Source organism: Protopterus annectens, chromosome 2.part2 (genome assembly GCF_019279795.1).
Source record: "Protopterus annectens isolate FY-2018-M chromosome 2.part2, PAN1.0, whole genome shotgun sequence".
NCBI classification, from domain to species: Eukaryota; Metazoa; Chordata; order Ceratodontiformes; family Protopteridae; genus Protopterus; species Protopterus annectens.
Genome location: NC_056730.1, coordinates 1050410153 through 1050554331, shown reverse-complemented (window position 1 = coordinate 1050554331; position 144179 = coordinate 1050410153).

Genomic DNA, 144179 nt, shown 5'->3' with positions numbered 1-144179 from the left:
CATCAAGGATCAGCTCTGAGTCCTTTCTTATTTGCAATGGTGATGGACAGGTTGACAGACGAGATCAGACAGGAGTCCCCGTGCACTATGATGTTTGCAGATGACATTGTGATCTGTAGTGAGAGTAGGGAACAATTGGAGGAGGAGACCCTGGAGAGGTGGAGATATGCTCTAGAGAGAAAAGGAATGAAGGTCAGCAGGACTAAGACAGAATATATGTGTGTAATGAGAGGGAGGATAGAGGAATGGTGAAGATGTAGGGAGTAGAGGTAGTGGAGGTGATCAACAGTTCAGAGTAATGGTGAGTGTGGAAGAGAGGTGAAGAAGAGAGTACAGGCAGGATGGAGTGGGTGGAGAAGAGTGTCAGGAATGATTTGTGACAGACGAGTACCAGTAAGAGTGAAAGGGACGGTCTACAAGAGGGTAGTGAGACCAACTATGTTATATGTGTGGGAGACAGTGGCATTGACAAAAAGGCAATACTCAGAGCTGGACGTGGCAGAGTTAAAGATGTTAAGATTTGCACTGGGTGTGACGAGGGTGGACAAGATTAGGAATAAGTACATTATAGGGTTAGCCCAGGTTGGAAAGTTTGGAGACAAAGCCAGAGAGGTAAGATTACATTGGTTTGGACATGTGCTGAGGAGAGATGCAGAGCATATTGGGAAAAAGATGCTAAGGATGAAGCTGCCAGGTAACAGGAAAAGAGGAAGGCCTAAGATAAGGTTTATGGATGTGGTGAGGGAGGACATGCAGGTGGTTGGTGTGACAGAGCAAGATGCAGAGAACAGGAAGAAATAGAAACAGATGATCTGCTGTGGCAACCCCTAACAGGAGCATCCAAAAGAAGAAGAAGAAAAGGTGTCTATTAGAGGCAATGGTGCCAAATCAGGGATGAATTTCCAGTTTCCCATCCAATTTTCCAAGTTGCACTTGAATTGGGTTAGGGAGGAACTCTGATTCACATGAATGGGGAGCCTGTTCCATAGACAGGTAGTGTCTAGGATGCATACCTATCTCTCCAGCAGGTCCTATTTATATCACAAGCAAGGTTTAAGTCTTTAGAATGGGTAATTCTGGTGCTGTTTGTTTTATGGATATGCAGGAGGTCCATCAGAGTGGGGTCTGACAATGATAAGAACCACAAGCAAGCACCAAAATTCGATAAAAATATCAGGAAAAAATAACAGCCAGTATATCCAAAACAAATTTATTCTCAGTAGATTCTCTAGCGCCTCGGCTCCACAAAGCCTTCAAGGCTTCGAGGCGCTAGAGAATCTACTGAGAATAAATTTGTTTTGGATATACTGGCTGTTGTTTTTTCCTGGGGTCTGACAATGCCTTGTATGCTAGGCATACATCTCCCCTCAAAAGCCTTGGGGAGACAGAATACATCCCAGGATGCAAATAACTCCCTTACCAGCCTCATTAAGAAGCTGAGATCCCTCATAAAATCCTCCAAAGCTAGTTACGAAAATAAAATTGCCAAAGATTCCAAAGACAACCACAAGGCATTCTATAACTATGTCAAGAATCTAAATGGCAATGCTCAGATCTGCTCTGAGCTACAACAGAATGGCATTAAATATACTGATCCTAAGGATATTGCCAATATCCTGGCAGATCAATTTAATGCCAAAGTCAACCCCCTCTCACCCCCTAAATGGCCCATCTCAATACCGGAAGATTGCCAAATTCCGGTAATAACGGCCACACAGGTAAAAAACACACGCTCCAAAGCTAAGAATACAGCATCCATGGGACCAGATGACATCCCAGGCTGTGTTGGGTGTGTGATCATACATCAGTATCTGTCATGGCACAAACAGGAATAGCTGCCTATTTGTACTATCCTAGTTGTATCGACACTCTTATTATGTCTGCATAGTGTTGAATATGAGATGTGTAATCAATCAGTGAATACTGGTAGCCATCCATTATTGCTGTATCTTTACATACTGTACTCCCACTTATGTGATCCTGACATGTGTTCCCATTTTGTTGTCTTTCAAAACATATGTATCCCCGACACTGGGGCCCTTTTACAGATGCTGAAAATGACATCATCCTGGAGGCTTTGTGTCAACACCATCAACTCCTGCTATCCAGGGGGACACCAAGCAGGCAGCATTGTGGGCTGACCTGGTTCACGATGTGAATGCTATTGGTTAACAAAGTGGGACATATGAGCAAGTATGACACTGTACCACTGATATGATCAATGCTGCATGCAGAATAGCAGCAGATGTGGCCAGGAATGTCAGCCACTGAGGAATTCCTGGTGAACCTAGGAATACAGGACAGCTCCCAGGCATCCATCACACAGTATGTTGTGGATGTAGGTGCCACCTTTTCCACGCAAGAAGAGTGTCCAGGTATGCTTATTTGGATCAGCACTGGAACACTGTAGCATTCAGTGTGTCAGGGTGTACATAGCTTTATGTGGCTGTCAGGTATATTTTTTTGGGGGGGTTAATTGCAATTTGAATCGCACTCTCACATTGTGACCAACATACCAACTAACATAGTAGCTGCTGTAAATGTGAGATATTTGGAAATATAACCCTGTTATAGTACACCATGTGGTGCTATGTACATTACCTCTCCCTCAATTTTCACAGGACTGTCAGGAATCAGCCATGCCCATGCTCCTGCTCCTGGTAAGCACAACATTGTTTTGTTAGAGATGTACATTTACTGCAATATATTAGCTAAAGTGTCATCCCAGCCCTGCTGGCTGGATTGATGTACTGTCTGCAAGACTGCCAACTGTACAGATATTTTCCAATTGAACACAGTTTAGAGCCATACATATGCCTTTTAGGTGTGACCACCCTTATACATTTGACAGTATTTTCAGGACATTACAGATTTCCATATGTGTCAAATGTGCAGAGTTTTGCCAACTGTCAACAGTGTACATCACTGTTGCTCATGAGATTCTTGATTAAAGAGCTTTTTATTTACAAGTAACTACAGATAAGAAATACAAAGTGCTGCTACCGTCCAAAGGTGTACGTCCCAAAAGAGAGGAATGTTCAAAGAAGAAAAACTGGACACAGCCACCACGATGTATACAAAATCAAAATTATTTAATGATGAAAGGATAAAATATATAAAATGAGCGCTTTCACATGCTACATAAGCATGCTTCTTCAGATTTAACATACTCGATCTCAAGCCACAGTTAAATATCAGCAGCACAACTAGATAATTGAATAATTAATTAGGCGGAGCAAACATCCACCTGACAGTATTCTTAAAGCAAACCAAACCTAACTGAAAAAGTGATATAATGATCACACATATATATAAAAACAAATAAAACACACAAAATAGTATTCAACAACAAAACCATATATATGAAATACACATGAAGCATTACAACATAAAACTCCAAGAAAAGTATGTGCCCTACCATAGATGTTAAATTATCCATCATAACTTACTAAAACAAAACAAAATTTTTTTATTAAAATCTAAACATTCTATCCTGATATATCAAATACCTTAGAATACCTAAAAATGCTTTTATCAAATAGATATTCATGTATAGGGAACATATACTTGTCAAAAAACCAAAAAGTAATAAAAATAACAATAATAATGCATATAGTACAAAAGTGGTATAACACTAATGTCTAGCATTCATATACATAATGACTAAAAAGTCTAAAAAGTGTGACCTAAAGGTATATCTAACTACGTGCTTCAAGTATCGGCTTAATACTAATAAACTGATTGAGCCCTGGTTCTACGTGTGCTCTTAACCTAAATATCCATTCCAGCTCTATGGATTCTAGATGGTTTAGGTTACTACCCCCCATCTACTTTGGGTTACTACCTGTAGCACCCTAAACCTAAAAGTATGACCAACATATAAGCTAGCATGCTTAGCCAAAGCATTCTGAGGACTCCCTTTCCTTATATCATACACACGGTTATATATTCTATCCTTCAACCTTCTCGCTGTCATACCCACATAAAACCCTGCACATTCCGTGCATGTGGCTAAGTAGATTAAATTCTTGCTATCACAAGAAGCATAGAAATTAGGGTTAAATTCAAACTCAATAGTGGGATGAACAAAACGCTGTTCAGCCACTATATATCTGCACATCTTACATTACCTCTCCCTCAGATTTTCACAGGACTGTCAGGAATCAGCCATGGCCATGCTCCTGCTCCTGGTAAGCACAACACTGTTTTGTTAGAGATGTACATTTACTGCAATATATTAGCTAAAGTGTCATCCCAGCCCTGCTGCCTGGATTGATGTACTGTCTGCAAGACTGCCAGCTGTACAGATATTTTCCAACCGAACACAGTTTAGAGCCATACATATGCCTTTTAGGTGTGACCACCCTTATACATTTGACAGTATTTTCAGGACATTACAGATGTGCAGAGTTTTGCCAAATGTCAACAGTGTACATCACTGTTGCTCATGACATTCTTGATTAAAGAGCTTTTTATTTACAAGTAACTACAGATGTTTGTTAAAAAAAGTATATCCTCATGTCCTAGTATGTCAGGTTGGGGGTTAAACAAGTCTGTGATACTGACAGCATTATATACAGCTTAACATATATTGCAAGATAGGCATAGTAGTGCAGGTATTAATGTACTGCTTTTCCCTTTTTATCACAGGTGACCGGGGGGGGGGGTAATCTCTGCCCCCTTCACAACCTGATGTCAGTGTCTCTTTAGAATCTGATGATGATGGTGGCCAAAGTGAGGCACAGGTGGGGGTTGAAGGGGCTGAATCTGTCACATCCCTCTTCTGCCCTCATTATCACTGTAAACAGTCAGTATGCCTATGCATATCCAGTCCCCTGAGGCCACAGATATTGGACAGTCAGAGGGTGGAGACATTGAACAGGAAAGTGTGGCTACTATGGTTGCAGTGAGTGTCAATACCGGCCATAGCCAAAGAGATGGCGAGGTTCCACACAGGCGGATTGATAGGGGTGCTCGTAGGAGGCCTGCTGTCCTTCCACTAGCTGTTGCAGGTGTCTCGTCATGTGTCAGTCGGCATATGTATACGGCCATCATGGAGGCACAGGCATGTTCTGAAAGGAACTCCAGATGAATGCTCAGGGTTATGGATGCAGCACAATCTGACATCTGTGACTGCTTCCACTGTATTGATGATACCCTGGATCGGTTGACTGACACAGTGGAAAGACATTGGTCTGAGACAGATTGCAGAATATCAGTCTTGGAACGCACATTGTCTGTGATGGAATGTCTGGCTGGAGTTGAGTGTTGGCCTCATGGACATAGGTCAGCAACTACATTTGCTGAGAGTCCAAGTGGCCATGCACAATTACACTCCCATAGTGGCAGTACATCCAGTGCTCCAGAAGGGAGGGTGGAGTCCACACCAAGACATGACAGGCCATGGGCTCATGATCCTGGGTGTTCCTGTGGAGGACACAGTCCCAGCAGACAGCAGTCACTCTCAGGTAGTAGCCCCACTTCTGACCTTGGGCATGGAGGAGCCAGCATAAGTCCTAGAAGAGCCAGTTCCCGTGTTCAGAGGCAGAGACATTGAATTGTCAGCTCTACCATGCATGGCTCAAAGTTGTCCAACATACAGACATGTAAGGCTAGCACTTACCTTGACTGTGTTCACGCAGAGACTCACACACCATAGGTTTCATAGGTTCATAGGTTCATAGGTAGGTACTAGACTATCTGCCTGAAGGCATTTATAAGCCAGAATGTGTTGGCTTTCACCACCCCCTTAGATTAGTTCCCTGTGCCTCTGTCCAGCAGAGCCACTGAAGTGATCCCGAGGGTAAACTTTCTGTTTCCCATCCACTCATCAAGGTTAGCGAAGAGCTCTGCCTAATGTAGATTGGAATCTTGTTCCAAAGCATGGGAAGTCTCTGGGACAGGAATCTATCCATCCAGCATGTCCTATTTATTGTTATGGTGAGGTTTAGATCCCTAAAGCATGTGACTTGAGGGGATAAGATTTTCTTTAGGTGGAGCATGTCCATCAATTCTGGGTTGGACATGGCCTTGTATGTCAGGCAGAGATCTCCTCTGAGTAGGCAGTATGCAACCGAGTACAGCTGGAGTTTCTTCAGTTGAGCTGCATAGGGCATCTGTTTGAGGTCAGTGATCCTCTTGGTGAGGTACTTCTGTGGTCTTTCCAGCTGTTGCAGGTGTCTTGTAAGGTACATCCCAAATGGGGTGTTGTTCTCTATGATGGGTCTGATGAGTGATGAGTAGAGGGGCACAAACACCTCTTTTGATCTGGATGCGAACCCTTTTGTTATAAGGTGGCCATGTAGAAGGATTTTCTAACCACTTTGGCAATGTGATTATCAAAGGAGAGATTATTATCTACTTAGGTCCCCAGATCCCTTATCATGTCTTCCGTATTTAGGGGACTACCACCTATGTGGTAGTTTGTGGATGCTTTGTTTTTTCCAAAGGGGATGACTATGCACTTTTTGGCATTTAGCTTGAGGCCATGATTTTGACAGCAGGTATCCTTCTCAGTGAGACCCTTTTGGAGGATGTCTGTGTAAGCCGGAGAGTCAATTATAACCCCTAGTTTGCAGTCATCTGTGAACTTGGTCAGTCATAGTCCTCCTGTGCTTGTCTGTACCTCTGAGAAGTATATGCCAAACAGGAGGGGTCCTAGGACTGAGACCTGGGGAATGCCACTTGTAACTGGTTTAGAGTCAGACCTAGCTCCTGAAACTTTTACCATGTGGGTTCTGTCCATGAGTCAGTTGGCAACCCATCTTGTGATGTAGGGGTTTATATTCAGACTGGTGAGCTTGTCCATAATACCAGAATGGGGAATGGTGTTGAAGGCTTTTACGAAGTCCAGGTAGGCTGTGTGTACCACCTTTCCCTCATCTATAGCCTTGGTAATTGTCTCAAAGACATCCACCAGGTTTAGGAAGCATGATCTGCCCTTAACAAAGCCAAACTGGGTAGGGTACAGTGTTTGGAGGCTCCCAAAGTCTCTGTTAATGAGTTCCATGATGATGCATTCCATAGCCTTGCAGACCAACCTAGTCAGGCTTATAGGGCGATAGTTCCCAGGGTCTGTTGTGGCTCCACCTTTGTGCAGCAGAATAACAGTTGCTGTGTGCCACTGTATGGGTACATAACCTGTGGAGAGGCTGAGTTTGAACAGTGTATTTAGGTGAGGGGTTATTTCGTCTTTGAGCTTGTGTAGGATGTAGCCTGGGACACCGTCTGGTCCCATTGATGCTGTGTTTTTGGCTTTGGAGAGGGCTGTTTTAACCTGAGTGTCTATGATTTCAGGGGATCTACATTCTTCTGGTATGGTTATGGGACATTTTGGGGGTGAGAGGGGGGTGAAGTTTGCGCTGAACCTGTCTGCCAGGATATTGGCGATATCGGTCGGTTCAATGTATTTTGTACCATTCTGCACTAACTCCGAGCAGATCTGAGCATTGCCACTTAGATTTTTGACATAGCTAAAGAATGCCTTGTGGATATCTTTGGAGTCCTTGGCAATTTTTCTTTTGAAGCTCACCTTGGATGATTTTATGAAGGATCGTAGTTTCTTGCTGATACTGATCAGAGATGTCCTCCCTTCTTGGGATTTTACTCTTTTCTGTACTAGTTTCCTCCTTCTATTGTATAGTTTGTTTATGGGAGGAGTCCATCAGACTGGTTTCCTTTTCTTGGAGGAGTGAGCTTTGGTTTTGCTTGGGATAGCATGATTCATGCATTCTTGTAGGTGCCCGTAGAATACATTAGTAAAGGATTTTGCAGCTTGGACAGCATTATCCTTTAGCATGGTGGCTTTGAAACTTTCCACCTTGGTCTTAAGTAATGTGAAGTTTGCTTTTGAAAAGTTTTTCACAGTGGTTTCCTTGTCCGGGGGTGGGGTGGAATGTGGATATCCAAAGTGATTTGTTTATGATCAGATCTAACCAGTGAGGGGTTGACCTCTGGTGTGGAGCACCGGTCACCCATGTTGGTGATGACCAGGTCAAATATGTTGTCACGTCTGGTGGGAGTGTTGACCAGTTGATCCAGGGTGTTTGAGTTTATAAATTTTAGGAAATGTTGGGCAAGGGAGTTAGTACTTGAGTTGTTCTCTCAGCTAATGATGGGTAATTGAAATCACCCAATATTAGGGTGTTTGGTAGGACCTTTATATTTCCCAGTGTTTCCATAAATGCGGAATGGGGGTTTTGGGACATGATAGGTGATTTGAAGCAAGCTAAAATCTGAATTGCAGTTTTGCCCATTGTTAGTTGCACGGGGATGATCTCTGAAGCATCGTGCTGTGCCACTAACCTGGAGGTGTGGGTATCTTTGATGAATAAGGATACGTCCTGCCTTTTGTATTTCGGTCCGGGTTCTGTGGCCAAAATGTATGGTATGAGTTGTAGCCTGGTAGTGCTGGGGTGCTCTCTGGAGCCTTAAACCAGGTTTCTGTTACTGCACATATATCGATTTTCTCCATACTGAGGAGTGCCTCGAGTGCATGCATTTTGAGGTTTAGACTTCTGGCATAGAGTAGCATTCCCCTCAGTTTTTTGTTTCTTGTGCTATTTATGGTGGTGGGTTTGTCTTTTGAGCCTTGCCTAAAAAAGGCACTATGGGGGTGGCAAGAGCCTTGGCCAGTATTCGAAAGCCTAAAGGTGACAGGTGCAAGCCATCTCTAGCGAAGCAGCATGGCTTGTCGAGCATGTCATCTCAGGCAGACAGACACTGGATCCCCTATGAATGACACCAGAAACTTAGCCAATTGCTGAAATTGATAATTTTTTTCTTTATACCGTGGTATCACTCTTGGTGAGGGCAGGATGCTACTCAGGGTCAGGGTAATACCAGCCTGGGCTACATGATCAGAGAGCTCTTCCATGTCTCTTTTCATGTAGTCCAGGGAGGTACGGCTCAGGTCATTCACACCAACATGGACAATGACAGAGTCATATTTGTACTTGTTCTGGAGTGACCTGAGTGCTTGTGTTATGTGGCAGATCCTGGAACCTGACAGGCAGCTAACAGTAACCTTCTCCTTATTCAGCCTAGTGAGTGGGATGTCAGTGTGCCTGACTATAGAGTCACCTATTACTAGTATGTTGGGTATGTTATTTTTGCCTTAAAGGCTGTGATTGCATGGCACACTGGTTTTGTGAAGTATGTGTTTCATGATTTGTGTTGGGGGGTAGAGGTTGCTTGGATGTCTACTTTGGAGGTCTCTGTTGCTTTTGCAGATTTTTATTTAGAGTCTCCAAGTATGTTTTCATGTATTTATGTCTGTTTTTTTGCTGGTGCTGGTTTAATGAGTCTATGTGAGACTGGTGGTGTGATGCAAGTATTTCACTTCTCCTCTTGACTGTATGATCCAGCCTTGGGTTGAGAGAGCTTAGCTTCCAGTTTGGCTGTATAATTGCATCTCTCACATGTATTAGTGTTTGGTGGTAGGAGGAGAGGGTTGTCTGTGTACATGAGGTAGTTGTAACATTGCCACAAAATGCCCAGATTCACCATTTGGACTGGAGAGTACACCTGAAATTGCCCTTTGGACATGCCTGGAAAGGTACAGTGAACTGTTTTACTGAATGGCTGGTAAGGTCGAATAGAGAGCCTTGTCCTTCTGTATAGTATAGGAGGGTCTAGTGCTAGGGTTTATAAGTGCTTGCTATGAGTTTTGAGCAAGTGCCGGGCTGAGATATGAATGGCTTTAGTGCTTAAGTTGAAAGTTTGTCTAGTTCCAAGGGAAAAATTGAAGAGACTTTGTGAAGCTTAGAATAGTTATACCCTATCTAACCAGTGCTGCCCAGCACACAAAACCAGGCAAATGCGATATTTATAGCAGGGAAATGAAAGGAAAAGAAATTAGCCCAAAATGCCAATAAACTACTAATTTCTGGGCTGAAACCACTCATCCTGGGACAGATAGGCTGCTCAAAGCTCCCATCTCTCACAGGTGAACAGAGAAACTTCCTTCTATCCAAGTAAGGTATGGGCAAACACAGAGATTTGTAACACAGCCCTGAATTCAGCACTTAACCTGAAAAATGGACTATACTAGCTTAAAAGAAAATAAAGCAGATACAATAAAAAAAAACACCACTGTCACAATCAGGTCACCTACAGACACACATGACACCTTTTCATGGTCCATCTTGCCTACTTTCTTCCTGACTCACGCGCACACTTGTCAAGCTATTGGGTCATCCTTGGCCTCCTGCACCCCGCACAACACCCTGTGCAAGTAATGATACCTGTGCCACATCCCTGTAATCCTTGTCATTGATGCAGGGGGATGCAGCTATGTGCCTGATGCACAGGTGACTATCTAAATCGCTATGTATTTGTTTCATCCATTGTTGCCTTTAACATGCCACTTGTACTGGTCACTGACAGATATTGTATGCTGCCATTTGTAATAAGTAAACCACATTATTTTGTGTACGTTATGTTGGATGATGTTGTAATGGCTGTATACTTACACAATATAAGGTGTCTCATGGAACTGTATACGTTTCTGTTTCAGGGTTGTGCAGGACACACCTATGGGAACACAGCTACAATAAATCCTTAAACATCAGAGCACAGGATGTCAGCACAGAAGAAAAATGTCTTCAGAAAGCAAAAGCAGTATAGGTGCATGTCTCCATAAGTTCATATGTGTATAACAGACTAAGAAAAACAATGGCTTCTTTCAGCCTAGTCATACATCCTTAATCTCTGACAAGGTCTAGTACCCTTGATAAGTGTAAGTAGGCTTTTGGAAGCTGACACATCTACAAGCTGTGGCATACGAGATGAGCCATCTACAGTTTCCCTGTGCCCATCATAGACATTTGTCCTAAACCACTTATGATTGTCTTGTTCCACATCCCATTGTGTAACTTGCACATGATGTGTGTTACAGCAGAAGTGTGCCTCACATGGATGGAAAGCCTGTTACCTATAGTGTGTAGTATCTGGGTTACATACTTGTCTCTCCAGTATGTCCCATTTATACCACAGTCAAGGTGTAGCTGTGTAGAACAGGTAATTTTCATGCTAGTCCTTTCTTAGATATGCAGGAGGTACACAATGGGATCTGACACCTCCCTTTATGGCAGCCATACACCTCCCCTCCAAAGCATGTAGGTGACAGAATATACAGTTACGGCCTTGACACAGTCTGCGTAGGACATGTTATGTACACTGTGTATTGGTTTACTGTGGAACCTCTGTGGCTGTTACACTTGTCGGATATGCCTGTGTAGTTACATACCAAAGGTGGCATTGCACTTAATGATAGGTGTGATGAGCACCAAATACAGTGTAACAATGACATTCTGGGATTTACATGCCATACCTTTCTCTATAGGTTATGCAACATTAAATGAATCCCCACGTCTTACCGACCAGTGACAGTCAAAGGCTAGATCACTCTGTGTCCAATAGGCCCTGACTAATGGGTCAACTGTTGGAGATATGTGGACAATACGATATTTTCCATGGGTGGATGACTTCCAAAAGTATAGTATTGTGCATTCCTTGGCATTTATTATTTGTCAATGGGGATGACAATAACTGAATGTGTGTGTCAGCCCATCCTGGATAACTGTTGGTTGTGTGTGATATTCAGTGACAGCTCCTAATTTGCAATCATCTGCAAATGTACTTCTGAGGTCACTGACAGTGGTTGCAACTGCAGGGAAGGGAATGGCTGGAAGGAGTAGTCCTAGGAATGATTTGTGAGGGAAGTCCACTCACTGGTGACTAGCCTCATTGTAGCTGTGGACTACCCAATGCTATCTTTCTGGATAATGACTGTCAGACACTTGGCTATCCACCGGCTGACATACTAGTTTGTAAATAACCTATATAGTGTTTCAACCATGCCTGATGGCCTAGTCTTGTCAAATGCCTTCTCAAGCCATGGTAGGTAGAGTGAGTCATTTCCCCTCATCCATTGCATAGTTTAACACTAAATGAGGTCCACTAGTTAGTAGGCATGATCTGACCTTGAACAAAACAAATTGGGTTTGAGCCAATGTCTGCAGGCATACTACATCATTACTGATCATTTCCATGATAAGTCTTTTCATGGCTTTAAATATAAGACTACTGAGACATCTGGGGACAGTGCTTGTCACTGCATGCTAGTTGTCTTGTGTGCAACTAAGTATTGCAGTTAATTCCATCATGGTTTTCAAGAAGATAGTCATCCAATATGTCTGTATCTGTACAGAGCACAGGCAAACAATGGAGGGGAAAGTCATACATATACCCTGTGAAGGTAAGGAGGGAGTGTTTACACAGTTATTCTGCAGTTGGACACTACTCAAGCAGTGTCTACTGAAATGATACAATTACCTTGTGAGGAATGCTGACAAGAGGGGAGTCCCCTGAATTGCTGGTGTTTGGCTACTACTAATGCTGGTCTCACCACAACCACTCTCTCCTGGGATACCATGCTCCTATACTTTGTCTGTCACCAGAAGCAAAGCATTAGTACTAAGCTAAACATGAGGAGCAAGCCATAGCCTGTTTCTTCATCCACATAGATGTCCCATGTCATGCAAGGCTCTGTAGACTTGACATACCCTTTTCCAATTAGATGTCTTGATTAGAAACTACAGCAATCATTTGATTTTGGCATGTATTATGCTTTGTATTCCAGGGTTGTTAGGATTTCACTAGGGTACTGACCAGATAGTGACTTGGAGCAGAGCTGCAGTGTCACAATATAATGTTCAATTTCCGGTGACATAAATGTCCAAGGTTGCTCAAACAAGCACCGCAGTGGCCCTGTTAGATGGCAATTGCACAGCAGTTCCTGCACCCTGACCTTCAACAGCTTCATGGTGCACATCTGCATAACATGGATCTGAGGCCTACTGCAGAGGAGTGGCCACCTTTGGCTAAAGTGTGTGTACCTCACACATGTCCTAGCTATGTCATACTGTATATTTATGTAACTGGAACACATAGCTGGGTTCCACATCATGTCACACAACATCCAGTTTGCTGTCAGGTTGCTTGACAGACCGTGTAGACTAGCAAGGCCAAAATAATGACTGCAAAGTTGAACAAGTTCTCAGTGAGTGCACAGATATCCACATCTTCACTGCAAGGAGTGCCTACAGAAAGTGTTTTTGAGGTTGTCAACCACAAGGGTGTAGCAGCATGACCCTAACTTTGCTGGAGTTGTACATTGTCACATTTGTAGGTATGCTATTATGACCATGCCTAATAACAGGATTATGATAAATCCAGGGGCCACATGCCTGGCAAAGCATTGCACTCACTCCACCATTTTATGGTACACTGTCAGGTGCTGTGTTACCTTAGAGCTACATACAGGTGATAACATGTTACATTTCAGGTGCTGTCAGACCACTCCCTAATGATGGCCTGCTGTGACATACACACAAGCAAGACTTTATTGCAAATGGTATTATCAATGACCGCTGTCGAGATGTGGAAAGTGTCCCCACCCCTATACTCCTATGCCACACAAACACAATATGTGAGATGTTACAAACCTGGATTCTATGCTATCTCACATACTGGTCGGTACATATGACAATGAGCAGTTTGCCAGCATGCACACCTCATCACGCACTCCACCCACACCCAGATCACATACACCTGCATGTGTGGAACTCCTTATGAGACACATACACAAACAACAGACACCTCATAAACTCAATTGCAAGCTCACTACACATAATCATATGTAAAATCCAAAAGTTACGACCAGCAAGTAGAGCAGAACACCAGCGGGATAAACTGTAGAAAAATAGACAAAAAAGAGAGTACGCTGGTGTGTAATAGCCAAGTATCCAGTCATTCAAGTACACAAAATATTCACGTGAAATAACCACCACGCTAGATGAGCAATGTGGAGATGAATCTTTTAATGGTAGTGAGCGCTTTCGCCCGTAGGCTTCTTCAGACTTTTAAAACATTTAATTGCAGTTGCATTACAATTTAAATAGTGCTCTGTACAACTCTATTGGTCAGTCAATCAAGATTAAAAAACATCATTCAGCATCAGAAGATTTTAAAGTGCTATCTTGCTTCATTTAAAAATCGACATTTCATGACATTATGGAGAACATTATTTAAAGCAAAATTTAATAAATAACTATAAAAATATCTGTAAAATTAAATATAAGCGCACCAGTGTCGGTATATACACATGACATAAAACAAACAACTGCAGGTTCCATAGATGTTGTTTGTTTTATGTCATGTGTATATACCCACACTGGTGCACTTATATTTAATTTTACAGATATTTTTATAGTTATTTATTAAATTTTGCTTTAAATAATGTTCTCCATAATGTCATGAAATGTCGATTTTTAAATGAAGCAAGATAGCACTTTAAAATCTTCTGATGCTGAATGATGTTTTTTAATCTTGATTGACTGACCAATAGAGTTGTACAGAGCACTATTTAAATTGTAATGCAACTGCAATTAAATGTTTTAAAAGTCTGAAGAAGCCTACGGGCGAAAGCGCTCACTACCATTAAAAGATTCATCTCCACATTGCTCATCTAGCGTGGTGGTTATTTCACGTGAATATTTTGTGTACTTGAATGACTGGATACTTGGCTATTACACACCAGCGTACTCTCTTTTTTGTCTATTTTTCTACACATAATCATATGTCTGCAGAACACAGTACACATAATAGCACATGTGCCACTGTCTCAACAGTCAAGCACCTGAGGCAAAACACAAACCTCACACCTATTATTCATAAGTGATTACATCATGAGACAAATTGATGTCCCTGTCACCAGACTATGTATGGGAAAGGTCACAGTTAGCTGTCTGTGAGGTGTCAGGATATATCATATCACACATGCACACAGGTCTGTGACTATCAGGCAATGTTATGATGACTTAAAAGTTCCTGTTGGCATATACAACTTCACACATACCTCAAGGGAGATGCAGACACACACACACACACACACACACACACACACACACACACACACACACACACACACACACACAGTGGGCTGGAGTGAGATTAGAACCCCTACCTATCTAGTCTTATATACTACAGATCACAGTACTGATCACTCGCATCACAGCTGAAGTCTGACATTACAATAAGGTACATGACCTCAGCAGGCCTTGTGGAAGACAGGAGTTTGGAGGCAGACATCACCTGCAAGGGCCAAAAAGTGCAAACCCATTGCAGTTTAGTAGTTAATGTGGGATTCCCGTTTGTTTTGCAAGAGATGCACACACACAAACACACCAAGTGGACTGGAGGGAGATTAGAACCCCTACCTATCTAGTCTTACACAGTACAGATCACCATATTTATCAAACATGCCAAGGCTGCTGTCTGTTTTACACATGACTGCAGGTGGCTACTTGTGGAGTACATAAACTAGGCTTGTATTGAATAGCATGTGTGGACTACAGAGTGACATTGCTTCTTACTGTTCTCTGCATCTAGTAGCCTAGCAGTCAGATAACTGTTTTTTTTTATCCTAGCTATGTGCCTACAGTAGCGATTTTGGCCATATGTGGCTGTTTACATTTGGATGGGCAAGCCTGTGGGCAAAAACATTGCACCCTGTCAATGCATGTATACACAACATGATACATAACACCACTTGTTCACCTATTGGTGTATGTGTGGTGACATCCAGCAAGCACAGGGGGCTGTAAGTAAATGCATTATCTACTGTTAAGCCCTTACTTTTGGTCCTTAGAGCAACATTATATATGTGTAATAGTACATCTTTAATCACCATTATCAGGGTATGTAGGACAATACAGACATACATGCACTCATATGAATATATATATATATATATATAAATATATATATATATATATATATATATATATATATATATATTTATGTCTATGACAGGGGCATATATATAAATGGAGGCGCGTGTGTGTGTGTGTGTGTGTGTGTGTGTGTGTGTGTGTGTGTGTGTGTGTGTGTGTGTGTGTGTATGTGTTATGTAAATATATGGAAAGAGACAGGAAAGTATGCGTTTATATGTATATATATATATATATATATATATATATATATATATATATATATATATAGGTTCACTTCTAAATCCTGAAAGCCCAAAATCCTGAGACCAAAATCTTGAAAGTTCAAAATACTGAAAATTGAAAATAGTGAAAATCATAATACTGAAAACACACAGGATACCAACTGTTACTATATTCCAGCAGAAGTACACATAGAAACATATTACCCCTCAACTATAAGCAGGGGGGCAAGCCCTCCGGCACCCCCACACCCTTTGCTATTTAAATATATCAACTCCAAGATTGCACTTCACTACACTAAGTGAAATCTCAGAGTTGGTATATTTAAGTAGCAGGGGGTGGGGGGGGCTGCACCCCCTACATTCGGGGTGCAAGAGGGCTTGCCTTCCTGCTTATACTTGGAGAAAAGTAATATGGTTTGTCTTTTATTTGTTTCTGTATGTACTTGTGCTGGAATATAGTGTTGGTATCCTGTATGTTTTCAGTATTATGAGATTCGTATTTTGAGTTTTCAGTATTTTGAACTTTCAAGATTTTGGTCTCAGGATTTTGGGTTTCAGGATTTTAGGTGTGTGTGTGTGTGTGTGTGTATACACATATGGCGATAGATATATAACTATAGGGAGAGAGATATAGTGACAGCATCTCCAGCAAGAACTAGCCTCGCCATTCAGCACCCTATTCAACCATAGCCTAAGTACAGGCTTCATTCCAGCAGAGTGGAAAACTGCCATTGTCATCCCTTTGCACAAAGGTGGTGCCACTACTGACCCTGGAAACTATTGCCCCATTAGCTTGACAAGTCTGATCTATAAGGCCATGCACCTCATAAACAAGGACATAAGCAATCTCCAAGCAATTGACCCCATCCAGTTTGGATTTGTAAAGGCAGATCTTGTCTGTTGAACCTGGCTGACTTTTTTGAGACTGTCACCAAGGCACTGGATGAGGGAAAGTCAGTACATACAGCTTACCTTGACTTGGCCAAAGCCTTTGACACAATCCCCTACTCGGGGCATCATCGAAAAGCTAAAACAACTTGGTGTAAATCCCTATCTCATCAGTTGGGTGGCCAACTGGCTCACTGACAGGGCACACAAAGTCAAAATAGGAGCCACTACCTCCAACAGCAGACCTGTCACTAGTGGTGTTCCCCATGGATCTGTACTGAGACCCCTATTGCTTGGCATCTACTTCTCAGAGGTCCAGGCAAAGACAAAATTCCAGTGGCTGAGCAAGTTTGCGGATGACTGTAAGTTGGGTGCTGTCATTGAGTCCTCATATGATGTTAACATACTTCAAGAGGGTCTCACAGCAACAAATGACTGGTGCCAAAGTCATGGCCTTAAGTTAAATGCAAAAAAATGTATTATCATACCATTCAGCAAAAACACAGCCCCTACTGATTACCACATTAACAGCAACCCCCTAAGCACACAACTTATAGTGAGAGACATGGATACACAAGTTGACAACAATCTCACCTTTGACCATCATGTAGCGGCAGTGGGCAGAAAAGTCTTTTACTTGGTTCACCTCATAAGTAAAGAGATTACATCCAGAAAAAATGAGGTTATTACCTCTCTGTACTCCTCCCTCATTAGGCCAATAATTGAGTATAATGCCCCATTTGGTATGTACCTCTCCAGACACCTGCACTGGAACGGCCACAGAAATACCTCACAAAGAGAATCCATGGCCTCCAACACCTGTCCTATGTGGACAGGCTCAAATCACTATCACTCTACTCAGTATTGTACAGATTGCTCAGAGGTGATCTGTGTCTCAACTACAAGGCAATCTCAGACCCTTCTCTACTAGAGATGCTCCATATCCATAAGTCTAACTCCTCACATAGTACCCGATCAAAAGGCCTAAATCTAATATGTGACATTAACAAAACCTGCTGGAGAGACAGGTTTGTCTCCCAGAGGCTACCCCATCTCTGGAATAGACTCCCCATACACATCATACAAAGTACATTGCTGACCCTTTTCAAATGCAATGTTAATGAGTGGATGGGTAACCACAATTTTGTCCCAGGGGTTCCACCTGTGTCCCTCATTGACAGGGGTGACAGGTGTTGACTGGGGTTTCTTTTTAGGGAATAGACTCTTGGCTAGGCTTGTAAGAGCCCCAGAGCCATTAGCCTAGTAATCTTCTTTGATCTTATGATCCTATGATACATATATATGTATGTATCTGTAGACATATCTATATATAAAATGTCATTTTGAGTGGGGAGCAACAGAACTGGGCTCTACTTACTTAAGTGTATGAGCATGCCCAGTGTATTTTCACTAGTTATAAACTGACTCCAGCCCACACCTACCTGTACTCCAGTCCAGGATTTGTGTGTTACACAAAATTACATCTGTCCCTGTTTCTGCACTGCAGCATGTCTCTGACACTGGCTACAACTTTCTAAAGTTGTCCTATGTAATATGTGACAGAGGTTAATAATATTACACCACACACAGACTGACAGTCTCTAAAACAAAAAGTAATGATACCTCACATCCAAAATAAGTAGGTACTTTTAGATTAGAATCATGGACGCCATCATACAACCTAATTGCCCTAGTCCTTTGAGCTATACAACCTGCTTGACAGACAGGGATCATTCAGCACATAATCAACTGCATAAATATGTACATTGTTATCCCTGCGTTAAGTAAGATATACAATGTATGGTCAATTTCTATGTTACTGACCTGAGACTGCCTGGAATGCTGATATACCATTGATGAGTTTCTGTTACAGCAGTTACAAGGAAACACTGCTGTGTTGGGGGTGGTGGAACACCACCACATGTTCTGCTGGGATACACAATAGTCTATCACGTCACCCCACTAACATCTCCCTTGACAGATGTACCAGTAATCTGTTGCAGTAAGACTGCATGAATATTCCATGCATGAGGTCTAGTGAATAGTAATGGAAAAACAATACTGGAATGGGTATCTGTAGTCCCATGTGGATGTTATTTATGTCAAAGTAACCCACTATATTTAATTGCATAATGTAGCAGAGCCATACATACAATGCCATATCATAATAATCCTTATGATTACTGTGTAGGTTATGGACTTACCTTGCAAATGCAGCAGGTGACACAACTGTAGTTAAGGGCTGACTCTGTCAGATGTAAGCAGTACACAGCCAGTACATGGGTAGGTACAGAATGAGTGGGTTGCCTGCCATCATTTTTAATTTCTGTATGTGAGTAGAAGTAAGGTGTCAGTCCCTAGATCTCTAGGTTATCAGTGAATGTGAGAACATTGTCTCTTAGCCAAAGCCAGAGTGTACTGCATATGCCTAGGTCTGCCTACAGGAACATCAGCAGGGGTCCCACCTCCGAGTCCTCCTTTGACTGTGGCTTTGGTGACCTAGGCAGTGGGGGGGGCTGTGTATCCCTTCCTTTTGCTGATCCTGCTGCACCTGTTTCCACAGGATCAGATTGTGCAGCATAGTACATACTGTAAATATATGTGCACAAGCAGCTGGAGAATACTGCAGGGCTCCACCAGATATATTGAGGCACCAGAACCATGACTTCAAAAGCCCAAACACATGTTCTAAAATGTTCCTAGTTTGTGGATGTGCCTCATTATGGCATTCTTCTGTGTGTGTGTGTGTGTGTGTGCATTTCTGGTGGATGTCATCATCCGTGGTTCCGAGGCATAGCCAGCATCCCCCAGTAAATGGCCATGTGGGATGTCTCCCCTAGCAAACATCCAGTACTGTTGTGATGTGTGTCAGATATGGGAGTCATGATAATTGCCAGGGCTGCCAGCAAACACATTCAGAATAATCCCCTGGGCATTGCAAAGACTTGGCAGTTGATGGAGTGGTACCCCTTACGGTTAACATAGATTCTACCCTGCTCACCTGGTGGTGCCTTGATTTGTACATGAATACATTCTATGGCACCTAGTACTTCAGAGTAGTGTACTACAGGGTAGACATTTTACATATAGCTGGCCCTCACCTTAGAGGAGAGGGGAGAGGGGAAAGATATGTGTTCACTGGCATGTGATAGCATAACATCCAGGAACTGGTGGAGTATCCTGGATGCAGACGCCTGTGACACCCCCATCATGTCTCCAGTTAGTCTTTGAAAAGTACCTGTAGCTAGTATCCCAAGGGCTACACATACTTTTATTTCCACTGGGATGGGTTCCCCTCTGTTAGCACTGGCTCTGAGTTGAGGGTGGCAGAGTTCAATGGATTCTTATAATATGTCCCCGACCACCCTGTAGCCCGCTACAACCTCCAGCTCATGTAGCTCCTGGAAGATTACCCTGGGCCTGAACACTCTTCTCCTTCTCAGCCTAGGCCTGTTATCAGCAGTGCCAATAGCACTGACTTCAACATCTAGCACATACAGATTTAGCAGAACTGCAGCAGCCCTTAGCATTATCTCAGTTAAAATTCCCAAGTCTGTACTCCAATGGCCCAGAATACTGGGGAAAAATCAGACTGTAGGGTATATGTATACTTAATAGAGGTCTTCTGTATGTCCTGTATGCATGATTGGCTAATTATTATGCATTTTATCTGCCTAGAATGCAATTAACATCATTTAATGGCCCTACTTTAGTGTGCAATGCAGCGCTATGCACCACGTCGCACAGCATTGCTTATACAGAGTAATAAATATTCATTGGATATATCTGCTTTCCATTCATTGCTGCCTACGTCATCACTGTCATGTGGGTAGTGTGTCACATGAACTTGTTGAGCTATGTGGTGCACCACGCAGCATAGCTTAGACAAAAGTCAAAATCAATAATCAAATATATCTGGATTTAATTACTTGCTGCCTACATCTTCACTGTGACCTGGGTGGTCTTTCCATATGAACAAGCTCAGCTATGCGGTGCACAGCAGAAACAGATACAGCAGGAATTAAACAATCCTAAAAGTGCCTGGATACACCCTCCTGCTTGAATCTACATCCAGTAAAAATCTCAACATGGTATGGGAGCCTACAAAAAGTGTATATGCAGACACGCTTACTCCTTTTTGCTATTCAAGAATTCACCTCATTTGCATACATATCCATGCTGACAGCCTGGAAACTTCATGGTTCATAGCTGTATGAGCTGGGCAACAGCACCAATGCACCATTGTACTGACCCGATGCAAAGACCTAGAATACATTTCTGACATACATTATAAAATGCATTTTTTGCCTCTTTTTTTCTTCTATTAAGCATGTTTACACACTGTAGCCCCTAACGCAAATATGCCAAGATTATTAACGAAATTATTATTGATTTAACTTATTCCCTTCCTCTTTATGACATCCACAATATTGCACAATATTTATTTTGCACATATCTGTATGTGGTATAATATTTTCAGGGGAGGTATGTCCATATTTCTGGTGTTTTACATCCCCTTTTGTCTGTGTAGACTCCTGTATGTGGAATTTTTCCATGTACCCTACAAACGTTGACACAGTGTGTACATGGATGCCTTTCTACTTGTTGGATCACTCAACTTGCCTCATTTGCATAAGAATCCATTCCTCTGTAGTTTTCCCTGTTTGTTTGTGTATGCGCGCTGCTAAATGGCTCTTACTGAATCTAAAAATGTTTGTGCTTGTGTATGCATCATGCCACAATGTGTACACAAAAAAAATCATGTAGGCTTTACTGAATTCCCCCTATTGCTTTATTCTAACAACTTTCTAAGTCTGTAAGTGCAATATCTAAAACGTGTTCCCATATTGGGGTCTTTGACCCCTATTATTTTTTGCTTTGTCCTGAGTTTTTGTGTTGAGGTTGAGAAGTATGGTGTGTAGTCATAAAGTACGTCACTTTTATGGTCATAAAACAATGGTGTACAGCACACTAAAGCAGGTCAGTTTTTGAATAGTTCATGATATCATGTACTACCCCAGATAATCCAAAGTCACTTTAACATACATGTCAACTTCTTAGTGCAAGAAATCTGGACAAAGCCTAAATCAGTGGCGGGTAAAGGCCCAAAATTAGAGACAGATTTTAAATATTGTTCTTATGGATTTAGAAAGTTGCTAGAATAAAATGATTTATGTTAGCATGCATTTTCTAAAGGATATGCAGACTGGAACACAAACATATATAATTTTTATTGACTTCAACCATCAGTTCTTTGCCAGAAAAATACAGCTTTTATAAGAAACAGACCAAATATATGAGGCACAAATATGGACATACTGTGAAAATATGGGCAGTTGATAAGTACGTACTTTAGATGTCATTATCACAAAATTGTGAAATGCATTTGCAGCTCACTCTTTTTTTAGTATTGCAACTGAGCATTCTGTTCTAAAACAAACAAGTTAAAAAGCAAGTTATTCTACAGAGAGAAGTTACATAATGTACCAGAAGAGTTCATCACTCCTTGGTGAGCAATAAATAAAGCACAGAAGAAACAAAGAAATTGTCAAGAGCATAAATGATGCTGCCACATCAATCTGAATGTTTTTTAGCCTTGATCTTCATCTCACCATTCTCAGCCATGGTCCTTTCTGCCCTATTCCCTTTTTGTTAACTACAATTCTTCTTTACTTATCCCACACTAATTTGGTATTAAGTAGTCTTTGTTAGCTGTGTAAGACCCTTTGGACTGTAGTGACTATTTCACTGAGTGTACTAAAACTTTTAATCGAGTTAAGTGACTCACCCAGGTATGTAGTGTGCAAGTGAAGTACAGCAGAAAGCTAAACCTGCGTAGATGGTCTCATCAATCATAATACCGAAGATGGTCTCCCACTGCCTATGGTACAAGCCCAACCAAAGAAAAACATGCATGGATGTCACTGTTTAATACACATTGTACAACACAAGACATACACATTGGTCTTAGAGTGGACCAGCATTGTGTTTGCACTTAGCCAAAGAAGAGTAACATCCGCTATAACCTTCCCGAAGCACAGGGTTGTACATGAAAGTGTTACCCATCACATAAATGTCTGTCTGTCATTTTGTGGGAACCTTAAGTTTCATTCTCTAAAGCCCATTATGTGATTCCAAAAATCAGATTGACATAAAAGGGTAATAGCACTCCTAACATTGCATTCATGTACGGTCATCTGCATTAAGTATCTTAACTACGGAATAATCCCTTCCTCTAAAAGCCTTAAGCTCATTGTGCAATAGTAAGGTTTTGGAAACTTTATTAAATAACACCTACTAGCCCATTACTTCATTGGACAAAAGGCAGCATCACTGCTGAGCAATAAAAAGTGCAAAATGCTCTTACTGACATAGACTCATCTCATCTTGCATCTCACCATCAGGTTACTGAGGACTGACTATGGAAAGTACCAACTAGCATTCATGTGTATGTATTGTAACAAAATGATGCAGTCAGTACAGTTGATAATGTATACAAAATTATATTTCTTGTCTCATGAACTGAATAGGACAACATACATTAACTACTAAAGGTAGCAACAAGTGAAAATAAACAGCTTTGTCAGTTTCTTATAGGTCATTGTCCATGCAACCACAACAGTTCTCTTTCTGGTAAGCTACTATAGGACCACACAAACAGGTAATAGTTCTCGAATCTATCAGTGCAAATAGTAATGGCCATGGAAACCAGAAAACAGACCTCTTTATTACCTTTTGCACTGGAGAATGAATGCAACAAGTCAAAACAGATAACACTTACGTCTCTTTTTATCGAGTCTCCCATAGTGTGGAACAGCAACAGGTTTGCCTCTTTTTCTCGGTTCTTAACACTTTTTAGGAAGTGACTGTACCGCAGGTACCAATATAATTCTGCAATAGTCCATGTGGGTGTAAAATGATCTGAGGTGTACCTCACTGTACTACGTGAAAAGAGACATTATGAATTTTTCTGAATATGTGTCACAGACAGATACGTGATTTGCACTGAGCTGCAGTCTACCTTCACCAAGAATGATGCCACAGTATGAACTGAAAATTACTTGTGTCTTTTGGCTTTTCCCGGTTAGGGGTCGCCACAGCGGAACTCCGGTCCGCTAATGATTGGTAGTTGATTTTTACATGCCGGGTTACCAGCCCTGATGCACAACCTTCAACGAAGGTACGCCCATTGACGCATGTCTCCATGCAGAAGACGCTTTAGCTGAGAATCGAACCGGACAGGGTCTTACAGTGAGGCGACAATGCTACCGCAGCACCACCACTGCGGATTATGAACTGAAAATGACTGATTTTCATAATTGTCTTAGTCTCTGGTGTAACATCAGGGAAACCAGTATCTATCAGCATGACAGAACATGGGCAAAAGATCACTTTGTTCGGCCAAGGATGGTCTGCACCAGTCCCCCCCTGGGATTTGGTATACTGGCTAACATTTTATCGATCCCTTTAGAGGCTTTTTAGACAATGTCAAAATGATGCAACTACCAACATAGCAAAAAATACTCAAGGCAACCTTAAGGTGTTTTTGCTCAATCCTAGGAGCATAACAAAACACTCCACACCCTACAAGTTCTCCTCACTTTGGAGAATGTAGACACCTGGGCTGTTACTAAGACTTAAAACCACAGAAAGTACTCTGGCAGTAGAAGGCTACAATGCCTTCACACATTTAGACCAACAGAAGGTGCTAAAGGTAAAGGTAAAGGTAAAGGTAAAGGTGTCTCAAACTACTTAAATGGCAAAAAAACTCTAGATTGGTTAAACAGGATAATGCCTGGAGTATATCTGCATCCAAGTCTCAATATACAAGTTTCCCTACCATGTCCTGGCCACCTATAGGTCACCCTCTATAGCCCTTGAAGCTTGCAACTCTTATCTAAACCTATTAGAGGCACTCACCATCCAATCAAATACCCTATTTATTTACTCACATTTGATTACCGGGAAAGTCCGACTGTGTAGAAGGCTATTTTCAGTGGGGGCCTGGGGAGAGGGTCTGATACTAGAATTCAGTCTAATAGGGAATTTTATGTCTTGATATAATGTGAAGGGCTATTAATTGGTTATGTGAAACCATATAAGTTCATGCCAGATGTAAGGGAGTTAGGTTTATGTCCAAACAATTGACATTCACATCATCTAGTAATATTTTTCTTGTAGAAATATTACAGATATCCATTGTAGGATATTTTTCAGTATAGCTGAATTGTCACCAGAAGGGATGTAAAGGACAGAAATACATATTTGTTTATAATTGTATATTATAATCCTATTCATGGAAGATTTTAACAATCCCTCTGTACACTGGAAAGTATACACTGCCTCTAACACGCAAACATGTTTCCTGGACAGTATCAACACAAACACTGTAGACCAAATAGTGCACTCTCTAATGATATCAAACATATTGGGCCTAGTACTCACCAACATGGGAGAGTGATACACCTTACCCCCATGTCACATCCTCATTGATGAAGTTGGATTACTAAGCTGCTCCTTCAAACTAAAAATCAGCCCAGAACACCCAGCTAAACCTGTAATGGTTAGGAACTATTCTAAAGCAAACTACATCATATTAAGCAACAGTTTGTCAAGATTCACAGCTTTCCCAAACCCTAAAAACACAGCTACCTATGCAGAAATATTTGCAGAAATCCTGTACAAATGTAAATGGCTGTACTCAGGCTACCATACCTGCTAGAAGTAAGCTCAACTCTAACATCAAAAACAAACCACTCCGATGCAATCCTTACCTTAGCAGGCTGTATGACAAAAGAAAAAAAGTCATGTTCAAAATCAGAAAGCAACTCTCACAAACATAAGAGCTCTCTGATTCCACTAAACAAGAAACTAGGAGGTCTAATAAAGTCTAACAAGGCCAGTTACAAGGTCAGGGTAGCCTACTAGGCTAAGAACAATTGCAAGGCCTTCTTCAGTTATGTCAGGAACCTTAAAGGTAATATTCTGCAGTGTGCAGAACTAGTGCTAAATGGCACAGTTTTCACTGACCAGGGTGACATATCAAAACTAATGGCTGATTAATTTAGCTTTAACTTCACCCCCCACTCCCCTCCACTTGGCCTTATGATATCCCTTCTGGAATATCCCTCCAACTATCAACAGGGAGCAGATCCTGTAAGTGCTCGCTAAGGCCCAAAACACTGCTTCAGTGGGTCCTGGCAATATCCCTGTTTGCCTTCTAAATAGCCTAAATGTACCTAATAGGACCACTTGAGGCACTGTTCAACTATAACCTCAAAACAGGTTACATGCCATATTAATGGAGGTCCACAACGGTCATCCCTCTTCATAAGGGTGGGCCATCAACTGACCCCATGAACTACAGACCCATCAGTCTGACAAGTCTAATATGCAAAGCCATGAAACAAATTATCATGGAAATGATCAACAAGGGTGTTAGCAAACTACAGACACTATACACATCCCAGTTTGGCTTTGTTAAGGTCTTGCCTACTTCAAGACGGTCACAAATGGCTATGGATGAGGGGAAGATGGTGCATATCATACACCTTGATCTGGCCAAGATATCTGATACAATACCCCACTCAGGTATTGTTGACAAACTCTCAAAACTAGACATAATTCCCTACAAAATTCAGTGGATTGCCAACTGGCTCACAGGACCCAAGAAGTCAGGATTAGTGACATCACCTCCACAGAGAGACTGGTCAACAGTGGAGTACTCAAGTGCTCTGTGTTTGGCCCTCTCCTGTTTGACATCTACTTCTCAAAAGTCAAGGCTAATGTCAAAGGCCTCTGGCTAACCAAGTTTGAAGATGACTGCAAAATGGGAGCTATCATAGATTCCCCCCATGACACCAGCATCCTACAAGAGGGTATAACACAAACAAATGACTGGTGTGAAAGCCACTGATAAAAACTTAATGCAAAGAAATGCATTATAGTGCCCTTTGGGAAATCATCCACCCAAGCTAATTACTTCATCAATGATACACCCCTAAGAGTTGATCTGATAATTAGGGATCTAGGAACATATGTAGACAGTAATCTGGCATTCAACCAACAAGAAGACAAAATAGTAAGAAAGTTTTTCTGTGTTGCCCAACTCATTAGCAAAGGCATGGCATCTAGGTCCAAGGAAGTAATACTACCACTCTACTCATCCCTTATCAGACCCACTATTGAATATAATTCACCCTTTCGCATGTACCTAACCAAGCACTTGCAGCAGTTGGAAATCCATCAGAGATTCCTCATTAGAAGAATCCTGTCCTACACAGATCATCTTAAGGTCCTATCTCTGTATTCAGTCTCCTACCAATTGCTGAGAGGTGATCTATGCTTTGCATATAAACCATCCTCAGATCCAGCTCTGATGGATCTCTTGCACATCCACAAGAGAAACATCACCAGAAACTCTAGATTTAAAGACCTGTGCTTTATATGCAACATAAATAGAACCTGCTGGAGGGAAAGATATGTGTGTCAAAAGATCCCATACTTCAGAATATGCTCCCCATTTATGTGAAGCAGAATTCATCCTTCATCCCTTGACCCTATTCAAAAGAAACCTTGACCATTGGATGATAAGCTACAAATTCACCTGTGGTCTGGCCCCCATGTCTCTGATGGACAGAAGTCGACAGTATGTAATTTAATCCTCAACTTACATACCCTCCCAACACATACATAACCCTTAGCTACCTCTTTATTAACATACCCCACCATATAGGCATTCAAGGAACTCTGGGACAAAACTGGGTTAGCTTTCATGTCTAAGCTTGTAAAGACCCTGGTGGTTATTAGTGTAGTATAAAACTATGAACCTATGAGGAAATGCAACATAATAAAATATGTAATAGTCTTCTCTCTCTAACTTAGGTCTTGCTATAGCAAGTGGTTACAGTAATGCGAAATGATAGAAGTTCTTTGCCCTTTTCATTCAAGTCTTTCAATAGTGAGTGCTTGCATCAAAGTAAAAACAAATAATGTTTTGTTATTTTTCAGCATTTTTACACTGAAGTGTAGTTTTGTTTGTATCTTTCGGCTTTTCCCGGTTAGGGGTCGCCACAGTGGAACTCCGGTCCGCTAATGACTGGTAGTGGATTTTTACATACCGGGTTACCAGCCCTGACACACAACCTTCAACGAAGGCATGCCCCATTCACGTATGCCTCCACACAGAAGACGCTCTAGTTGAGAATCGAACAGGACAACGTCTTGCTATGAGGCAACAACGCTACCGCAGCACCACCACCGCAGTCATTTTACACTGAAGTGTAGTATGGGTTATAAAACATGCCAACAAGAAACTTAAAAAACAGTATTAGAAAATGTAAAGCAGAGTACAAACATGGGATTACTACAGATTCCAAAGGAAACTACAAATCTTTCTTCACTTATGTAAGAAAATTAAGAAATAACATCCAGCAATCGACTGAGCTCATCCATAACAATGCCACCCATTTTGACCTGAAGCATACAATTAATATATTAGCAGACAAATTTAGTGCATACATTCTACCTCCTATCTACATTGTTGCTACCACTATCCAAAGAGAATTTAGCTTCCCTTGAAATCACCTAGCAACAAGTCTTAGAATCCCCATCAAAGGTTAAAAATAATGCTTCCACTGGACAGGAAAGGACAACATGCCAGGATGCATCCTCATCAGTGCCAAGTATCCACTATCTGAACCTCTTCTGCATCTGTTCAACCTTAACCTATCAACAGTGTTTTTCCTGATGTCTGAGGAACAGCCACTGTAACTGCCCTACACAAGGGCCACCCCTCTACAGACCCAGAGAATTATAGACCTATCAGCTTCACCAGCTTTATATTAAAAGCCATGGAATATATCATAGTAGAATTTTGCAGACACAGGCAGCTTAACCAATCTAGATCCCAATCAGTTTGGTTTGGCAAAGGGCAGGTCCTGTCTCATGAACCTAATATGCTTCTTTGAAAAAGTTACAAGGGCAATGGACAGTGGTCATTCTGTACACAATACTTCTCTCAACCTGGCCAAGACTTTTGACATTATCTCACATGCTCATATTATGGTTGACAAATTGCTTAAGGTATATACCTTACAGACACAATGTACAGGGTTTGATTCTCACATGGGGAAATTAGCTAGGCTTAAAATGGCCCACAAGGGCAGTTAGCCTAGTACCAAACTATGAAACTATGAAAAATTAGATAAACTTAATATAAACCCATACATTGTCCACTGGATTGCACATTGGCAATTCAACTGATCCCAGATTCTAAGAGTAGCTGGTTCCCTCTTTGAATGTAAAATTGTAACTCATGGGGTAACAACATTAGTTCTGACCCCTCTCCTGTTTCATATTTATTTTGCAGATATACAACCCAATATCCCAGAATTATGGTTGAACAAATATGATGATTACTGCAAAATGGGTACTGTTATCCGATTATCCATTAATACAAAACAGCAGCCTCCAGCAAGACCTGGAATATGCACATACACGGTGTATCAAAAATGGTCTCAGACTAAATGAAAAAAGTACAGCATAGCAGCATTAAAAAAAAAAAGTTGTTCCCACCTCATAGGTTATAAATGACATTCCCCTTCATTACATGAGACCTAGGTAGTTATCTTGATAACTTTCCTTCATTCAATAATCATGTTTCCATCATAATCAGGAAATCCTTCTGTCTTGCCCAGATAATTTCCATGGAAATGTCATCAAGATCAACAGAAGTCATCTTATCCCTGTACTTGTCCCTTATCACACCCATCACTGAATACAATGTCCCCTTAATTATGTACAAATCTAAGCATATTGCTCTACTTGAAATGCCCCAGAGATTTCTAAAACGCCAGAGAGATTTCTAACCAAGAAAATTAAAGTTCTTAAATCCTCCAACTACCCCAATAACATTAGCATGACTCTTCTCATATATAATAATGTACAGATTGACAAGGGGTGACCCGTGCCTTCCTTTATGAGCCATGAAAGACCCAGTCCTATTTGGTCTCCTATTTCTACACAATACCAGTGGCTCTACAAACACTCACATGAAGGATCTACATTTACACCAACAAGTAAACAAGACTTGCTGGAGGGACAGGTTCCTAACTCAATGTATTCCTAACCTTACTGAATAATGGCACTACAGGTCAAACAAAGTATTGCTTTGTCTAATTGTAGGGCTAGTCATGATAACTGCATGCATAGACACAAATTTACAGTAGGGTTATAATATATGGCCTTGTTTGCTTCGGGTGGTGACTACTAATTAATGCTTGAAAAGGGTGGCAATAACTTTTTAAGTTTGTCTCCTTAAAGGTGTATATGGCTGGGCATTTTATGGTCCCCATGATTGTTTGCCTAGTAGTTCTGTTGTTCTTATGTTCTTCAGTGCATACAAATGAAATAAAGTCTTTTTCATTGAGTCTGCTGTAGGTATATGGGGTTGAAGTTATTCATGCAGGAGAGAAATACAACAAACAGTCTCTCACTGGACCTCTAGTATGCAAACAAATGAGGTTTAGTAACAAACCAGCTTGTCCAGGGACATCTTCAGAAGTGGATTAGATAGACATATTAGTGGGAGTTAAGAGGGTAAAGGGGAGTAAAGGGTTAAACTGGAAGGAGGGATGAGTGAGAGGAAATGAGGTAAGGGTAGGGAGGGGCTTAGGGGGTTTATGCAAGTGTAGCTGGGTAGGGAATCACATTTTGGCATGAACTTGCTATAGTGCAAGTTTACGTCCAAGATGACCTGTCAGGATCAGGTAGGCCTGGGATTAATAAGTATGTGCACAAAAGACATGGGTATCGTTTGTTGGCAAAGTTTTTTTTTTTTTTTTTTTTTTTTACATATCGATTAATTCTTGTTCTGCTACTTGCTTGCTGAGGATTAAAGTGTGTGTGGGGGAGTTGCACACTTCGGGTGGTGGAAGGAGTAATTTGGTAGTCATTCTGAGGGGATTTCTGTATTAAAAATACATAATATTAATAACGTATATACAGATTTGTAAATAAAAAGGGGGGGACAACAAAGGAAGTGATAAAGCATTATGGATTAGTGGGGTGGATAGGTAATAACTAACTTACTTGTTCTGAAGAGGTCGTCGGGTAGCTGAATGGTAGGGGCATAGCAGATCTTTATCCTTCTGGTATGCAGCCCAGTCCTTATTTTCTGTCCCTCTTTCTTGACAAAGTAATCATTAGTGGTGGTAGGATTCCACAACATTTTTGCGGGCCGAGAGTTCTTTGCGTAACAGGTGCACCCTGCGCATGCACGCTGTAGTGGGTAGCGTGCTTTTCAACATTTAAGGTTTTTACAGTAAAGGGTTGGTGAATGCTTTAGGAATTAATCTGTTGATGAATCATTCAGGGTGATTGCTGTGGATATAGATATGCGGTCTTTTCAGAGGTATCCCACATATCCGTGTGTAACTGCATAAAGTTATGGTTTTCTGGTGGAAGAGTGGCTGGTCTTGTGACTGCGGTATAAAAAAATGCATAATAATGTTAGATGTTCAAGTTTCAGACTGCAGATCCTTTATGGAATTCATGCTGATGGAAGGACAGTTATTCCAGCTGCTTGCTCATTTGTCTGAGCATTTTGTTAATTATTCCTGCATGGGGCACTGGTGGTCATGAGGTTCGGAGGGTGGTGGCATGCATTTTGTTTTCCTGTCGTTCTGGCCACCTTCCAGTTCGGGCACAATGAGTGGAATCTGTCCCTGTTGCTGGCCCTTTGTCTCCCTGGTTGTGCATGCATTGGAGTTTTCAGTCATCGGGTAATGGGTGGATGTATGTATCGGCTCAGATTCATTGGTGGCTTACTAAGTTATGGGAAACTTTAGTTGGGCCTTTTGTTCCCTGGGTCTGGTTTTTGGTCAGGTTTCTTGCACTGAAGGGTTGTGAGATGTGGTTAGTAGGTCATGGGGGTGGGAATCGGAATGTGGTGGGTCATGCCTCATCTCTCGGTTGTACAGATTTTCTCAGTATGTTCAGATTTCACCTATCGTGTTTGTGTGTGTGTGTGTGTGTGTGTGTGTGTGTGTGTGTGTGTGTGTGTGTGTGTGTGTGTGTGTGTGTGTGTGTGTGTGTTTGCGTGTGCATGTCTTTTTCATGGAGATATGGTTCTCTGACAGATTGGTGGCAAAATCATTGGGGACTGAAGTCGGAAATTGATGTTGGGTCGGTTCTTCATTTGGTTGGGGAAAGCTTGTTACAGTTTGGCAGAGGCAAGGTGGTTGTTTCTCTGTTGATCAATTGTTCAGATTTGCTCACATTTTTGTGTGTTTTTTGTCAGTGGGAGCATTGGAGAAGTGATGTCACTAAATTGCTTAAATATGAGTTATGTGAGAGGTTTGAGGTGGGTAAAGTGTCTGCTTTTCAGTTGATGTTTAGGGCTCACAAGTAATGGCCGCTCTCCAAGCATGAGTGGAGTGGCCTTAGCCAGTAAGGGTACTTGCTTTGATGGGCATTTCGGTTTCAGATTTCATACCTTCAGAAAATGCTTATTCCCTTGAAAGATGTCATTTTGGCACCTTTCTAAGTTTTATGAGCAATAATTGGTAGTTTACAGCTACCACTGGGTCTTTTTTGTGGGCTATGGAACGCCTGCACTCAGCGGGTCATGCGCATCCCTGTAAAGGTGTGGGGTTCATTCAAATTGGACTACTGGTACAGCAGCCGTATTATGGAATTAAAATAGTAATATTCATGGCACAGCAGGGTTGAGAAGTCTAGCCTGGTTCAGGTCAAATTGTGTTTGCTGAAAATTTTTGGCCAATCATTTTGAGGCTAGAAAGCGGAAAATGGCAGACATTCGAGTTTCAGACTTCATTCCCATGTAAATCTATGCTAATGCAAATGATCAGAGGTGCTGTGGGCTTGGTGTATGGGAGGCTCAAGGCTTTCTATACTCAGCTGGTGGTGGGTGTTGGGGGCCTCATCAGATATGATGCAAAATTTTAGAGAGGCAATAGTATAGCAAAAACATCACTAACACTTTCTGTGATGTGTATTAGCATATTGAATAGGGATTGTGAGATCTGACTTAAGGAGCAGGTTATCTGGGAGTGCATTTCATTGCTTAATTAGGTAGGAAATGTATTTGATTTAATAGCTTTCAATGTCTTATACAAAGAAGTGAAACAGGACACTGGGTCAGATTTCTCTTGCTACATTTCTGTGTAGCTTATTAGTCTGTAGTAGCATAGCAGTCTTTATCTTTCTAAAAGTGATTTGACAAAATAAGACTTTGACTGGTATTCATAGTCACTTGCAGAAGTGTGATAGGGGTATTCCTAATGCTTACTCATCAGCATAGCAAGGTGAGATGCATAGAGGCCAGTTACTCTAATGCAAAGGCCCAAAAAGTAATGAATGCAAATGGGAAATATGGTAAAGCATAGTTGCTTCCTGACACAAAATTATTTCCCCAGCAACCCCTTCAGCAACATATGAAACATTCACCCAAGCGAGCCTGTCAGTAACATGCCCAAGTATGCACAAGCACTAAACTGAAACATTCACACACTCATCCCCTTTATTAATATATCCAGGTATGCAGAAGCACTAAAATAAAACATTTCGCCAAGCAACCCATTCACAAATCTGAATCCCCAGACTATGAATACTGCTAAAAAAAAATTAATGGCATCACTGCTGACATTTGAACCTTATTTGTGTACATGTCATAGAAGGGCACAAATGTAGTCAATGCAATGAGGTGATTGCAGAGGAGAAATTTTGTCTTTTCCATCTCTGCAATGGTGTGGCTCCGCTAAAGATCTTCAGTAAGTTCCTGTCGGCAATACATTACAAACACTGCTAAGTTAAGTAGTAGCCAGTAGACTAGGTAGCAAACCTTCCATATGACTCTGGTCATGTTGTGTTGCAGGTATAATAAGAAATACCAGGGAGGTGAGTAAACTTCTTGTTTGTCCATTATGCTTTTTGCCAAGTAAGAGTTGCTGTTAACTACATCTCCTTGTGTTTTATCTTTCGTTAGATAAATTTCTCTATCTAACAAGTATGCAAAATGTTTCAACTTCTATTTTAATTTTATTTCAGGGCAGTACTTGCCAATTCTGAAGGAAATGACTCAAAAGGTGAAGATGCCTGTTGCAGTGGAGGTTCCAGTTGCTAGAGTGAGACGCAAAGAGGCCTGAGTGGGAGAGCACAAAGTGAGCAACTGTCATTCTCCTGAAGGAAGTGGATGCCAAAGGTAATTGATTCTGATGGGATGCATGTTTTGGTTGCTGGAGTTGTGCATAATGAGGTTGCAGGTAATCTTATTTTACTTGGTGGTCATTAAAGCACGTTGGACTTGGTGTGGTTTGGGATAGTGTGGGGGTAAGTGAGGAGAAAGTATGGGGCAGGGTAAAGAAGGGTTGGAGATTATGGAAAGTCTGGAACTTCCACAGGTGGGATGCCGTCACAACAATCATAGGACCATAGGGAGTTGCTAGGCTAATGGCTCTAGGGCCTTTACATGCTTAGCTGAGGCAACCTAGCCAAGTTCTAGCCTTATTTCCATGTGCAGCACCTGCTGCCTTTGTCAGAGAGGGACATAGGTGGAACCATTGGGGTGAATTTATGGCCACCATCCAGCTGATTGAATTGTATGGAAGACGGCTATTGAGGTTTTCTGTTGAAGTGGTTTGTTCTATAGGAATGGTACTTTATGGGGTACAAATCTGTTCCCTAAGCAGGTTCTCCTAATGTTGCAATCCAGTCTATGGGCTTTACAGTGAGCACCATGTGTGCCATTTGACTTGTACATGGGGATGATAGGAGGTGGTTCAGTAGAGGTACTGATGTTAAGAATGGGTAGGGCTAGATGGCACATTCTATGTCTGCGAGTGGTTTGGGGATATGTGAGAAGCTGTGTGCCTCATAGTCTACGCAGTAGTTAGAAGGCTTAAATAAGGCATTGTTTTGGGATTCCTTGCACGTGTAGGCCATGTTTTAATTCTTTACCACATGTAAAGGTAACACATGGGAAGTAAGCATTGGGGAAAAGGTAAGGACAAGCAGCGGGTTAATGTTCAGCTTCTTGGGCTACAGAAGTGGCATGTCAGACAGTTTATTCAGGTCATCTTGGGGAGGGTTAATAAGTTGGTGTACTGCTTTATCATTCTGGTGCCTTTTGGTGCATTTCAGAAGGATGGCCTTTTAATGAATGGTTAGGGTGTTTCATGGGGATCTGCATTTGCTTATAAATGGGACAGGGAGTATTAGGGTGAGGGCATATGGGGGGTTGTTTTGTGGTTTCCTGGGTAGGTAGGGTTGGGAGAAAGGCATTTCTAGAGTGGTTAAATTTGGGTTGTAGGACTTTGGGGCATCCTGTTATAAGGAAGGCATAGGGTTGGGATCACCATAGTGGTTAAACCTGTTGTGCACTTGTTTGTGAGAAGGAGTTTGGTGGTGAAGATTTATTGTCTATGGCTTTGGGAACATGGTAAGGCTATTCAGTTGGTCAAGGAGGAGTGACCTGTGAGTAGTATAGTTACATGAGTAATAAGGGTAGAGGAACTTAATCCTGATCGGTGGTTCATTGGTTGGAAGAATCAGGGTAGGTTTGAGAGTACAAAGATTGACAGACATCCATCACTATTGACTAGATAGTCTGTGTGGTGAGGGTTGGAATTGGTAATGGTGGTTTATTGGGCTACAGTTCATGTGTGTGCTTGTTTCTTTTTTTTTTTTTTACCCTCTTCTATGGATGTATTGAGCTTACTTGGGGGGTGGTTTGGTTTGTTGGTCAGCAAATGCTGTGATGTTGTTAAACGTTTTATTTATATCAGCTAGTTGGTGTTACGGGGATTGCTATGATACGTACACCGAATGATGTTTGGCTTTATACGTTTTAATGCACGGCTAGGTTGGTAGTGTGGTAAGAGGGAGGGGGAACAGCCTGGTCAGGCTGGTGGGTGGAGAAGAGGGACAGGCTTGCCCTCTTCTGGTCCCCTCTGGGGTTGGATGTTCATTTCAAAGAGCTGGGAAAGGAAAGTGAGGAGCTGGAGGCTGTTTGATAAATTAAGTGAGCGAAGGTAAGCATGCTGCTTTTTTGGTTAGATGTGTGATTCTGTAAATGGTAAATGAAGTGAGTGGTGGGACGCTGCTCCATAAGTAAGCGAGTGGAGGTATGGACTCTCCTTACTGGGTCAGGATGAGTGAGGTCACTTATGCTCAGGCTGTCCTGACTAACATTACATGAATGTTTATGCTGTGATTAAAATAAACTATCATTTGTTTTTATTTGTAATAAATAGTGGTTAACAAAGTTATGTTTATGAAAGTTTAATAAAGGTCATCAAACGTCATTCGGTGTGTTGTGTTTATTGAAGGGGACCGGGACAAATGAGGTTTGGTAACAAACTAATTTGTCCAGGGACATCTTCAGAAGGGGATTAGATAGATATATTAGTGGGAATTGGGGTAGGGGGGGAGGAAAGGGTTAAATGGGTAGAAGGGATGAGAGGAAATGAGGTAAGGCTAGGGAGGGGCTTAGAGGGTTTATGCAAGTGTTGCTGGGTAGGGAATCATATTTTGGTTTGAACTTCCTACCCACCCTACCTCCCTTTTTTGAGGTAATTACAAGGATTGTGGTTGTTTTATCAGGCTGGGTAGGGCAGAGAAGAGGGACAAGCTTGCCCTCTTCTGTTTCCCCTCTGGGGTTGGATGTTCATTTCAATGAGTTCCGAAGGAAAAGTGAGGAGCTGGAGACTGCTTGATAAATTAAGTGAGCAGAGGTAAGGATATTGCTTAGTTAGTTGGATGTGTAATTCTGTAAATGGTAAATGAAGTGAGTGGTGGGACGCTGCTTCATAAGTAAGCGAGTAGAGGTATGGACGCTGCTTACTGGGTCAGGATGAGTGAGGTCATGCTGTCCTGACTAACATTACATGAATGTTTATGCTGTGATTAAAATAAACTATAATTTGTTTTTATTTGTAATAAATATTGGTTAACAAAGTTAGGTTTATGAAAGTTTAATAAAGGTCGTCAAACGTCATTCGGTGTGTTGTGTTTACTGAAGGGGACCGGGACAAAATATGCTTTGTGCCTCATGTTTCAGCTGCAATTAGTCAGTAAACTATGGGACAATGGAAGTTGTAGTGGACTTAGAGGATGGGTCTTTTAGTGCAAAACATTAATAAATGAAGAAGTCTTTTGCTGTAGTTTGTGTAGAGCAGTTGATGTTTCTGGCAGCCCAGGACTAATGGCAAAGAACATACAAGTCTCTTACTACTGGTACTGGTACATAATAGTTTTTTTTTTTTCTAACAACCAAGGACTATTTCAGCAGAGACTTAAGTTAACAACATTTCTTAAATTATACCTCCTTTGAGGAAACAAATGCTCCTCTCTGGTTTACCACTTCAACAGGAAATGTGACATGCAAACTCTCTAAACACTCTAGATTCAGATTCCCTAGTGAATCGTATTCCTGTCTCTGCCTCTGTAGATCCTCCAGGGCCAACTTTAAGAGTCTATTTTTTTTATTCCAAGACTTCTCTCAGTTTTATCTGTGGCCTTACCTTCCTGTAAATGGGTGGCTGTCTCCAGCTGAATATAATAACATTTTCTTGACAAATAACTCCTTAAAGGGTCACTCACCCAGAATATTCCACTAAGCCCTAACAACCAGTAGTTTCCATGCCTAAATTCAGCAAACAGTTTATTGGGCCATGCATGCCTAGCTTATCTAACTGCACTCACCAGTAAGTGGTGCCATTATGCCATTTTATATAGATATAAATATACATATAGATGTAGATGTAGATATATATATATATATATATATATATATATATATATATATATATATATATATATATATATATAGATATAGATATACATATAAATATAGCTATAGATATAGCTGATGTGCTCAATGATAACTGCTTTTGGGAGGTGCCTGTGACACTGTCATGCATGCCCATTCTTCCAGCTAAGTGGCTCACCACAGCACAGTATGGCCATATTAGGCTTCTTGTAGCAGCTGTCATCAAAGCAGCAACCCAAGCTGCCATCCTTCATACAGGATGGGTGCACTAATGTCAACCAACGGTCATCCACACTCATTGTTCCCTGCTTGGTCCCTCCAGGTCCTATGCTATTATTTGAAAACTGGTCATCTGGGGTGCAATTAAGGCTTTCTCTCTCTTCATCTTGGAGTCAGGGTTTGTCTGGGTTATTAGCCTGAGGCTGAAGAAGTTGATACTGATTAGGAAGGGTCCTAGCACAGACCCCACTGGGATACCACACGTCACTGTTTTCCTTTCTGAGGAGAATGCAATACTGTAGCTATGAGTGTTCTTGCCTGACAGTCAGTTCATAACATAAAAGTTATGCTTATGTCTTTAAGTTTATTGACAAAACCAAGATGGTAGACCAAGTCAAATGCTTTAGACAGATTGAAGTATACTATGTGAGCTGCATGACTATCATTTACACCTTCCATGACCCTTTTGAAGAACTGAAACAGAGCACCTCTATGGCACTGTTCAAGAGGAACCTGGATGAGTGGATGGGGCACCATAAATTCTTACCAGGGACAGCGCCCACAACCCTTCAGAACATGGGCAGTATGTCTACAGTATTACATTGGGTTGAAATGGCTAGGCTTAAAATGACCTCCAGGTCAAAATCCTAGTAATCTCCTATGATCCTATGATTCTATAAGTTTACTAAGTGAAGTAGGCATGACCTATACTTGTCAAAGCCTAAATGATTCAAGTGCAGATAATGTTTCTAAGATCGTAACGTCTGATATGCATGACTTTTCAAAGAGTACTAGTTAAGCTAATGGGTCTGTAGTTACTAGGGTCTGTAGTAGAGCTGCCTTTGAAGTAGAGCATTACAATGGGCATTTTTGTTTACTTCAGGAAAATGCACAGTACATAGATTTTGGTTGAAAAGGTCCAGGGGAGTCTCTTAAAGAGTGTATTTGACATCAGTGATAAGGAATCCATGAATATTATCAGGGACCATGGATGAGGTATTTTTGGTTTTGAAGAGTGTGGTTGTGACTAGATCAATGGTAATCCCTAATTGGTCACAGGACACAGATTTCTGAAACTTCTATGACTGTAGCCGATGTAAAATTAACACTCCATTTATCTGCTAGTATGTTGTCTATGTCCTTTGGGTTGGAGCATGTGTTTTCATTGTAGTTAAACTGACAACATTGTTGATGTCGTTTCTTGGTTTCCTGATATAATTGAAGAATTGTACATAATTACTGTTAGTTTCTGCAGCTATTTTCAATTCATATTTGGGTATGAATTTCCTAATGGTGATTTTCAGACCTTTACTGGCTTTCTTTGATGAAGTTTTTTATGTAGGCTGACTGCCATTTGTTGTAGGCATTTACTAATTGTGTTTCTTTTATTTCAGAGTGTGTTTATATAGGTAGACTACCAAAGTAATCTATTTCACATTATATTTAGTACTATTAGGGACTGCTTGACCTATATATCTTAGTAAATGTGGCAGACAGACACTTAAATACATAGGCTTCACATTTCAGGTGTTTAATTGATTAGTTTCTTTCTTGGGTGACACTTAAATACACAGAGTGTATCTGTGGCTTTGTCTTCTCTGAAAAGACTCAAGGCCTACAAAACCTACAAGCACTGCTTAACTGCCTGCTGGTGATTTGAAACAAGGAGGCAAGGAAAGTAATCATATCTCTTTTTATGTCTGATGTGCAGTTGCTTAAACTGCTAGATCTGCTTTCTGTTTTACCTGCACAGTTTTGTTTTCTGTTTTGAGAAATCTGTTTGGCCTAGTGTTTTTTTTTTTTTGTTCTGTGAGGCAGACAGACAGGCATTTAAATACCCAGACTTCACATTTGCCATGTACTTTCATTAGTTAATTTGTTTCTTGAGTGATACTTAAATACATAGAGTATATCTGTGGCCTTGTCTTCTCTGGTCAAGGCTCAAGGCCTATAAAAACTACAAACACTCTTTAACTCCTTGCTGGTGATTTGAAACAAAGAGGAAAGGAAAGTAATCCTACATCTTTTGCACCTGATGGTTAATTTTGTTTTCTGTTTTTAGAAATCTGTTTGGCCTAATGTTTTTGTTTTGTGTGGCAGTCAGACAGAAAAACATAGACTTCACATTTCCCTTATTTTTTCATTAGATAGTTTGTTTCTTTTTTTTAAACAGCTTTATTGAAAACATTATTGTAATGAACAAATATTTTGAAAAAGATTGAACACATTTTTAGTACAATATTTAAAAATAGAAATCATTAATATAATAATTATAATAACATAGAACTATAAACAATGATGTTCACTATATATCAAATAAAATCAGTTATATTAATATTTTTGTAGAACAAATATAAGGGAAAAGATATAGAAGATAAAGAAAAAAGAAGAAGAAAGGAAAGATTACTGCATTAATCCTTAATCTGGTTCTTTAACTAATAGTTCATGTATGTCTTTCCATTGATAATATAAATTTGTAATCCTCGTAGATTTGGATTTAATAGTCAACATTTCTAACTTAGATATTTCCAAAAGAAGGCCTTTAAATTTTTTAACTGAAGGAATAGATGAAGACTTCCAGTTTTTTGTAATTATTTTCCTGGCAATGGACAATATAGACCAGAGCAAAAAATATTTGCTTTTCTTTATACTGTCTTGAACTGGTGTGTTGAATAATATAAGTGATTTGGCGAGTAAAAAAATTATCTGTAAACATTGCCTGTAAAAACATAATAACTTCTTCCCAAAATTTCTTTAATAATAGACCCCCATAGAATATATGATTCCAATCAGCATTTATTTCTGTGCTACATCTCCAGCAAACAATATCTTCTTTAGTTATCTTACTCATTTTTTGTGGAGTGAGAAAGGATTTATGTAAGAATCTCCATGTGAAGATTCTCCATTTAAGAGAAAATGTAGTTTTGGTGGCTGACTGAAGAAAATTTAGTTTGTCTTTCTCTGAAGGATTGAAATTATTGATTACAGAAAATGAATTCCAATAGCTATCTGACTATACATCTAGATCTTATTTAATTGCTCTATAAATATATGATGTATTATTTTAACTAAGAAATTATGTTGGGTAGATAAAATCAAATATTGAATAAGTTTGGGTATTGAATTCTTAGTACATGAGAGAATTAAATCTAGTTTATCTAGAATATATTTTCAAATTTCTTGCAATTATAACCAAAGTAGAGAATCAAAATTATATTCTTCTATAAGAGTATTAATATATTTTACCTCATTTTATTTATCATTTGATGCCAAAATATTAAATGCTTTTGCTTAAATAGTGACATTTTAGAATAATATGTAGATAATAATATCCCTTGTGTATAGGCAATAGGAAAGATGAGAACCAACCAATTCTCAGACATTCTAAACCTAAATATATAGTTCTTAAAGGCCTTTAGAATTAAAACTACATACAAAGATTTAAATGTCTGAGTGGAATAATTGGAAAAGTAGTCCTTTAAAGTCCATATAAATTAATTATTTACTAGTTTTGATAGATGAGTATTAACTTTATTTTCAGTATTCTGAGATAAATTAATTAGAATCTCTTTCCATTTTGCTAAGTATTCTCCATCTATAAGATAGACGATTGTCTTAATTACTGATGAGATTGAGTAAATATCTAAATTTTGTAAAGATATGCCTCCATTTTCCCAACTATACATATGATAAGATAATGCAATTCTAGGTTTTATTGGATGCCATCATTTTTTTTAATCAGTGTGTTAATTTTTTTTATTAAAGAGTTTGTAGGGGGAATAGATATAGATTGTATTATGTACAAAGTTTTAGGAAGTAATATCATCTTTATAATGGAAAGTTTCTCCTCCATTGTGAATAGAATTTTCATCCATTTCCTTATTAAACTCTCTATAGTTGATATACTTTTACTATAATTTATTTGTAAAATGTCTTTAATATTAGTGGTTATAGTTATACCTAAATATATTATGTGTTGGGATTGAGGTATATATTTTTTTATATTCATCTTGTACATTATAACTTTTTGAACCAATTAAAAGAATTTGGGTTTTACTGTTATTAAAAGTAAGACCAGAATTTGTTTTGAAATATATCCAAGTTTTTGAACAATTTTTGTAAAGTAGGATTAGTACCACCAAGAGTAATTAATACATCATCAGCAAGCATTTGAATTTTTGATGTTTCATTGGAGTTTAGTCAATAACCTTGCATACTGCTATTATCTCTTATTAAGTTTGCCCAAGGTTCCATAACTAATGTGAATAAAAGAAGAGATAAAGGGCAACCTTGCCTGGTTCCTTTTACAATAGGTATGTTCTGGGATACATTTGTACCAAATTTTATATAGACTTGACTTCCATTATATAATTGAGTGATAAGATTAATAAAACTATTAGAAAAATTCAACTCCTTCAATAAAATGAAAAGATAATCCCAATTAACTGAGTTAAAAGCAGATTTGATATCTAAACTGATTAGAGTTACATTATTTCTTAAGATTTTCACTGATTCAATTAAAGTTATTGTTCTTTTGATGTTATCATAGGAAGTTCTATTGATTATGATGCCTGTTTGGTCCATGTCTACCAGGGAAGGTAAAAAATGTTTAAGTCTGTCAGCATAAATAGACATAAACATTTTATAGTCTGTATTTAACAATGAAATGGGCCTATATGAAGAACATTTTGTAGGGTTTTTATCAGGCTTTATTATAGGAGAAATAAAGGTATATTTCCAAGAAGGGGGTATAATGTTTTTATTTTGGGCTATATTGAATACTGTGTGTAACACAGTTAAAACTTTGGTAGGTAAAATTTTGTAGATTTCAGAAATTATACCATCATTACCTGGAGCTTTATTTTTCTTAAGCTTAGTAATTTGATCATGTATATCTTTAAAATATATTTGTTTATATATTAGCTTTATTTGTGCACCTGATAATCTATTCTTTATGTTATTATTGATAAATTATTGAATATCTCTTCTATCATTAATTATAGTATTGGATTGATTTATTTTAAAACAATTCTCTAAACTCTTTTAATATATTAGATAAACCAGAAACCATTTTTCTTTTTGTTGGAGAATATATTTCATTAATTTGATTTTAACTTATTTAACCTTTTAGTTTTGTTAGCTAGAATATTCATAGATCTAGGATTTATAGAAACATTTATAAGTTTATATTTCTCCAAATTAATCATAGTTTTATGATTTAATATTTATAAATACTTACTGTTCAAAGTATATATTTCACTTATTTTAGCTTTCTTATCTAAATTTCTTGAAACATCAAGTCTTAAACTATCTAGCTTTGATTGTATATCTTGGAGTTCTTTATCCCATGATATTCTTTTCTTTTTATACCAATCAATAATTTTACCATATAGGTAAGCTTTTAGAGCATCCCAGATATATATTTCAGAAGTTCCCTGTGTGTTATTAAGTTCAATAAAATTTTGTACTTCTATAGAGATAAAATTAGTGAAGTCTTTTAGTTTAGTTATATATGTGGGTATTCTTTAATTTTAACATTAAATGTAGAATTTATTATAAAATCAAATGTTATGGAATTATGGTCTGAAAGAGGGCATGAAATCACCTTTGAGTTTAATAGGGAATCGGTTAGGTTATTAGAAATAAACACCCTATCTATTCTTGAATATTAATTATGTCTATGTGAATAGAATGTATAAAACACTGATTTAACATCTGCAAAATTGTTAATATCCTTCAGCATATATGAATCTGAAAATTAATTTAATATTTTGGCTATTGATGGAATTTTCCTTTTGCCATTAGTACTAGAATCTCTTATATCTGATATACAATTAAAATCTCCAGCAAGAATAATATTGCCCTTAGAAAACTGTACTATATGTTCTATATGTTGCTTTACTGTTAAGTCCAATGCCAGGAATCCAATATATATTTATTAAAGTCATTGGGTGGGAGAGTGGCGTAATGGTTAAGGTGCTTACCTTAGAAACACAAGGTGCAGGGTTTGATTCTCACAGGGGTTAGTTGGCTAGGCTCAAAATGGTCCATGAGGGCAGTTAGCCTAGTAATAATCTATGACTACGACTATGACTCAAAATTGTGTTATTAAATTCTAAAACAACTGAAGATAACATCCCTTTATTATCTTTATATGTATCAATTATTTTAGGCATAGGTAATGTATTTTTCCATAGTATGGCCACTCCTCTTTTTTTTGTATGCTCAGAGCTAATCATAAGTTTATAAGATTTGGTATCCAGTTTTGTAATATCTTCAGTTAATAAATGAGTTTCTTGGAGAAATATTAGCTGAGAGTTATGTAGTTTAAGATATTTATTCAAATATATTTTCTTGTTAGGATTGTTTAATCCATTAATGTGTAATGATATACACTTTAAAGATGCCATAAAATGTTTATATTTCTGAATATTACTTGTTGATTAATTTTCCCTTTTTTCCATGTTTTAGAATACAATAGAAATTGACTATAAGGAATACAATTATAAGTTACATATGAACCACATAAAGCTTTTTCCTAATAAGATATGTTTATATCAAATTCAATTTTGTGAGACTTAGTGAACATCATAATAACTATTAACAGAAATTTACATTTACTAATAACATAAACACTCTCTAAAACCCCTCTGTAGTTGAAAACTCCTAATTTGAGTGACATCTGTCACTCAAATTTACCATCTAACTAGTAACAAGACTCATCTCATCCCCACCTAAATATCTGTTGTTGCATACTTTTGCATTATTAGGCAGTATATGTGACTAAAAAAGAAAGATTATGAAATAAAATACTTCCCTAACATTTGTATGTAATCATTCAAGAAACATACTAAAACATATCAAATGTAACTGTTTCATTTTGATTTTAAGATGTTATATATTTTTAATATCATTTCAAGTCAGTATAAATTATATATATAATAAAGATGTACTGTGAAGATTCCTCTTTATGTAAATCAGATTGAGTTTAAAATATCATAAGGACCAACCATATGTTTTAAGTATAAAATAAAGGTCATAACAAAATCATGGATTATTTAAAAAAAATTATGTTATTTAAGATAGCTAGAATGTAACATATATGCAGCCATCCTACAGTGAACCAACACCAAAGTGTTTTCAGGATATTTTGTTTCCATTAACATAAGCACCTGGTCCTTCGTTTTACATGAAATGTTAAGTTGTATTCAAAGGTAACACATTTCAATCTGTATGGCCTTTAGACACTTCTAGCTTGAAAAAAGTATGAATGACCAAACTTTTTCCTCCCACCAAAGTAAGAAGGGTTCTACTACTATAGAAAACATAACTAATTCACTTGCAGTAAGTTGCTATAATGGTCCATAAGCAAGCTATACCCCAAAGAACTTTTGATCCTTACTGTGAGACTCTGGTAAAGTCAGGATTTCTTGGATTATTTCTAAAATCAGGTATAAGGAAAAGTAAATATCTTGTCTATTTTTACAATCATGAATTTATTTCCTTATCTACTAAGACACAATTGTGTATGTTCATATAGATATTTTTCTATAGTGATGAATATAAAGCACAGAAAGAGTTTCCTTTGCTGACAGCTGGACCTGTGTTTTGACACCTGATAGCTTAACATTATGAGCTGAAAATAATAAACTTACTCTCACAGACTGACCATGTTAAACAAATTTACTTCTAGAGTCCAAGCATATATATGATTTTGAAAGGAATTTAATATAACAGAAAGACATTTGTTATTTAAATGCTTTCTGAAAACATCTAAATGAGTGTCAAAAATGGTAGGTGTTCTTTAGCAATAGTCTAAGTGTGTAGTCAGTGTTGAGGAGGTACTTCAATCACATGGACATTCTACAAGCCTATAGTCCACCTTCCCCCATCTATTAGTCCATTAAGCCAATAACTTATAACACCATCACCCCATCTCCATATTAACTCAGAGCAAGGATGTAATAAATCCTAATAGCTTCCCCACCATAAACGTGAACTCCTACCATATTCCTCTATATTTTCTAAGAAGGAATGCAACATATGTTTGCGACTGGTAGAAGATGGTCCAGGACTGGGAAGTGACCATAAGGGAAGAGACATCTTTTCCAGGAAATTAACTTTTTTTTTTAAATCTCTCCTAACCTCAATCAGTCTCCATCTCCCACAGAATACAGCAAAACATTAATTAATATACCAGAAATGAAATCACCTAAAGACTATGTTGCTGCAACCTGTAAAAGCATACAGCTGCATCTCAGGTCACCCCACACTGTGTGCAATAAATGGCTTGCATTTAGATATTTAACATCCATTTCAGTTTTTTTCCAAAAGGTGTTTTTTTACAGAATCATTAGAACTATTCCCAAATCTGACTTCTAACCTCTGTATGAATAATATAAAATTCAGTACTGGTCTCATGTAATGATGTTACAGCATTTTAGTGATGTTGCTAGGCATTTATATGTTTGTTATATAATGCAGAGAATGCTCTATTTAAGTAAACACAAACTATGAAGATATGTATTAAAAATACAAGAATTTAAATGTTTCAGAACTAAATGTTCATAAACGTCAGTAAATGTTTTATTGGTATAGTCATGCTATGTAGATCACTTAACTGCATTTCTTTCTTTCCTCATGTAGATGGCATTAGAGACCGACTATTCAGGCTATTTTGTGTTGTAAAGTTCCTCAGCATGGAGTTCGTACAGTATACGTCTCCATGGAAATGACACTCTTTTCTGTCTTCACATCTACCAGCTGTAGTGCAACCGCATCACAGATCAGTTTTTCAAGTCAAATCCACAAGGCTCAGGAGGGAAATCATAAACAGCTTTTCGCTACCAAAGCAGCTGATTACCTCGTGGCCACTCCAGGACAAAACAAAACACACAAAAAATAGAGAGAGAGGGAGAGAGCTGACATTCAATACAATAAGCATGACAAATTCCATCTCTCAAACCCAACAAACCACCAGATCACCATGGATATAGCAACCAACAGCAAATCCACCACTTCTCTACAACAAATACTAACAAAATTTAAAACTATTCTATAATCTGATAATCAAGAAATCTTTCTACCATTAACTACATAGAAACCATCCATTTAACATCACATTTATACAGTCCCAGTTTTAATCAAACACCTGAGGTCAAAACCAAGTCATATCAGTATACCAAAAGGTATTTCCAATGTCTATCACCACAAACACCAACAAACCCCACTACAACAACAAAAAATATATATTATTAACAAAGTAACATCACGGCAATAATATCTATCAAAAGTCTCTCTTCAAATAGAGAGAAAGTAACAAAAATAATAAAGAAAATTTCTACAGTATCAAACACCCTCATTTTACCATCTTTAAGTCTCTGTATTTGCTTTAGTCCCCAAGACACCACATAATTCATTCCCCAGTTATACAGAGCATCTATAATAACAATCAGCATATAAAACTAGAGAATAATAAACTAAGTAGCATTTACTTGCTATAGTTATCAAGCTGCATTTAATAAAGTAAACTAGATTTACTGATAATAAACTATAAAAAATATAATTGAAACAGCTATGTACCATTGAAAAAAAAGATTTAAACAATAAAAACTCACCTGTTGAACGATTTCCATCTCCCCAACTTCTGGGTTATGTAATAAATCTTGAATAAAAGAAAGCCAGTGTAAAATGTTATAATTAATCACTTATTCTTGAGCTTCTTTTTATGTTCAAAGATCTTCTATGAGCTGTTGTCAGCATTTCTTTTAAGACTGGCATTTGTCCAATCCATATCCTCTATTTTATCAAGCAGTTTTCTTGTTTTGATAAAAGTGATGGCAGTTTCTATGTCATCAAATATGTTTGACCATCTTGAAGAAATATTTTTAATCTGGCCAGAAATAATAGGTGAGATTTTATCTGGGCTTTTTTAAGTTCTTTAAGCATTGGCAGGAAAAGTTTTCTTTTGGCTATTACAGAAGATGAGTAATCATTATCAAAGCGTATGACATTTTCTTTATATTTAATAGGAGATTTAGCCCGTGCAGTCTTTAGCACTATCTCCTTATCATATGATGATAGAAATGTCACTATAACAGATTTAGTACAGTTAGTTTTACATTTTTTTGAAGAGGCCAAGGACCTGTGGGCTCTCTCTATCCCATATGAGAGAGCTTCAGGAAGCTGTAATACCTCAGGAAGCCAAGAAGTTAAGAATGTTTCCATATTACCTTCTTCGACATTATCAGGTAGTCCAAAGACCCTAATAGTATTTATTCTTGATCTATTCTCTAGATCATCAACTTTTGTTTGTAAAAGGGTATTTTGATTTAAGAAAGTCTATATTATGCTCACCTTCTTGAATTCTAGTGTCCATATCATTCAGTGAAGTTTATATTCCTGTAATCTGTCTCTTTTGTTGTTTGAGGTCTTCATGTAACATTTCTATTTGTTGGGAACATTTTTCTTTGAAATTGTCCAGTTTTACATCCATTCTATCAATTGTTGTTGTCAATTCTTGAATATTAGATATTAGTGACTGAATTTCCTTCTTAATAGTTGTTTCTTGGAGAGTAGTTTTGGAAAAGCTCATTCTGTAGCCTGGAGTCAAAATATTTTCTCTAGTACTTTTTGACAGGAAAAAATATAAAAATTATAGAAATGTTTATGTACTATCCTAGAGGATGATTAGTAGATTCCAAATATGTAAAAAAACAAAACAAAATTAGGATAGATAAATTCAAAAAATTCTGTCATAGATATTCTGAAAAGGCAGAGCAAAGATAAAGTGCTGTTACTCAGTGTTCATCTTAACCATGCCCTAGATAGTTTGTTTCTTGAATGATACTTAAATACACAGAGTATATCTGAGACCTTATCTTCTCTGATAAGACTCAAGAACTACAAAAGATCCAACCCCTGTTTGACTACCTACTGGTGTTTCAAAACAAGGAAGCAAGGAAAGTAATCCAAACTCTTTTTGTATATGATGTGTAGTTGCTTAATCTGATACAGCTGCTTTCTATATTACCTGTTCCACTTTATTTTCTGTTTTGAGAAATCCATTCAGCCTGGTGTGTTTGTTCTATGTGTCACATACTTGAATACCTAGGTTTCACATTTCATTTTTTGTTCATTATAGGTTCATAAGTGTATACTATGTTAATAACCACTAGTATCCTTTTCAACCTAGCCGTGCAACTCAAATGTGACCCACAAATGTGATTTATACAGGGGGTGATTTATTGATTGCCTCTGTCCATCAGAGACATATCCACCAGACCAGAGTGAATTTTCAATTACCCATACATTAGTCAAAGTTGTGCTTAAATTGGGTTAGGGAGGAACTCTGTTTCACACAGATGGGAAGCATGCTCCAGAGAATGGGAATTATTTGAGAAGCATATCTATCTCTCCAACATCTCCTATTAATGTCACAAGTAAAATTTAGGTCTTGTGATCTGGTAATGATGCTTAAATATACAGTATACTGGTGGCCTTTTCTTCTCTGATAAGACTCCAGGCATACAAAAACTTCAAGTACTGTTTGACTACCTGAATTTTTCCACCCGTCGTCCCTTTCCTTACTATGCTTTTTAAACTTGGTGATTTTTAGCCTGTCTGCCATTACTATAAATTGAGCATTGAAAGCTCCTCCCTTTATTCACTGCTGTTGATATCTTGAATTATTTATCTGCTTTTCCTTCTGCTTATTTTGAAAAAAGTCCATTTTGCCTCTCATTGTCCATTTTACTGATTTACTTTCTCTGAATTCATTATTTAGCAAGTTATTGAATAAAGTAGTATATTTTCATACTCCTGCAAGCTCTTTTCTGTGTTTTTACATCAAGAGCACTGAAGATTTTCCATCTAGTGGCAGTAGGCGGAAGCCTGGTCTATACAAGGTGGGAAACACAATAGAGAGCCCTGAGTTAGTTGTTTTATTGGCCAGAGGGCTTATTAGTCAGCTTACCTTGTTGTTAGTGTCTGTATAAATTCAGCACAACTGAATGGCTCTTGTCTCATTTCCATAGATCTTAGCAATTCTTGATGTCCACTTCTACAAAAATGCCAGTCACAAGTGGAGTCCCTCAGGGATCAGTCCTAGGACCTCTCCTTTTTTGGCATTTACATCTCTGAATCCAAGACTAATGTCTAAGGCATCTAGCAGACTAAATGTGCAGATGATTGCAAATTAAGAGCCATCATAGAATCTCCCACTGACTCAAATGTTCTCCGTGAAGGGCTGAGATATACAAATAACCAGTCTCAGAGCTATGGACTAAAACTAAATGCCAAGAACTACATAATAGTACCTGTTAGGAAGTCATCCACCCATGGTAATGGTCATAAGAACAACACACACCTAAGAACTGATCCAGTAGTCAGGGACTTAGGGACACACATAGACAGTAATCTAACCTTTGACCATCATGTGTCTACAGTAGTGAAATATCTATGTTGTTCAACTCATAATAGGTTTGTTTGTAGGTCTATTAGGCTAATGACCACAAGGGGCCTTTTTAAAGCTAGCCATGCATCCCAAATGTCTAAAATGTTCTGGAACCCTTGATAAGTGTAAGCAGGGGCTTGTGAGGTGAAATATTTATGAGCAGTGGCCTGGGAAATGAACCATTTAAAGCCTGCTTGTGCCCATTAGAGACATAGGTGCCAAACCAGGGATGAGTTTCCTGTTCCTCATCCAATTGTCCAAGTTACACTTGAATTGGTTTAGGGAGGAACTCTTTTTCACATGGATGGGGAGCCTGTTCCAGAGAAGGGTAGTCTGTGGGACTCATACCTGTCTCTCCAGCAGGACATATTTATATCACAGGCAAGGTTTAAGTCTTTAGAATAGGTAATTCTGGTGCTGTTAGTTTTATGGACATGCAGGAGGTCCATCAGAGTAGGGTCTGACAATGCCTAGTATGCCAAGCATGGATCACCCCTCTACAGACTGTATGAGACAGAATGCAGGGATAGGGCCTTAAGGTGGTATGTAGAAGGCATGTTACTTGCCCTCTTTATTCTTTTAGTGAGGAACCTCTGTGGACATTCCAATTGTTGGATATGCCTGGTTAGGTACATGCCAAAGGGGGTACAGTACTCAATGATAGATCTGATTAATACCTAATACAGTAGAACAATGATTTCCTTGGACCTAGGTATCATACCTTTGTTTATAGGCTGTGCAACACAGAATTATGTCAGAAATCTCAAAGACATCATACATAGCATTGTGCTGAACTGGTGGCTAATGGTGCCACATTCACTGAGCCAGGAGATATAGCAAATTTGCTGGTTGACAAATTCAATTCCAACTTTACCTCTCACTCATCCCCAGCTACCCCCTCAAGAAATACCCTCAAACATAACCCCTCCAACTCTAAATAGAGAGCATGTCCTGGCTGTGCTCACTAAGGCCAAGAACACAACCTCAGTGTCCCCCAATAATATCTTAGGATGGCACCTGAATAGTCTAAAATCGGACAAATCAAGGCCTCTGGAGTTATTATTTAACTATAGTCTAAAAACAGGATTTGTTCCATGAGAATGGAGGACTGCAATGGTCATCCCTCTTCAGAAGGGTGGACCAGAAACCACAGCCCTATTAGTCTGACTAGTCTTATATGTAAAGCCATGGAAAGGATTATTATGGAAATGATCAACAAAGACATAGGAGACCTTCAGACACTGGATTTATCCCAGTTTGATTTTGTCAAAGGAAGGTCATGCCTACTAAACCTGGTGGACTTCTTTCAGAAGGTTACCAAGACAATAGATGAGGGTAAAATGGTGCATACAACCTACCTTGACCTGGCTAAGGCATTTAGGGCATTGTTAGAAAACATATGGAATTAGGCATAACCCCCTATATAATGCACTGGATAGCCAACTGGCTCACAGATATGTCCCAAGAAGTTAGGTTGGTAAGACCACCTCCAAAATGAGGCCCATCACTATTGGGGTCCCTCAGGGCTCCATCCTGGGCCTGCTCCTCTATGGCATTTATGTTCTGGAAGTCAAGGCTAATGTCAAAGGCCTCTGGATGACCAAGTTTGCAGATGACTACAAACTGTTGGCAGTCATAGAATCCTTGACTGGTTCCAAGGCCATGGCTTAAAACTTAATGCCAAGAAATGTATTATAGTACCTTTTGGGAAGATGGCCACCCCAAAAAACTACATAATTGATAAAACACCCCTAAAAGCTGACCCACAAGTCAGGTATCTAGAACATGTGTAGACAGTAACCTGGCTTTTGACCAACATATCACAAACGTAGTAAGGAAATCCTTCAATGTTCCTCAACTTATAGGTAAAGGCATGGCATCTAGGTCTAGGGAAATCATTGTAACACTATACTCGACCCTCATCAGACCCATCATTGAGTCCCCCTTTGGTACATACCTGACCAGACACATGCAGCAACTGGAACATCCGCAAAGGTTCCTTACAAAAAGAATAAAGGTATAAACAGAATGTCCTATTTGTATCACTTAAAAGCTCTATCCCTATACTCAGTCTCCTTCAATCTACCGAGAGGTGATCTATGTCTGACATATAAGGCATCCCTTACAAAATCCATATTCTGATGAACATTTTGCACATCTGCAAAACAAACAAGTCAGAACTACTAGATCTAAAGACCTAAATTTTGCTTGCTATATAAATAGGACATGCTGGAGAGACAGATATGTATTTCAGAAAATTCCCATTCTTTTGAATATGCTCCCCATCCATGTAAAACAAAGTCCTGCCTAACCCTATTTAAGCATATTTTGAACCATTATATGGGAAATTGAAAATTCACTCCTGGTCTGGTGCGTATGTCTCTGATGGACAGATGCAGTCAGTAAATCATGTTGTAACCAACAATCATCTGCTATATAAACATCTAAAGCATATAACTTGTGGGACACACTTGGGTTGCATGCCTAGGCTTATAAAGGCCCTAGTGGTCATTAGCCTAGTATATACCTATGGACCTATGACCTGCCATCAGCCAAAGACCTAACAACCCCCCAACAGCATACCCAAGACTGCTTTGTCTCCACTGAAACTTGACTCACCAGCTCTCAACCTCCCTCCCAAAAACATGGTAATGTTATTCTCCGCAAAACAGTTAAATGAACAAAATGATCTGTTCACTTTCACCTCTAATAGCAACACTAGAATTGAAATAGTTTCTAAAACCAAGCTGCTAGGTGTCACAATATCTCAGGCCATCAAAAAACTCACAATAAACTAGGTTGCCTTGACAGGGCTAGACATTTCCTTTCAGACTCCAGTAAGAGTATTGCTGAATCATTTCTTCTCCCTGTCCTCTTTTACGCCTCTCCAGTGCTAAGCAAATAAGTTCCTCCACTACCACAAAAATTCAGCAATGCTATAATAAAATAGCTAAATTTGCCACAAACTGGCCCCATAGAATCCATCACTGTTTAGCTTTAAAATCTGTAAACTGGCTAGAACTCCCCCACATACTCATTTACCTGCAACTAATGACAGTCCATAAAATACTCCAAAAAACATTAAAATCCATTAACTTGAAGTTCCCTTTTGTTCCCTATCCACCAAATAGAACATTATGGTCAAGTGATAAACTGCTTCTTATAGTATCAGAAGCAACTTACAAGTCAAGATACAATCTTTATTCCAACTCCATATCAAGAGCAGGGAATGATATCCCACATGAGCTAAGACAAATGAATGATCTAAATCTCTTTAAAACCAACCTAAAACAAAACCTCAAGAACAATTGGTTATGTTACTGTGACACTCCAGATTAACTTGACTATCACAACAACACATTATTCTAACCTACCTTATTTAGAGCACTTTCATTATAAGTCTCCAATGACATACCCAACTGTATAACCTCAAACTATTCTATTACTTCAATCTTGTTTCAGTAAAGCCTACTGCAATACTATAACGATCACTTGATTTTTTACTGGAATATATATAATTGAATTTTACTTGTTAATCTTAAGAAATCAGAACATTGTTCTGTACCTATCTTAACTAGTCTAAACTCTCAACTTGTATAACTGGATTAATAACTTATATGAGCAGTTTGTACAATTGTACCTATATGTAATTTGTGTAATTTATGTAATTGTCTGGAGCTTTTCTCCCTGGGTTTCAGCTGAAAAGGGACAAATTCTGACAGGTCAGACTCTTATGGTCAATAAATGTAATAAGAATAAATAAATAAATCACCCTATGTAGGACTGAGTGAAATTTTCTCTGCAACAGAATTAGAATGACTCTCTGACTCTCAGTAGCCATTTGTTTTTAATTCTAAGTCCCTCCCTCACACCTGTTCATTCTCTCCATGTCCAAACTTAACTCCTCCTTCTCTCCACTTTGATATTTGTCACCTTCTTATATAACTCGTGAACAAATGGCAGAAAAAACAACCACGGCTGATACAAATGTGTATCGTATAACTGAATACGAAACCTGAAACAGACAGAGTGCTGTCCCCAATGTAGATGCTGGTAATCCGTTAAAAACAGGTTTTTAATTTCACCAAAATTAAAAGTCAACACAATAAAATGGTCCCTTTCTTTTCAAACGATAAGCACTTTCGAATAATCATCAGATCATTAAAAAAATGGGACTCCAATTATGTTTATATGCAAATTAACTAAACACCAGACCAATGGAAATTCTAGCTTTCGATCATTTGTTTTATTTTGCCCAATCACTTTGCATGCTCATCCATCATATTCAAGAACTATTGTAGCCAATAAAGAGGTCCTATGGCCAACACATCTTCATGTCGCCCAATGGTGGATCTCCTTTCCTTCAGATTTGGCTTCCAATTGTGTTTGTATGGAGATTAGCTGAACATCAAACCAATGGGAAACCTAGTTTCCGAACATTTATTTTGTTTAATCCAATTGTTTAATCCAATCACTTTACATGTTCATCACTTTTCTTACATCAATATATACATGTTCATGTTCAATAATTAACTTAACACCAAACCAATAGCAATCGAAAGCTAGAATTTCCATTGGTCTGGTGTTTAGTTAATTTGCATATAATCATAATTGGAGTCCCATGTTTTTTAACGATCTGATGAAGATTATTTGAAAGCGCATATCGTTTGAAAAGGAAGGGACCATTTTATTGTGTTGACTTTTAATTTTGGTGAAATTAAAAACCTGTTTTTAACGGATTACCAGCATCTACATTGAGGACAGCACTCTTGTCTGTTTCAGGTTTCGTATTCAGTTATGCGATACACCTTTGTGTCAGCCGTGGCTGTTTTTTCTGCCATTTGTTCACGTTTCTTCTTTTGGCAGTTTAACTTTAGCAGTGGAAAGGTATTCATCATTTTTTTCTTATATAACTCCACTCAGCAGTTTCACTTTGCATTTGCAAATGGATAATCCATCAAGGATTTCTTTAAGTTTCTTATACCATCCTTTAACATTCAGTAAAGTGTGTGTGAATGACATTTCTCAAATGAGATAATAAAGTATCCATGTGCTGGAAAGAAAATATGCAAATAATATCATCATTTATGAAAACAATAATGCACAGTTAAGCAATGCTTGTGAAAGGATTACTTTTCTAGTAACATAATGGGTGGTAGTCATAAAAGGTTGCATATTACATAAGCACCCTTTTGCATGTTTTTTCTCATTATGCAAGCTTAGTATGATTCTCTAAATGTCACTACTCAGCCGCACAGCTGATTTGAGCAAGATTGTTGTTTTCTGAGATGCATGCAAATATGGTAGACTGTGGGTGTGGCCTATATTAATTATGCCTCAGATTATCACAGTAGTCTTTGACATTATGGGATTTGCATTACTATGTTGGTTCAAAGGCATCTGGACTATGCATTTTCTATTAAGGATATACACAGCTATTAGTCACATTGCCCCTATTCACATAATAAGAACTGGTGTTTCGCTTCTTAAGCAGACTGGTGTAGTGCAGTCATATGTAGCTGCAATCTTTGGACCATGGTGTCTATCACCACCTGGTCTTACTCAACTATAGGTGATTCATAGGTATTTGAGGGACTTAATGAGATTTGGAGGCATGATAATTATTCATGTCCTGGAACCTCATTATAGCCAAGCAGCACAACTCTGACAAACTCTGCACGGCATGCTGCTTAGATCTGGAAGATGTTTTTGAATACCTCCCAGTGGTGATACAGTGTTACAGTAATATAATAACCTTAAATATAAAGAAACATTCTACATACACATTTATTTAAAATAATTTGTATAAATAGTATGCTACAATACATTTAAAATGATCATGAGCAGCAGAGAGAAATCTAAAGCAATAAGGCAAATCATAATTTTGAAAAATAATTAAATCTAATGTCAAACTTGAAGGTGGATACAATGAAGTTCCCATAGAAAGTATATATAAAGCATAGACGTAAGACTGAAAGCCACAACAGAAATAGGAAACTAAATCTTTAAATATTTCTATTATGTGCAGAGTAAAGAAAGGTCTTTGAAATCCCATTACTGCATCAAACAAATTAGCATCATTTTTCTTCTACATATTATTTTTTGTGAGTCACACAACTCCTCATGACATGAAATTTAATGTGCATTCTAACTATGTCCTGTCAAAAGTTCTTTAGTCCAAAGGAACGTGAAGCCTTAATGTACTCACAGCTGTTTTCTTTCAGGAATAATTTACATGTCAGACTGTGAGCTGGGACTGGGACACAGAGCTGGTATAACAATACTCTCATAGGGACCATAACACCAACAGTCAGAAATGCAAAGAAAGATTATTAAATAATAAACCCCCAGGCACAGAAGCACTTTCAATGTGAAAAGGGTAACTCCCTATCTGCAGTTAAGTCCATAATTATCAGAATTAATACAGTCTTTGGCATATGGGAAAATATGCAGCACATTATCTTGAAAGCTTTAATAAGAAGCTATAAAAATGTGATACGCCATAACCAGTAAACTCCCAAAATGGGTTACATACTAATGGTTGTAATTTTCATATATACTTCTCAGTGCCAAGGCTTAGAAATGCTTCCCTTATCAGAGTTTCTTCTGAATCCTCAATCTACATAAACAGTTAACATGATAGAAACAATGATAAAGATCAGGTGCAAAGAGTTTTGTTACAATTTTTTTTTTGCCATAATTATGCTCTCATTTTGAAATGTGGGCTTTCTGATTGCAAAATAAATAAGATTTTACTTTAGATACTTCAGTGGAACTATGCTTCTTTATTAAACTTGTGTTGGCATTTACAATAGGCTGAACAGCTGTCCAGTTACTTACTAATTCCATGTCATGTGACCTAGAATTCTAAAAACTGTCTTTTGGCTTTTCCCGGTTAGGGGTCATCACAGTGGAACTCTGGTCTGCTAATGATTGGCAGTGAATTTGTACGGTGTCGAGTTGCCAGCCTGGCGCCCAACCTGACAGGAAGGCATACCCACTCATGCATGCACCTACCTGCATGTCTTTTAAAGTGAATTCGGCTGCCAGGAGGACATGCAGACTCCACACAGAAGGCACTCTAGCCAAGAGTCGAACCGGAGAGCCTCTTGCTGTGAGGCAACAACGCTAACAGCTGTACCACCACAGCTAACCATGTGACAGACTCTCAAACTGTGTCTCCTAACAATTGCATCATTAGAATTATATAATTCATGTGACCTAGAACTCTAATGATGCAATTCTTAGGATACACAGTTTGACAGTCTGTGGTAGTTAGGTGTTTTCTTTTTTTTTTTGTAATCTACAACAGACTTCAACATACAAATGCACAGCACAATTAATCAGATAGGAAATAATCAAATAAATGCAGTTATATTCAAGTAAAAACAAATTCTAACAGATTAATATTTTTTGTAAAGTGTATAATGTTTTTTTTATTCTATGATAGACAACTATTAAGGGTTACATCTATGTTACTGTACTGCATGCCAGTCATTATATACTTTACATGTACAACATGGTCTAATTCAATACTCACAGACTCTGGAGGCTGGATATTTCATCAAGTTAGCATGAAGAACAAGAGACAAGCACCCACCAAGAAGTGCATTAGTTCACTGTAGTCAAGGATGGCACATGCAAAGAAGGAAAAAAGATAACAAAACCTTTTATAATAGTGTTTGATTCCAGAAAACAAAGCCAAGGAAAAAACAAAAATAGACCCAGGTATTTAAAGCAAGTGCACATTTATACCAACACAAATGAGCACTTTCATTTCGGTAATGAAACAAGACTTCTTCAGTGATACAGAAATGAATGAATCAACCATATAAATACAACCCCATTCAAGTTATAAGAGAAAAAGGTTAAGTAAAAATACTAAAATGTTTAAAACAACAGTCATCCTGGCATAATATAGGTTTACTTATCTTAACAGGATGCATGTTTTAAGACACATTTGATATTAATGCTGTGATTAATGCCAGGGCTAATAAAGAGTCGAGGTGTACATGCCAACTCAGCTCTATCTTGTCAGTTAAACTGCCAAAATCACCTGCCCTGTGTTCCTGTGGCACATGATTCAGGACCAAAAAGGGTGAATTTCTTGAACCATTTGTATACTGTATTATACCTAAATAGAGCATTAGTAGTAGCCTTGTTTGTGATACCAATCATATGTTCATACAACTGCCAGAAGAGCTTTCTAAAGGTTTTGTTCACAAAGGTCTTGTCACTTAAGCACAAAGCTAGTTACAGCACCATTATGGAATTGCAGAACACTACTTTCCCTTATAGACCTTTTAATGAGAGTAACAAGGAAAAATGAATCCTCATGAACAAATCTGTTCATCTTACAAATCCAGCTATTCTAATAATGCCTTCAAATTAGAAGACCTTTCATTGACAAAAAATGGAGGATATACTCACAGTTTCAGTTAATTCCTTATTTCCTAAAATGTACCAAACTGTCAACAAAATTCACTTAACATTTTAAGCATCCACTGATTGGGTCTATATTAGATTATTGAATGCTTAAAAAAGCGAACGGTGGTTGATCGAACTTATGTAAGCAAAAGCTTAAAATATCGACGCAACAGAAACACAAATTGTTTTCCTAGGGAAAGAATCTGGTTGTCCATTTCTGTTGCTTCAGTATTTTCAGTGCTGTGGTGGAAAGTTACGGGTCGGGTTCATGTAAGTGTGCGATTGTGTGGATGTGAGTGTTAGGGCGGGTTAGGTGAGTTAGGGTTAGGGAGCGGGTGAGGTGAGTGTGTGATAGTGATGGACCTTAGGGTTAGGGAACAAATTTTTCCAAATGGGATGAATTTGGAAGTGTAAAATTAAAATTAAAATTAATATTATAGTATATAAAGTAACAGCTATGTTTAAACATATTAGATGTAAGATGGTTAGGAGTGTATCAGGTATAATTATTATATATTTTTATACAATTTTTGTATTACAAATTAAGTATAAAGGTTAATGTCATGGAAGATAAATTAACATTAATATATTTGATACACTACATATATTTTACAAATAAGAAGAAGTTTGAAATTTTAAAGCATTTGGTGATCTAATATAGACCCCACTGATTATGGTAGTACAAAGGTATTCCTATTTTTTTTTTGCTGTTACTAACACAATTGGAATTAACACCCATTACAGAATTGTTATAGAATCTCAAAAATGCATTCTTGTCAGATTTTACCTGGTTACACATAATTTGTTTTCTTGATTCTTATATCATCTTACACATTAGAAAATACATTTTGTTACCATAAAAAAACATGTAATAAGGTATTTGAAGTTCCTTGCTCTTTCCTACCCACTAGTGTCATAAAAGCTACTGAACCTCTAATAAGAATTTAGAGCTGTTTTACTGTTTAGTTTCATGTACAGTTTTGTTCCCTGCTGCAGCTGTAAACCTATTGAGTCTTTAAGAATTTGAAGGCCATTTACTTTGAAGACATAGAAGAAAACAACTGATATCAGTAACAAAAAGTGACTGACTTTAGGAGGTAAGTGATTCATTGTTTAAAAAAAATCGAAATATTAGTTTTGTAGGTTTTACCCTTCATCAGGACATTTTTGGTTGGAACAAAACAAAAATTTGTAATGACTGCTTGGGATGCCACTGAGATATTAGTATAAAATAGAATATAAAGATAAGATAAAATAGGGTTTATTTTCAGATTTCCTTCTACAATAGACCTTTAAGGATTATCTGTTGTTATCACTGAAGCAAATAAATGCTAAATATAAATTTCACGGAAAAATTATAACATTACATAATACACATATGCAATCACCTAAAGGTTAAGATATTTACTAAGTTTAAAGATAAAGCAGTTGTTGCACCAGATTTATTTATGTATTGTCATTTGATTACCAGAAAGTCTGAATGGATAAAAGCCCATTTTCAGTGGAGGACTGGGGAGAAAAGCTCCAAATGATTACAAAACATTTAAAAACAATAATTTTACAATCTTCTACAAATTAGTCATAATATAAAAACATTGGTTAAGAATTGATACAAAGTACATGACAATCATTTAATATTTTGAGATATTTTAGATAGTTTGTAGAGAAATTAAAGGTAAGTTAGTGTAATACAAACAGGAATTGCAATGTGAAGTAAATCTATTCTGCTCACAATCAATGTCAGGGCTCCTGAATCTACAGCTTCTAATTTTCTGATAAATTGCATTGTAGCAAGGTAATTTTCAATGTTAGTAATTAGACCAGCTTTGCTTTAAAAACAAAATATGATGAGTACATTTTGCAAGTTATATGAGTGAAACGTTAATGTTGACTTTTCTTCAAATTAACAGACTAAATTGAAAATGTGAATGTGTGAAATAAAAAAAATAAGAGTGAAGCCTCTAGATCAAAACTACTGGTATGCAAATATAATTTATCTATTTATTGACATTTGATTATTGGAAAAGTCTGACTGGGTAAAAGCCTATTTTCCATGGAGGCCCAAGGAGAAAAGCTCCAAAAAATATAAAAATAGAAAGCATGAAATTCTCTTTCAGATAGTGGCACTGAATCACCAATGTAAATTACATGAAAACTCAACTAATATTCTGGTACATCAGGCTTGTTAGAAGTTTGCCATGATGAAGCTTATCCTCAGTCATAAGCACAGACTACATAGACAGAGGAATTTTGAAAAAGTTTAAAAGTTATTCTGAATACTGTGGAGTCATAGTGCATGGCTATTCTGATTTATTTACAGGCTAGATAACTTGGAGAAGAATTTTATGAGCAAATACATGCAAATGTTGAGCCTGTAATACATACTGAAAGGAAAATGCCAGTACCTTTCAAAAACATATGTGAGCAGAAATGAAATAGGAAATTTGTGTGTCATTAAGATTCAGACAGAACCAACAGAATGGGTGAATGTCACGATCATTATTATGGAGTAGTACAAGATATTTATATTGATGCACAAGACTTGAATAAAGGAGTAAAGTGATTAAAAGGGAACAATCATCCACAGGTTACTGATGAGGAAGTCATCTTGAGTATCTAAATGCTAAGTACATTCAATATTAGATTCAAATCATTGATTTTGGTGGGTAAAACTAGATGAAGAAAACTCCAAGATGTCTACATTTAGTACACTTTTAAGATTATATATCTTCTTGAGACTTATGTTTGGCATTTCTTCAGCACCAGAAATGTTAGAAGCAGAAGTTTCTATAAGTAATAAGGGGCTTGGAATCTGATTCATACAGAACTGATGATCTGCTGTATGTTGTTAGGCACAAGAAGATAATAGTAAAAGACATATAACTAATGAATGAACAGAGATGGTACAAGTTTTAATTAAATAAAGGGAGATGTAAAATTAGAGATAGGTCTGATTTATATGGGTCCTATTCTGATATCATAGTGGCGGAAGTCAGACTTAGAGTAAATTAGAAGAATGACACAAATGTGAATGCCATAAGACAAGCAAGAATTAATGATTTCTGGGAATAATTCCATCTCTTCCAAATCTATGCCTAACATGTTTAAGACAACTAGGCCTCGTATAAGGCTTTTAGAAGTCAACTAAATCAAGGTTTAACCTTTGAATGGAGCCATGAATAAAAACATGTTTTGAAATACTTAAGAAGTCAGTAACAGAAGCACCATGATTAAATGCTATTATGTAAACAATCCAGTTATAGTAGAAGTTGATGCAAGTCAGAATGCAAAGTTGTGATCTTCCAGTAAAATATGTTTATGATATTGCAGTAAAGTATATCAGTTGTGCATTAGTCAAAAGTATTTATAGATACTCAGATGGGATATGCTCAAATCAAAGAAAACTTGTTGCCAATATAATATATATTTATGATTTGTCTTGCTTTGTTTTGCTTAATGAGCTGTCTAATGAGATTTTGATTCATTTTCAGTGGACACTGAGGGAGAAAAGCTCCAGTGTATATAGCAATTACAATGCTAAATAGTCATAAAATAGGTACAATATCATATACAGTTTCAGAAGCTAATATATCTGTTTGCAATTCAAGTGGTAATTGATAAATAAGATACATTTGCAAACTACAGCAACTATACAGAATATAAGAAAAACAGAAAATCCTGTGATATTGGGATCCCATGTTCTAACAATGCAATAAGAATGATAACCATGAAAATAGCATAGTAAGGTTCTGTATGTATGTAATAGGTAATCAAAAGTAAGACGAGGAGGAATGAACAAAATAAAGAAAGAAAACAAAGACAGGACTGGCAAAATACACACACACGGTATTACTGCTGGGGGAAGGTTTGCCTAATTTGCTGAGCTAAACATAAGTCAAAGCCTAGTGAAAAAGCCGAACGTGCTTGGAAAAACACCCATGAATATAGAGCAGCTAGTAAATGGATATTTTATTTGTAACATTCTTCTGCACTATCACATTTAGGGGAGACATGGTACTTGCTTTGCCATGATGATCTGTTAATTTATTTGTATGTGTTAACTGAGATAAAGCATTGATCTCACTGGACCATATTCAAAGTCAGGAATATAACCTCAGTGAGAGACAGTATCATTTTAACATTTAATAACCAAAAAATAATCAACTGTCATGTAATGTTCAAAGTTCTCCAGTAGCCAGTCAAAAGGAAAAAGTACAGAAAAGGACAGCAGAAAGCAAAGTAGTACCATTGAATGCTTTTGTCCTTTTTTATTCAGATATCCAAACAATGCATCCACTAAACTGAACCTATTACAACAGGAGAGGCCTTGGCTACAGCCATAGGTTTTGTCATCAAGGCAAGGAAATATATTTTGGAGGATTCAGTCAACAAGGAATCATCAATATGAGTGAGAGTGAATACAGAGTTAAGGTACATGTCTGATGCCATGGTTTTGAGGACCATGGAGCATATATTTTGGATCATGGTGCATCCCCACAAGGCACAAAGTTCATTGTCATTTTCAAGGATGTACAAATGACTTGAATGGGAAAAGGACTGTACTATAGGAGATATTTGAGGAAGTGCGAAAGACTTTGATAAGTGGTACATATGATAAACAACATCACAGTGCTGGTCTAAAAATGACAAAATAATTGGTATAGAACTCAAGCTTTAGTTTCTTTAGGCATGGAATTTCCAACCTGTAGGAATTCAGACCTGCTCTGGCATTGCAGTTTTCATCTGCCTACAAGAGGAAATGAAATTCTCCCAAATTTAATTTAATTTAAATGTAGCATTCATAAGTGACAAACAAAAGCATAGGCATAAAAAAGAACAAGGGCAATTTTTCCCCACCAACCACCAACTTGTTGATATAACTTACAGAGTGCAACAATGAGAGCAAAGCTATTAAAAGGTTAATTGTTTATTAATTTATATAGTTTATTCAGGTGTTTACCCATAAACTTTGTACAAATCAAAATAAGACTCCATATATAGCTCTCCATTTTGCATATGTGCATATAGGGCACTGTGACGCCCGTTCTCTGGCCCAGCAGTCAAGGAGCCTCAGTCCTCACCACTAAGACCAGAGAGGGCATCTCATATATGAAGGAAAGGATAACAAATACACACAGTAAAATGCAATTTCCCTTAAGAGCACACAGAGATCGCAGTCAGTCTGGGGCTGGTCACTCCCTTGCTCTCCAGGTCCCCAATAAGACTCCTCACTGGCACAGCTATAGGGTCCAGATCTCAGCCTAGTTGGGCAAGCTAAAACCTCCAGCATCCTCTGTCCAACCAGTGCTTCATGTCCCTGCCCAAGTAGCTGACGCACACACACACACACACACACACACACACACACACACACACACACACACACACACTTTGAGATAAGAGTTTATACAACCACACAGACACTCCTGAGAAAGGCTGGCACAGGTTTTCCAGCTGTGCCCCTATTACCCAGACTATACGGTAGTACCACCTGCCACCACCCAGCTAATATTTATCAACTACTCAAAGGCCCTTAAAAGGGTGTCCAATTATTACTGTGCAATATTATTATCCAATTGATAGTATAACTAAAGAGTCAAGGCTTATTACAGTGACTTGGTACAGTAATCACTATTAATATGCAATGTACACTAGAGCTTAAATTATCTCTATGCAAAACAGCCACAGTTAAAAGGTTTTAAAATATTTAATAAATAATAAAAATACACAATAATACTTCGTACTACACAGTGCTAGTCAAGAGTTCAGAGATCACAGAGAAATACTTAAAATAATTCAGTAGTGCAGTTCTGACATCACAGAAAAACAATTAGTCTAATCTTTCTAGTTTCTAGCCATTTCTAAAAGAAAACACAAATCTAAGATAACTTACATAAAAAACAGACAGAGTGCTGATGAGTTGGATGGTCAAGACAAAAATACTTAATCCTCTCTGGTTCTCTCTGTTTAAATTGAAATTGCAATTCTGATTCACATTACATCATTCTTCACACTTTCCAGGGGTTCCCAGGCTACACATTACATTGTTCTTCACACTTCCCTGGGTTCCCAGGCTAACAAAAACTGCATTTACATTCTTAATACCTCCTTTTGTTATCTTGCAGCTGGTCAGGAAACAGAGCAATAAAAATAAATGTGCATGTTTAAATCTAGCAATTTAACTCTTGGTTAAAACAATAGCAAGAATTCCTTCATCTAGACTGTCTACATCAAAGGGTCACCACATGCTTTACTTTAGTCAGTAGAGTGCACATTTATTTCCAGTTCCACATGTAACAGTATTTCTTTACATTTAAGACAACAAGCCTATAGTTTACATTCATATTTACAAATGACAGAATTATCTGCAAAATTCTATCTGGCTAGGCTGGCAGCCTTCATAGGCACAATTGATTTTATCCATTTAGTCACACAACATTATTAAATTGTTCTCATACATCCTTTATTATGTTACTGACATTTTTTATCAAATTATGTATAGAACTTCAGTGTTAAATTGTGAAAAAGTGGATAGTTAAGGTGCTGTCCCACCAACATCCTGCACATTCCTTAATAATACCACCAATGGTTTATCCGCTGCATACTCCCCATTTTCATAAGTGCTCCATCAACCCTATTTCACATATTTAATCTGGTCAAAAATAGATTCACATTCCATGCAAACATGGTCACAAATGGCCTATAAACCAAAATCTGTATTTCTGTCCTCAGTATTTGCTCAATGGTTAGCATCTCACAAAACTGTTTATTGACAGTAAATAACACTTCACACCCCTATGGCAAAGAACATTATGAATTTGCCATTGGCTACATTCATATGGTGTTCATCATGCTGGTGCATTTAGCCCCGCTGTGTGACAGAAAGCAGTACTAATAGCATATGAGGCTACAGTGATTATCATATGCATAATACGCTCCAGGGTTTAATTTACTCCATCTGGGATGTTTCAATTCTCATTTCTGTTATAAAGTCTGATGGAAACATAAGTTTCTTGCTTCATGCTTTTCTCATTGTCCCATAAAGTGTGTGATCTCTGCTAGCAGAAACATGATTTCTGCTGTGGTGTGCTGAGATTGTGCTCTGATGTAGAGAATGTGGATTTCCATTAGCAGGTGTTCTAATCCAGCATTATATAAAACATTTGTTAAAGTTTTCTTTTTATCAACATTTTATCTGGTGAAGTATTGGCAGTAGATATTACAATCCTGCTTATTCCTTACATACTCCACCAGCATCATGCCCATACTAGCACTCTATTGTGAGCACTTTAAATGATATGACAGAAGTCTCAATGATGACAGATTAACACAACACACACACTTGGACAGAAATATCTCAGAAACAGAATTGTCTATATACCTGTACTATTTCTTTTTGTGAAATTTGGCACTGCTCAAAGACCACTGCTGCATCCTGTTCTGAGTTAAAAACTGAAAAAATAATTGCACACGCTGTAATACTTTGTCTTGGACATGCAAATAGGCTTGCCAGCAGTGTGCTTCAATATGTGATTGTAGCAGATTATAAGTAATGTTAATGGCTTCTATTGTTTCTTTATTGACTTATTATACTCAAGGTATGAAGGATTAATTGGAATTATCTCTACCTACCTCATGATGTAAATGATAGTTAGAATAACACACATTACCTTTCCAAGTGTATTCCAATGAACTAGTGAGTGCAGTGTATCTGTTTTGCATGTATAGCTTGTAGTTATCTTGCACACTGTACTCACATCACAAAGAGCTATCAATGATTAATGATCAGAATCACAAGACTCTTATACAATGATATTGAGATAAACAGTCAGAAGTGCATAAGTGACACTCCACTGATTGGCAACTGTGACTATCACCCATCACATAATTGCTCAATACACCTTAATGTGACACACATGTACATCATTCCAAACACAACAATTAATGTGAATTATGTGAGTTATTGCTACAGTATGTTGTATGTTGTGAACAACATATTGATGTTTTGTCTATCTCTCTGTCTGTCACACCACATTGTCCATTCACCAAACATATGTCATAAACAGGGAGAAGATTCCTTCAACTCTTTCACTCACATTTGCCTCACTACACAATGATGCTGCCATCCCTTCAAATATGTGCTGTTTCAGTTTCATATTTGTAGTAAGACTTTTCCTGTGGCATAAGCAGATAATAATGCATAGTTCTATAGCTTGCAGACTTAGGTATGCAGGTTTTCAAATCTAGCAATAACTAACAAGTATGAGTGTGCTTGACTATGGTGTCAGGTAAGACTGGCTTATTCAACAGATCTATATATATAGGGAGAGAGTTCCATGCACTCCTTCACTCCATTTTAGGCCAAACATTGCAGCACAGTGATGAAGTCATTCCTTCATTTGTGTGTCATCTCACACTTGTAGTAAGACTTTAACTGTGGCATCAGCATCTAATACACTGTTCTATAGATTGTGGACTTAGACAAACAGTGTTTCAAGTCTAGCAGAGTATAAGTTTTGTACCTGCATCAGAGAATATTGCAGACAGAGTGGTCTTATTTAAAAGATGGTGAGATGGAAAACAAGCATCTGCATTAACACTTACATGGATAAAGAATTCTGAGCCTTCAAACAGTATTGTATGTGAGCCATAATCATTCAAACACACTACTTAAGTCATCCCCTCAGGTGTGTGTGTGTGTGTGTGTGTGTGTGTGTGTGTGTGTGTGTGTGTGTGTGTGTGTGTGTGTGTGTGTGTGTTCTGATACCTCTACTCTGGCTTCTCCTGTGGCATGAGCAGTTAATACCAATTTTTCTTGATTGTAGATATAGGTAGGCAGATGTTCAAATCCAATAATGTCTATTTACTGTAGTTGTATTTTAGATCATTAAAAATAGGTTGGAATGGCTTAATCAACAGTTATATGGATAATTCAACCTAGGGGAACAAGTACATGCCTACAAGGCTCTGAATCCTCCAACCTTTTTTTAGGTGAGGCATATGGAATCAGGCACACTACTAAATCATTTGTTCAAGTGTGTGCTTTCTGACACATCTACTTATGACTTTTTCCATGGCATCAGCAGCTAATACACAGCTCTATAGATTGTGGACATAGACACACATGGGTTCTAAACTAGTTATGTATGTAAGACAATACTGGCAGACAAGACTAGCTTATTCAACAGATTGTGATATGTCTGACTCACATTTTTGTGGACATCAATGTGACTAAAGGATCCTCAAACTATATGTTAAGGAATCCATAATCATTCCAACACACTGTTGATGTATTCCCTTCACATGTGTGTTTTATGACACTTCTGACATGATTTCTTCTATTGTGTCAGCAATTAATATACAGTTCTATAGGCTATGAACTTGGAAAGGCAGATGTTTAAATATGTCAAGGAATAACTACTGAGTGTATAAGGGGAATCAAACAGGCAGGATAGGTTTCTCCAAGGGAGTTGATGTCTACAGTTTCAATTAGTGGACATGTTTACTTTGGGAAAGAAAGAAAAGCCATCTTTTGTACTTCTTCTTATGGAAGTCATATGCATTTAAATACAATGTTCAAGTTATCATTTCGAGTGTGTGTTTTCTAACAAATGATATATGATTTGTTGTATGGCATAATCAGTTTATGCACAGGTCAAGAGGATCTTAGTGTACACTGCGTATTTTTAAATCCAATAATTTGTGCCATTCAATATTTTGTTGACAATATAGTGGCCACAAGCAAAAATGGCTTGTGCAACAAATCTTGATGTGTAAAATTCTACATATTGGTCACTAAGTGTTATAGGACCTGTATTATGATATTTTATGTTTTTGAGATGGGTAGGTGATATTCATTCAGTAATTGCTGTACTTCCTTATGAGCATGCCCAGTATAATGATGTATTATGTTGTGTGATGGTTAGCACAACGTACCATAGATAATGAATGAGGAGGAATAGTTATTGTCATTTTGTGTCAAGAAATGTTTAGGATTTGCCTCTAGCAGTATGATTCTGCTGCTGGACATGTAACGGAGGCCGTAAGTGATGCATAGGGGACATCAACAGTGTTAAAAGCCTATTTACAACTGTTGTATATCAGCTCTAATAGTTTCCGCAGTTTACTAACAACCTGATGGTGCTGTTGCAACTGTCTGTGAGGCACTTTGCGTGTTGTGATCCATTATGTACACAAGCCCTACCTTACTCCAGTGTGGTTGACAGCCCATGTTGTGGGCTTGAGCTGGGGCTGCTCATTGTATTGAGTAAATTGCAGTCTTGCATATTAATTTAACAATGCTGCTCACTGCACACAGCTGGGCAATCATGTACACAATGTTTATGAGTTCCTGGGAATGTCATAAAATAGCATGATTTGCAAGAAGAAATGAAAGCATTGTAAAATTAAGATACCCAGAGAGGTCCAATAGTAGTAGGATCAATGGGTCTAATAAAAAAATTATAATGGCACATGTCAGGTGCTGAGAACAGCACTCTTTGCTAACATCAAAGACTGAAACAATGCTAATTTCATAAATGCCAATCATAGCCTGACTTAGGATGGGGTCTATTCCCATCATGGTATTAGAAACCCAAAACACATGGAGAAATGAAACCAAATGTCTTATGTAAGACACATACATACAAAATCTAGAGCACTTGATAATAGTTTTCAATCTTACTCACAAACACTGGCTAATCTACAATGTATGTACAGTACCTGTGTACTATGTATGTATTCTACCTATGTTCCAAATTTCAGCTGTACATCACAAATCTATTAATTACCTTTATTTTTAAAATTAATATTTTTTTGTTTGCTCTCTCCACTGTAACTGTTTATGTGCCGCATACCACTGTAAAAACATGTCTCCTGTAATTTGTGTGTATACTGATCATGTCTAAATAACTAAATGTGTCTGTAATTTTTCTTTGTGGAGCTTTTCTCCCCGGGCCTCTGCTGAAAAAGGGCCTTTTCGGCTCAGTCAGACACCCCTGGTTAACAAATGTAAAATAAAATAAATAAATAAATAAAATAAAGATAGCAATTTGCATGTCCGATGAGATTTTTTTTCTACAATAAGTAAGCTTGCTGTGCTCTTTTATATAGTGAACATGCTATGCAGTCCAGAATGTCTCACTCCTAATAGAGATTTTCTTATTTTAAATGTGAGAAAGCTGCACAATTTCTTGTGGCTAAGGATGACAAGATCATGCAGGACTGCTGAGAGTTGCTTGGTTATTAGTGTGGATTTCCTTTAGTATTGTTTTCTCCTGAGGAGCAGTACAGTTGCAGTTCTGATCATACCCTGATTTACTTAGCTTCCTGATGTACCAGTGAGGCATTTTATGTATGAAAGACTATTAGAAAATTAGTATCAAGAATTAGTGAACATTTTAATGTCTTCAGAATAAAGTTAATACAAATACTCAAAGCAAACATTTTGTGAATTGCAATTTAAAAAAAAGTTCTACTGTTTTTTAATTCTTATTAATATTATTGTATTAGTGCAGCTATATGAATGTGGTGTTATACAAGAGAGGCCTATCCTGACATCACTATCACCTAATAAATGTCCATAAATTGCCAGGACTACATACTGTGTAGCTGTGATTATGGAAGATGAAGTTCAGATGTCATGCAGTTTTGAAAAATAGTTTGCAGGAATTCATAGCAAGTTCAATGAATTTCCTTGTTCTGAATTACATAGCACAATCTAGCATACCAACCTAGCCAAAATGGTCCTATATGTGCTGTGTTGTGTTGTCCCTCTATATACTGCCTGCTGTTTTTATACATCCCTATGCTAGGCTGAATGAGTTTGCATAGTAGTGTCCTAGCCTAAGGCACATAATGATGCTCTGCAAAGCATCTTAAAATTGTCTGACTTCTCCTCCCATTACCTTGTGTGCTTTTCACCGATGTAGTGCCTATGAGGGTTCTACTACAACTGCTTGAGTCCCAAGTGGTTATACAATTATAAATAAACTGACATATGTGTTTGCACAATTCCCAGTTTGTATGTATCTTGTCTGAAATAAGTATGCTGAGATTTTAGAATCCTGGTATGGCAGAGACTCTAATAGCTGACTTTGTTTCTGATTTATTTCAGTGCATTTGCAAAACAAAACCAAGCCACTGAAGCTCTTTAGCTAGCCTTAGCCTCATTATACAGGATGTCTCAGTTAAACCTTTTCTTAGCTGATGATCTGAAGTCAAATGCAGCTGAAGTTGTAATCTGCTTTAAATGTCTGTGGCTTGCAGATGTCACCATATGTTCGGTTTAACTTTAGTCCACTTTACTGTTCACAGTCAGGCTAACTCTCTGGAAAGAGGGCAGTAGTGTAATTTAGATGAATATAGTACAGACATTTGGCACAGATAGTTGACATTCAGTAAGAAAGAATTTATTTTACCCTGGTAAGCTTGGACATGTATGCTCTCCTGTCCCATTACTACTCCATGAATAAAAGCTCTCTTATATTTTAAATAAAACCTTAATCTAGATAAGAGAACTGCAGATGTGGTGCAGCAAGCATCACTTATTAACTCATAAATCAGATTACCATGTACAGGTGACGGGATTTATGCAGTATTGCACACTAAGCCTGAGTATGGTACTGCTGTACAAACTATATTAATTTGAATTTGGTACTGCCTGATTAGTGAAAATTACAATTTTTCCATTGATGCCTCTGTCCATGTGATTTTTTTTTTCAGAAGTAATGTAACACAATTGAAAATGAAGCAAATGAACTGCATGCACATACTACAGAATATAAAATATGTGAAGTAATTCCTGCATATTTATTTAATTTAGCATTTGTTTACCAGGGAAGTCCAACTTGGAACATGCCAATTTTCAGTGGAGGCCCAGGGAAAAGTACTCTAGACGCATGTCTTTGTAATGTGGGAGGAAACCGAAAGAAACCCATACAAATGCAGGGAGGACATGCAGACTCAGCACAGAAAGTACCCCAGCTGAGAATTGAACCAGAGATGGTATTGCTGTGAGGCAACAACACTAACTGCTGCACTACTTGTCTTCCTAAAACAGGCATATGCAACAGAAATAATGTATTTTTCCAGCTTTGATTTCCTTTTTTTGTGATACTAGGTGTCTGAATGCTTCAAGCATTTTACAAGAAAACAATATACAATTTAACCACTGTAAATGGTGGCAAGCTATGTCTGCACAGTAGACACACAGTGGATTAAGTTTATTCAGACATACATTATATATAAAAGTATAATTTTTGCTGTATGTTTATAGATAGTCATGTTTAATGGCTTCACTTTAATGAAATACAGCACAATGGAATGCCCAAAAAGCAATTACTTCTTCTTATTTCGGCTTTTCCCAGTTAGGGGCTGCCACAGTGGATCATCTGTCCACTTATGATTGGCAGTGGAATTTTATGGTGTCGAGTTGCCAGCCCGGCATCCAACCTTCCACAGAAGGCACACACATGCACACACTCACACCTAGGGCCAATGTAGAGTGCCCAATCCACCTACAGCATGTCTTTGGGATGTGGGAGGAAACCGGAGCACCCGGAGGAAACCCACGCGACCACAGAGAGGACATGCAGACTCCACACAGAAGGCACCCCAGCCGAGGATTGAACTGGAGAACCTCTTACTGTGAGGCAGCAATGCTAACCGCTTCACCACCATATCCAACCCACCAAAAAAGCAATTACTAGAAAATGGAAATCAAAGTCTAGACCAACTTTACTAGAAGTAGTGAATATAGTAATTGAGATAAAACAACTGAAATTGGGATCTTTAGAAAAGGGAAGGAGTAAACTACACAGAAAAAAATGGGAATTATGGGAAAAGTATAAGCAGAACAGGTACAAGCTTTAAGTGGCAGGATTTGAATGAGCTATATAATGCTTAGCTGAAAATGATAAGAATGTTTACAAGTGATTAGTAATGTTTACAACTACAGTTGTTTCAATGGTGTCTGTGATGTACACTGTTTATAACTAAAGTGATTTCATTTTATGTTTTTCATTTATATAAATGTAAGATTCCCTTTGTCACATGTGGATATTTAATAAAGATGTTGGAAAAAATGGAATACATCCATTAAAACTGTGCTTTTTCTGTTTATTGATACTAAAATGCATCCACTCTGTTCATTAGCTTGTAAAAAAATGTGGCATTCCTGTGGTGCTACGGTAGCGTTGTCGCCTCACAGCAAGATGGCACATAAAAATCCACTACCAAACATTAGCAGACCGGAGTTCCACTGTGGCGACCCCTAACTGGGATAAGCCGAAAGACACAACAACATATCCTGGAAAGATTTCCACTAAAGGGCACCAGTACCATCTAAAGGATATTTGACTTATGAAATAGTCTACAGACCCCGTAATAAGTAGACATTCAAGAAAATAAGAGGCATAGATAAAGACAGAAGGTTAAACAGTTTTCTATTTATTTAATATTTGTTAACTAGGAAAGTCCGAGTGGTACAGAGCCCATTTTCAGTGGAGGCCTGGGGAGAAACATTCCAGATGCATGTCTTTGGAATGTGGGAGGAAACTGGAGCACCCAGAGAAAACCCATGCAAACTCCACACAAAAGGCACTCCAGCCAAGAATCAAAATAGAGAACCTCTTGCTGTGAGGTGACAACACTGACTTGTGCACCACTGTAATTAAGTGGTTCTGACAGCATTTAGTTGCTTATTGTATGACATTTCTCCCATAAAGCTCTGCCTAATTATAATAAATCACAGGAAATAAAATATGATATGACAGCTCTGATTGGGGCAGTCAGTATTATGTCTTTATATTTATTAATAAAGAACAGATACACATCATTGCAGCCTACTGATTCAGGAATATGCTGTTATGCATAGTTGGAAGACATCTCCTTTTTGTTTTGTACATTAAAATACTGAGATGCATTAATTTCATGGTGCAAACTGTATGGTTTGGTGAAAGCAAGGTCTGTGGATTATTTATAAAATATCTGAGTACTCAGTATGAGTGAAAGGTACAGGATGTAGCTTACTGCTTTCAATCATCCATATTCTCATATTCTTATGTATCTTACACATATATTAAACAGTGGAGACCACTGGATTATTATTCAAATTTTAAATTTATTTATATGAGTGTTTCAAAAGTACCATAATAATAAAACTGCATAAAATAAATAAAGACAAAGGGGGAATTCAATAAAGCCTTCACTGAGTGATTTTCCATGTAGGCAGGGTAGCACAGTGCTAACACAGAATCCAGCAGCCGTGGATCCAGAAAACAGAGCAGAGAGGTGTGCACGAGCGTGCAAACACGGAAGTATCCATGGCATGCAAACTCACCTCATAAGCAGGTGAAATGCATGCAAATTATGGTGTTTTGTGATCCAGGAAGCAGACAGGTATCCATGCGGAACCCTTGTTGGTATTAGAAGTGTGCACAGAAAATGTCCATGTACGGAAATGTAAAAACTGAACAGGGGCTGGAAAAGCCCAATTAAAATGTCAGAATTATCATATTAGGCACATATATGTGCAAAGCTATGCCTTGTGAGTCCAAAATCTAATGCAAAATAATACAAAATAATAAATTTTTAATACCCACATTAAGTCTGCCAGGCACGCAGCAACACACAAACATGCCGTTATGCAAAAAAAAATATTAAATTGTTTAAAAACTACAAATAAGAGATATGTGAGAATAATGCATTATAGGGCCCTGCATGCAGTATGCACAATGGCAGATTTCAGTGGCTGCTACGGAGGCAGGCCCAGGAACAGGGAAGTATCCAGGTTATGTGCAAGGATCTGTATGCAAATGAGTTGGGATTACTTGAATAGCAAAAAGGGGCCACTGTGTCCACAGTTAAAACCCATGTAGCCCCAGAACCATGTTGGTGTCAGTAGAACAGACAGCTGACATGAAAAGGGGTGTCTCACTATAAGTTTAAGTGGATTGGAGCTCAGTGGCGCCCATTTGCCCACCATGCAGCTGAGCAGGGAAGTGGGTGTCTGGTGCTGCTAAGCTTTGTTTAGCTGCAGTGCACATGTTTTAGCTTGTTTAAACTATGCTGAGCATTGGAGTGTGTCCAGACTGCTGAGCACTGTTTACACCAGTGCCGTGGGTTTGCGCGCCGTACCACAGTGCTTAGCAGGGAAAGCATTTAAAAAAACAGGAAATAGCCTGGGGAAGCCAATCATGTATAAATTACTGATAAGCCCAGTTCCACTGACACTGGGCCATTCAAAACCCTCAGTGATATACCTGTCAGGTGGAATGCAACATAGTTAGCCAATCACACAGGCTGCATCTGTAGCACATCACTATAAAGTATGCATACACCCTACAATCTGATTTTTCCCACATATTCTGCACCATTGGAATACAGACTTGGGAATTTTAACTGACAGAATGCTAGGGGCTGCTGCTGCTCTACTACATTTGTATGTGCTAGAGGCTCTGGGCAGTGCTGATGCTGCTGCTAACAATAGGCCTAGAATGAGAAGGAGAAGAGTGTTCAGGCCCAGGGTAACCTTCCAGGAGCTATATGAGCTGGAGATTGTAGAGCACTACAGGGTGGAGAGAAACTTACTACAAGAACTCACCAAGCTTTGGTGCCCTCAACTCAGACCCAGAGCCAACAGAGGGGAACACATCCCAGTGGAAACAAAGGTATGTGTAGCCCTTAGAATACCAGCTACAGGTACTTTTCAAACACCAACTGGGGACATGATGGGGGTCTCACAGGTATCTGCATCCAGGGTGCTCCACCAGTTCCTGGCTGCCATAGAAACACATGTCAGTGAGCACATTTATTTACCCCACACCCCTGAGGAGAGGGCCAGCAGTATGTGTCTCTTCCACCATGTAGCACACTACCCCAATTTACTGGGTGCCATAGACTGCATTCATGTCCACATCAAAACACCCCCTGGTTAGGAGGGTAGAGTATGTCAACCACAAGGGGTATCACTCCATCAACTGCTAGCACATGTGCAATGCCCAGGGCATTATCATGAGTGTGTGCGCTGGCATCCCTGGTGGTTATCATGACTCCCATATCTGGCATGCATCACAGCTGTACCAGATGTTAGCCAGGGGGGCATCCCGTACAGCCATCTACTGGGGGATGCTGGCTACACACTGGAACCATGGATGATGACATCCATCAGAAATGCACACGCACCTACTGAAGAACACCATAATGAGGCACACACACAAGCTAGGAACATCATAGAGCATGTGTTTGGGTTGCTCAAGTCACGGTTCCTCTGCCTCGATATATCTGGTGGGGCTCTGCAGTATTCTCCAGCCACATGTGCTCAGATGCTCACAGTATGTGCCATGCTACACAATATGATCCTGTGGAAACAGCTGCAGCAGGATCATCACAGGGAAGGGACACACAGACCCCCACCAGTGCCATGGCTCCCACAGCCACACCCACAGGGGGACTCAGAGGAGGAACACCCTGAGCCTGTCCCTGTAGGCAGACGTAGGCATGCCCAGTATGCCCTGGCCTTGGCAAAGAGTCAATGCATAGCACATGCACTGATAACCTAGAGTCCTAGGGACTGACACCTCACTCCAACTCACATACATAGTAAAAACGATGTCAGCCAATTCACACAATCTGTACCTTGCCATGTATTGGCTGTGTACTGTGTGCATCAGACAGAGTCAGCCCTGAAGCACTATCTCAACTGCTGTATTCACAAGGTAAGTCACCCTTCTTCACAGCAAATGTATGGGGTACTAGACTATGGTAGCATATGTATGGACCTGATGCATGTATGCAAGGGAACAGAGTGGACTACTGGTCTACCTGCAGAGAACTGACAGCTACCAGTCATTATTTATAGTATTCACAAGCACATGCTGTTGAATACAACAAATAATGACTGAGACCTACATTTTTAAGCAGAACAGGTTGCTGCTACTGCATTCACTGCTACCCATGTTAGCACATCAAATGCCTGTAGGTGGGTGGAAAAATGTACAGCATGCTAGGAATTTAACAAACTGAGCTACTGACTCAACACTACAGCAGGTATATTTGCAAGATATATGGGCATGCTGGACAGGATGATTGATAAACGGATACACAAAGTAGTAGAATGTAAGATGGGAGATGAGCAGTTTGGATTCAGATCAGGATGCAGCACAAGTAACCCAATGTTTGCACTGAGACAGATACTTGAGAAGAAGCTAGAGATAAGGAGATAGTCCAACTGGGCATTCCTAGACTTGGAGAAAGCATATGACAAGGTCCCAAGAAAGCTGATCTGGGCAGTAGTGCGGTGGTTTAAAGTCCTAGAAACATTTATAGAATTAGGGCAGGCTATGTACAAAGACCCAATGACACAAGTACGGACAGTGTTTGGTCTCATAGAGGGGTTTCCAGTGGGTGTGGGTTTACATCAGGGTTCAACTCTGAGCCCACTGCTGCTCATACTGGTGATGGACTACATTAGCAAACAGGTTGGAGGGAACGGATCAACAAAGCTGCTGTATGCAGACGATGTGGCAGTACAGGCAGACTCTGAGCTAGAACTTCAGCAAAGGATAGGAGAATGGAATGCAAGTCTGAAGGCACATGGGATTAAACTAAGCATAGATAAGATGGTGGTAATGGCAGCAAATTGGGGAAATCATAAGAAGGTTATAATAAAGATAGAAGGGAAGATAATGGAACAGGTAAACAAATTCAAGTATATAGGGGGAGTAGCTGAGGAGAAGGGTAGCCTGAATGAAGAGGTCAAAGCTAGAATCAGAGGGGCTGCAGCCAAATGCCATAAAGTATTAGGTGTAGTCTATGACAGGAGAATGCCAAAGAAGCTGAAAAGTAAGGTGTACAAGACAGTGGTGTGACCAGTACTACTGTATGGTACAGAAACCTTGGCAGTAAAGGCAGAACAGTTGAAGAAGCTACAGGTGATGGAAATGAAGTGCCAGAGAAATGTGATAGGATTCACACTGTGGGACAGACAAAGAAATGAGGACATAAGAGCAGAAGCCAAAGTAGCTCCAATTGCAGAAAAGATCAAAGAGAACAGAATACGGTGGTTTGGGCATGTGTAGAAAAGCAGAAGGCAATCTGGTGAGGAAGATTTGGGACAGGCAGGAAGAAGGTAAGAGGACGCCAGGAGGTCCAGCAAATGGCTGGATGGATTGTGTGAAAGATCTGCGAAAGTCAGGCATGAGTGTTGAAAAAGGTAGGAGTGTGGCATTGAATCGAGAGAGTTGGAGACACTTAACACAATACCCAGACCCCATGTAGATAATGGGAAAAAGGGGGCTGATTATGATGATGATGATGATGATGATGATGTCCATGCATACAGTCTGTTATGCAGGATTTGCATGACCATGTGTGTTCAGATGGGTATGACATGTGACACTGAACTGTCTATCATGATTTTCTAACCTCAATCTGTACTGACTTGCCAGTACTTAAGCACACAAAATAGGTTTTGTGAAAACTATGCCAAAAGTAGGTGGCAGAATAGGCCTCACATACATCAATCATTATTTAGTTGGCTGTGTACTAGTTTGGTGTCTGAATCATAGTGTCAAGTACACTGTCAATTTTCACTTTATATGTACAAGCAGTGTGTTATTGGCAATCAGGATATGTTTATGGAAACACCTGCTTTACTTTAGAGCTGAGTGGCCCAGTAGGCTAATGCACTATGCGGTAGTTGACAGGGGCCTGGTTTTGAGATTTGGCCGGGGTGATTATTTTGCAGATGTGTCAGAAACAGAGAAGATGATTAAGGCAGTTTTAAGCGGTTTTAAGCAGTTTTGCGCGATGCACCAGATCTTTAGCTCCACTTAAACCCGTGCTAATTTAAAAAAAAAAAGAAAAAAGGGATGATAGGAAAGTGGTGAAATGGGGGTAAGCAGGGGGAAAAGCATGCCAGTAACAGTTACATCATAAGGCCAACAACACAGGTAATTCAACAAGGTATGTTAGTATGCAACCATTGTAATACATAGCAATAATAAAACACAAGGCCCAACATAACATTCTGAGAACAACATATGTTAATAGTATACCATAACCAATGTATAACAATAATAAATTATGATGCAGATAAGGGGCGAGGAGAGAGAGAAATACAGTCCATTAATACCAGTATAGGCTAATTTTTTGCAACAGTACTCTTATATACTCTACAGGTCTGCCCTTTATTTTATGTATACAAGTGCCCTATAGCTTCTGTAGCATGTACATACATCTCAAGCTATCCACATGGGACAGTATGGACCAAGCTGTAATACCTACAGGTACACAACTACAGGGGACTAGTACATATCAGGGGGACATATATGACTACCAAGGTGTAATGTGGACTGATGTAGTGTGACTGTGCTATTGACATAAATCATGTCGATGATAGATCTGTGACTGAGGGATTAGGCAACAGTGATCATAGTCCGTGACAACGTGACACTTAAGAGACATGTATCGTGCACAATACAGAGAGTTTATGACTACCATGCCGTCCTTGGCAGGCATGGGGTTAGACTAGCAGCAGACATTCACAAACACACTAGGCATACAGTCATACCAAGATTACATTTTTTTATTTATTGTATTAACTTTTATTAGCATTGTACTTGTTGCCTTTATTTTCTGAAGCCTTATCACATTGCTGAGCAATGCTGTTAACACTCTGTTACATCTGAACACACAAATTATTAACCATTCTAATGGCTACTACAGCCATTTATTTACCTGGAATTCCTGTAGGGAGAAAAACTGTTAACAATACATAACTGATTCAATAATATTAGTAGTACTTGTCACTGGATTTTAACCCTGGTCTGTGTATGACAAAATGTACATCATACTTAGCATTTATAAAACTGAGCTACTGAGCCACTGCTGTATATTGATTAACTGATGTGCCTAGAGATCACATGATAAAAATATGACCTGGTAATAGAGGTAGAGTGTTATACAAGACTGCCGTGACACTTGAACACACATGCATGAGATTCATGCATGACAGAGCTAATAGGTGAACTGTGCACTAATACATGGGATGCAGGTGTAGACAATATACCCCTAGTGAGTGGACATATCTGTGATGTGTACAAACCATTATCAGAGTGCTAGGTTGACTACCTGACCCATGTACAGTTGCAGATGTTATATTTGTAGTCTATAGCTATTACAGTTTATACTTGCCTGTAGCAGCGTACCTAAGAGCAGGAATGCATATAGCTGAAATGCAATGGTTAACACAAGACAATCCTGATATACGCAATATACCTTGGGTGTTCCTATTATTGTTTCAGATCTTAGTGCAGAACAAATATGTTTGCAGATGACAATGTGATCTGTAGTGAGAGTAGGGAACAGGTGGAGGAGACCCTGGAGAGATGGAGATATGCTCTAGAGAGAAGAGGAATGAAGGTCAGCAGGAATAAGACAGAATATATGTGTGTGAATGAGAGGGAGGATAGAGGAATGCAAGGAGTAGAGGTGGCGAAGGTGGATGAGTTTAAATACTTGGGGTCAATAGTTCAGAGTAATGTGAGTGTGGAAGAGAGGTGAAGAAGAGAGTACAGGCAGGATGGAGTGGGTGGAGAAGAGAGTCAGGAGTGATTTGTGACAGACAAGTACCTGTAAGAGTGAAAGGGAAGGTCTATAGGAGGGTAGTGAGACCAGCTATGTTATATGGGTTGGAGACAGTGGCATTGACAAAAAGGCAGGAGTTTGAGCTGGATGTGGCAGAATTAAAGATGTTAAGATTTGCATTGGGTGTGACGAGGGTGGACAGGATTAGGAATAAGTATATTAATGGGTCAGCCCAGGTTAGAAGGTTTGGAGTCAAAGCCAGAGAGGCACAATTATGTTGGTTTGGACATGTGCTGAGGAGGGATGCTGAGTATATTGGGAAAAAGATGCTAAGGATGAAGCTACCAGGTAACAGGAAAAGAGGAAGGCCTAAGATAAGGTTTATGGATGTGGTGAAAGAGGACATGCAGGTGGTTGGTGTGACAGAGCAAGATTCAGAGGACAGGAAGAAATGGAAACAGGTGATCTGCTGTGGCGACCCCTAATGGGAATAGCCGAAAGAAGATGATGATATATTTTAGTACAGCCCCAATTCCACAGTTTAGCAGAACACTCTTTATTAGCTAACCTTCAGTAACTTAGTGGTATTCTTTGTGTTTTTAGTTCACAGCAGGTGTAATACTTGATTTCATGAACAACAGCCCAAAATACACACATTTTGCAAAATGCAACTTTATTAGGGGTGACTTCATGCAGTGAGTAGCATATTTTTCCAGTCTTTATTCCAGATCAGTTTATATAATGCAGGTGTTGCCCTACAGCTGTAATTCCACAATTAATACAGAAGAAACTTTATTTCCTTAACATTCTCAAGTTTCATGCATTCTTTATTGAACTATACCTGGCATTTACTCACTTATTGCAGTCCAGGTCTATGACCACATTCATTGAAATACAATAAAAACTGTATATACCTAATGTCAGTTAATACGTTACTCCTTCTTGCTTATATGACTATAGATTGCAAGCTACATCTGTACTCACCACACTCACGGTGCAACTTGGCCAGGCACCCTGCATGGGCCTCTAAGTTGTGAGGTCTCTCCTAAGCAGCTGTAGGGAGAGAAGCACACCATTATGCGTACCTGTCTATCATACATTCAGATTAGGTATTGGTAAATCAATGCAAACAGTACTTATAAACTTGTGAGGCATTCCCATCCTGAGCATCTTGGACCCAGGTGGTCAAGAGATCCCCCTTACGATGCTTTAGGTCATCATAATGATGATGCATCTGCTCACCTGTGCAGGGGATACTAGTTGCTGGTGAGATCACATGTCAGCCAGTCTCAGTCCTCCGACTTGTACTCTGACCCTTGGTACTGGCCCTGCAGCAGCCAGACATCATGGCATTTAACAAAGAGTCCAACCATGACCCTGGACTCCAGAATACCCCATCACTGTACCTGGAAGTGTGCACCTGCTCCAACACATGCCATAGTTCCTGTCAAGTTCAAACTCCAACTGGTTCTGCTGTATTTCCACCTGTTGCACTTAAATAAGCCTGTTTTTCCACCCTTTAGCACCACTGGGCAATTTTTAAAAATGCGGCACATTGCTTAGCACTGCACAAACCCACTGAGCTTAGCTGAGTAGTACTTAAACTGGCACTGCTTAGCACTGCTTAGCAGTGTGCAAACCAGCTTAGCTCGGCTAAGCAGTGCTTAAACGGGCATTGCTTAGCAGTGCTTCACACCACTTAGCAATGTGCAAACCAGCTAAGCACAGCTAGAATAGTCCTTGTTTAAACAGTGCTTGGCAAGGCTTAGCTGTGCTTAGCGGAGCTTAGCTGAATGCAGCAAAGCAAAATTTAAAAGTACATCTCATAAGTGTGTATTTGCCATATAAACGCTTAATAACATGTCTGTGCATACATATAATATGCAATCAAGGGTTTAAACATACTTCTCATAATGTGTATTTGCAACATAAATGATTAATAACCTGTCTGTGTATTCATACAAAATTCAATCATGGTTTAATAGTACTTATCATAAATGTGTATTTGCAAAATAAATGTAATAACTTGCCTCTGTAATCATACAAAATGTAATCAGGATTTAACATTATTCTCATAATGTCTATTTACAAAATAACCTGTCTCGGTACTCAAACCAACACCTACTGCACATAAGGCTGTCATTCTAACCATTTGGCTACATGGCCATGTAGACTACTGCTATACTTTTACATATATCTCTCCACTACTTTTAAGCACTGCTGAGCACCATGACACAGCATGCAAACCCACTCAGCTTTGCTTAAACCTGACCTTTGCTTTCATAATTAAATGCATCTGGTTTCTATTTTTAGATGTCTGGCATGTGTCCATTGCTGCGTGCCATGCCGTACAAACACACACAAAAAAAATTTTTATTATGTATAGCCAGAGAGGCACAATTACATTGGTCTGGACATGTGCTGAGGAGGGATGCTGAGTATATTGGGAAAAAATGCTAAGGATGAAGCTGCCAGGTAACAGGAAAAGAGGAAGGCCTAAGATAAGGTTTATGGATGTAGTGAGAGAGGACATGCAGGTGGCTGGTGTGACAGAGCAAGATGCAGAGGACAGGAAGAAATGGAAACAGGTGATCTGCTGTGGCGAACCCTAACGGGAACAGCTGAAAGAAGATGATGATGATGCATACATTGATATCTAGCACTTTGACAGCGCAGAGGGTGTGATACCCATCTCTGGACACAGTTAACACACTCCCTACCCTGATTCAATAATTGTGTTACATGACTCCCCCTCAGTAATGCACCTTCATTAATATGCATGGTGCGCTACTAAGGGGGTACCACATACACAGCCACAGTACCTTCTGTGTAGACTTTACACTATGCCTTCACAGATTTTATTAAATCCCCAAGAAATAGTAGAAACACATCAATACTATAACGTAAGTAAAAGGACAAACATATATATGGGGACTCCCCATCCAGACATTTCACAGATGAAGAAGTAGATCTTCTGAAGAAGATTCCTGGTCTAATGGAGAAAACAGACATTTCTTTATTGGCTTTGGCTGTGTCAGGTGACTGGTGACTGACACAGCCCAGCTGCCTGAAGCAGAAAGTGAAAGAAGAATGCAAGGTGGTACAGATCTTTGTTGTTGTAGAGTTGAATAGTCACATAGCAGAGTATAAGTATGTGTAGAAATGTAAAAATATTTTGAATTAATAATTTATTGAAACTTAACTTAATGCTGCGAACCAGTGTGGGCATGTTTTTGTTTATGTGCTTGTCTGTTTGGTTTTCTACATAATATAATAAATAAAACAGCCAGATTTTTTTAACAAAAAATACTTGAATCTTCCTGGTGTCATTCAGTAGTCCGTATATTTAAAAGGTGCTCAGATTAGTTACAGACAAAGCCACAATTATTTTATTTGCTGATAATTTTAAAAGACAATTAAAAAGAACCTTTAGAATCCTGTAAAGCATGACCACACAATTAACAAAGTAATGTGTGGATTTAATGGAAGGATATGAGTTTCTAAGACCTACTTTGTTAAAATCATGTATACCTGTTTGATTTGGGGATCAGTAATATTTACTTTTTACATGAGGTATGTTTCACATTTCAAGTTGCTTAGATATTTCTGTTTCCAATGGAATAACTAAGAAATTATTGTTCAGAGCTATTTTCTTCAAACTGGAGAAATGACATGCAAGATAGTATTCATAGTCATTATGCGCAGGCCTACCGGGTATTTACATGAGTTGAGCCTGAGATTTAGAGACAGCAGCTGGGCTTAGGCACAGCTGTTTGAACCAGTTTGTGAAAGTTTTATGTAAATGAAGTAATAATGAGATGTAAATAAAGAATGTGTGTAAAATATGTACCTATCGTGTGTATATTATGAGCTCTTCCCACCATAGAGCAATCCACATTCACTTTTTAAAGAGGGTAGGTTTGGCATAATGGTTAAGGTTTTCACCTTATAGACACAAGGTACAGGGTTAAATTCTCATTCTGGGTTATTGGCTAAGTTTAAAATGACCCTTCTGGGCAGTTGGCCTAGTATTCACCTCTGAATCTGAACACATTGCAGTTTGTGAAGATGCTTGCATTCACTGCCAGCTTACTTTTCTTTTATTCAGAAATGTTCATCCCAGTTGTTCCAAAACCAGGTGTACCTAATATTGCTTGTTGGCCAAGAAGAAAAAGGGATAGGCAAAGGCTAACTCATTTGAACTTTGCTGATGAAGAAATATTGGACAGTCTTAGAGTAAACAAGGACATAATATGGCTTTGGTGAGTTTGTATTTTATTTATTTAACATTTGTTTACCAGGATGGTCTGAATGGGCAACAGTGTCCATTTCCAGTGGCGGTCCAAGGAGAAAAGCTCTAGCAATGTACATTTTTACTAATACATGTCTAGTACATCAAAGAAAAAGTTTACTATACAGTTTATATGTATTTATTTGCAGTCTAGCAGTGATCAGTAAAGCAATTTATATACATGGGAGATTGATCAACAAAAATATATACATGAGAGATGAGATTAACACATAAAGTACAAATACAGTACAGTATGTCTTAGATTTTCTTAAGCCTCTGCAGTACATTTAGTATGCCATCTGACAGAATACAGTTTACAACTGTGAGGAAGACAAGGTGATATACGGTAAGGGAAAAGGAAGCTACAGGAGTTATAGAGTGGACAGAATTGTAGTTAGAGGTTATATCTGAGTGAAGGAAAGTTATCCAGGGTTAGTACTTAAGCAGAGCCAGGTAGATGATAGGTGATCTTTTAGTAGTTCTTTAAACTTGGTGGTGCTGGAGGTGAATCTAATATCAATGGATAGGGTGTTCCAGATTTTGGCGATTCTGTTTGAGTATAGTGAGTCACCAGCATTATTGCTACTTTTAGTGATGTTTACTAGGTTTTTGTCACTAGAGCATAGGGTCCAGTTACTGGAATAGTGATTAAGTAGTCCTTTGAGAGCAGGTGTTTTTTTTCAGGTTGGCTGAGTATTTGGTGGGCCATGGAGAGCTGATTAAAAATTAGTAAGTTGGGGAATTCTAGCCATGAGAGTTCTTTGAGAGTTTGACAGTGATGTGATCTGTAGCTGGCATCTGTACCAAACTTTGCTATTTTATTATAGCAGCTATCTAATTTGTTTATATAAGTTTTCTTGAGGTTAGTAAGGATGGGAGATGCATATAGGAATGTGGAGAGAAGGTGGGTGCTGGCAATGGAGATTTTGGATTTGTCTGTGAGGAAAAAATTGTTCCTGTGCAGGCTACCCATTTTTTGCAGACTGTTTTGATTGATTTATGTGAAGATCAAAGTTCATGTTTCAGTCTATTACTACTCCCAGGAGTTTGGTGTGAGAGACTGGGGTAATTATGGTATTGTTCGCTGAGGTGGTTTTGAATAGCAAAGAGGGGTCTGGGGATCTTGTATGATGAAACAGGATGAGTTTTGTTTTGTTGGGATTGAGTATTAACTGGGCATTGGTTAGCCAGGTTTCTACTTTAGAGAAGGCTTGCTGTGTTATTTCCTGAAGATGGTGGAATGTTGGGACTGCACACATTAAGGTAGAGTCACTGGCATATTGTATTAACATGGCTTCATTAGTGTCAGTATGTAGGCAATTAGTGAATAATGTGAAGAGAAGAGTGCCAAGAATGGATCCTTGTGGGACCCTAACATGACTGGCAGCAGTGGGGAGAGGGAGTTACCCCATTTGACTGCTTGCAGCCTCCCAGTGAGATAGCTGTGGAATCAGGTGAGTGTGAAGTGGCTGATTTTAAATTCTGTTGTTTGTTTAACAGTCTGCAGTGTGAGACCATGTCAAATGCTTTTGAAAGCTCCAGAAAGATAGATGAGACCAGATTACCTTCATTTCTGAGAAGGTTGACAGAGTTAGTGAAGCTTAAAAGGGCAGTGATTGTACTATGGTATGAACAGAATCCATTTTGAGTTTTGGATAGTAGATTGTTAGTGAGGTGATAGTGGAGGAATTGGGTATGGATGCATTTTTCCAGAATTTTTGATAGTGGACAGAGGACAGCACGTAGAAAGTAGTTGGAAAGCTCTATAGAGCTGCTACCCTTATGTAGTGGAATAATGTGGGCTACTTTCCAGATAGTTGGGGTGTGTTGTTCAGTGATGGAGCAGTTTATAAGGATGGCGACAGGGTACATGATGTCTTCTGTGGCAATTTTGAAATAGTCTGTGAGTAAGTTGCCTGCAGCTAGGATTGTTGGTTTGAGTTTTTCGAGGTATGCTTTATGGTGGCAGTAGGAATAGGTTGTAGGGAGAAGTTATTGTTATTTTGTGTTGGAGAGAGAGAGGAGTGGGGCGAGTGGCTAGTGTTTGTTAGTTTGAGTATAGAATTGGTGAAACATTTGTTAAACTTGCTCAGTGTTGTGGAGTGTGCTTTTTCTTTATTATTGGATTGTTTTGCTTGATTCCATTTTACCATTTTATTCACCTTCTTTGTATGGCCCTTATAAGCCTAGCCAAGGGTTTAGTCCATGTTTAGACAAGTCAGCACCTGTTGCCCCTGTCTAGCAAGGACACAGGTGGAATCCCAGAGGTGCATTTTCTGTTTCCCATCCAGTTATCCAGGTTTTGCATAAAAAGGGGTAAAGAAGTACTCTGCTTGACATGAAGGAGTCTATTCCATAGAAGGAGGAGTCTCTGGGACACAAATTTGTCCTGCCAACAAGTCCTGTTGATGACCAGGTAGAGGCTGCATGTGTGAGTTACCCGAGTGGCGCTTGGCTTGCGGATATGAAGCAGTCCCATCAAGATGGGGTCCGTGATCACTTTGTATGCCAGACAAAGGTCACCTCTGAGGAGTCTGTATGAAACTGAGTAGAGAGATAGGGCTTTTAGTCTGTCTGTGTATGGTAGATGTTTGAGGCCCTATATTCTCCTGTTGAGGAGCCTCTGTGGTCTCTCTAGCTGCTGCATGTGCCTTGGGAGGTTCATGCCGAAAGTGGCTTTCTACTCAATAATGGGCTTTATAAGGGAAGAATACAAGGATGTTATGACAACCTTGTCCCTGGATGAGATATCCTTACTTATGGGGTGGGCCATATAGAAGGCTTTCCATAAAATGGAGCAACATGGTGGTCAAGTGTCAGGTTGCTATCAACCTGTGTGTCCAAATCCCTCATGACTGATTGCGTGCTTAGGACATTGTTATTAATGTGATAATTTGTGGGGATGCCACTCTCCCCAAAGGGTTGATGATGCATTTTTTGGTATTCAGCTTGAGGCCATGTTTCTGACATCAATCATTTATCTGAGTGAGACCCTCTTGGACGATGTCCACATCACTAGTGGAATTGGTGACAGCACCCAACCTGCAGTCAACTGCAAACTTGGTCACCCATAGCCCACTGATTTTAGCCTGTACCTCAGAAAAGTATATCACAAATAACAGGGGACCCAAGACGAAACCCAGGGATACGCCACTTGCTACGGGGCTACTGCTTGAGGTGGCTTCCCCTATTTTGACTAGGTGGATTCTATCAGTGAACCAGTTTGCTATCTATCTGGTAACATATGGATTGATGCCTAGTTGAGAGATTTTATTTATTATGCCAGAGTGAGAATAGTGTCAAAGGCTTTGTCCAGGTCAAGTTAGGCGGTGTACACTGTCTTCCCCTCATCCATGGCTTTGGTGACTGTCTCAAAGAAGTTGACCAAATTTAGCAGACATGACCTCCCCTTGACGAAGTCAAACTGTCTGAGACTGAGTGTTTGGAGGTTGCCAATGTCCTTGTTAATGAGGTCCATGATAATCCATTCAATGGCCTTGCAGATTAGGCTAGTTAGGCTGATGGGTCTATAATTTCTCAGATCGGTGGATGCTCCACCTTTGTGCAAAGGGATAACAGTGGCTTTCCTCCACTCAGCTGGAACAAAGCTGATACTCAGGTTTTGATTGAATTGGGCACCTAATGGTGCTGCAAATTCCTGCCTGAATTCACATAGGATGCATCCTGGGATGTTATAAGGACCCATGGAGGCTGTATTTTTTGCCTTTGAGAGCAGTGATGACCTGCTCCCTAGATATAAGGGAAAGGGGGCAGCTAGTGGGGATGTCCTGTTTTACTGATGGGGGCAGAGGGGTGAAGTTTTCACTGAATCTGTCAGCCAGAAAGTTGAGAGCAGTGATGACCTGCTCCCTAGATATAAGGGAAAGGGGGCAGCTAGTGGGGATGTCCTGTTTTACTGATGGGGGCAGAGGGGTGAAGTTTTCACTGAATCTGTCAGCCAGAAAGTTTGCTGTATCTATGGTATTTACATATGTGGTGTCCTTGACCACCAGTTCTGAACAGATCTGGGTGCTTCCTTTGAGGTTGTGGACATATGTGAAGAAGGCCTTAGGATTGTCTCTAGTAGATGTGGTCAATTTGGACTCGAAGTTTGCTTCGGAGGATTTCACTAGTGCTCTTATTTGCTTGTTCAGGCTAAGGAGACATTGCTTCCAATTGGGCACCTACTCTTTCTTGGTCTTGGACAGCAATTTTTTTCCTTTTGTTATAGAGTTATTTATTACAGACGTCCACCAGACAAGTTTACTTTTCCTTGTGGAGGATGATTTAGTCCTGTCAGGTATTCCTGATTCCATGCATCTATATAAATACTTGTATAGTGCTTTGGTGTAGTTTTAAATGTTGGTGCCAGTCCCTACAGAGGGGAAGGGGGCTGTAAAGCTGCTTATACCATCTCTCAGGAGGCTGTAATCAGCTTTGGAGAAGTTTTTATGTCTGATCCTAGCTGGGGGGGGGGGAACGGGTTGGGGGAGATGGTGACTTCAAAAGTGATCGCTTTATGGTCAGGTCTCACCAGGGAGGATGATACTATAGGGATGCTGCAATAGTTACTCATGTTGGTTAATGCCAAGTCCAAGATACTATCACCACTTGTGGGGCTATCGACTAGCTGTTTCAAGGCATTTGCATTGACAAAATTGAGGAATCTCTAGGCATTTGTGTTCTGGCATGAGTACTTCTCCCAATCTATGTTTGGGTAGTTAAAGTAACCCAGGATCAGGGTAAAGGGTTGAATCTTGATAGATTTGAACAGGTCCAAATAGGCGCAAAGGTGGAGCGTCCACTGACCCAGGGAATTATGGGCCCATCAGCCTAATTAGCCTGATCTGCAAGGCCATGGAATGCATTAGCATGGAACATAAAAACAAGGACATTGGCAACCTCCAAAAGCTTGGCCCACACAGTTTGGTTTTGTCAAAGAGAGGTCATGCCTGTTAAACTTGGCCGACCTCTTCAAAACAGTCACCAAAGCCATGGATGAGGGGAAAACATTTCACACCACCTGCCTTGACCCAGCCAAAGTCTTTGACACTATTCCCCACTCAGGCATAATAGATAAACTCTCCCAGCTAAGCATCAACCTATATATTACCAGACGGGTAGCTAACTGGCTCACTGATAGAATCCACTCAGTTAAAATAGAGGAAGCCACCTCTAGTAGTAGACCCGTAATGAGTGGTGTACCCCAAGGATTGGTCTTGGGGCCTCTACTGTTTGGGATATACTTTTCTGAGATGCAAGCCAAAAAACAGTGGTCTGTGGCTGACCAAGTCTGCAGATGACTGCAAGCTGGGTGCTGTCTTAAATTCCCCTAGTGATGTGAACATCCTCCAAGAGGGCCTTACCAAAACTAATGACTGGTGCCAGAAGCATAGCCTCAAACTGAATGCCAAGAAATGCATCATTATCCCTTTTGGACAAAATGGCATCCCCACTTACTCACATTAATAACAATGTACTAAGCTGCAATCAGTCATGAGGGACTTGGGCACCCAGGTTGCTAGCAGCTTGGCTTTTGACCACCACATTGCCTCCCTTGTACGGAAGGCTTTCTACATGGCTCACCTCATAAGTAAGGGTATTTCATCAAGGAACAAGGGGATCATAACATCTCTGTACTCCTTCCTTATCAGACCCATTATCGAGTGCAATACACCCTTCAGCATGTACCTTGCCAAGCACATGCAGCAGCTGGAGAAACCACAGATGTTCCTGGCCAGGAAAATCCAGGATCTCAAACACCTATCCTATACAGATAGGCTAAAAGCCTTGTCCCTCTACGCAATCTTGTACAGACTGCACAGAGGTGACCTGTGTCTGGCATACAATGCCATCTCAGACCCAGCCTTGATGGAGTTTATGCATATCCATAAGTCAAATTTCACTCACACAACCTGCATGCAATGCCTCAGTCTGGTCTGTGACATTAATATAACTTGTTGGTGGGATAGATTTGTGTCCCAAAGACTCTCCTATCTGTGGAATAGACTCCCTCTCCATGTCAAGCAGAGTACCTCTCTAGCCCTCTTTAAGAGGAACCTGGACAACTGGATGGGAAACAGAAAATACACCACTGGGATCCCATCTGTGTCTCTGCTGGATGGGGAAATAGGTGCTGACTTTGTGGGAACATGGGTGAAATTCTTGGCTAGACCTATAAGGCCCTTCGGGCCAATAGCCCAGTATCATCCTATCAACCTATGAAATAATACCACTAATTTATTTAGAGTATTAAAATAAATGTTTTCATCTAAAATCGTAAAGACTTTATCAGATAATGAAAAGTCATGTGATACACCTTATATACAAATTACGAAATGACAGGAAGGGCATTTAAAACTTGGAGCCAAATTTTTTAAAGAGACAAGCAAAGGGAAACTTACATAAGACATTCACTAGGAGATACCCTAAGACAAAAATCAAAAAATATTTACTACAACAATGAATATATCAGTATAAAATAAAATAAAATGTGTTGTAAATTTTTTTGACCTTATGAGAATAATAAAATTTATAGATTCTGAAGATATAAGGGTGTATACAATTTTTAAATGCTTTTATATTAAAACAGAAAAATAGAAAAAAAAAAGAAAAAAAATGGCAATGAAGTAATACAATAAAGGATAGTGTGAATGTGTAAAAAAATTGAAAATTGAAATATTGACTAAATATATTAAGCCAAGCACGACCTATTATGATTAATATTAAGAATAATTATTATTGATTATATGCCTTCATTTTAAGAAGGCAATTAATGGAGATGATCTCATTGAGTCCAGGGTACTTGGTGGCATTCAAACAGATTTGCCACTACAGTTCGTATTCCTCTAATTTAATAGTCCAAGGATCGCCCCTGGGACTGATATCAACTTGTTTAATGACAACAAATTGAAAGCTGTGACCACTATTCTCATTAGTATGTTTACACGGAGCATTAGTTAATTTTGCTTTTTTGATGTCATAAACATGTTCATAATCACATTGTTTTATTTTACACTCTGTTTTTCCTATATAGTAAGCTGAACAGCAGGTACACCCAGCTGCATATACGACCCCTTGAGTATGGCAATTGAACTGTCTTGGTATAATAATTTTCTTATTATTGAGCATGACGTCAGCCCCACACCATATGTATTGGCATTGTGAGCAGCTCCCACATTTTGACATATACCCATTGTGAGATGTAGTCCTACCAGATATATGATCGATTATACTTTTGGAAATTTCACTCCATTTATAGACAAATTTGGGGTACGTGCCAAACAAGTCACAAATGTCTTTTTGGGCTGAAATAAATTGCTGATTTTTCTTAATATTTGCAGAAATATGACCACTATCAGTACTATAAGTAGTAACAAAGAAATGTACACCAGTACTTAAGGACTGGTTGCTAGATTTCTGGACAGTACCAGGTTGCTTCGTTTGTTGAAGTTCAGACTGCTGTGTGATTGATTCAACAATAATATCGGAATTACCAAGCACACATAAAGATATATCCCTGGGACATAATACTGGGGTATAAAATCCTGAATGTCTTTTAGAAACAATCTTCTCCTGGATTTTTTTGACAGGTTCCTGTGGATAACCTCTACTGAAAAACATACTGCTTAACTTGTTGCATTCCTCAATAAACTCATTACATTTAGTGACCATTTGGGCAGCCTGCACTAGCTGACCCTTAATCACAGCCCATTTTTGGTGAAAAGAGTGGTTGCTCGTATAGTGCAGGAAGCTGTTTGAATAAGTGGGCTTCCAATAAATCTTAGCCTACAATCCACATTACATCTTTGGTGATTTCTACATACATGTATGAGATAGTATTGTTATTAGAAGTGTGGGAAAACCTCAAAAAGGATGTAGTATTATTGATGTAGTCCATGAAGTCACTTAACAATTCCTTAAGTCAAGCCCTTGTAAAAAATATGTCATCCATGTAACTGGTGTACAATTTCCTGTGCTGATAGTAAAAGCTTGAGAATAAATACCATTGTTCCCAAGCAGCCATAATAATATGTGGCTATACGGGTCCGCATGCTGCCCCCATTGTGATTCCAACCTGCTGTTTGAAATATTGACTCTCAGAATAGATGAAATTATTATGGAAGACCATTTTGGCTAAATGGCAAATAGTGCTGACCATATCTTGACAAATTAAATTGGTCAATAATATACTCAGTGCTTAGTTTAATGCTTTAAATAAGCAAGTGATTTTATTTCACTATGATCAGCTGTTTATTAGTTGCTATTCCATTCTGTAGTAAGCCTGCAAGGCTGGTTTGTAGCCATACAAATTTATTTAACTTCACCTTCCTTAGCATTCTAAATAAGCTTGCCCCACCTAGAACAATTAGGATAAAATCCAACTACACCCCATGCTAACCAAAGAAACAATAGCTCTACTAAAAGCAAGAGTCAAAGCCTGGGACAATTGGCAACATAATAAATCACTAACAAATCATCAGAAACACCTAGAACTAAGAGATTCTGCCAAAAACATATAAGACAAGACAAAAAAGAATATTATGCTAAAATAGAAATAGAACACCAAGGAAACCCACAAAAGTTCATGTCCGCAATCAGGAAAATCCTTCATCCTGGTTAAATCACTACCCCCTCCCCAAACACAGACAACACAATAGATGACATACCCACACAGTTATCAAATATCGGCCTGAAAATGAACAATCCATTCATTTCTTTTTAGAGTCATAAATATCCTGCATTCAAACTTTAGACATGGTGACCTAGTTAATAAGTTAGACTTAAAAGAATATGAATGGATTATTCATTTTCAGGCTGATATTTTTCCTGGTTTAAACAAGCAAATAACATTGAAGCTTAAACAGCAGCATAATAATAAAAAAGTTTTACTTCTTTTGTAAAATTTATTTTATGTATTAAGGTGTGATGTTTTACTAACAATTGTTGATATAATATTTTTTAAACTTTCTAAATCAGTTGGTATGTCCTGATAGGGTGGGCTATGTCATTTGATGTGTTTTTGAACTGTTTAAAAAGATGACTGTTTTTAACATTTTTTGTAAACACCGAGGAAGGACAGTTTGTTCAAAAGCTTTGTCGTCTTTTATTAAACTTGCTCAACATTGTGGAGTGTGTTTTTTTTGTCATAGGTTTATAAGGGCCTCAGGGCTAATAGCTAAGTAACCTCCTATGATCCTACATAGAGGGATGATGGTGCCTGAGTTCATGTAGGATATAGCTAGGGTGTTATCAGGTCCCATGGAGACTGTATTTTTTGCCTTTGAGAGGGCATTAAAGACCTGCTCTGTGGTGATGAGGGAGGGGGCAGGTGCTGGGGATGTCCTGGTTTACTGATGGGAGGGACAGGGGGTGAAGTTTTCACTGAACCTGTCTGCCAGCAGGTTGGCTTTATCTACGGTGTTTGCATATGTGGTGTTAGTGACCACCAGTTCAGAGCAGATTTGGGTGTTACTTTTGAGATTGTGGACGTATGTAAAGAAGCCCTTGTGATTGTTCTTAGTGGATGTGGCCAATGTGGACTCAAAGTTAGCCTTAGAGGATTCTACCATTGACCTTGTTTGCTTGTTCAGACAAAGCAGAGATTGCTTCCAATTTGGCATCTGCTCCTTCTTGGTCCTGGACAGTAACTTTTTTTCCTTTTATTATAGAGTTTGTTTATTGCTGCTGTCCACCAGACAGATTTACTCTTCCTTGAGGAAGATGATTTGGTCCTGTTAGGTATTGTTGAGTCCATACAGCTATGTAGGTGCTCATATAGATTTTTGGTGTAGGCTTGGACATTAGTGCTAGTTTCAACTGAAGGGATGATGGTTGTGAAGCTGCTTATACCTGCTCTCAGAGATTGTAGTCAGCTTTGGAAACTTTTTTTTAGTTTCCTGACAAGGGGTGGGGGGGGGGTCAGGGGATATATTGACTTTGAAAGTGATCACTTTATGGTCAGATCTTGTCAAGGAGTATGGCATTATAGGGGTGCTGCAGCGGCTACTCATGTTGTTTAGGACCAGGTCCAGGATATTTTCACCTTTCATAGGGTGTTGAACAGCTGATCCAATGCATTGGCATTGACAAAGTTGAGGAATCTCAGGGAATTCATGTTTGAGCTAGAATAAGTCTTCCAATCTATGGTTGGGTAGTTAAAGTCACCCAGGATCAGGGTAGAGGGTTGAATCTTGATGGATTCAAGTAAGTCCAGATAGGTAGAGTGGGTGTTCTGAGTCATGGTTGAGGGTCTGTCACTAGTTATGATTTGAATAGTTGTTTTGTCAACAGTTAACTGCACTTGGAGTGTCTCCTGTGAGTCATACCATTTGAAAAGCCTGGAGGTGTGTATGTTTTTGATAAATATTGAAACTCCACCTCCTTTGGCTTTGTAGCCCTTCTTTTGAAAGTATGGTAGGATGAGTGACCTGGTAAGGTTGGGGTGTTCTCCACAGCTTTGAACTAGGTTTCAGTGACTGCACAAATGTCAGGATCCTCCAGGGTAAGGAATGCTTGCAATGAGTGCAGTTTCATCCTGACTCCTAGCATTTAGCAGCATGACCTTTAAATTTTGTTTAGAAGAATTTTTCATGTTGGTAATTTTGTGTTCATGTCTTTGCCTAAACAATGGCACCATGAGGGATGCAAGATCCTTTGCCAGAAGTCTGAATCCCAGGGGAGACAGATGAAGGCCATCTCTGGCAAAGCATTGTGGTCTGTCAATCGTGTCCTCCAGGCTGTCAGGTACTGGATCCCCTTGGAATGACACCAGAAACTAAGCCAATTGTTAAAGTAAATCATTTTCTGTTTGTATTGAGGCATCATTCTGGGTGATGGTAGGATGCTGCTTAATAAGGCTAGACACATACATGCCTGGGACACATATCCAGTGAGCTCAATCATGTCACTCTTCATATAGTACAAAGAGGAATGTCTCAAGTCATACACACCAACATGGACTATGAGAGAGTCATAACATTACCTGTTAAGAGATTTGAGTGCATGCATGATATGGCAGACTCTATCACCTGACAAGCAACTTACCATGACTTTCTCCTTGTCTAGCCTGGTGAGAGGCACATCTGTGTGTCACTATAATCGGTTGTTTATTAGTTACTATTCTATTCCATTTTGAGTTTGCAAGCCTGGTTTGTGGTTTGTTACAGTTTTTGCTTTTTCTACAGTTGTAGTTTGTGGTTGCTTATTTTGGCAGCAGATGGGATTTCAGATGAAACAGCACATATTGCTGCATTGGACTTTGGAGCTTTTCAGGAATCCATGTTGTGCTTAACACTTATCATTCAACAGCTCACTCAACTTCCAGTATCAACAGCTACAGTCCATGATGTCTTTATTGGTAGTGGAGACAATCCAGTATCTGGCACTAATAGCAATATAAATGATACTATACCACAGGGTGGTAACAATGTTTTTCTTGACTAGACTATCATATGCCAGCATGGAATAATTGTAATATGAATGTTGCAACAACAAATCATTAACTTGGATACATTGCTGCAATGGGATATAGTATCTAATGGGGGAAGGAACATACCAGCACTGGCCATAGAGGATTCCTTGATGGTATTTCATAAAAAGTTACTCAATAATGGAACTTACAGCAGGAGAATGCTTATTTTAAAGAGTGCTTAAAAGTACAACATCTACCTAAGGGTTTAAGATGTTGGAAATTTCCAACAGGGCTCATTGAACTTTCCATGTTACATCAGGAACTTTTATCCATGTTCAATAGACATGGCTGTGAATTAATGGAGCTTCTCATAAAATGTAATTCTAAAGAAATGGATTTGTTGTATCTTGAAATTAAATGGCTGGATATAATTATAACATCAGATTTGATTTTCAATTAATATAAATTACAATACCATAACATTTTTTCTGATATTTATAAACTTTGTGATTCAATACAGCAATGCAAGAACAAAAATTAGAACAGGATCTGTTGGATTGTTCTAAAAGTACAGAAAATCCCCATCCACCTCGGGACAACAAAGAAGGGAAATTAGTAATAATCCTCATCAAATAAATGTGCATGGGCCACGTAATTGCAGTCACACTGTCTCAAATTATGGTGACCCTTTAGATCAACAGCAACAATTAACTCAAAGTTCAGAAAGGCTACTCAACAGATGCTTGAACAGCAACAACCCTTATACAATTCCACCCAGATCACCCTGGCAACAATGCAAGAAACACTGCAACCAGCACTGGTGGAATGGCCAAAAATGGTGATTGATGATGGAAAAATAAATAATGGGATATTGTCTTACACTATTATTTCAAATCATAATAATGATTTCAAGATCTATAATTACAGTGAATTTTCAATTACAAGAGGCCATGTGGTATTATTTAGCAAGGGTAATAATTTTGTTCACTCTAGACATGCTGACATTTTTAAAGTTATATGTGAGCTTAAGCAGTTCACTAGGAATTTAAATTTTGCTTTATTTTTTTTTTAAATGTTAACAATGTTGTCGCTGGAAATGAACTAAGAGTCCCAAGCACAGTCAATCCTGTTTTACATCCTATTATTGATGTGTATGTGTGATGATGTGAGGTACTGCCAGCTATGCCAGAAAAAGTAAGGTAGTGGATGTGTAACATATGCCACCACAGCTAGCTGGAATTTTGTAAACAATTACACGTCTTTTGTATATCAAACTGATTTGTACAGATGCTTGTGTTAAAAATGTATTTGTAAAGTTTCTTGTATTAAAATGTACCAAAAGTATGCCCTGCTGAACAGAGGAAGAAATATTTGTGTATTATTGTAACTGCTGAAATGTATATATTGTAACAAACGATACTGGAAGAGAAGTGGTTAATCTCAGTCCAGCTAACTTTGAAAATAGTTTGAAATTAAATTACCTGGCTTAGGCCATACAGATTGTATCTTACAGCTCTCAATGCAGCCAGAGATAAAATGTTTGTACTTGGAAGCTTTCTATATGATCTTTGGGGTGAACTAATTGCTACTCTGGATGGAACGAGGTTTGAAATTGTTTTATGATTTCCAGAAGCTGCAACAGATCTTAGCAAGCTCTATGTGTGCATATTATTGACATGTATTGCTAAATTCTGGCAGCTTCTAGCCAAGGGGGTAGCACAGGAACCAAATGTCAGATGACCAGGTGTATGTGATTCATTCTGTAATCCATCACTAAAATTATATTTTAATATTAGATGAGACTGAAGTCTCAGAGCACTCTGTTTTTGGAACCTGACTAGGAAAAACCCCTCACATACTTCATCTTGCCTTGCTCTAGTAAGTGAACCAAGGAATAGTAATTATTTAGCTCAGGCAGGAAAATATACTGAGATTAGTTAAGTACTGTTTTTCTGTATCTGTGTGAATCTATTCATCTGTGTTATTTTAATATTCCCTGTGATTGAAACTCTGGTGTTTATTGTAAATAGATATTTAGTAATTTTATATTATTTTATTATTTATTATTAAATATATTTAAACCTTTCATTGTGGCTGGTCCTTTAGAGAATATTTTATACTTTGAGAGGACTTATATCTATTTGGCAACACTGTGGATACTCCAGAAAGCCTTACTGCATTAGACAAACACTATCATTTGAATGAATATTAATTTCACTCAATATAACTGATCCCACAGATCCCCCACCATGCCCCATGATTTTCACTACACTTTTCTAAACATACTGGAAAATATTAAGATACAACCAAACACCCTAATACTGGGTGATTTCAAGTACCCTGCCATTAACTGGGAAAACTACCCGGGTACCAACTCCTTTTCCCAACGGTTCTTGGACTTCATAAATTCCAATGCCCTGGGTCAACTAATCCATTGTCACACCAGGGGCTCCAATATCCTAGACCTGGTCATTACCAACATGGGAGATAGATGCTCCACACCAGTGGTCACCCCCTCATTGGTCAGGTCTGACCATAAGCAAATCACCCTTGACATCCACATCCCACCCCCACCCCCCAGTAAGGAAACTTCCTTAAAAAACTTCTCCAAAGCCAACTTCATGCTACTGAAGTCAGAAGTGACAAACTTCATGACACCCATGCAGATGGGATCTGAAAGCTCGACTGCAGAATCCTACACTAAGGCACTGTACGAGCACATCCACTCGTGCATGAATCGTGCCATCCCAAATAGAACCAAGATGCTCTCCTCCAAAAAAAGGAAGCAAATCTGATGGTCCCCTGCTATAAACAAACTATACAACAGAAGGAAGAAACTGTTGCAGAAAAGAGGAAAATCACAGGATACAAAAACCTCCCTCACCAGCCTCAGTAAGAAGCTGAGATCCTTCATAAAATCCTCAAAAGCTAGTTACGAAAATAAAATTGCCAAAGATTCCAAAGACAACCACAAGGCATTTTATAGTTATGTCAAGAATCTAAATGGCAATGTTCAGATCTGCTCTGAGCTTCAACAGAATGGCATTAAATATACTGATCCCAAGGATATTACCAATATCCTGGCAGATCAATTTAGTGCCAACTTCACCCCCCCTCTCACCCCCTAAAGGGCCCATCTCAATACCAAAAGATTGCCAAATTCTTGTAATCATGGCCACACAGGTAGAAACCACACTCTCCAAAGCTAAGAATACAGACTCCATGGGACCAGATGACATCCCAGGCTGAACTACAAAATGAACTGGCACCTCACCTAAGTGTCATGTTTAATCATAACCTCACCTCAGGCTTTGTGCCCACTGAGTGGCGCACAGCTACAGTTATCCCACTTTACAAGGGGGGATCCACTATGGATCCCGGGAACTACCGTCCCAACAGTCTGATGAACCTGATCTACAAGGGTATGGAACGCATTATCATGGAACTTATAAACAAAGACATTGGCAACCTTCAAACACTGGACCCCACCCACTTTGGGTTTGTGAAGGGCCGATCTTGTCTCCTGAACCTGATTGACTTCTTTGAATCAGTCTCCAGAGCTGTGGACGAGGGAAAGGCAGTCTGCACAGCCTATCTGGACCTTGCCAAGGCCTGCAACACCATCCCCCACTCTGGAATCATAGATAAACTTACTAAGCTGGTCATAAATCCCTACATCACTCAATGGGTTGCCAGCTGGCTTACTGACAGAACCCAGACTGTAAAAGTAGCCGACTCCAAATCCAGCTCCAGACAAGTGACAAGTGAAGTACTTCAGGGTTCAGTCCTGGGACCACTCTTGTTTGTCATCTACTTCTCTGAAGTACAGGCCAACACTAAGGGACTCTGGCTAACAAAGTTTACAGATGACTGCAAACTGGGAGCCATTACTGAATCCTCAAATGATGTGGATATTCTACAAAAGGGCCTTACAGAAACAGATGCCTGGTGCCAGAGCCATGGGCTAAAGCTTAATGCCAGGAAATGTATAGTTATCCCCTTTTCAAAAAAAAAACATGTACCCATGAATTACCACATAGGTGGCAGTACACTAAATATTGAAAGTGTGATGACAGACTTAGGGACACAGGTGGACAGTGGTCTTACTTTTGATAACCACATTGCCACAACAGTCAGGAAATCCTTCCATGTGGCACACCTCATCACTAAGGGCTTTTCATCCAGAAAAAAGGAGGTCATTGTCCCCACTGTACTCATCCCTCATTAGACCCACTATAGAGTATAATGCCCTGTTTGGTACGTACCTCACAAGACATCTGCAACAGCTAGAAAGGCCACAGAAATACCTCACTAAAAGAATCACAGGCCTAAAGCAGATGTCATATGCTGACTGTCTAAAAAAACTCCAGCTATACTCTGTGACATATCGTCTACTCAGAGGTGATCTTTGCTTAACATACAAGGCCATGTCAAACCCTGAACTGTTGGACATGCTCCACTTAAAGTAATCCCAATCCCTCAGAGCCACACACTCCAAGGATCTAAACCTTGTCATCACAATGAACAAAACATGCTGGAGGGATAGGTTCCTGACCCAAAGAAACCCATACTCTGGAATAGACTGCCCATACATGTCAAGCAGAGCACCTCCTTGGCCCTCTTCAAAAGGAACCTTGATGATTGGATGGGAGATAGGAAATTCACCCCAGGGATCATGTCAGTCACCCTGCTAGACAGGGGTCCAGAGAAGTAAATATTGTGGGAAGAAATATCGAGGAATTGTTATGGCTAGGCTTGTATAGGCCCTAGGGCCGATAGCCTAGTACCAACCTATGAACCTATAATTGGATACCCTTGTAAGAGCCTTAGAGTAGCTGGCTTTGGAGTGTCTGGTGGCAGTGTAACTACCTTATAGTCTGGACAGAAGGGGGCATAGCACTAGTAAATCTGTGCCAGTCTTTCTCAGGTGTGTGTGCATGAAAATCAAATCTCAAAGAATGCGCATGTCAGCTGCTTGAAGTAGGGGAAGAAGCGCTGATTTCACAGAGAGAGTGGTGGAAGACTTAACTTGGACACTCGGCTGAGGAATCAACTCTATAGCTGTGTCAGTGAGGAGTCTTATTGGAGATCTGAACAGAGAAGGAAAACCGGCCTCCGGACTGAGTGTATTCCCTGTGATATTTTAATGGAAATTGTGCTCAATGCAGAGAGCTGCATATGGAAATACTGGGTGTATCCATCTTTGTTCCAAGTGAAAATCCTTCTCATGTGTCAGTGGTGAGGATTCAGGGTCCTTGATTACTTGCTCAGAAAGGGGGATATCTCATTTTTTTGGCAGTAGTGGAATATCAATTGAACTTCTGCAGCTTGTAGGCAACTGTCACTGAAGGTGAGCATACTCTCAAGCAACCACAAGGTAAACTTACAGTTTCATTTTCACAAGTGATTTTATTTATTTTTTGTTAGTTTAATTTAGTCAGGGAAAGCAGGCAAAGATGCCAGGAGAGGATAATGGCACGCTAACAAAGAATCAGTTGTCCAAGGTGTGCAAAGCCAAGGATGCCAATGTGACTAAAGAGGACATTATTTCAGCCTTAGTTGCAGCTCAAACCAGAGGGTTTGCAGCCCTCAGAAACATGACAGTTCACTTTTTCCTCAGAGGACTTAAAATACATCTGGAGTTTAAAGAGACTTGAACTGGAGGCAAAACATTTGGAACTAGAATAAGCAGACAGACTGTGGTATTTAGAGGCTAAAGAAAATGAAAAACAGCATCAACATGAGAGGGAGATGCTGGCTCTTTGCCAGGGTCATGGAGGTAATAGGGAAGGGAATAACTGAACCCCAGAAGCAATAAAGGTCAGTAAATTTCTTTCACAATTTACAGAGGGGGATAATTTTGATAGTTTTATTCATACATTTGAAAGAGTATGTAAACATAATAATGTTGACCAAGGGCTCTGGGTACAGTTCCTGACCCCCTTACTCTATGATAAAGGTGTAACTTCTGTTTCTAAACTGCCTGATATTTATTGTTTAAACTATGATAAAGAAATTAAATGTTTACTTGAATGTTTTACGTTAACACCTGAAGTTTACAAAAAAAAGTTTTGTGAGCATAGACGCAAGGCAGATGAAAGTGCATGTGATTATACTGCTGAGATAAGAACTTATTTTCATAGGAGGGTGAGTGGGTGTCAGGTCACCTCTTTTGAAGGGCTAACAGACCTTTTGGTGAGAGAAAAAGCCCCTAGCACTTTGTCTAAGGACATGAGAATCTGGTTGGCAGACAGAGTGTAACTTTGCAAATGAGCTGGGGAAAAAGGGGATTTCTACTTAGCAAGCAGGGCATCACTGCACAAGAAGGGGATACCCAATGCGGCACATGGATATAAGGCAAGTCATGGTGGGCAGCCTAAACCACCCCAAAAGTGTCCACCAGTAACAGGGAAAGACTAGTTCAGATACACGGACAGGATCAAGGTTTAAATGTTTTAAACGTAACCAATGGGGCAATATATCATATAGATGTCCACTGAGGCAAGGTGGGGAACAAAAGGTGAGGAGCCAGCAAGTGGGAATAACAGTATGCCAGTTGTAAGTTGTCTGAAGACAACAGGGGTAAAAAACTATCACCAGAGTTTATATCCAATCTTAGTGGATGGAAAACAGGCCACTCCTAAGTGGGACACAGCCTCTGACATAACAGTTGTGAATCCTGCAGTGGTTAAAGAAGAGCAGTATTTGCTTGGGCAGTCCACTCCAGTCAGAGCTTTAGGAGGGACACCATTCCAAATGCCATGCCTTTGGCCAGGGTTCACCTTGAGTGGGATGGTGGAAATGAAAGTAAGCAAGTAGGTGTTTTAGAGGATATCCCTGTGGATGTCTTGATAGGGAATGATTTTGATAATGCAGTACCTTGTGTGCATGCAGTTACACACAGGCAGGCTTGAAGACAGGCATGTGGGTTTGGTAGCCCAGGGGAGACCCAGACAGGCCTCACCCCCAAAGTCAGGGCTGGTATGGTGGCTATTTCAAGGAGGGAGTTACCCTATATCCGTGAGCCTGAAGGTGAGCCACAGCTGTTGGTAGGTAATGATGTTCCCTTGAACAGAGGGATTGCAAAGGCAGAGGTGAGTGGTAATACCCAGGCTGGCAGAGAGACACCGCTGTCATAGGATATCAGATGTTCTGTGGAAAGGGAGCTGGGAAGGGTCACAAAGATAGAGTTCAGACAGGCTCAGGTCTCAGACCCTACATTAATAGACTTGAAGGAGGTAGGTAGGGAGGCACTTGATTCTCAAGAAAAAGGGGAGTCTGCATACTGGAACAAAGGGTTACTGTATAGAGACAGGACCCCTCGGGGATGGCAAGAAAGTGAGGTAATACAGCAGTTGGTAGTGCCTAGAGTGTACTGTCTGGCACTTCTAGCCATAGCCCATGACATTCCTTTTGTAGGTCATATGGAAAAAAAGCATACAAAGAGACATATTATGCAGACCTTTTATTGGCCTGGGATTGCAGGAGATGCAAGAGGTTACTGTAGGACCTGTAAACAGAGCCAAAAAGTAGGCAAGGCAGTAGACAAGGTCAAGGCTCCTTTGATGCCTTTGCTTGTGATTGAGGAGCCATTTCAGAGGTTAGCTAGGGATATTTTGGGGCCTCTGAGTACCCCAAGTTCCACATGGAAGAAGTATATCTTTATACCCCCTCTTTAAACCCCATTCATCCTCTGCTGCTGTACGTACCTGGCTGGGAGAATGCTCTAATTTTGTTCCTACCCTGCATTTTCCCCTTGAGACCTCGCCTGGGTTGTTACACATACCTACAAAAGCCACCTGACTCATCCATTGTCCAGCAAGTTTACCTCTCTGCTGCCTCAACCCCTGTCGGGAAGGTTGATTCAGGTCTATCCCAAAGGACACAGAAGAATTGTTCCTACCCTGCATTTTCCCCTTGAGACCTCGCCTGGGTTGTTACACATACATACAAAAGCCACCTGACTCATCCATTGTCCAGCAAGTTTACCTCTCTGCTGCCTCAACCCCTGTCGGGAAGGTTGATTCAGGTCTATCCCAAAGGACACAGAAGAATTGTTCCTACCCTGCATTTTCCCCTTGAGACCTCGCCTGGGTTGTTACACATACCTACAAAAGCCACCTGACTCATCCATTGTACAGCAAGTTTACCTCTCTGCTGCCTCAACCCCTGTCGGGAAGGTTGATTCAGGTCTATCCCAAAGGACACAGAAGAATTGTTCCTACCCTGCATTTTCCCCTTGAGACCAAGCCTGGGTTGTTACAAATACCTACAAAAGCCACCTGACTCATCCATTGTCCAGCAAGTTTACCTCTCTGCTGCCTCAACCCCTGTCGGGAAGGTTGATTCAGGTCTATCCCAAAGGACACAGAAGAATTGTTCCTACCCTGCATTTTCCCCTTGAGACCTCGCCTGGGTTGTTACACATACCTACAAAAGCCACCTGACTCATCCATTGTCCAGCAAGTTTACCTCTCTGCTGCCTCAACCCCTGTCGGGAAGGTTGATTCAGGTCTATCCCAAAGGACACAGAAGAAGTATGTGTAACTACTGCTACTAAGCTTCTGCAATCATACTCCTTGTTGTAATCTGTGTAAGCTATCTCCCTGCCAGAACAGCCAGCGGCCTACATCTCCCTCTCATCCTTGTTTCTCTACTCTCACCCTTATCTACCTCTCTAATCCTGTCAGGCCCTTTCCCTTTCAGTCCTCTTTAGCCCACTCATTGCCTTAGTGGACTAGTGTATTTCTACATTTAACCACTTGAGGACTCCTTACTATACTTACTCCTTGCATTTTACCTCACCAGCCTATTTCTTTACTTTTCATTTCTTCTACACGTATTTTACCTTTACTAGCCTTTGCTTTCCTATCATCTCTCTCTAAACTCCCAGCCCCCTCTACCCATTATTTCTAGAACCTTACTGACTCTGTTTCAGCTTACTTTCCTGCAATCCTTACCCCACTGATTGGCTCTCGTCCTTCTCCTGGTACTTCTGCTCCTTTCTCTCTCTTGCCTGACTTACATTCCTCTAGCCTTACTCTGTACTACCTTACAACTTTCATGGATCCCTTGACCTATTTTTGACTTTCCGTCCTACCCTCTGGCTTGCTCTCTACTCTGTGCGGCTCCTCCCCTTTCTCCATAAAACTTCCACCTTTCCCTGTTAGCTCACATCCCTGCTCCTCCCCCCTCACTCCATATCCGCCTAAAGGTGATAAATTCCCTCCTTCATCTCTGGGCGCCATCTTTAAACCCCATTCATCCTCTGCTGCTGTACGTACCTGGCTGGGAGAACGCTCTAATTGTAAGTACTTAAAGTGCTTTTGTTTTTGTTACGCTTTAACCAGGATCTCCATTACTGTTCTTAAACTGATAGTTTTAACAATTACATGCTACATATCACTAGCGACTGTTGTTCGGGTTATTTTATAACCTTGCTGTGAGAGGGAAAGTTCCTTATGTCGACATTTAGTGTTACAATTGAAATGCATTTATTTGCTCTGTATCACTAGCGACTGCTGTTTTATGTTCTTATAACGCCCTTACTGGCTTTAGAAATGTTCTTTTCTGCTGTAACATGGTGTTAAACTGTTCTTAAACTGATAGTTTTAACAATTACATGCTACATATCACTAGCGACTGTTGTTCGGGTTATTTTATAACCTTGCTGTGAGAGGGAAAGTTCCTTATGTCGACATTTAGTGTTACAATTGAAATGCATTTATTTGCTCTGTATCACTAGCGACTGCTGTTTTATGTTCTTATAACGCCCTTACTGGCTTTAGAAATGTTCTTTTCTGCTGTAACATGGTGTTAAACTTGTAACGTACGTCTGTATTTATAAAGACCTGTTCTATGAGTATATAGCTCAAGTTAGTGTGTACGATAAGGGTTTAAAGAATTACCTATTTGAACAATATCCCTGTTATAACAGTATCGGCTGAGGACCTGTTCTATTAAACAACATTTAGGATAGGCGCTCCAGATTATATACGCTTGTTTCAGTATATTCTGGTCATAGTCACATTGAATAGCTTTTCTTATACTCTACTGACTGCAGCTTCTGAGTGTTCTACATACTTGCTGCTTTAAAGAGAGGATCGGAGTTCAATCGCTTACTTAAAACCCTGCGTACAGGGATTGCTGCTGTAGATAGTGCAGCAGCAGCGATTAACATCTGCATATTTTTGCTTCTCTCTTACTTAAACCCTAGCGACCGCTGCTTTAAGAGAGCATCGCAGTCCAATCGCTTGTTTAAAACCCTGCTTATAGGGATTGCTGCTTTAGATAGTGCAGCAGTAGCGATTAGTATCTGCATAGTTTTAGTTCTTAAATACTTAACCCTAGCGACTGCTGGAATTGTTTTTGTCTCCTGCTGGGAAATGAGTATACTATTGATTATGCTTGACTGTTCTGTGGGGAAACATTACTGATAATACACTGTTATTTATCTTAGAATTACTTACTCCTTAAGCGCATGACTGCTTATTGTCTGGATGCACCTAGGGAATAGGATGTGTTTGGTACTGCTGTAATTACTGAATCTGCTAGTTGTCCAGGTTTTTGTTAAATTACTTACTGTGCAACACGCCAGCTTCCACGTGCGAGTGTTCTCTACACGCGCCTGGCTAATTGCAACTACTGGAAGCGCCTAGGAGCATTGATGCAGTAACACAGGGGCACGCTATTTATCTTGTAGCGCCTACTGTTGGAACTAATGTATTTCTAATGATATTGGTTACTTATCTTCTATTGCATTTGAGCCTAGTCATATACCTCTAGGTGGACTACAGCATTTAACTATATATTCAACCATTGTGTTAGAATAACATTGCCATATTAACTCTACTGCTAAATTGTATGTGTTCTGCAATATTATACTGTATTTTATATATTATACCTAGCCACTATCTGCTCCAAGTTTTAGTATTGTTAGTGCCTTCAACACTATTCAGCTGCCTATCACCACTACTAAAGAAACGTTGTTGTTACTCCTTTACTAATCCTCTCTCAACTTTCTCCCCTGTCTCCAGTTGTTCCTACCCTGCATTTTCCCCTTGAGACCTCGCCTGGGTTGTTACACATACCTACAAAAGCCACCTGACTCATCCATTGTCCAGCAAGTTTACCTCTCTGCTGCCTCAACCCCTGTCGGGAAGGTTGATTCAGGTCTATCCCAAAGGACACAGAAGAAGTATGTGTAACTACTGCTACTAAGCTTCTGCAATCATACTCCTTGTTGTAATCTGTGTAAGCTATCTCCCTGCCAGAACAGCCAGCGGCCTACATCTCCCTCTCATCCTTGTTTCTCTACTCTCACCCTTATCTACCTCTCTAATCCTGTCAGGCCCTTTCCCTTTCAGTCCTCTTTAGCCCACTCATTGCCTTAGTGGACTAGTGTATTTCTACATTTAACCACTTGAGGACTCCTTACTATACTTACTCCTTGCATTTTACCTCACCAGCCTATTTCTTTACTTTTCATTTCTTCTACACGTATTTTACCTTTACTAGCCTTTGCTTTCCTATCATCTCTCTCTAAACTCCCAGCCCCCTCTACCCATTATTTCTAGAACCTTACTGACTCTGTTTCAGCTTACTTTCCTGCAATCCTTACCCCACTGATTGGCTCTTGTCCTTCTCCTGGTACTTCTGCTCCTTTCTCTCTCTTGCCTGACTTACATTCCTCTAGCCTTACTCTGTACTACCTTACAACTTTCATGGATCCCTTGACCTATTTTTGACTTTCCGTCCTACCCTCTGGCTTGCTCTCTACTCTGTGCGGCTCCTCCCCTTTCTCCATAAAACTTCCACCTTTCCCTGTTAGCTCACATCCCTGCTCCTCCCCCCTCACTCCATATCCGCCTAAAGGTGATAAATTCCCTCCTTCATCTCTGGGCGCCATCTTTAAACCCCATTCATCCTCTGCTGCTGTACGCACCTGGCTGGGAGAACGCTCTAATTGTAAGTACTTAAAGTGCTTTTGTTTTTGTTACGCTTTAACCAGGATCTCCATTACTGTTCTTAAACTGATAGTTTTAACAATTACATGCTACATATCACTAGCGACTGTTGTTCGGGTTATTTTATAACCTTGCTGTGAGAGGGAAAGTTCCTTATGTCGACATTTAGTGTTACAATTGAAATGCATTTATTTGCTCTGTATCACTAGCGACTGCTGTTTTATGTTCTTATAACGCCCTTACTGGCTTTAGAAATGTTCTTTTCTGCTGTAACATGGTGTTAAACTGTTCTTAAACTGATTGTTTTAACAATTACATGCTACATATCACTAGCGACTGTTGTTCGGGTTATTTTATAACCTTGCTGTGAGAGGGAAAGTTCCTTATGTCGACATTTAGTGTTACAATTGAAATGCATTTATTTGCTCTGTATCACTAGCGACTGCTGTTTTATGTTCTTATAACGCCCTTACTGGCTTTAGAAATGTTCTTTTCTGCTGTAACATGGTGTTAAACTTGTAACGTACGTCTGTATTTATAAAGACCTGTTCTATGAGTATATAGCTCAAGTTAGTGTGTACGATAAGGGTTTAAAGAATGACCTATTTGAACAATATCCCTGTTATAACAGTATCGGCTGAGGACCTGTTCTATTAAACAACATTTAGGATAGGCGCTCCAGATTATATACGCTTGTTTCAGTATATTCTGGTCATAGTCACATTGAATAGCTTTTCTTATACTCTACTGACTGCAGCTTCTGAGTGTTCTACATACTTGCTGCTTTAAAGAGAGGATCGGAGTTCAATCGCTTACTTAAAACCCTGCGTACAGGGATTGCTGCTGTAGATAGTGCAGCAGCAGCGATTAACATCTGCATATTTTTGCTTCTCTCTTACTTAAACCCTAGCGACCGCTGCTTTAAGAGAGCATCGCAGTCCAATCGCTTGATTAAAACCCTGCTTATAGGGATTGCTGCTTTAGATAGTGCAGCAGTAGCGATTAGTATCTGCATAGTTTTAGTTCTTAAATACTTAACCCTAGCGACTGCTGGAATTGTTTTTGTCTCCTGCTGGGAAATGAGTATACTATTGATTATGCTTGACTGTTCTGTGGGGAAACGTTACTGATAATACACTGTTATTTATCTTAGAATTACTTACTCCTTAAGCGCATGACTGCTTATTGTCTGGATGCACCTAGGGAATAGGAATGTGTTTGGTACTGCTGTAATTACTGAATCTGCTAGTTGTCCAGGTTTTTGTTAAATTACTTACTGCGCAACACGCCAGCTTCCACGTGCGAGTGTTCTCTACACGCGCCTGGCTAATTGCAACTACTGGAAGCGCCTAGGAGCATTGATGCAGTAACACAGGGGCACGCTATTTATCTTGTAGCGCCTACTGTTGGAACTAATGTATTTCTAATGATATTGGTTACTTATCTTCTATTGCATTTGAGCCTAGTCATATACCTCTAGGTGGACTACAGCATTTAACTATATATTCAACCATTGTGTTAGAATAACATTGCCATATTAACTCTACTGCTAAATTGTATGTGTTCTGCAATATTATACTGTATTTTATATATTATACCTAGCCACTATCTGCTCCAAGTTTTAGTATTGTTAGTGCCTTCAACACTATTCAGCTGCCTATCACCACTACTAAAGAAACGTTGTTGTTACTCCTTTACTAATCCTCTCTCAACTTTCTCCCCTGTCTCCAGTTGTTCCTACCCTGCATTTTCCCCTTGAGACCTCGCCTGGGTTGTTACACATACCTACAAAAGCCACCTGACTCATCCATTGTCCAGCAAGTTTACCTCTCTGCTGCCTCAACCCCTGTCGGGAGGTTGATTCAGGTCTATCCCAAAGGACACAGAAGAAGTATGTGTAACTACTGCTACTAAGCTTCTGCAATCATACTCCTTGTTGTAATCTGTGTAAGCTATCTCCTGCCAGAACAGCCAGCGGCCTACATCTCCCTCTCATCCTTGTTTCTCTACTCTCACCCTTATCTACCTCTCTAATCCTGTCAGGCCCTTTCCCTTTCAGTCCTCTTTAGCCCACTCATTGCCTTAGTGGACTAGTGTATTTCTACATTTAACCACTTGAGGACTCCTTACTATACTTACTCCTTGCATTTTACCTCACCAGCCTATTTCTTTACTTTTCATTTCTTCTACACATATTTTACCTTTACTAGCCTTTGCTTTCCTATCATCTCTCTCTAAACTCCCAGCCCCCTCTACCCATTATTTCTAGAACCTTACTGACTCTGTTTCAGCTTACTTTCCTGCAATCCTTACCCCACTGATTGGCTCTCGTCCTTCTCCTGGTGTTTCCCGCTCTTCTCGGCTCACTCCGCTCCCCTACCCTGCCCCCAAATCCCACCCGCCCCCGGTACCTCTAGCTATATCCCTCTTGTTTCCACACCTACTTCCTCCCTAAACCAATCAACCTTCCTCACCATAGACACACCCCCAACAACCTATTATCCAATTTGTAACCACACCCATAGCTACTTCATATTTTACATTCTGACTTCTAAATTCTCACTCACCTACCTAGTTTAATTGCACCCAGCTCCACTCTTACTACTCTTTATCTTACTCAACCTACACAAGACTTCTTTCCTCATCACATACATAATTTAAAATACAACACATATATTACAACTTTCACACTCAATACAAATCAACTTCTTAACATGCCCCTAAATCCTTCATCCCTCTTTATTCTTCTATTGCTCTCCATTAAACTATCATATCTTTATCACCTCACCCAACCACATACTCTTTACCTTTCACAACCTTATCACTCAACCAACCACCTGAACTCCCCACTGCCACAATCACACACTCCTATCTCCCCCCATCTTTACCCAATAACACAGCTCTACACCTTCTCATTCAAAGTTTTCACCTCTCAGAAAAAATTATATCCCCTTAGTAACTATACACCCCTTGGCCATCACAGCAGACACAAATCATTTTTTCACCCCTCTCAACTATCTTTTGAACCCCATCCTTCATTTCATTACCAGTCTTTTATCTGGTGATATCCATCCCAACCCTGGCCCCTCCTCATCTTCCTCCTCACACAAGCCTATATTCTTTACTTCTATTAACTCACAAAGTATAGTGAATAAAGTACCAATCCTCCATGCATGGCTTAGCTATAACAAACCTGACATTCTATCTATCTCAGAAACATGGTTAAAACCCTCTATAAAAGATTCTGAAATAACCCCACCCTCCTATTCAATCATCAGAAAAGACAGGTCCCAAAAGAAAGGCGGTGGAGTTGCTCTCCTATACTCGTCTTCCTTGCTAGTCACCCCCTATGACAAACCTATTCCTACATTTAATAATGCTGAAATACTCCTTTCTCTCCTACAAGTTAACAAGCACAAACACATATGCCTAGCATCCCTCTACATTCCCCCAGGGGATAATATTTCTACACTCGAAAACATTCTCTCCTGGCTCTCTGATAACATAAGCAATGAAACCATAATCCTAGGAGATGTAAACATTAATTGGACCTCCATCCAGTCTCCAACCAATCATCTTAACATCAATCTTTATAACTTTTCCCAACTAATCAACACCACAACCCACCCATCAAAGGACCCCTCCAAAGGCACCATCCTTGACTGGATTCTAGTGTCACACCCCCATTACTTTTCTGATAGCGGTATACTACCTGACCCTCTTAGTGATCATCTGCCTACTTTCACTCACCGACTCCCCTGCATCTCCTCTTGCACCCACAACTACATCACTACCCGCAATAACAAAAGCTTCAACCCATTAATCTTCATAGATTCCCTAAAGGCAATCAATTGGAACAATCTAAAGACACTGCCCCTAGAAGAAGCAGTTGCCCACTTTAACTCCACCTTCTTAGGAATACTTGATTGCCAAGCCCCACTAAGAACAAAAAGAATAAAAATAAAATCTGCCCCATGGCTAACCAAAACCACATTATCAGCTATGCCTTAGAGACAAAGCCTGGGGACTCTACCTGAGAAATAAGACCCCAGAACAACATATTGCATATAAAACCCTTAGAAATAAAGTTAAAAAGCTAATTATCTCTGATAAACAACAACACTTCTTCTCACTCCAAAACAATAACAAAACTAACCCCCAGAGATTCTGGAAGGGGATCTCCACCCTTCTTAACCCTAGCAAACCTCATACCCCAACCCCAGACCCGAATATACCAGACTTGGATTTAGCTAAACAGTTCAACTCCTTTTTTATCGACTCCATTAGCAAACTCACCTCCTCCTTTACAGGCCCCACCTCTACTTCTAAGACACCCCTTCCCTCTACTGCAAATAACCCTATCCCCAATTCTATTTTACCCCACCTATCTCCCACCTTAACCACCATTCAGACTCCCCCTCCACCTGTACCCCCCTCTAATTCTCCCTCTCTCCATCCTTCTCTATTTTCACTAAAACCTATACCCACTGCCACTATAAAGAAACTCCTTCAGAAACTGAAGCCATGTACTAATGCCCCCGACAATATTCCCTCCTACTTCCTACGTATAGCAGCAGATGCAATTGCTTATCCTATTAGCATCTTAATCAATCGTTCCATCCATGAATGCATTGTACCCCAATTGTGGAAGCAAGCATTCATAATCCCCCTACATAAAGGAGGCAACAATTGCAACATCAGTAACTTTCATCCCATTGCTATTCTGTCCCCCATTTCTAAACTTCTAGAAAAGTGTATACACCTTCAACTTCTGCCACATCTCTTAAACAACAACCTGCTAACCCCTACACAACATGGATTCAGGCCAAATCATAGCACTATGACAGCCCTGTTATCCTTCCTGGAGACTGTTAACACAGCACGTGATTCAGGTCACATTGTCTCCACCTTACTACTTGATCTTTCCAAAGCCTTCGACACCATTTCACATAACTTGCTCTTAACCAAACTGTCAGAACTCAACCTCTCTCCCTCTACCATAAACTGGTTCTCCAGCTATCTATCAAATAGATACCAAGCTGTAATATGGAAAAAGGCCACTTCCCCATTCCTTAGTACCCCTACTGGAGTTCCTCAAGGTTCTATTCTTGGTCCCCTCCTCTTTAATATATTTATCAATGATTATCACAAATCTATCCCATTTGCAAACATCATCCCATATGCAGATGATTCTACCATCATGTGCTCTGCCACCTCCCCCTCTCTGCTCCAAAAACTTACTCAGGAGGCTTTTTCAATTACTGAACATTGGATGAAATCAAATCACTTAGCACTCAATGCCTCCAAAACAAAACTTATGGTATTTACTCCCTCAAAATCCACTTCCTTCGACATGAACTCATTCTCAATTACCAGCCAAAATAACTCACCCCTTGAACTAGTGTCCGAAACTAAGCTACTTGGTGTACAGATTGACAATCAGCTTAGTTACAACTCACATCTTCAACAAAACATTAAAAAAAAACATCAAAAACTAGGTATGCTATACCGTCAGAACCAATACCTTACAAGCTCCTCCAAAATCACACTCGCTTCCTCTTTTCTCATCCCCTCTCTTCTCTATGGGGCTCCATTATGGACCAATCTTCAGACTTCTCTAAAAAACAGCTTTCCTCCTGCTATAACAAAATTGCCAAATTCGCCAATAGCCATAGGTCCACTACTCATCACTGTTCCTCTCTCCATAAACTAAACTGGCTTGAATTACCAAATCAACTCATATATATACAGCTGACCTTCGCTTACAAGCTCATCCTTAGCCCTTCTCTCTGTCCCTCCCTGTCTTCCGCCTTCAAAATGTACCTACCTAACAGAGTCTTAAGGTCTAATAATCAAAACTTACTACAAGTACATAAACCATCTCATCCCCCAGGTAAACACCTACTATCTTTTAATCTTGCTCGTCTCTGGAACTCACTTCCACCATCCATTCGTACCTCCTCTAACCTGTACATGTTCAAAAAATCTCTTCATTTATACCTAAGATCCCAATGGGATTGTTCTTGCTCCCTCCCCTCATAATTCTATGTTATCTCATTCTTCTTCCCATTCTTCCTCCCATACACGATACATAACTCTTCCTATCTAAGCTTACGTTCCCTCAGAATACCTACCCTGTAATGCAAGTCTATACAACTTCTTTGAATGCATCAAACTTTACTCTATCCCCTGACATTTAATCCACATCAGATTGTATTGTTTTGAATGCTTCTTGAATTTTTGAACCTAAATGTGCTAAATGTTTTTATCTTTTATTCTGTATAAGAATTATTGTAATTTTTGCATGTACCTGTTTTTATCTGTATTGGAGCTTTTCTCCCCAGGACTCCATTGAAAACGGGTTCTTTTGGCCCAATGGACTATCCTGGTAAACCAACTGCAAATAAATAAATAAATAAATCCTGGTGGTAGTAGATTATGCTACTAGATACCCTGAAGTGGTGGCTCTGTCCTCCATTGAAGCAAAGAAGGTGGCAAATACTTTGTTAGAGATTTTCAGCAGAGTAGGTTTCCCGAGAGAAATACTGACTGACAGAAGTGCCAATTTCATGTCAGACCTGCTGGCTTATCTGTGGAAGTGCTGTGGGGTGAAGTACCTAAAGACTATCCCCTACCATCCCCAGACTAATGGTTTTGTGAAGAACTTAGACTCTACACTAAAGACCATGCTGCAAGCATTTGCAGACCAGGTTAAGAGAGAGTGAAACATATATTTGCCCCATCTGCTATATGTATACAGAGAGGCACCCCAGGAATCCATGTTTTTTTTTTTTTACCCTTTGAGTTGTTGCATGGGTATAGGGTGAGGGGGCCTATAGATTTGATTCATGATGAGTGGGACGGAGAGTGTGAATTCCACAAGGAGTCTGTTGTGGCATGTGTCCTAATCCTCAGAACAAGGGTTAGGGAGCTCATGGGCTTGGCCCAGGAGAACCTGGCAGGACCCCAAACAGCAGAAAAAAGTATGGTATGACAGGAACACTCGAGCCCGAGAGTATGCTATGGGACTTCAGGTTATGGTTATCATTCCTGTCAGATACAATAAGCTGCAGGCAGCTTGGGAGGAACTCTTTAAAGTGGTAAGGAAGGTCAGTGTTGATAATTACAGGGCAGAACTGCTAAGCAGGAGGCATGGGCACAAATAGTACCATGTTAACATAATGAATACTTACTATGACAGGGAGGCTCTTGTGCTAAGTATTTGCAGTAGGAGGCAGGAGAAGTCTAAGGGGAATTTATGGCAACATCGAGCCAGTCAGCAAAATGTGAAGTTACTAAGTTGGAGCGTAGGTTTGCAGACATATGACATGACAGTGCAGCACAGAAGTGAATGCTATGTAAATGGGTTCTCAAGACAGGTTATGGGTTACTGTATTCCTAGACAAGCTCATTCTTCTCAAGCAATGTTTTTCCAGGGTCACTTGAGAAACTAGCTTGAGTCTTCAAAGGGAGGTGAGATGTGACGATGTGAGGTATTGCCAGCTATGCCAGGAGAAATAAGGCAGTGGATGTGTAACATATGCCTGCACAGCCAGCTTGAATTTTGTAAAGAATTGTGTGTCATTTGTATCTCAAACTGATTTGTACAGATGCTTGTGTTGAAAATGTATTTGTAAAGTTGCTTGTCTTAAAAATGTATCAACAGTATGTCCTGCTGGACAGAGGAAGAAATATACATGTATCATTGTAACTGTTAAAATGTATATATTGTAACAAATGATACTCTGAGAAAGGGGTTAATCTCAGTCCAGCTAAATCTGATAATCGTTTATAATTAAATTACCTGACTTAGGCCATAAAAATTGTATATTACAGTTCTCATTGCAGCCAGAGACAAAAAGTCTGTACTAGGAAGCTTTCTGTATTGTCTTTGGGGTGAACTAATTGCTACTCTGGAAGGGTGGATTTTGAAATTGTTTTATGACTTCCAGAAGCTACAATAAATCTTTGCAAGTTCTATGGGTGTGTATTATAGCCAAGGGAGTAGCATGGGAACCAGAAGTCAGATGACCAGATGCATGTGATGTCATTCTGTAATCCATCACTAAAATGATATTTTAATATTAGATGAGACTGAAGTCTCAGTGTACTCTGTTTTTGGAACCTGACAGTGAAGGACCCCTCACCTACTTCATCTTGTCTTACTCTAGTAAGTGACTCAGGGAATAGTATTTCTTTAGATCAGTCAAGAAAATATAGTGAGATTAGTTAAGTACTGTTTTTCTGTATCTGTGTGAATCTATTTATTTGCGTTATTTAATATTTCCTGTGATTGAAACTCTGGTATTTATTGTAAATAGATATTTAGTACTTTCATGTTCTTTTATTTATTTTTAAATATATTTAAACTATTCATTGCAGCTGGTCCTGTATAGATTATTTTAAACTTCGAGAATACTTATACCTATTTAGCGATATGGTGGCCACTTCTGAAATCCTTATTGCATTAGCCAAACACTATCATTTGTATTAACATTAATTTCCCTCAGTATAATTGGGTGCCCTTGTAAGACTCTTAGAGTAGCTGGCTTTGGACTGTCTGGTGGCAGTGTAACTATCTTGGAAGAAGGGGGGATAGTAAATCTGTGACAGCTTTTCCCAGGTGTGTTTGTGTGTATGAGTGTGTGTGTGTGTGTGTGTGTGTGTGTGTGTGTGTGTGTGTGTGTGTGTGTGTGTGTGTGTGTGTGTGCATGTGTGTGTGTATACAGAAATCAAATCTCAAAGAGTGTGTGTGTCAGCAGCTGCTTGGAGCAGGGAGACAAAGCACTGGCTTCATGTATACACCTTTATATCTTCACCATCTATAAATTTCATTATTCTTATAAGGTCAAAAAATTGTGCAACACATTTTATTTTATAGTGATATATTCATTATTGTAATAAATATTCTTGATTTTGAATTAGGGTATCTCCTAGTGAATGTCATATGTAGACTTCCCTGTACTTGTCTCTTTAAAAATTAAGGTGTATCACATGATTTTTCACTACCTGATGAAGTCTTTACGATTTTAGATGAAAGCACTTATTTTAATACTTTCAATAAATTACTGGTTTTATTTCACTAAGATCAGCTGTTTATTAGTTACTATTATATTCCACATTAAGCCTGCAAGCCTGGTTTGTGATTTGTTACAGTTTTTGTTTTTTCTTCGGTTGGAGTTTGTATGGCTCATAGAGTGGAACTGGGTATACCTGTACATACCGAGATAAGCATAGCTTTCATTATACTTGCCACATGGATCTTCAGAAGAAAACTGAAGACACATTGTATATCTCACAGCCTTCTGCCTTAAAAGTACTTCAGCAGTTCCTTGACATACTCTTGCCTCATGTGAATCAGTGCATCTATTTCCCAAAGTCACCTCAGGACTGATCCAGTAACATGTGTGCCTTCTATAAGATGTCATGCCTTACTGAGATGTTTATTAAAATAGATTGCACCCATGCTATTATTAGGGCCCTATCTGGGCCATGGGTGGAGGGTGCAATACCAGAACATGGAAGGCTACCATTCCATCAACTGCCAGATAGTGTGTGATATATGGTAGTACAATACCAATATGCTGGCCAAGCATCCTGGCAGTGCTCATGATTCCCATATTTGGCACAAAAGTTCATTGTTCTGACTCTTCCTGCATGGTAAGATTCCTGATGGTCATCTAGTTTGCAAGTGCAAACTATTAATACTGTCAAAATATATATAGGTACTATTTAGTAAGCACCTCTTCCTTTTGTTATGTGCCCCCTCCCTATCCCTCCTTTGTTTTCTAAGTGATGCAGACTACTCACTCAATCCTTGGCTAATGATGTCAGATTGTAACTCCCCAGGAAGCCGTTTTGTGTTTTAGCAATGTCTTCCCCCAGACATGGATAGTCAATGAACAAGTATTTGGTCTGCTTAAAGCCCATTACTGTTATCTGCACAAGTTTGGTAATGTCCTCTAGTATGACCCTGCAACAACATGCAAGATGTTTACCATCTGTTCATAGGATCATAGGAGGTTAATATGCTAATGGCCCTGGTGCCCTTACAAGCCTATCCAAGAGTTTATCCCCAAAAAGAAACCTCAGTCAGCACCTGTTGCCCCTCTCATTGAGGGACAAAGGAGGAACCCCTAGAACAGATTTGTGGTTTCCCATCCACTCATCAAGGTTGCGCTTGAAGAGGCTCAGTAAGATGCTCTGTTTGAAATGTATGGGAAGTCTATTCCAGAGATGGGGCACCCTCTAGGAAACAAACCTGTCTCTTTAGCAGGTTTTGTTGATGCCGCATATTAGATTCAGGCCTTTTGAGTGGGTAGTGCATGAGGAGTTAGACTTATGGATATGGAGCATCTCTAGTAGGGCAGGGTCTGAGATTGTCTTGTAGGTGAGACACAGATCACCCCGAGCAATCTGTACGATACCAAGTAGAGTGATAGGGATTTGAGCCTCTCTGCATAGGACAGGTGTTGGAGGCCATGGAGTCTCTTTGTGAGGTATTTCAGTGGCCTTTCCAGTTGACACAGATGTTTGGAGAGGTTTAATTTCACCCCTCCTCCTTCAACTTCACAGCCATAGTTTTACAATTACTACTTCCCCAAGACTCAGTCATACATTTACACAGTAACATTCTGCATATACTCAGAACAAAATACTGGACTTCTATAGAAAATGAAACATGGAAGGGTTGGCAGGTGGTGACAGAAATTAAGCTTCGTTAATAAAAATAACACATCATATGAGATGAGTAAGCAACTTTCTTATCTATTGTGAGCAGCACCAGCAGAGAATGGCCCAGCTGGTGCAAAGTGCTCATACAGATGAAAAGTACTGCAGAATAAAATATAAAACTATATAATGTTAGAAATACTGTACCACTGATTAATTCAGTAAAACATTTAATTTTGCTGGATTATTATAACCAAACCATCAGTAATTAGTCAATGGCGTTAATATATAGGTATTATACTGAAACAATGAAGTGGAAAGAAGTGTGGTATATCAATAATAATTGCTTTGGTAGTGAAAGCATTACCTGTCAGTGCCTCATGGAGCTACTTTTCTCCTAAGTACTCTAAGTTTCTGTCACTGACCCACTTTAACAGTGAAACTTGATAACTCATAGGTGAATACTAGGCTAACTGCCCTCAAGGGACATTTTTAAGCCTAAATAACCCAAAGTGAGATTCTAACCCTGTACTTTTTGCCTACAGTACAATCCTTTTGTGCTCAAAAGTGCACAGGACAACAATCTTTCTCTCTAGTACATCCTCCATTTAAAACTGCTAAAGGTGATATAGCCTTCTGTAGAATAGGATCTGCTACATGTGTACAACCATTAAAAACTTCAAAGATGCACTTAAAGAACACCTCTTTACAGACTCTACCTCCTACTGCTACGTGACCATCCCATGTCATGAATAATAGAATACATTTAAAAAAATGTTCTCAGCTGCTTTAATATTGCATAACCCGCGGTGGTGGTGCTGTGGTAGCGTTGTCGCCTCACAGTAAGATGCTGTCCGGTTCGATTCTCAGCTACAGCATCTTCTGCGTGGAGACATGCATGAATGGGCATACCTTCGTTGAAGGTTGTACATCAGGGTTGGTAACTCAGCACGTAAAAATCAACTACCAATCATTAGCGGACCAGAGTTCCGCTGTGGCGACCCCTAACCGGGAAAAGCCGAAAGACGCAACAACATACAAAAATATTTCACATGTATATAGTTTATGTATTACATGCATGGTTGAAGTCTGTTTTATGCATATCATAGTTGGCATTTTGTGTATATATATATATATATTTTTTTTTTTTTTTTTTTTTAATCAATGGACTTTGACTGGATATTTTAATGTTACTCCATCTGCATTCAGTCTTACTATGTTTTGAATTTAGCTGTGTACTCATTTTGTGTATTATATTGTTAACTGAAATACAGTGATATATTTTTTGCTGTTTGAGCTCAGGTTGTAGCTGAAAAGGGGCAATAGACCAGTTACTTTACCTGGTGAAAAAATAGTAAATAAATACCTAAATAAATAAATAAACAGTACTGCTCAGCATATACTTTATTGCAGATTGGTTATAAGATGTTTTTTCACAAGTTAAAGTACTTATTCATTCATATCACACAAGAAACAGTAATAACAATTACCATAAAGAAGTGCTTGTTAGAATTCAGTAATGATTGGGAGAACTCAGCCTCATGCCTCCCAGGTACAAGAAAGATCTCTACCTCCTCCTGCCCACCCAGGGATATCCTTATAGGGTGGTAGCAGTGGTCCCAACCCTGTAGAGCCCCCTGATGTGATCCCCTGAAGTGCTTCCAGAGGATACTCATTGCTGTTTTGAGAGAAAGGTATATTCCAGATTACTGGAAAATATGCATTCTAGAGCCAGTCTACAAAAACAGAGGGGGGAATGCATTTATAACTGTGGGTAGTACAGAGACAACAACCTCTTGACATATTGCATGAAAATGCTGGAGGAGGTGATTGATAAATGAATATGCAGAGTAGAAGAAATAAGATGGGAGATGAGTAGTTCAGATACAGATGATGATGTTACATTACTGAGCCAATGTCTGCAGTGAGATAGATTGTTGAGAAGAAGATAGAGATGAGGAATGAGTCCAATTAGAAATCTAAGGCTTGAAGAATGCATAAGACAGGGTCCTAAGAAAGCTGGTTTGGACAGTCCTGTGATGGTTTAAAGTCCTGGAAACACTGGTAGAATTAGTGCAAGTTGTGTACAAGGACACAATGACTCCAGTACAGACATTGTTCAGCCTTGCATAGGGGTTCCCAGTGGAAGTGGGGGTGCATCAGATGTTCATCTCTGAGCCGAGTGCTGTTCATTTCAGTGATGGACTACATCAGCAAACAGAGTGAAGAAGATGGATCAACAAAGCTGCTGTGCACAGACAATGTGGCATTACAAGCAGGACCTGAACAAGAACATAATCAAATGATAGAGTAATGGAATGCAAAACTGGAGGCACACAGGTCTAAACTGAGTATAATAAGGCAGTTGTCATGGCTGCAAATGGTGGCAATCAGCAGAAGATGAATCTCGAGACAGAAAGTAAAACAGCGGAAAAGACTGACAGCTTCAAGTATCTGGGAGGAGTGGATGAAGAGAGGATAAATCTGAATGAGGAGGACAAAGCTATAATCAGAGGGGTTGCAAATAGCTAGCACAGTGTTTTAGGGATAGTGTGTGACAGAAGAATACCAAGGAACCTGAAAAGTAAGGTATATAAAGCAGGTCTGACTGATACCAGTGTTCTATAATCTAATACTGGCCTGGCCAAAACAAGTGCATGGTACCAAAACTTGGGCAGTGAAGGCAGACATGAGAAAGCTAGAGGTGATGGAGAAGTGCTTGAGATGGATGATAGGATGTACACTGTAGAACAGATGAAGAAATGATGACTAGAGAGCAGAAGCCCAAGCAGCTCCAATTGCAGAGAATGTTAAAAAGAATAGATTACAAAGGTTTGGGCAAATGTGCACAAAAGTAGAAGGCAATCTGGTGAAAATGATTTGAGTCAGACAAGAAGAAGACAAGCAGAAACCAGGGTGTCCTGCAAAGGGATGGCTTGTGTGAGAGAAAACCTGCAACAGTCAAGCACAACTGTCAAAGAAGGTAGGAGAGTGGCATTGACTTGAGAAAGCTGGTGACAGTGGCTGCAATTCCTAGAGCCCATGACGAGAATGTGAAAAACTGTGCAGATGAGAATGTATGATGACAATATTTTATTTTCCATTATTCTTTAGAAGCATAGATGTGGATAAATCCTGTATTTTGAACTTGCTAGGCTATATGGTATAACAAGTCCTGCTGACTGTAAAGCTGTGCTCAACCACAAACCAAGTAGTATGAACACAAATGTAGACCACAGAACCACAGCAAACCAATAAAAAGCAGACGGCAAAAAGCAACATAAAATCCAAATAGACTTTTGTTTGAACACAGGTGAGAGCTTTTGTGATAAATCACTTCTTCAGACCATACAAAAAATCAGCAGTATCTCAAATATTTAAATACAATTAAATATCTACCAATAAAAAACATTCAAGTACAATAGCCATGAAAATTTAAAGGCACAGCTTTCTTTTAAGACAGAAACCATAAAAGGCTATTGCCATAAAAACACACATAGCAGTACTTATTTAAGAAGCTTTCTTTATTTCTTTCAGAACTGGCTTAAGAGGTACTGATTCATTCAAACCTGCACCTCTATGTGCTGATAGTTTAAGAATCCATCTTGATTCTTTCCCTTCTGTGACATTAGTTATATCACTCAACCTAAAACTTTCATAAATTATTTCTACTGCCATAAACGTAAACCAATGGTTAGTGCCTTTCTCTAGTATATGTTTAGCATAGACACTATAACTATGGCCCTTATTGGCACAATAATCTACTACTACGTCTTCCGGCTTTTCCCGGTTAGGGGTCGCCACAGTGGAACTCCGGTTCGCTAATGATTGGCAGTGGATGTTTACAGTGCCAAAGTGCCAGCCCAATGCCCAACCTTCAAAAAAGGCACGCCCATTCACGCACGGACCTAAATGGTCTCTGATTCATACCTTAAGTCGCCTATTAGTTTTTCCTATATAAAATTTTGAACAAGTCACACACTGTGCTAAATAAGTTTTTAGTGTCACAATTAGCTTTAACTTTAAAAACATAATGATTACCATTGTCTGGTTGTATAAATGTATTGGATACATCAATGTAGTTACAAAAAGTACATTTACCACAGATAGAGGTACCAAAACTAGTTGTTCTAATACTAGGTTGCTGTAGTTTACTTGTGTTAGGGAAACAAAGCTGTCTTTTCAATGATTTTTTATTTTTATAAGCAAAATTTGGGGCTGAACTAACAAACTCACATAGAATAGGGTCAAAAGATAAAATATGCCAATTTTTTGTAATAATATTTTTTATATCTAGGCTGTCAGTACTAAAAGTCATACAACAAGCTACATTGCTATAACTATTATTATGGGCAGTCTTTCTTATGTTTCTTTACGTGAAAAAAATGGACATCCACTACTTTGTCTGTCTAACCTGAAAAGACAGCTTTGTTTCCCTAACACAAGTAAACTACAGCAACCTAGTATTAGAACAAATAGTTTTGGTACCTCTGTCTGTGGTAAATGTACTTTTTGTAAATACTTTACATTACATTTATACAACCAGACAATGGTAATCATTATGTTTTTAAAGTTAAAGCTAATTGTGACACTAAAAACTTAGTTTATTTAGCACAGTGTGTGACTTGTTCAAAATTTTATATAGGAAAAACTAACAGGCAACTTAAGGAACGAATTAGAGACCATTATTATTGTGCCAATAAGGGCCATAGTTATAATGCCTTAACTAAACATATACTAGAGAAAGGCACTAACCATTGGTGTAAGTTTATGGCAGTAGAAGTAATTTATGAAAGTTTTAGGTTGGGTAATATAACTAATGTCACAGAAGGGAAAGAATTAAGATGGATTCTTAAACTATCAGCACACAGAGTTGCAGGTTTGAATGAATCAGTACCTCTTAGGCCAGTTCTGAAAGAAAGAAAGCTTCTTAAATAAGTATACTACTATGTGTGTTTTTATGGCAATACCCTTTTATGGTTTCTGTCTTAAAAGAAAGCTGTACCTTTAAATTTTTTATGGCTATTGTACTTGAATGTTTTTTATTGGTAGATATTTAACTGATTGCATTTTAAATAGTTGAGATGTTGTTGACTTTTTGTATGGTGTGGGAGAAGAGATTTTATCGTGAAAGCACTCACCTGTGTTAGAATAAAAGTCTATTTGGATTGTACACTGCTCTTTGCCATCTGCTTTTTATTGGTTTGCTGTGGTGCTGTGTTCCATTTTTATTCATACATCTTGCTAGGTTATATGTTAACAAAGAGTATGATTTAAGTATTTCATAGTCATTTCTTTGCAATGTTTTCAGTGATAACAGAATAAAAATTTGAGTGCAAGATCCCGTGGTCATATTAGTCCTCAGCCTTATTTGTAAATGCTAGAAAACTGGTTTGCAGCTGTTGGTTTTAGATGTCAAGCACTGTTTCTTACATCAACCCTTTTGTTTCCACTGTCATTTCTGAAGACAATGATAACTTTCGGAATAGCTTAGTTTCTGATTCTGTTCATTTAGAGTTGCTACCCATTTAGTTTATTCTAAACAACTCTGACTGCTTCTCTGTCCAAAATGTGAGAAGGGAGTTTATAGCTGGTCTGTTTGGAAAACATGGCACATTTCAGCTTGAAGTAGTAATACTTACCATAACTGTCTCAAGAACTGTATTCTGTATGTCTCTTTTTGTGTTTGACGCTAACAAACAAATAACCTGAACAACAAGTGTTATTAGGCTCACTATTTCCCTCTGAGAAAGTTAATGCTTTTCCTGGGACAAGGTCCATACTACTTGGGATGAATACTGACAAAGAGGTCATCAGTTGCTTTTTAGCATTAAAGGCAGCATGCATACAGGACACTGTACATTTAGGAAAAAGAGTTTTCCCTGTACATCTGTTCAATTTATGTATGACAAATGAAGCATTAACTAATATGGCATTTGTTCAAGTATTCTCCTGCAGCTCAAAAAAGTTTAAAAAGTTGAATTAGTCACCTGAATGTATTGCACCCTCACATGCTACAAATTACTTTAGAAGGAAAGAAAAAATATACAAGCAGAGAGAATCATGAACCTCTCAGTGCAATTCTAGTGTCATGCTTGGTGACTCAGCTTTGATGACCGCCTGCAGGCAGAATAAATACCGAATGATACTTCATCATAACTGGATTTGTGTTTTTTTCTTCTTCTTTTACTTTTTCTTTTATATCTAACAATATACACTTGCTAAAGTGTGCTTATCAAAGCACATATGCTGAATTTGCAGATGGAGATTTTTAGAAAACTGTAATCTCATCACCATTTGTTGTGAACTGGCTCACTTAAATTATTAAACAAAGGAGTGCTTGTACAAACTGTCTGCTCAAGCTTGGTTTTATTGCAGAGAGTTGGACTGGTATATAGAGAGTATATATAATACAAAATCATTCTTGCTAAATACAGGCACTGGATAATTTTATTTACAAACTGAAGCAATGCAATAATTTAACATTAGTCATTATAGTCTTACTTAGCTGAGATCAAGGTCCTAGTTATTTACATCAAGGGTGCAGGCAACATCTTCAATATATCTAATAGCACTCTTTATTAAATTTCCCTAATAAGGTTATCTATATTAAGCAATTGTTTTCTGTAAGGGTGTGATTTTACACTGAAGAGCTCAGGGACACATAATGTTGTTAGATATCCATTTTTCTAAACTATCCAGAAACCTGAAGCACTATTTCAGAAATTACTATAAACTCTGATAGTCTGTTCTGTGTCAAACTGAAACAATGCCACATTTCAGTCAGTCATTATAGCCTTACTTAGTTGAGTTTCAGAAGGCATTTCTTGAAAACGCATCACTTCAGTGTGATGCAGGTGTGCCTGATAGTGGTCAATGACATCCAAAAATGGGTATGGTAAGTGTTAGAGGAGATGGAGAAAGGGATGAAGAAAGTCCATTCAAGCAATGGAGTAGTCTGGGAAACAGGAGGGGCAAAACATATGGCATTTGTCTGTTTTTGCTTTTTTCAAAGATGGCAACCCTAGAGTCACAGTGCGTACACATTAGATATGTAGAATGAAGAGCAAGGTTGATGTTGTAAGACTGCTACTTAGAATGCATAGTGGTGTATAGCTGCAATCATATTTGAAGTTTACCCTGCCTCAATCTAGCCGCACCCTATTCCAGTTGCCCAATCCATTCAGTTGCTGTTTGTGGTCCAATCTTGCATTGAATTCACCAGCCACCTCTGTAAATGACATACACTCTTTTACACCAAAAACTATTTTGGATGAGTTTTCAAATTAACCATAGAGGAACCAATGCATCCCATTTGGATTCACATTGTAATTAAGAAAGAACTGAGTGTAGAACTAGTAGCAGCTCTATTTAACAAAACCCAGATAATAGAGTCATACCAAAGGACTGGGAAAAATAAATGTGATTTCACTTCATAAAATTGTGAGCGAGAGATATGACAAAAATACAGATGATTTAAATTAACTTCAAAGGCTAGAAAAATAAGGGTACTGGCTATCAAGCTTTTAATGATATCACAATCTGAGTGTAATGTTGAATATCTCATTCCATCATTCATCTTTAGCTTGATCTACAATGAAGTGTTGATAGCATCAGACCCCTTCAGTTCATGCCAATGTTAGGTCTTCATTAGATGTTTTTACATCTTTATTTTAATTCTGCCTGCTTTGTGTCTTAGCGATACTGTCAAAATCAATAGTTATGTCCCCAAACGTATTCTCCTTGTCACCTCACTACAATGCAGGAAGAAGTTTCATTTCTGTGTACTTCTATTCTGTGTTTATTTGTAATGTTGATCCATCCCTCTGACACCATGAGCATTCCTGTAACTCTCTAAAAAGCCCCTTCTTAACTCTGATTGGTTTTGTTTAAATGTAATACACCTGTACCAGCACACAGACTACTAAATTAATGTATTTGTTTACCTAAGCTTCTTATTCTCTATCAAATATGCTAGCAAATGTAAGGGATGAATATGATAATGGCATAGTGGTTAAGGTCTTCATTTCATAGGCACAAGGTTTGATTCTAACCTCTGGTTACTGACTAGGATTAAAACAGTCCATCAGGCCAGTTAGCTTAGTACTATGAATACAATGCTCTGGTAAAGGATAAATATGGTAATTTGAACAATGTTGGGGTCATACCTCTCAATTGTCCATATTTTCGCAGAATGTTCACATTTTTGCCTCATATTTTTGGTCCGTTCTTCATAACATATGTGGTTGTCTGGCACATCACTAAGGACTGAAGTCACTAAATAATAATAAATAATGACAGACATTTGAGTTTCAGACTTCACATCCTTCAGAATATAAATAACAATGCAAAACCTGTTGTTCGTGCAACTTTCTAAGTTTATAGGAGCAATATTTAACACATGTCCCTATTTTGGGACCTCTGTCCTCCCCAGTATTTCTGGCTTTCTCCAGATTGCTTGTGCTGAGTGGTTGAGAGCTATGGCTGGAGTTATGTTTCACTGATTCTGCATTAGTTTTAACATGAACATACCCCCAATGTAAATACAAGAAGAGGGAGAATAATTTAATGGCAGCATAACTGCAATTTTCAAATGTTTCAGATGCAGTCTCTGAGTCACATTGTTGTCTTTTATTTCAATAAGCAGAAAAGATTGTTCTTACTGTTTTGAATAGCTGTCTTCCCTGTTCTCTTTGTTTAAATTGCATCAAATAATATGCCACTCCTTACCTATTTTAAAACAGCTCATCTTTTCTGTCTTGAGTTTAATGGTTAGAAAAGAGGTAGGTGAGTTAATTGAACAGAGAAACAAATATTGCATTAATACACATTTTAGTCACCTTGGTCTCTCTGTTGGTGGGTCTTCTTTGGCCTGCATCCATCATCCTGGAATAACTTGTTCTTCTCTAGTCTTTTGTCAGTTGGGATGTTTTCTTCTTCCTCTCCACTTTTTCCTACTCCACCACTTCTGAAACCACCAGTTCTTCTTCTCATGTCCTTTGTTTCTATTTGCCTGGACTCCTGCTTCTGTTGTTGATGCAGATCAGCTTATATTTTCAATGACTGGAGCCACCACTTCTAAGTTTGTCCCACATCCCATCTTCTCAGCTTGTACCACTAGCCCTTCCATGTCTCATTTGTCACTTTTATTTCCTAAGCATATCACTAAGGCTGATATAACTTATCAGGGCAAGTATTACCAAGACATATCAGACTAGGTGTTGAAAAAGCAAAGAAAGGATGGAGAAATCCTTTGTTTACAGGTCAGGTGAAAACTCAAAAAGTTAATCTGCTTCTCATGCAGGCTTATAGGCTAACAAAAAATGTACCATAGATGATGAAGACAAAACTGGTGAAGCAAAACTAAAGTGACCAGATGTCCTTGTGGGAAGCATTGACAGTTGTCAGGAGCAATTGAAGAGATTATATCAGTGCTATGGGATTTATTTAATGTAGGCAAGGACTCACAAAGCAATGAACTGTAAATCACAGGCACATACAGCACCTAATTATAACTGCTATGTGCTGGCTCATTAATACCACCTAATTATAACTGCTATGTGCTGGTTCATTAATACCAGCCCAATTATGGCATTTTTGCATGACCACAATTCTCCATCATGGCCACAAGATGCCTGGTAGTAGGACAGACTCAAGCAGTTGATGCTCTGAAGTAATTCTTTAGTAAATGAAGTGGATTCCTTCTACAGCAAGGTATCCCCAGGAGACACCGGAGATCAGCCCCAAAAATATAAGTTAGTTCAAACAATTTGTTTGGGGAAAAAATCATTTCATGCACATTGAAAAATATCAGTGCACATAGGCACACATATTGTATCTGAAGTGAAGGAAATGGATGATAATGCATGTCTGATCTGGTACATGGATAGTACAGGATAGTTTTTTAAAAATCACATCCCTCGTTTGGTATAACAGCCAGATGGATGTCCCAAGTCTATCTCATACCACTTTACTTCCTGCAGTAGAGATTCTTTCTTATGGCAGGTAGAAGAGTTTTAGAATGGCTACAGCTTTTCTCAGCTAGTGAAAGAATGAACTTTGACCATTACAAATGTGATATGTTAACATTCTTAGAAGAACCAATATATGGAGAAAATATCAACCCAGTAGGAAAAAAGTATAATATAAAAGCAATAGAAGACAGGTGAATGTATAAATACTTGGGAAAAGTAGGATCTACAGTACAACATGAGGAACTGAGAACAAAGTTTAACAAGGATTATTTCACAAGAGTGAATTAATACAGAAAACTGTACTGACTTCTGAAAGTGTTTATGCCATAAGTCAAAACATTTTCATCATGGCTTACATATATGATATTCAACTATCACACAGTTCTTGAATCAGTGTAGAGAAATAATGAGTATATTCCATTGTCTACTTTAAGTGGGCCTTAGAAGAGGTAGAGCTTACTACACATGTTCTTCAATGGTTATGGTCCTACCCTATCGATAGACAGGATATAATAATCAAAATAGGTACTGTCATTCCCAAACCTCTCACTCAAAGGTATGCTGCAAAATGGATTCATTTGGGCAGAGGTAAGAGGATAATATTATTTGAGGAGCCAGACAGAAAAACACAGAGCAATTCAGACAAACAGTAGAGGGACTGTACACTGAAGGCTGAAGAGGCATTGGAGAGAGAAAGACAAACAAAAAGTTGATAAATGGTGATAAGGAGGATTAAATAACATACAGGGTGGGGTAAGAACAACTGTTGTGCAGTTCCACCCCAGCCTATAGAGACATTATTATGATCCATCAGCACAAGATAGATCAGGGTGGCTGGTTGAGTGGGCCACCCTCATGGTGATTGCTATTCAATCCAAAAGATTCTCCATGTAGGCCATATATCTTCCTATTGCTTGTTCCACAGAAGCATCCATCACTTGCTCAAGCTGTAGATAGTCTTTCTCAGGCAACACTGATGTGCTACTCAGGCAACACTGATGTGCTACTTATCAGTGAAGAACTAGAGCCCCATGCAGCAATGAGGCATTCCCACCCTCCTCATCCTCATACATTTTATTCACCATGTTGGCAGTAATGAGACATGGCAGAGGTACCTGCAGAGCAAATCTGTTATCTGGGCCTGCAATAAGGAGGCCAAATGGGAAGGCAGCTATCCATAAATATATCCTGACAGTGAAATGAAGACCCTAAAACATGTCAGCATGTGTATGGGTAACCAACCATGGTTGCCTGCAAGACTTTCCTCCTTTCTGCAGAAAGTGACACCGTTGTTATCATGTTCTGCTCATAGTGAGAGGAAGGGCACATCAGGGAACTGTAATAACTGTAAGTTGAAATTCTAGAGCAATACATACAACCCTATTAAGTACTTCTTATTAGCTACATGATGGCTAATAGGCAAGTCTGTGTGTCCCCTGCATACATACATTAAGATATATTAACTGAATATGGTACAGGTATACAGTACATGATAGCATGCAGTCACCATGACATGATGCAGTACAACCTCACCCCAGAAGAGATCCCTACAGAAAGCTACAGTAAACATATAGACATATGACCTGCAGTGTCACCAACACCACCACCCCACCTGACATTGAAGAATGACACATTTGTTGATCTTATTCCTAGGTTTAGGTTGACAATTGCCTGTCAGCAGTAACAGCATTCTCAAAAACCTACAACAGGATAAAAGAGGAAGCATAAAATATAAAAACAAGGAGAAAACACTTGCTACAGCATTCTGGGCTTTCTTGCTAAACATGTACTTCCCATGCATGGAACTCATTAGTGTTACTACGCTGCAGGTTATTAAAGCAATGTCTGTACTGTTTTCCCATCCTGGTGATCACATCAGCCATAGGCTTTGTTAAAGGTACTGTAACAGGGGTCTAGCAGGTGATCACAGAAATAGCCATGAAGGAGATGAAGCATTACTTTGCTCTCCTTAACACACCAGGCATATAGTCCCTGATGGGTACTAGTAGAAGCTGCCATTCTCCCCACTCTACCATCAACTCTCTACAATGAAATTTCCTTTGAAATGGTGTCACTTTTTGAGGAATAAGATGGTGACCTGGAAATCATGCCTACAGCATGATTTCTGCACTGCAACTAGTCATGAAGTAGCGTGATAAGCATGCATATACAGGACACCAGCACGGACTCGTGGTCCTGATTTGAGAGAGACAAGCACACATGTAAGAATCACCTTATAACACTGCTGCACCACAGAAAAATGTAAGATTCAGAGACATGTCTGTCTCCTGACCAATGCAAGTTGGTATAAAAGTGCATAGTTCATGGGGCATGCCACCATGTATGAAGCTATAGCTATATCATACAGTATGGAAAGTTTATCTGTGTGTATATATATACATATATATATATATATATATATATATATATATATATATATATATATATATATATGTGTGTGTAATATAATATACTGAGAGAAACAGACCATTGTGTACATTTATAGGCAGTTTGGAAGAGAGAGAAGTCTCTAAAAATGTATGGTAAGCTGTGCCCCTGTACTTTCCTAAGGGTGTGCACTCTTTAATGGAATTCACATTATTAAAAGATGACAGCAAAAATATGTAAGTCTACACAAGTCTCATAGCTGTAGAATGTACTCACAATGCGGCTTACACTATTAAGAAAACCTGTCCTTGTACTTGCCTGTCACTGTTATGCAGCTCTCATGGCCTGTAAAATTATGTGCTGATGAGTGTTGTGGAGTACAAGTAGTCATATACCTACACACATGAATTCTCCTCAACTTACTAATGTAGGGACATGTTACAGGCAGTTAACAAGATGACCACAACAGCCAACAACATGGATGCCTGTCTTATTTCATACATACCTAATGACACATATATCTGCTGTACATATAACAAATCTGTCTTATCAGCTGTCATATGGTATACCCCAGCCACCATTTTATCTATGGTAGGTTATCCAAAGGGTGCTGTCATTCTACCAGTCCAGTAGATGGCGCTGATAAACATGATGTGCTGCTGCAACTAGCATTTAGGACTCATAGAAGGTGCTTCTTGCTGAGACATGTTGCTGGCTTGACTTTATGTGACCAGGTGTGACAGGGGGCTGTGTCATAAATGCTGTAGGAAGATGGAGTCACATGTTACAGCAGTGTCATACGAGTATTACCAACATGCTACACCATGCCAAGGCATAGGCACATTCTATACCAGCAGAGTAATCAGGCACGGGGGTTACCCTAGAGCAACAGTCTGAAAGAAACAGAAGAGATTCTGACATCTCTGCAAGGGGAAACGGGATATGAGGCTATCCCTGGAAAAGTAGGCATTGACATAAGGATGGAACCACCCCCTTCATGACTCAGTGGATGATACACCAGGTTATTACCCCATGCACCAGATTATTGTACTGTTGTACTGCTCCTAGACCTTCTAAGCTGACCCTGGCAACTGTTTTCTATATATTGTTTCAGGTATGTCATTTATCTAGCCATGTCAGCATGGCAACAGATGTATGTTTTGTGCATGTCACAGAAGCCTAATTCCAGTACTCACAACAGTGTGTGTGCTTTTTGTTGCACATTCATTGAGCAGAGCTAAACTACTGTGATACCTGAAGAAGCTGGGAAACAGTAGCAGATTAATGTTTGCACTTGTACGGGGAATGATGATGAGAAACAGACTCCCAAGTTGCAGTTTGATGACACAGTGGTACTCTCTGTCTCCATCACAGATGGGAATTATCCCTCCATTCCAAACTGGATATATGGCCTCATCCACACAAGAACATTAGGCTGTAGAGCATGACCACTCACAATCCCCACTGGAGGAGAAGAAAAATCCTTATGGTTCTGATAACCATCAATGCACACGCTGCTGCTCTGGCAATATATTTAGACACTGTAAGGTAACTGGGCATACTACCCATGTCATAACCTCACAGAGGTGCCAGGTATAATGTACCACAAATTGCCTCTGACATACACGTGGCACTCATTATCAATCAACTATTTGCCACAGTATCAACCAGGCACAATTTACCAGACCATTTTACTGTATTACCTGACATACTTGTGGATATGGAGGCCAGCCACATGGTAATGACTGGCCACTTTGGTTTTGTGGCAGCCGACCCCACTTCTGTGTGGACCATTCTACTGATGGATGCTAGTATCAACATCACTATACTCACTGGTCATGCTGTTTGCGGTTGGGGAAAGGGAAATATAATGGGAGGTCATGCAGAAAGAGTTCACTGCAGGATCCATAGGCATCACCTGCATCTTGAGATATATGATGCTCCACTACCTCTTGTATTTGGAAACTATAATTCTTCACCACAATGCATATGTAATTATTGCCATAGTCCCATAGTCACACAGCATCCTTTCAGGAAGGAGCAGAAGTCCAAGTGCCACAAACAAGGATAATGGACACAGATCAAGGTTACATAGTGACAATTCATACATATTATAGCAGAAAATTGTGTATGACACTGAAATTCCTTCAGCACAGGATGTCCACCTCCCCAGCAGGCCACTGTCACATTGTGGGACTCCAGCCCTATCACAGGAGAACATAGTATAAAACATATATACTTATTACCTCAAGACCCTTATCTCAGACCCCTTTGATATGCCCTCACCCAGTGCATGTAGACAAGACATGTAACATTATATCCTTGGATACCTTTCTATATGATGATGATGACTGAGACCCCCTTCTGCCTTCCTCCTATGTGGTAAATATGGAGATGTCTGATACAGAGTGTGGCTCACCCATGCAGTGGCAGGCTGGTATTAACACTGCATGAAACACATTTGATCTTCATGACAAAACACTGTTAATGTGTGCTTGTCAGGGCCCATGCATCTGGACTATATATCACTGCTTTGCCTGCAGTTTTACATACTGGGCTGGCCTCTATCTGAGGTGAATGGATATGCCAAACATCATTTGTTGCAGTTTCACATCACATTCATTAGATGATGATGTTGTTGATGTGCCTTTCCTGCCGATTATGTGTGTACACATTTTTACCACACTAGTATCTAGGGCTATCCCACCTATCTCCTCACCACCATACTGCAACATTATACAAATAGTGTGGGGGCTGTGGTTGTATCATGCTGCAAACCCAGACATGTTAAGGCAGTGGAAGTATGTTCTGAGTAGGCTAAATACCTATTCTATGATGTTATGGGTTTGTAGGTGCACAGTGTTTTATTAGTGTTCATGCATACTCTGTAGGTTCTATACAGGTGTCAAAGGGTATATCCAATATCACCTGAAAAAGAGTGTGAAAATGCTGGGTTGCTACCAATGATCACACTAGATATGTCCGTGTATAGTGTCACATTAGCACAGGGCCTCCTCTTACTGACTAGATGGCTCTGTGGAATTTATGTATGCAAGAAGCAGTAATACATCTGTGATGTGTTTTTGGTATCTGAGACATGCAAATTGCTTAGATGTTGAGTAGACATATTGCTTTTGATCCCGTATGCATTATGCACTGTCTGATAGTTCACAGGATAGTAACTCTTCCTGTTCAGAAACCTTTGTAATGGTGATCAGTGAATAAAGCATTCTGTTAATGTTAAAAAGGCAACAACACATAAACAGCAAGAGTATAAAATCATACTAAGAAACAAGACAAAAACCCTAGGTAAAGAACATCTGTGAAATGTTACATGCTGATTGATAAAGATTAGCATTCTATCCAGTTAGGGTATAAGATGGGACAATTACTGACCTATGGCTTAAATAATTTTTTTTCTTTTTGTATACCATCTCCAATGGAAGCAACAAACACAATGCCATCCCAAGGGTGTTAATTTAATAGCTCAGTCTTATTTTTATTAAATATATTAAAAGAATGTGGACTGTTTCACTCAAATGATTCAGTCTTGCCATGTAATGCACTTATGCAATCTGCAGTCCTAGCAGACCTTGCGGAGCTATATGCTTTCATCACTCAGGAAGAAAGGAGGAAGCTATCTGGTTCTTTCCATTTGATAGCATCCCAATCCATGACAGCCTTATTGGGGAAAGATATTTTAAATTCATTTGAAACTTTTGTCACTTCAAAAACGTTCCTCAACTTGTAGGGATTTACTTCCTTCATTATTAAATAAGCCATCCTTTCTATAATTCTTAAACTCAAAAAGGCCCCCATTTAATTGTCAAGTTTAGACTTGCTGTCTTTGTGAAACTGGACATTAAATTTTCACAGAATTATTGGTTAATATGGTAATGACAGTCATTCCAGCTCCCATTCCACACATTTAAAATGGTTTCTTCAGGAAAAGGAGCAGTGTTAGTTTATACACAACACTAAACACTGCATATCAGTGTTCTGTGGGATCATAGCTTTACTCTTTGCTTCACTAAGGTATGTAACACCCTGCCATAGAGTCACCTCACAGGACTGTGGAACTTTGGAATGAATCCCATATTCTTTGCATGTTAATGTACCAAGGACTATAACTGCAGTCCTCAGACCCATGATACTATAGCTGTGAATAAGGGGACTGTACATAATAAGTCATAGGCGACAGTAATTGAGAATATTCCTCTTCTGGTGAGATGCAGGGATGTTGTAGTTAGTGTGGAATAATGGCAGTGCTGAGGCTGCCTGGACTGCTAAGCCTTGAAAGCACCATCTCTTTAAGAGAAAAATAGGCAAACAGAAAACAAGATAATGGGAATCACCTGCAACAGGAGGTATTTCAGGTCCACTTCCCTGCTGAAAAGAAGATTTTCTGAAATCTGGCTGAACAGAGGAAGACAGAGTACCAAAGCAGCAACAAAGACAGATGAATGGTAACTCTGAAGGTTAGATCTAAAAGAATATCCCAGAAGTCAAAGATCATGAGGGTTAGAGTATTGGATGTTAATTGCAGAATTACTAAATGTTAGGCCTTGCAGAAATGTTTTGGCAAAACTGCTACAAATGCATAATGGGCTGGATTAAAAAAATAGAAATTTGGTAAATTATCTTCTGTAACAGATGTTGCAGACTATCGTAAATAATAATTGTATTTGGTCATTCCCTCTTGTTCTGACTATAAGATGCTGAATTTTTCATGTTATCTGTAAATAAACATGCATAAAGTGAAAAACAAAATAGGAATTTTTTTTTCAACGTCTGCAACAAAATACATTTAATTTCTGTGACTTTCCTACTCCCCCTCACAGAATAATGAATGCAAATTTTAATTGAGTTTCTATTACAGAAGTAGCTGCTTTACAGAAATAAGCCACCAGAATGAATGCTAACAAAACAGTAACAAACCATGATGTATTACATGAGATACCTACAGGTTAAAACTGAGGAACTGTTAAACCCTGTGCCCTTATGGAGATTCCTTGCAATCGAAGGAAACTTCCTGGCAGTAAAAAGGGTTACTTTGAGGAGCTGTACCTAATCATCGTGCACATACAGATATTTTCTCTGGAAAAGGATGCTCATGTCATTAAAGATGCTTTGTTTTAAAGTATGTATAGCTGCTTCTGTGTCACCGAAATAAATAGCCTGAGTGTACTGAACTGTAGTTGCTGACTTTTGTGGTAAAAATGTGAAAATTACTGGAGACCATACTGCATTCTAACAATGCTCTAAAATAAAGGAATGTAGCCATCAATCAGTACTTGTTCATTCTCCAGGCAGCTATTCAGGAAAGTTATGTAGTTACTGACTAGCACTTACTCAGACAACAAGAGGTCTCCACAGTCATGAACCACCATTTAATTTCACTGGATATCTCCACTGCCAGCAGCCCAACAAAGAAACTAGGAAAGAAAAGTGATATCAATGCCTATGACATCGCATTCAGAAGGTGCACAGCTGAACAAAAATGGCTCTAAAACCAGTGTGTCAAAGTTCTATCAGCCCACTCAACCAGGGACTTCTTGAACATATATATGGACTTGGAAGATGATGATGCACATGACTTAACAAAATTTGAAATGAGACATTTTGGCAATGGTGGGAGCTTCATCTGATGCACAATCCCTTAAGTTTCTTAACTGGGCTTTCAGAGTAAACAGATCAGTGCTTTCTTAAACTGTGTATTAAAACTCATGTGAATAATGTAAGTAAAATTTTAGAAACCTTTGTTGTATCTAAATTTAAAAGGGCACTCACAAGTAACTTAAAAAAGTAGGCATTTTAGAGCAACCTAAAGTCTTTTTGAGAGTCACCTGTTATAGTAGTATGTTTATTATTAAGTAAAAATGTATATTCTGAGTTACATGGCAACATGTCAAATAATCACACTTTAAGACAAGAAAAAATGTTGCCACCTAAAATAGCTTTTTTTAAATATCCTAGGAAAAGGATATATAGCTGCATCCTACAGATTTACTCAGAGCAATATTGCTCCTGCAAGCTAACAACTTGTGTCTAAAAACATGTCTGTTGAAAAAGCATGCATAATTTGATTTTTATTTAACATTTGTTAATCGCATGAGTGAATTTTTCCAAGAAACCTCTTCAGCAATGATCCAGGTTATAAAGGTAAATACAGCACAGAGGCATAAGAGATCACAATAACATAAAAAAAAACAGAAGTAGCACAACAATGCTACAAGTAGATATAAGAATTAAATGTTAGTAAAGCTATTTACAAGAAAAACATTTTCCATATAAGGTGTAGCAATTCATCCAAGTAAATATAGGAACTAAATATAAGTAAGCTATGTTCAAGAACATCATTGTCTATCTAATGAGTAGTAGTAGTATATACAACAACAGGAAAATACTACAGATGAAAGAGAGGTGAGGAAGAAAGAGAGAAAAACTGAATAAATCTAAATATTACCTGCCTCCACTCCAGTATCACCAAAAATTTCATATGAGAGCAAATGTAACAAGGTTTTCAGATAAAATTAGGGGTGTATGACTGTCGAAACTTTTGGTCGTATCAGCCTGTATATCTAAAACAATTGCATTTATTTTCATTAATAAGGTGAAACTTAAGAGACTTTTTGAACAACTGAACCTACCTGGGTTGCTGGATTCAGGAAGAATGATTAAACCAATTATACCACACCCGATATGTTTGCAACCATAAAACAACTAGTAGGCAAAAAAGTGATATGGGGACACAGAGATGGTTGAAAATACCCTATAACACACATAGAAATACAAACTTGTTTGGCAAAGTACTACCTCTTGTAGGTCTAGCATTCGTATATTAACATGAGAAGTGGTAAAAAGAATTTCCTCAATTTAAAGAGCTGCAAAATTTAGAGAAAAAAAGCTTCAGCAGCATATTATGCTATAGTTAAGTGGTATCAGTATAGAAAATAGTATGTAGTTAAAAGGTACAAAGGGAACTAGTACTGGGCTTTGGGTATAAGGTACAAAGGGAGCTAGTAGCGGGCTTAGGATACAAGGTACAAAGGGAGCTAGTACTGGGCTATGGGTACAAAAGGAGCTAGTACTGGGCTTTGGGTATAATTTACAAAGGGAGCTAGTAGTGGGCTTAGGATACAAGGTACAAAGGGAGCTAGTACTAGGCTATGGGTACAAAAGGAGCTAGTACTGGGCTTTGGGTATAAGGTACAAAGGGAGCTAGTAGTGGGCTTAGGATACAAGGTACAAAGGAGCTAGTACTAGGCTATGGGTACAAAAGGAGCTAGTACTGGGCTTTGGGTATAAGGTACAAAGGGAGCTAGTAGTGGGCTTAGGATACAAGGTACAAAGGGAGCTAGTACTGGGCTATGGGTACAAAAGGAGCTAGTACTGGGCTTTGGGTATAAGGTACAAAGGGAGCTAGTAGTGGGCTTAGGATACAAGGTACAAAGGGAGCTAGTACTGGGCTATGGGTACAAAAGGAGCTAGTACTGGGCTTTGGGTATAAGGTACAAAGGGAGCTAGTAGTGGGCTTAGGATACAAGGTACAAAGGGAGCTAGTACTAGGCTATGGGTACAAAAGGAGCTAGTACTGGGCTTTGGGTATAAGGTACAAAGGGAGCTAGTAGTGGGCTTAGGATACAAGGTACAAAGGGAGCTAGTACTAGGCTATGGGTACAAAAGGAGCTAGTACTGGGCTTAAGGGGAGCTAGTACAGGCTATGGGTACAAAAGGAGCTAGTACTGGGCTTTGGGTATAAGGTACAAAGGGAGCTAGTAGTGGGCTTAGGATACAAGGTACAAAGGGAGCTAGTACTGGGCTATGGGTACAAAAGGAGCTAGTACTGGGCTTTGGGTATAAGGTACAAAAGGAGCTAGTACTGAGCTTTTGGTGTAAGGGTGGGTAAATCTGAAATTAAATCTTACCAAAAGGCTCCAGTTGTCAAAATGATAAAGGAAGTAAGAGTGGAGACTGACAGAGAAGGTAAATCTTACCAAAGGATGTCAGTAGTCAAAATATTAAAGTCAGTGCAGAGACTGACAAGGAAAGTTAATCTTACCAAATGATCACAGTAGTTAAAGTGATAAAATAAGTCTGTGTAGATACTGACTGGGAAGACTATAGTTATTGAAAGGAAGTGAGTAAAGAAAATGAGGAAATAGTGGCGCTCCAAGTATAAAAGGGAAGAGAAACGCATACAGAGTCTCTGGCTTATCCATGTTTCACCAAAGTGAACAGCCAATCAGAGACAGAAATGGGACTCTAAATGTATAGAATATAAGAAAAAAAGACTAAAGAAGAGAAAGTAAAATTGCCAGTATCCTTAGCGAAAGAAAATTACTTTCATGGTTTACCTTATATGGGAGATTAGCTAGATGAAGAGGAATGTCTGTACCTGTATATCTAGTAGACAACGCTGATGAAAAAATGTTGATCTGGCTAATTTCCAGGTAACCCACGTCCATCCAAAGGAAGCCCAGTGAGAAGATAACACACTAAGTAAACCTAGAGTGACTATACACAGAGAATATGGGGAACTAAAGCAACAAAACTGCTCCATTTCATATCCATACTTTGAGCTGAGGAGGAATTACTTTATGCATTAATCAAAGACGGAGCAAAACTTTTGACCCTCTTATCAGTTCTAAGGCCTTCCAGAAGACTTATAATAAAATAAGTATATAGCAACATTTTGGGTGGACATTTTAGATATACATAAAAACAAAATCTAGAATTTTAACTGGAGTTTAATGGCCTGGTATTATGAAGGACTGCAGATTTGCTAGAGTGTGAAAAGAAAGCCCCCAGTCATAGGATTGTAGGATCATAGGAGGTTACTAAGCTAATGACCCTAGGGGCCTTATAAGCCTAGTCAAGTTTTACTCTTATTTCCATGATCAGCTATCACTCCTGTCCAAGAGGGACATAGGTGGAACCCATGGGGTAAACTTACAGTTACCCATCTAATCATCCAGATTGCATTTGAAGAGGGCCAATGAGTTGTTCTGCTTGACATGAACCCGGGAGTCTGTTCCAAAGGTGTGATAACCTCTGGGATACAAATCTGTTCCTCCAGCAGGTACCAGGTCAAGGCCATTAGAGCGAGTAACCCATGTACCATTTGACTTATGGATATACAGCATTTCCAATAAAGCAGGGTCAAAGATTGCCTTATATGCAAGGCACAGATCACCTCTGAGTAGTCTGTATGAAACAGAATAAAGTAACAGTGATTTCCAATGGTCCTCATGGGACAGATGCTGAAGACCTTGAATTTTCCTTGTGAGGAACCTTTGTAGTCTCTCCACTTCCTGCAGGTGCTTGGAAAGGTACATACCAAAATGACATTGTTCTCAATTACTGGCCTGATGAGGGAAGAGTAAAACGAGGTTATAACTTATTTTTTTCTGGAGGCAATGCCCTTACTTATGAGATGAGCAATATAGAATGCCATTCTTACCACTGTGGAGACATGGTGATCATAGGTAAGTTTGTTGTTGACCTGTGTGCCCAGGTCCTTCACCATTAAGTGCTTACTTAGGGTGTTGTTATTGATGTTGTAGTTAGTTAACATCACACTTACTGAAAGGGATGACAATACATTTTTGCATTGAGGTTAAGGTGATGACTTTGGCATCAGTCATCTAGACCCTCTTGTAGGATGTTGACATCGTTTGGAGATTCTATGACCACACCCACTTTGCAGTCATCAGCAAACTTTGTCAGCCACAGACCTTTAGTTTTAGCTTGCACTTCAGAAAAGTAGATTCCAAACAGAAGAGGTCCCAGGACTGATCCCTACAGAACACCACTGGTTATAGGTCTACTGTTGGAGGTGGATTCCCCTATTTTGACTATATGGGTTCTATCAGTGAGCCAGTTAGCAACCCATCCAATGATGATATGATGTTGATATCTAGCTGGGTAAGTTTGTCAATTATGCTTGAGTGGGGGATAGTGTGAAAAGTCTTGGCTAAGTCGAGGTAGACTGCATGCACAGATTTCCCCTCATCAAGGGCCTTGGTGACTGTCTCAAAACCCACTAGGTTTACCAAGCATGATCTCCCTTTGACAAATCCAAACTGAGTAGGTTAAGTGTTTAGAGGTTACCGATATCATTATTGATAAGGTACATGATGATTCTCTCTGTGGCCTTTCAAATAAGGCTAGTGAGGCTAATAGGTCTATAGTTCCCAGGGTCAGTGGAAGCACCACCTTTCTGCAAGGTAATAATGGTGGCCTTTTTCATTTCAGCTAGGATAAAGCCAGTATTTAGACTATGGTTGGAAAGAGCACCCAATGTGTTGCTAATTCCTGTTTGAGCCTATGTAGGACACAGCCTGGGATGTTATCAGGTCCCATGGATGCTGGCAATGACTTGAATAGGTGTCCTACCAAGTTAATTGAACCTGAAGTATCTCCAGGCAATTATGCTATCTAACCAGTCTGCAGGTGTATTTGTCTTTAATGAATATAGATACACCATGTCCTTTAGTTTTCATTTCTTCAGTTTGTGGCCTGAACATGTGAAAGGAGGTGTAGCCCAGTATGACTGGGGTGCTCTCTACAGCCTTGAACCAGGTCTCTGAGACTGTACAAATGTCTATGTCTTCCAAGGTGAGAAATGCTTGCACCAAATGCAGTTTTGTGTCAAGACTCCTATTGTTTAGCAGCAAACCCCTGAGGCTGTTTTTAGATGGAGTTCCTAAATCAGGAATTTTTTCTTTAAGACACTGCCTAAAAAAGGCACTATGGAAGTGGCAAGAGCCTTGGCCAATAGCCGAAATCCCAGGAGTGACCAATGAAAACCATCTCTGGTAAAGCATTGAGGTCTGTCGATCATGTCATCCCAGGCTGACAGATACTGGATCCCCTTGGAATGACATCAGAAACTAAGCTAATTATTGAAGTCAATCATTTTCTGTTTGTACTGAAGCATCATCCTAGGTGAAGGTAAAATGCTGCTTAAGACTAGGGGCATACCAGCCTGAGACACATAATCTGAGAGCTCAATCATATCTCTCTTCATATAATCCAGAGAGGTACATCTCAAGTCATTCACACCAACATGGACTATTACAGAGTCATAACTGTACCTGTTGTTGAGAGACTTGAGTGTATGCGTGATATGGTGGATCCTGGCACCTGACAGTGGGTGAGAGGTGTGTTGGAACCTCTGAGGCTAGGCTTAGTGTTCTATCTGACAGTAGAGCTGAGCCACGAAAAACATCTGGAGGATCACAAGCAAAGTGCTAAGGGAAAATTTAATAAGCAAAACATTTGCTATTATAACCATCAATGGTAACTACCACTAAGCGGCAGTACACAGTGGTGTTCTACATGCAAGAAGCACAGACACATGGCTTATATAAAACAAGAAATAACACTTTTAATTCAAACTAGCAAATAAGAATGGAAATAACTCTTAACTCAAACTAGCAAATAAGGATGCACACTCTGAGCTCTAGTCTAATCACCCTCAATTAGATGGGACCTAGACAGCACTCTCCTCTGACAAGGGTGCAGAAAGGCCTTCTCCAACAAGGGTGACTTGAATCTGATGCACAGAGGTTACAAAACAGACCCCAAAACAGCAAGCTGTAACTTGGTTATGCTACAGCTAAACTGGTACAGTATGCAGTAAAATGTCGCCAAAAACAGCGCTGACAATTCAATAGAATGCAAATACTAATTAAGAGTACAATATAAGAGCAGAAATAGGCACTTAAAGTTGGGAGCAATGGGTGCCTCATATCTTTCAGTATCTCAGTGAAGAGCTGGTTTTAGTGCGCAAGTGATACAAGGCAGTCTAGATTCTGTAAGACTGACCCCAGGATTCACGAAGCTCCATGTAAGAATAAGACTATTCTTGCACAGAGTGGTCCGTGTCCATTTAGAATAGCAGCACGCCTTGCATATGCATGAAGGCGTGCTGCTATTTAATCTAAATAGACATGAACCAGGAGAGAGTGCAGGGAGCATACGTCAGCAGTGCCTGCACATGTAACATGCCCCCTTTGCTCAGAAAGTGCTGTACAGCACTTTGTGACACAGGTGAGTGTCAATTTATATAATATTAGAGCCTGGGTCTAATATTATATAGTAACCGAGTGTCCGCAGACACTAAAATGTAAGTAGCTAACATTTCAGTGTCAGCAGACACTGAATAAAAAAAAAAACACAAACACCTAGAAGGCAGCAGCCTTAAAATGCACCCCCCCAAATGTATGCACTCTTGCCCTACATGCATGGAAGCAATAGGGCAAGAGGAAAGCAATAAAAATTTAAAAAATTTATTTTTTCATCAAATAAATCTGAAATTTAAGCGGTGCACAGCTTGTTTGCATAGCGAGCCGCTGTGCTTAGCCTGGCTGAAATCCTGAAAATGATAAAGTGCTACCGTGATAAGAAACATCATCAAGCTGCTGTAGGATAGGGGTACTGCCATGGTATAGCATATAGAACATGCTCGGTTCAAATTCCCTCTCTGCCAAATTATTAAACTTTTAAGGAATTTGAATGATAGATGTCAATCATATGGCTCACGTATAGCACAGTAGGGGTGGGAATATGTAAAATATAAATGTAAAAAATAATGTATAAATTTAATGAAAAAAAATTTAGCAATGCTTTGCTACTGTAACCATTGCTTATCTGCTTTAAACTCTACTTAGCTGGTTTAAACATTGTTATGCGGATTTGCACGGAGCTAAGCATAGTTCAGCATATTAAAACTGGCCAGTCAAGAAAAAGCGTGGGAGAACTGTCCTATTAAAACTGCACAGGTGGGAATACAGTCATAACCATTTGGGATTGCTCACAGCAGGACCAAAATGTCTGGCATTGGTGAAGGTGTTTGCTTCTGAGCACAATGTTGGGGCATCCAGGAGTCCAAGGTCATGGCTGGGCTCCTAGTTAAAAACCATGATGGCAGGCTGCTGCAGGGCCAGTACCAGGGCTCACAGTACAAAGCAGAGGCCTGGGACCAGCTTACACGTGATCTCACCAGTGCCACTGGCATACCCCAGACTGGTGAGCAAGTATGTTACCACCATAATGACCTAAAGCAGAGGAGGGGTGCAATCTTG